General features: G+C 40.5%; 1 protein-coding gene across 1 annotated transcript; it reads right to left on the bottom strand.

Moving 5' to 3' along the window:
• Positions 1–3,719: 3,719 nt before the first annotated feature.
• On the bottom strand, positions 3,720–120,528 carry SV2C (synaptic vesicle glycoprotein 2C). Its single transcript, XM_063128645.1, has 13 exons — positions 120,514–120,528; positions 84,875–85,561; positions 66,919–67,099; positions 58,896–59,047; positions 33,586–33,719; positions 33,314–33,403; positions 32,390–32,500; positions 27,891–27,979; positions 24,281–24,445; positions 22,157–22,290; positions 20,357–20,560; positions 18,899–19,058; positions 3,720–4,193 (listed from the first exon to the last, which is right to left on the bottom strand). The coding sequence occupies exons 2-13, from the start codon at positions 85,452–85,454 to the stop codon at positions 4,010–4,012; spliced, it is 2,184 nt and encodes a 727-aa protein (XP_062984715.1). The 5' UTR covers positions 85,455–85,561; positions 120,514–120,528; the 3' UTR covers positions 3,720–4,009.
• Between the last annotated feature and the right edge of the window lie 1,368 nt (positions 120,529–121,896).

The following is a 121,896-nucleotide window of genomic DNA, read 5'->3' as shown; positions in this document are numbered from 1 at the left end:
ATGGACTTCTTCACATTTTATCTTCTCCTGCCTGTATGAAATTCTGCAGAGAAAAGGTGTCAGTTTCACTGATGCAGATTTAGTTCACCAACTTATTTCTCTGCTGTCTAGTGAAACAAGTAAGTCTGGGGAAAGTTATGTCAATTTGATCGATTTTTTTCTTCTCAAGAGTAGTTTATATGCACTTGATCTAGTATGCACAGTATTATTTTAATATTTAAAAAAACACCTGTGAAGAAATAGGCAGAACAGTCCTCTCCCTCAGCTGTATCAGTTTCACTGGAGAAGGAAATTTTAGTAGAATGGACTAGAAGGACTCTTGTGGGAGTGCATTTTTAGTCCAGTTATAGGGAAGTATGGATCAGTAGACAGTTGGAGCCAATGTCTCTTGCATTAGCTGGAGAGGTGAGCCACAGTCGGAAAAGCTTAATTGGGAACAGGCAGCAGTAGCATTGCAAAGAAGGTTTGAGAAGCAGTGTTTAAAAGCGTGAATATGAATCTGAAAGAAAATGCTGAAGTATTTAAAAAAAGCATCCCATTTTAGACTGTGGCCCTTTCTACACCTAAGGATTATCCCAGGCAAATGGAAGGATTGTGTGTCATTTGGATGCACAGGAATGATCCCAGGACGATCTCGGGGGGGGGGGGGGGAGGCAGGCGTAGAAATGGCCTGTATTTACCGTATTGTTTTTTAACGTTACCAACAGTCTAGAGAAGAAATGTTGTTGATATGCAACTCCTCTTTTCTCACTTCGTGTTTACATGCAAAATAGCAAGTTGCACATCTCTTTTGCAGTGGGATGCATGGTCAACATATTCTGGAACTAATCCTTTTCTCTCCAGGGGAAATCTGTGATTCTTTGTCCCTTTGCATATTACACAGGAAAGGTGGAAAGCAGCAACAGCAGCCACTTGCCCATCCTCTCTTCGCACTTGTTTGCAGCATGTGACGTCACCTCAAGTCCATGTGAGAAGGTGAGTGTCTCCAGTGAAACGATACCACATGTGAGTTATGAACTGGCACAGAGATATAAGTAGTTCTGACTGTTTAATTTTTATGTGAAAGTTGGACAAGGACTACATGAAAGTGGACAGCATAGCTGAAGCAAATTTAGTTTTCCTTATGCCACATATAGCATCTAGGTCATTAAAGAATATTAGCAATCAAACATCTGCATTTAAGCCACAGGCTGTCATCTGGTTAGATCGTGTGTTTCAAATGTAATGCATTGCAATGGTACATTCTCTTTTCCTCTTGGGTTTTCCAAGCCTTCCTCTGCCAACTCACATTGCATCTTTGTCTGTGTTCTCTTTCATACTTTAGACACTGCTAGTCATTTTTGTATACTCCCCTCTCTGTATCTTAAAATTGTATTTTCTCTTATTCCCTACATTCTGTCAAGGCGACATCCTGAATAAGACAGCAGCCTGGATTCACAATACTTTAGATTCTGAGAAAGTAACACAGTGATTACAACAATGAGATGTTATCATGGTGGACCTACTTGGAGCTGGTGTTTGCTTTTCCTTCTGAAGCTTAGTTATGGCTCTGGATTTGTCAGTGATTATATTCACAAAGGAAGCAGACAAAACACCACATGAACCTAAATAGACAATGTATGTCAAAAGCATGGTTTACAGCTGGCGATTGATCACCACTCCCAATCTGTACAGAGGCTTCAGATTTCATTCTTGGAAGTATTAATAAGGGTTCCATAAGTCTTCCTCCCCTCAAAATGAAAGGACAGCTGTAGAAGACCAAATGCTAAATGTGTCACTGACTACAAAAGGCTACTTTTACAAACTAAGTTGGCATTAAGATGTTTGACAACTTGGCAATAATCACACAATTAAAACAATAATTTTGAGCTTAAATTAATATTAGGACATGAATATCTACATTGAAAAATTTCTTGGAAATGCAAACATTGTGGGCCCAGACCACAGAAAGTTAGCCATGCCTACCCTTTTCTGGGTTGTGCCTTATATATTTCTTTGGGAAAATGTGAGCATGAGTTTAGAGAGGGCAAGCAATTGAGTAAAGGGTGTCCTGCAGTGAAGGAGTAAAGCAGAGTGATTTTTTAAATGGGACACCTGCTCAACTTTGCCCCTTCTTCACTGGTTTAATCTATATTTTCCAGAGTGACCACACCTTTATCAGGACAGAGGTGTGATAGCTGATGAAGACAACTGGCTCAGCCTGGCACTCCATGTGGACAGTCCCTAGATTTATTTATTTTTATCTCTTTCTGCTTCTGCCTAGTTCAGTATGCAGTGTGGCATTGTCCAAACAGGGTGGAAGCATTACTACAGTAACTACTGCAAGACCTGATGGGACAGTTAAGATAGTTACTTTTTCCTTTTCAAGGCAAACTGTAAAGCTTCCTGGCTGAAAGAAAAAGGCACACAATTTATATTCCAAATAATGAAAAATTTTGTCTTATAGATGAGTACTTTTTTTAAAAAAAAATTATTTATTTTTTAACAAAATGGAAAAAGGACCACTATTTTTCTGCACTTTAATTTTACAGAAAATATAACATATTCTGGGGAGCCTGGCATGCCCTGAAAACATTCCTGTTATGCTTTTACTTTGCAATTTCCATTAGGAGCTTGCTGTGATGGTGTAAGATTATTTCATTGTAAAACGTACGGATTCAGCTGCAACAGGCAATCTGCAGCAGCAGATGAAAGGCAATGCCACTGTATTCTCCCTTTTTTCCTAAGAAAGCAGAAAATCTACATATAAGCACAGTCATGCAGATGATTCTGTTTTATGTTGCATCTCATGATGCATGTTTGCTTAAGATATATTACTAAGAAAGGCCTTGGTGATGCTACTTTATCAGCTTAATTAACATTCACTTCTAGGTGTTCCAGGTACAGAAAACATTTCAGGATTAAACTAGCAGAATAGTTTTCAAGCTGTAGTTTATTTAAGTTTATGCATGGCTAAAAGCTATTTTAGATGTGAGATTTCCCATACAGCCCTGTAGTCATTATAAAACAAACCGTTCAAAACCCCACTTACAAAATGGCTTGGAAAACACTTTTTCCTACACAGAGATGATCTCCATGGAAGAAAATGATCACATATGAAACAGCCATTATTTTGTTTCAACAGCCAACTTCTCTCTTAAATCTCTTAAATTAATCTGTTGGACACAAGGAACACTTTAAGGGGGCAATTCACAGAATTCCTACCCTAGCATAATGCAGGTGAGTCAGTGGGGACAATGCCCAATGAATTTATCACTCAACTGCCCTTTTAGCAGTTGAGAAACAGCATATATGGTTTTATAAAGGTTTAACAATAGCCCTCTTCAGAAGTGCCTCCACGGATTCATTTAATGCACTGAAGGGGCAGAGGAAGGGTTGTGTTTGCTTGCTCCACCTCCAATGTCAACATACTCTCACGGGCTCCCGCCCTCTACCTTTCACACATTTGAGAAGATCTGACGTGGAAGATCTTAAAGGCCCCATTCAGAAGACACCTTAAACCATGGCTTTAACCATGGTGGTTAAGCCAGAAAGCCAGGCCGTGTTCAGAAGACACCTTAAACCATGGCTTTAAGCACGGTGAATTTGCTTTATGGTGTTTTCTGAATGGGGCCATTCACAGTTATATGCACACAGGCTCTTTCATGCGATTAAGAGCCTATCAAGGTCTTAATTGCATTGAGGAGGGAATATCTGGAGGCTCTCCCCTTCAGACGCATGAAAATCAGGGGCTGAAGGTGATAGGATATGCAATGCTGGGGGTGGGGCCAATAGGCCCCTCCCCTCCCATGTGTTCAATGAATGTATAGAAGACTCTTGAAAAGGGCTTATATTTGTTTTCTAGTCTTCCATAGCAGCTATTTCATTTTGAGAGGAAGACCTCTGCTATACAGTCACCTTCCATGCATGGAAAATCTGAAGCCTTTGCCCATCTAGCCAGGAGATCTGACACTTGGAAAGAGAGGAAAACAAATCGTAAAATGGCTTTTTATCCACAATCCTTCCCAAATTACATCAGCACTTGGGTTCTGGTGTCAGGGAGTCGGAGTCCTACCAAACCTCCACATACGAGAACTGTAGATGCCAAGAGTATAGGGATGGATTTGGCAAGGACAGCAAAGGAGCCAAATATTAAGTTTCCAAGAACAGCTGCTGCTTTACATAGTGCATTCAGAAAGCCAAAGCCCGTTGCCCTGAAAGAGAGAGAAAGAGAAAAAAAAGAAATAAATAAATTAGGAGAGGTTTTGTATATGTGGTGCTCAAGTAGTAGCAGACCTTTATCACTTATTATATTGTTCTTTGTATTCTGAACCTAGGAAAAAGTTTATTTTGAATCTGTTACTGTATTTATCTGATGGTAATGATCAAGTTAAAGTTATATATTTGCTCCCTAATGCTGACAAATTTGTGACAGATAAGAGTTATGAGATTTGCAGGGGCTGCCCAAAAGTTGAGAAGATTTGCGGAGGTCAAATATGTTGAACCGTAATGATGAAATTTAACATGAAGGTTTTAATGTATCAGTAGTGTTAACTTTTATATTTTTATGGGCATCTTTTAATGTAAAGTTTTGTTAGTGTGTCTTATTATTTTAATCCTTTGTATTAAAACTAACGTTTACATATTTATGGGCACCTTCTAATGAAAAGTTCTGCTAGTCTTTTTACTATTTTAGTCATTTGTATTACAGAGTTTGTGTATGTGTACCTGGATTTGTGTATTTTTGGTTTATGTAAGTTAATATGACCATGATGGTGGAAACAACAAATAAACAAAGAAATTAGGGGGGGGGAACAGAGTGAAGAGAGAAACAGTATACTAGTTTATATACCATTTCTGAAAATGGCCAATATCCAATGAGGTTCAGAAGTTTTATACTAAAATAATTGGTGAACTATGCTTCTTGAAGATCTGCTTTGAGCTTTATAAAATCATGCTTTTTACCAGAAGGAGAAAGGCAAAATGACTACAGATCTGAGGTCATATGGCACCATGGCCTTCCAGAATGCTGCACTGACAATGCAGGGCAGTGAAGGACCCTGGCATATTCACTCACCCTCAGGCCCTCTAACATACTCTATATCAGCAGTCAGACAATCAACTAAACAAACCACAAACAAACTGAAGCTGTTGTAACAAGGAAATCACACACTCCCCGAAAACCAGCTCTGGTCAACAGTCTGGCCACAGCATTCTAGACCAGCTGAAGTTTCCAAATAATTTTCAAAGGCAGCCCCACATAGATGAACCATTTCAGGCCATGGATTCTGCCTCCAATGTAACCTGGGTTGGAGGGATTCACTATGAATCAGATTTTGAGAAGCTTTCATGTTACATCTGTTTTCTCAGGTAAGCAAGATGGGAAGAGAACAGCATAATAGAAAGCTCTGGGTGATGCTAGAAGCTAGACATGGTTGTCTGTATGTTGCTACAACAAAGAGCAAAGCAAGTTTGAGACTTAAATAGGAGTTTGGCTGCCTTTATTCAGGCATACTGACAGAGGCTTGCCCCAAGTCCTCAGGGTCAGAGGATGGTAAGGCAACCTCCTCCGGTTGCAGTAGAGCCAACCTCTGGGGTTTTTCTAGAGAGCTGGGGTCTGGGGAGGTAAAAGCCTTGTGACACCTTTCCATGGCCAAGTCAGCTCTCTGAACCACTAACTCTGGAGCCTCTTCTTCTGAGGACAAGGAGTCAGGTTCCTATAAAGACAAGTGACCAGGGTCTAGGTCTATGACAATAAAGTGCATTTTTATTTTCATTTCATGTATCTGGGAGGTTCACAAAACAGTCCAACAGTAGTCCAAAATTACAGTAATCCAAACAGGATGAAACTAAGGTATGCATAATCGTGGCTAGATCAGACTTCTATAGGAATTGGCAGAGTTAGCACACTAGTCTCAGCTGTGAAAACAGCTGAGGAGCAGCTGTGGCTCAATAGAAAGGGGTCATAGTTCAGTGACAGAGAGCATGCTTTGCATGCAGAAGGTCCCAGGTTCAAACCCTGGCATCTCCAGGTATGGGAGCTGAATAAAATCCTGTCTGAGAGCCGCTCCCACTCAGTTTTGACATCATCATCATCATCATCATCAGTAGTAGTAGTAGTAATATCCTGCCTTTTGCCCAATACTGGGCCTCAGTATTAGGCTAGATGGACCAATGGTCTGACTCAGCATAATGCTGCTTCCTATGTTCCTAACATACTCCTGGATAACCAAGTTCAGGGCTGTGTCCAGTACACCCAAACTGTGATCCTGAGTCTTCAGGGGGAGCATAACCCCACTCTTTATTCCCTGATCTGCCTTTCAGCTAACCAGGAGTGCCTCTGCCTAGGTATCCAAACAAGTAGTCTGCAAATTAAGCAAACTGGAACTAGCAATTTTGTCCCTAGGGTAGAAAGCTCATCACCTTAGAAGTAAGGTGATTCAATCATTGGGAAGATTAAATGAAAAAGGCTATTAAATGAGAGGAACATGGCATATCAGACCAGGAACATTTCTGTGTTCTTCCTCACAGAAATGGAAGAATGCTGTGTACATGATTTTATGACACAGAAAACGCTTCTATAGAGGAAAACATGTGAAAGCAGTCCTATGATATGCTCATAGTACCCACATACACTAGGAAGCCACAGATAACAGGAGCCATAGAGCAATCGCCTGTGCAAGAGCATGTGAAATTGTCACATATGACAATCTATATGCAGCATTCATGCATTTTCCAAACAGAAATGACTAATGTGAAGCAGCACTCAGGCACAGAAGGTTAGAGGGCATCACTATAGTAACACAGGGAAGTCTTTTTGAACATTCAGAATATCTAAGTAACCAATTCTCCTTCATTCTTTATTTCACTGTTATATAGAATACCCACTTAATTCTATTACAGCAACAATTCACATTCAATAATGCTCACCCAATATATATTAATCACATTATATATTTAAAGGATTACTATGTCATGGCAGAAAGGTACGACTCACCTGAGTATATTCTCCTCTCTGCCCCACCCATTCCACCATCCGCTAGTCAATTGAAAATTTAAGGCACATTTGCTACTGTGGAATGTTGCATATCTTAGCATTTTGACGTAATACTTTTTGTTCCCTTATTTCCACCTCACATACTTCAAATTCTGAATTAAAAAAACAAGTCTCAAAATAGCATGTGCTCTCAACTTCTTTTATATCCATGTAATTTTGGTATTGAGACAGAAAGATAAAAGCAGCCTCTGATAAGTTGGACAAAAAAAGAGCCTATCACTCTAGATTGGGGTAGGGAGCCTTTTTTTTCCTGTTGAGGGTCACATTATGTCAGGGGTAATCTGTCAAGGGCCACATGCTGGCAGTGGGTGTGGCTGAATACAGCCACGCCCACTGCCATCCCCCTTTCTCACTCTGTCTTTCTGACACTCCCTTACATAAGAACATAAGAAGAGCCATGCTGGATCAGACCAAGGGTCCATCTAGACACACAGTGGCCAACCAGCCATCGGCCAGGGATGAACAAGCAGGACAGGGTGCAAAAGCACCCTCCCACCCATGTTCCTCAGCAACTGGTGCACACAGGCTTCTCTCTCTTTCTCTTCACTCCTTGTGCAGCAAATGGCCAGGGGAGGAATATATTACTCTGCCAGAGGCCTGAATTTATTTGCTTGCAGATGGGCTTTGAAATTAGGATGAGGGCCGTATACAGCCCAAGGGCCGTAAGTTGTCCATCTCTGTTCTACATCAATAGTACTTACAAAACAAGAATGGTAATCCTATGAGGAACAGAAACTATTTATGTGCTTTAAAGTGATCTACCTAATTAAAAGAGGTACTTTGTGAAAATGTTAATGAGACTGCATCAGATAGGACAAGAACTCATATCGTTTCAGATATATCTGTATTAATGACTTGAAAAACCAGTACTGAGATAATGGGGTATCCAGTAGTCTCTTGGGAAACAGAAACAAATTTCTGCTATTTGGCAGCAAAAGCTTATTTTTGAAAAAGCATTGCTTTATAAAGACCTGTGAGGGACCTTCATGTGCTCACCCACTGAGCAGATAGTTACAGAACTAAGAAGGCCTAGTAAAGTTAAAAGGAGAAGAAACCACGTTCATGAAGTCTGAGAAACATAGCATTAAGGGGGGTGGGGAGACTGGCCCTCTAGCCATAAATATATACTGATAAGAAGAATCACTTCAGTAGAACTCGTTTGCTTGAATTATCTGCATACCTTTGGGGAAAAATCCTGTCCCTGCTTAAATATGCAGTACACAAGCAAGCACACAATTTAAAGAAAATGTTTTTGCTTTGCTGTGATTTCTAGCTTATTGCAGATTTTAAGTGGTGGAGGGAAAACATCTGAAATATTTAGTTTCCATATTGTTGATATAATTTATTTTCTTTAGTGATTTCTACTAATTTACTAGACATTTTCTACTGAGCATTCTTCAGTGAGAAAGTCCGTAGAAAACCAATGGCAGCAGATCATTTATGATTTCAAGCAGAAGATGCTTTTCATATATTTTTAACATTTTCTGTGAAGTGATCTGGTAATTACATGTTGTTGTAGTTAATACTGGCCCATTCACTAGGACATGCTGTAGTTCCCATTTGCCTTGATAGATTAGTAGACTGGGGTGGTGGTGATAGGGCTGTAGCTTAGCAGTAGGACACATGCTTTGTATGCAGAAGGGTCCTGGCAATACCTGGCATCTCTAGGTAAGGGAGGAAAAACTCTTGCCTGAAAACCTGGAGAGCTGCTGCCAGTCAGTGTTGATCAATGGTTTGACTCAGTATAAGACACTATGGTAGCTGGAGAAGGCCATGCACTTATTTCCGGTTACCATCAAGTACAGTAACTTGGCAGAAGAGGGAGGACCTGAAGTCTTTAGACATTACTGAAGCCAAACTAGATGAGATCCATAATTATAATAGGCTTGTTCAGACAACACACTAAGCCATGGTTAGGCCACTAACCCTTTTGCAGCAAATGGTAGTGGGCATGTTTAAACTGTGGTTTTGGAGCCACCACGGTTAGGAATGGTTCACATGACATGCTAAGCCATAATGTTTAGTTCAAAATGCTTAACCACCGTGGCTTAGCATGTCATCTGAACAGGCTCATTGTTTATCTCTTTATTAGCAGCTGTGTGTGTGTACGAGTAAAATCTGGATTGGGATCATGACACGGGGGCGGGGAGTGACAATTTTTAAGAAAACCTTTCTCCCCACCCATTTTAAGATAGGGGTCATGGTTCAGTGGTAGGCCACATACTTTGCATTCTTAAGGTTCTAAGTTCAATCCTTGGCATCTCCAGGTAGGGCTAGGAAAGAATTCAGTATGAAACTCTGGAAAGCCACTGCTAGGAGCTGCCTTGATGGTGCCACATTGGCACCGCGTTCACCCTATACCCAGCAGTTTCACTCCTGCGGGGTTGTGCTGGGTAATCTCCACGCCAAGGAGGGTGCATGGGATTTCTGGCGGTCATCTGGGTATTGGAGCCACCCTCCAGTTCTCTTACTGGCTTCTGGGGAACGATCACCCATCACCATCTGCCTAGACCGCCCCCTCCCGAATCTACCACAGATGGTGGAAGGGCAGGGATGACCTCGCACCCAATGAAAATGTCAGGGTAAGTCCCTGACTTTTTAACTGTGCAGCTTCTCGAGTTTGCAGCTGCATCATATAACTGATGCAGCAGCAATTCGCAGCCACCGTGGGGCTTAGAAGACATATAGGCAGCCCCATGGTCAGTGTTGACAATACTCAGCTAGAAGGACCAATGGTCTGTCTCAGCATGAAGCAGATTGCTATGCTCATATGACCTTGTTCCAGTAGTACAGAAAAACTGGAGTTGTGAGAGATGGGTGAAATAATTGAGTTTTTAGTACCTGTTAGCATTTCTGAAGTCGTTAGGCATCTAGTTTGGCTGAGAGCCAAACTAGATGAGAGACTGGAGATCCACTATTGTAACACCCATCTCCTTAATATCAGCCATGTGTGTGAGAGAGGATTGGGACCATAACACTAGAAGATATATTTTTTAAAGCCTTTCTCCCCACCCATGTCATTTTCCCAATGCAAATTGCCCAGAAGCTATAATATCCCGACTCCTCCGGGCTTTCCAAGGTAATCCTACCCCTCTTTCTGCCTCTTCGCTCCCTCCTCCCCACGAAGGGGGCAGCGCAATGGTCTGGAGCATGAGCAAGGCACAGCCAGGGCCCTTGGTGGCTGGGTGAGAGGCCACTCGCCTGCTGTGAGCTGAGGCCCTGGCCTAATCTCATGTGAGCTGGGCGGGCGGCCCAAGGCTGACAAGAACCCCAGAGAGAGGGGGAACCTGCTCCCCCTCCCCTGACCTCCCAGGTCTGCCAGACGGCACTGTATCAGCGGCCTCCAAGCATCACCCCTGTGATGATATTTAATTAATAAACTTTGAGATGTGCTACAATGGCATATGTTACGCCGGGTACAACTAGTTAGGGGGAAATCAGCTGGTGTCTAACAGGTTTGCCTGTAGATTTTCTGTAGGAGCAGTAGCTTTAGAGACAATTTTCATTGGGAAAAATTATGTAGGGGGAAGGGCTAAGCTCCACTTTTTCAGGGACCAGATTAGGCCCCGACAGCTGATATTACTAAATGGACACAGGAGGTATAATAATGGATTTCCATAGTCTCATCTATTTTGGTCCTGTGCCTAGCTAATCAAGTGCTATTGCAGACCATGGCCAAATACAGTTCTCCCAAGAGATGCACCTGGTGGGTGTCCTTGATTGAAACAATTCTTGCATGGCTCAAGTTTGCCATTAGTGCCAGGTGGGCAGTTGCATTTATTTGCTGTAGAGCGAAACAGACTTTTTTTATGGGTCCCCTGCCAGCATTCTAAGTTGGAACCTTGTCAGACTGTTAACTTGCCTGAAGTTACATCTCAGGATCTTCTTCTCTGGTCCAGATGCAGCAAAATATGTCAAGTGGTTGTTATGAACATCATCTATGCTTCAATATTTTCTAGGTGGATTGATGCATGCTTTTGCATGGTAGGGCCTTCACAATACTTGACTGATTGGCTGTATCAAACTGCTATATGTCATGATGCTCTACCAGGATATCATGACATATAGCATCCTCTGAAATTCTGAGAAAGCTAAACATGTCAGCTGACTGTTAACAACATCTGCTCTCCTAAGTTGACTGCTATCTCTTTCTCCATTTAGGATAGCATTAGTTTTTCTGTGACTACTTCATATCTGCTTTAGCAGGTAAATGTCCTAGACATGAAGAGGATTTCAGAATGGCTTTCAGAGTGGGTGCTGGGGGTGGTGAGAAAAAATATTTTTTTCATGCTGAGTGGTGGGGAAAGCACAAACAACATTACCTCTCAAGTCTAAATTCTAAATTTCAGATTGTAGCACACATGTATCATCCCAAATAAATTTCCTGCCAGGAATGATGTGGCTTTAATCCATTTTCAGATAATATCACAGGTCCATGTTATTGCGGGGTTTATACAGCTCAGATAGGAGCCTCCCAAAGGGGAATATAAAGCAGCTTTAAACCCAGGGGAGCTTGTTCTTACCATGAAATTGTATTTTATTTTGAAATAAAGTTAACAAAATAAAGGCAAAAAAAGAAGAATGCACATAATAATAAATCAAAATCACTGAAGAAACAAAGGAATTCACTAATTATAAATCTTAGTCCATAACTGTTATAATTATGGAACATCTACAGTAAAATGGCTTAAGTAGGATCTCAATACCTAATGAAACAAAAAATACAAGTTATACAACATATTAAGAGGTGTGTATGGGTGTCATTTTTTTATGTATGTGTGTATTAATCAGAAAAGAATATAGGCAACTGTACTTGGCTGGAATTTTATCAAAAGTCTGAAGAGCTTCAACATAGGAAATAAATGGAAACTACGGTGCCAGCATGTTATTCTTCGAGTTAGGATTCCTTGCTCGCTGCACTTGCTGAGTAAGTTTGCACATACTCATAGTCTCCTAAATTTAATGAATTCACTGCTTAGGAGACTTTGAGTTACTTGTTATACATGATTTTCTCTTCTCCCAGGAATTTAATAATATATGTTGAGTTTTTTAACTGACCCCCTGGATAGTTGGCATGTAGTCTGCTTTTATGCTTTTTATGATTTTAAATTTTGTATACTGGTTTTTAAATGTTCAGTGTTTTTAATCTTTGTAAATCAGCTATGCGGCGGTATATAAATGTAATAAATAAAATAAAATAAAATAAAATTTTGCAACCGTACACAATTGCTTATGGAGTATGCTCTTATACTTGTATATCCAGGTGCTGCTTTTTTCAAAAGCAATCTCTTTCAAAACACATATTGTTTAGAACTGCACAAATTTTCAGACCACTGCATGGATATCCACAAATGTCTTAGGTTAGCAGGAGGGAAAACAGAAAGATCCATGGATTAAAAAAGAGAAAGACAGGTTTAAGGAACATCGGAAGTTGCCTTCTACCAGGTTAGACTATTTCTCATGCCAACCTAGTATTGTCTGCTCTGACTGGCAGCTGTTGTCCAGGATCTCAGGCACAATTTCTGGATATCTCTAAAAGTGAATGAAAGATTAGAAATATGACAACCGGCAGCGCTTGATGTTTTGGGGCTTGACTGAGTTATTTGATTTGAAATGCTGTCTAAAGTAGGGACGGGGGACAAATTTGCTTCTTATTTTAATGTATAGTTAACTAATTTCACTCTTTCAAACCCCCATGCGAACTGAAACTCAGTTATCCTTTGAAATTTACACGTCTCTGAATTTTGCAAAATGCATATATTAGTGAAATAATATTTAAAAACATTATATTAAGGAAATTGCTTGCATAAATTTGGTAGAATTTATGAGAACAATGAGAAACTGAAATTAATAGACTTGTCTGACCCTAGTTGAAAGTTATCATGATTATCATCATGCAACCTGCACTTAGTGGAGCAAAACTCCTTTCTAAGGCACCCAATTAATGTTTATTTAGATCCCAAGATTTTTGGTTGGAGTTACGTTACACTTTATAAAATCTGATCTTTGTGAATAGCTTCTCTGAAAAGGGTCCATCAGAGAGAGGGTTCTGGTTCCACATTTAAAAGACTGGCTGGAATAAATTACTAAAATTAATGTTGCTTGTATTTTAAAGCCTAAAAAACCATCAACCCTGTACCTTCTGAGCTTATCTGAAATCAACTACTGCAGAGTACAGGTTTGAGGCAGCAGATTGAAATAATCAGGATTATATTACATATAAATCTTTCCTGAGATCATATCTGAAGCAAAACATACTGCAGTAGCCTACAAATAAAGACAGCCAAAAAGATTAGGGAGAAGCAGTGGTCAGATAAGCAGGGTAAATTCCACACTCTGCCTGCCTAGGCAAAAAGAGAACATAATTTTAAAAAAAGGAAAGCAAAAGGTTTCGGTGATGTGTGATAAGATTCTTTAGTACCAAGACTGCAGCCACAGACGAGGAAAAGAAGAATATCTGGCATAGCTCCAACCTATAAGTCTGTATGGCTTTCAAGACAACAGGAGGTGAGATGTGGAGTAAATGGAGGCGATAATTATTATTATTTTTATCAGATAACTACCAATGCTGACAAGGTTTCATATGCATGCAATTAAAGACTATAGCACAACAGAGCTTCTGGAATGCATGTTAGAGCTCATGTCACAGGGGGACAGGATTCCAAAGTACCTGAGCCCTAAAAAAAAAAAAGTCTGAAGAAAACAACAGAGGAGATATCAGTGTTGCTTTTGGGCCACTTAAATATATGCCATGATTGGAAAACGGGTTATATTCCTTCCACAGGGTGGCAGTAGAAACTTGCCGTGTCTATGACTGCAAAATGATAACATGAAACCATTCCTTTTCTAACAGAATTAAACACATAGCCCATAAATAGTACTTATGACCAAGTAGAGAGAGTTTCCATGAAAAGGAAACTTAAGAAGCAGTTAAGTTAACACTGAAGTAGAAATGAACAGATTTGCTTTTCTTTAAAGGTATGGTCGAACAGAAAAGGAAGGGGGGGCTAAGAGCATGATGTATGGAGTATCCTGACCCAATATCAAATACAAAACCCTATTACTAATCCGAAAATATATGTAAAGTTATTTAGGCTGTCATCCTATGGTCCCTGGGAGGGTCTCCCAGGGACCATAGAATTTTTGGGGTCTTTCTGAGGGCAGAAACACAGCTCTGCAGAAAGGTCCACAACCAGTGCTCCTCAGGTGTCCAAACTCAGATGTTGGGGACAGCAAAAACGGAGGTGTGCGGGGGGAGGCTGTGGATCAAGAAGGTCCAAAGTCCCTCTGTTCCTCTGACATGCTTCCAGAACAGGGTGGGGGTGAGGATCTGTGCCTAGATTCCCTGGAGCTGGTGTAGCTTATTTCCCTCCCGTTGGGACCAATGGGAAGGAAACTGGGGTGTTGTTGTTTTTAAATGATAAAAAGATAAAAAGGGGGAAAACATCTAATGGCCACCACTTCCTGCCCTTTGCTAGGAAGTTTCCTCCATCTATGTTGAAACTGCTCCCTGTCTGTTCATTGCTCTCAGCTCATGGAGCTATATGAGCACTGCAAATCTGGAGAAATCACTCTTGAACAATTGTGTCAACCACCCAGGTAATTTCTGCATTCCACAAATCAAACAGGGTTTTGGTAGGAGAGCCAGCCATACCAGCTTGAATAAATCCCTAGAGTCCTCTGGAAACCATCAAAATCATTAGCCTCCAGGGACAAACTACCTTGCAAAGGAGAAAGCTGCCATGAATCTAAACCTCAGTAGGATCATAGAATCATAGAATAGCAGAGTTGGAAGGGGCCTACAAGGCCGAGTCCAACCCCCTGCTCAATGCAGGAATCCACCCTAAAGCATCCCTGACAGATGCTTGTCCAGCTGCCTCTTGAAGGCCTCTAGTGTGGGAGAGCCCACAACCTTCCTAGGTAACTGATTCCACCGTCGCACTGCTCTAACAGTCAGGAAGTTTTTCCTGATGTCCAGCCGGAATCTGGCTTCCTTTAACTTGAGCCCGTTATTCCATGTCCTGCACTCTGGGATGATCGAGAAGAGATCCTGGCCCTCCTCTGTGTGACAACCTTTTAAGTATTTGAAGAGTGCTATCATGTCTCCCCTCAATCTTCTCTTCTCCAGGCTAAACATGCCCAGTTCTTTCAGTCTCTCTTCATAGGGTTTTGTTTTTAGACCCCTGATCATCCTGGTTGCCCTCCTCTGAACACGCTCCAGCTTGTCTGTGTCCTTCTTGAATTGTGGAGCCCAGAACTGGATGCAATACTCTAGATGAGGCCTAACCAGGGCCGAATAGAGAGGAACCAGTACCTCACGTGATTTGGAAGCTATACTTCTATTAATGCAGCCCAAAATAGCATTTGCCTTTCTTGCAGCCATATCGCACTGTTGGCTCATATTCAGCTTGCGATCTACAACAATTCCAAGATCTTTCTCGTTCGTAGTATTGCTGAGCCAAGTGTCCCCCATCTTGTAACTGTGCATTTGGTTTCTATTCCCTAAATGTAGAACTTGGCATTTATCCCTATTAAATTTCATTCTGTTGTTTTCAGCCCAGCACTCCAGCCTATCAAGATCACTTTGAAGTTTGTTTCTGTCTTCCAGGCTATTAGCTATCCCACCCAATTTGGTGTCATCTGCAAATTTGATCAGCGTTCCCTGCACCTCCTCGTCCAAATCATTAATAAAAATGTTGAAGAGCACTGGGCCCAGGACTGAGCCCTGCGGCACCCCACTCGTTGCCTCTCCCCAGTTTGAGAAGGTTCCATTGATAAGTACTCTTTGAGTCTGATTCTGTAGCCAACTGTGAATCCACCTAATAGTTGTTCCATCTAGCCCACTTTTAGCTAGTTTGTTAATCAGAATGTCATGTGGTACTTTGTCAAAAGCTTTGCTGAAGTCAAGATATATGACATCCACAGCATTCCCATAGTCCACAAGGGAGGTTATCCTATCAAAAAATGAGATCAAATTAGTCTGACAGGATTTGTTCCTGACAAATCCATGTTGGCTTCTAGTAATCACTGCATTGATTTCAAGGTGTTTACAGATTGACTTCTTTATAATCTGCTCCAGAATTTTCCCAGGGATGGATGTCAGACTGACTGGTCTGTAGTTCCCAGGTTCCTCCTTTTTGCCCTTTTTGAAGATAGGGACAACGTTAGCCCTCCTCCAGTCGTCCGGCACCTCACCCGACAAAGGGACTGTGTCAGGATCAGACTTGTTCTCCCAAGTGTGGGCGAAGGGGTTTCAGGAGGTCAATCAGACTCAGGAGGAGGAGGCTAGAAATTTACCAGCTAAGACAGGAAGCTGGGGAGGAGATCCTTCAAGACTCTTCAGGAGTCAAGGCAAAATCTTCTCAGGAGCTTATCAGAGAGAATGACAATAACTCAGAGCCTTTCCTCCCCCGGACCCTGGGAACTCAGCCTCTGTTGGAGGGGGAGGGGACTCCAGAGTTGATAGATCCCAGAGTCTGCTGCAGGTTCAAGTGGATGGAGTTGAGAGCAGGTGAGAGGTGGTCTGCTAAGCTTGCCAAAGATTTCTAAAACAAAACCAAAAAACCTCAGCAAAGATTTCTCCAAAAGCAAAACAAACAAACAAAAAATCCCTCCCTGAGCTAAAGTAGCTCTTGAACTGTACGGGGAAACTCTCCAAGCTTAGTTAGCCTAATTAAGCTTAGAGGAAACCTCCTAGCTTTCTTACTTCCTTCTGGTGTGAAGAAATGTTGATTTGCTGAATAAAGCTTTGTGGATTACATGGCAGACCTCTTTATTGTCTCACAGGAAGGCTTAGCATCAGGAGAGACTAATTCCAAGGGCCCCACCTTCAAATCACTCTCCCCATTGCCAGCTGGAAAAAAACCCAAGTCTAGACTGTGCCCTACTATAGGTGTTGGGCCACTGAGTCCAACCCGATAGACTCGCTTACATGCCAAAGGCTTGCATAAATAATTAAAAAAGTCTTTGCCTGCCAGCGAAAGAGCAGCAGAGAGGGAGAAAACCTAGCCTCTCTCGGCAGGAACTTCCACATATTGAAACAGTCTCATGGTTGTCATGGACGCCACGAGGGGCCGCTCAGACAAAGTGAATGTTGGGCCGCTCAGACAAAGTGAATGTTGATTTCCCCCATAACCAACAGTTTGAAGGTCCTCAACAGCATATCCAATATCACCTCCATCAGGTGAAGTAGGGAGACTGCTGGGCAGTGAGATGGGCAGTACACCAGCAGAATCCCCAATAGGTCCCTCTGGTCCAACATTCCACACTAGTGGTCAGCCGGGCAGGGAGCCTGGAGAGAGAGAGATGGAATTCCCATAGAGCACAGCAACTCCCTCCCCAGTCCTCAAGTCTACCTGATGCTAAACTAAATATCCTGGTGTGCTCAACTGGAAGAGACTAACGCTCCCTTGCTCGCAGATCTTCATGTTAGATTGGCTGCCTCATCCATTATTATCATGGATGAGGGCCATCTTATTATGAACCAAGCTGGCACTGAGAAACATTATCTAGAGACTCAAGGGCAAACTGATAGGGCAACCACCCAGTTCCGGGTGGGAGAAGAGCTCGGCCATGTTAACTCTCTGGGCCATGTTATCCTTACTTGGCTTGTCCTCTTCCCAATGCCATATCTCCTCCTATCTGTAACCACACTAATTGACCACCTGATCTCCTCCCCCACTTGGCCTCATAACCACTCCCTCAAGGACATGATCAGGTCCTAAGAGGGAAACCAGACCCCACCCAAAGACTCCAAAAACCCATCAGCCAGATTTTAGGGGAGTGACTCTTGCCTTAGCGCAACACCACTGCCCCACATCAGGACAGGCAGGAATAAAGCACAGCTGGATTAAGTTCTCAATAAACCTGGGGGAGACATTCAGCTCTTCCCAGCTATGTCAGCATCCCACACGACAGCAGCACTAGCCAAAGAGTGTCAGGCAGCAATGCAGAACAGGGTGCTGAGCAGCTCACCGTCTCAGCAGAATGCCCTGGTTGCTTCAGCCTTCCCAGGAATAAAGCACAGCTGTTTTTGTGTTTGTATGTTTTACATTATGTTCATAACATACTTTGTATTTTCTATGTGAGGCATATTGCGACCCTCCACTTTCAATGACTTTTTTTTTTTAGATCAGGGAAAGTGTGTTGTTTAATTGTAAAACCAAACCAAAACACGTTTTTACTTGTATATTTCCACTAATCCGCTATATAGCAGTGCCACTTAGAGGTCATGCAGTAGAGAAGCAGGAAAAGAAACAGTCTTCGTGTAGTGCTCAGATCTCAATTCTATGATGAAACCAAAAGTGGATACAGCCTATTAACAGCCAATTAACAGGCTTGTGTAGAAAAACTCTAACAGAGGGCTTATTTTAATTAAGCATTAAAGCTTGCTGGTGGGATAACTGTTACTGAAGGACACTTTAATGAAGTATAATAAAAGCATAGTGCCATAAAAACAAAGTGCTTTGGATTTATAAATAACTATGGCAAGAGAAGACATCGCTGATCTGAAAGCAAAAGGTCAACGTTTGTTGCTTGCTATGCTGCTGATTGAAACAGTAACTGTACTGGGGTTAATCCAAATTGTCTGCCTGGCTTAGTACATTGTTTCTGATAGTGGCCAATATCAGATGAAAGTCACTGGAAATATACCTCACTGTCCTCTGCTCAGTCCAGATATATTTACTAAATTAAATAGCACCAATACTGATCACTGGGCATCTTTTATGTAAGCAAAACACACACATACAAAACCATTTAGCAATGAATACAAGGATCTATCCTTTTAATCTATGACTGCCAGATATTCTTAACAGTGTGTTGGAAAGGAGGTAAAGCACAGAAAAAAATGTAAGAATATACCTCCTGTCTGTAGGATACAGTTCCACAGTAATAACGTCAAGGGAGTTCCATGCCGAGATGGTGAGGCCATTGTATAGACACAGCATGCCTATCATCATAGATTCACTTGTACCAAACCACAGGAAAAAGCAGCTAATTCCAGAAAGAATCATAGAACCACCTGTATGTAAATCAAACAAAAAGAATTACTATGGATTTTGTCATGGGCATTGCAAAGCAGTGCGATACTGTCGTCATTGTGATCCCTCAACGCTAAGCAATGATCTGGATACCATCACAAAGGGCCCAGGTACGTTGTGAGAGCCAGAGGCAGAAACTACAAAAACATTAGACCCGGGTCTTGACATTAAGCCTTAACCAAACAGGCACAGGTCCCTCAAGCAAGAGACCGTGAAAGACAGCAATCCCTGAACTGGATTTCCACGAAGAACCAGGTTCTTGCCCATTTCTGAAAGTAAGTATAAGAAACTTACATAGAAGTAACAGAATACCAGGCTCTATACCAGAGGACTATCCCTTTAAGGTATTTAGGAATGGGGTGGAGCCTTAAAAGGGTTAAGGAGGCTATAAGAGCTCAATTGGATTTAGGAGAGCAAGTTGCCTGCTGACATCTGTGTAGAATGCTGACTGGTTTGTCTCTGACTATACTTTTACCTAGTTCATGGTTTCTAAAGTGGCAGTATTGATTGCAACCCCTGCCTTCTTATGGAGTGTTCCTACCTCTGTATTCTACAAGCCCTTCTGTAGACAGCTGTCTTCTTTGGATTATTCCATGTGACAAAGCTGCACAAGTTCTCATACAGAGGGCCAAAACAGATATTATACAGCATACACCTGTAGTAATCTCATGACATTTTTAAACTGAAAAGGAGGAGCCTGTGAGTTTGGTGAGAGGAAGGACAGCATGGCTGTTTAACTCATTCCTCTGGACATTTCCTATCTCTACCTCACACTCCACAAGCTGCTTTTCTACCCACAGGGTGAAAAGTTACAAGTATCTAAATCTTTTCAACTGTGGGTGGAAAAGCAGGTGTTTATGTAGTGGGATGGGTGAGTTGATCCAGAGTAGGAAACAGATGGAAAAGATTAAAGCTGCAACCCTATGCAACTTACCTAGCACTAAGCCCACTGAAAATAATAGGATTTACCTCTGAGTAGACATGTCTGCGATTGTGCTATTTATCCTGTTCAAGCTCACGAGCTTTTCACTTAAAACAATCAAGCAAAGCCATTGTGAGCCTTGTTACACACATGTGATATGTAACACCCAAGTGGGCTGTGAACTTGTGAAAAGAATTAGCTAAACTTTCTGTTTACCTGCAGAGTATATATTCAAATTGTTTTTTGAAAGCTAAAAAAAACTTCTCTCCCAACCATCAACTGTAAACCCTAAAAGAGAAAAAGGGGATAACAGTGCATAAAGTACTTTTGAAACCCATTTTAATGAAAAATTCATACCTAACATTGTTAAACGCCCAATTCTGTCCATCAGAAGAGCTGAGACGATATTCCCTGGTAATACTGCTAGAGTCCCCAGGAAATTAACAAAGTAGATCCAATAGGCACTGTAATCATCATCAAAGGAAATTTGACATCCTGTCTTGTTATGGAAGAATGAGCTGTTTATAAATGTACTGCCAGGGTATTTAGATGGTTCAATATCTATGGAAACAGAGAAAGTGACAGTTAGTACCATATCAGGAACCTGTTAGGACATGCACAGTGGATGGTGGAGGGCTCCTCTAAACGAGCGATTTATTGCAAACTCATGATTGACCACTCACAGACATTTTTGGGTCAATTCATGACATCGTCAACAATCAGGACTGTCTTCCACAGAATCCTCTAGAAATCACAGGATAAAAAGAAACACTTTCGAAGCGGTAATAGCTGTGAAACAGCAAAATCATCCGCCACTACATTGCACTGTCTCAATAGAATTCAATGGAACTGAAAGTAGTCAATTCAAACCCCTTCTCAACCCTCTCCTCCAGAGTAATGCAGTCCATAACAATCGTGTCAAAGAACCAGGAAGCAGAAAAGTTCTGGGTAAACAATGCGATTTCCCTTAATGTAGAGATGCTCCAGGTATTTCTTTTGTGTCAGGAATAGCTTTTATTGGATGCTCCATGTAACAAGGTTCCCCATTCACAAAAGGGTCTTGAGCTGCTCACATGAAGGCATCCTTTGGCATTTATCTGTGCTCAGCACATGGATATCAGTGGGGGGTAGGAGGCAAAGAGGTTGTGCGCTTTCCACAAGTTAGCACTATGTGTGGAGGAATGTGTGAATAAGACTTATGAAGCATGAGTATCTGCCTGACTAGATATTTATTTACATAAGAATATAAGAAGTGCCATGCTGGATCAGACTAAGGGTCCATCTAGTCCAAAACTCTGTTCACACAGTGGCCAACCAGCTGTCGACCAGGGAACCACAAGCAGGACACGGTGGAAGGGCAACTTCCCACCCATGTTATCCAGCAACTATTGTATACCAGCTTACTGCCTCTGATACTGGAGATTGCACTTAGCCATCAGGACTAGTAAACATTGATAGCCTTCTTCTCCAGGAATTTCCAAACCCTTTTAAAGTCATCCAAACTGGTGGTCATCACCACATCTTGTGGTAGCAAATTCCATAGCTTAACTATGTGCTGTATGAAGAAGTACTTCCTTTTATCTGTCCTGAACCTCCCACCAATTAGCTTCATGAGATGACCCCGGGTTTTAGTATTATGGGAGAGGGAGAAAAATGTCTCCCTATCCACATCCTCCACACCATGCATTATTCTGTACACCTCTATCATGTCTCCCCTTAGCCTCCTCTTTTCCAAGCTGAACAATCCTTCCCTCATAGGGGAGATGTTCCAGTCCCTTGATCATTTTAGTTGCCCTTTTCTGCACTTTTTCCAGCTCTACAGTATCTTTTAGGTATTGGGTTTAACAAACGTGTGTCCATGGCAAGATGGACAAGGGATACATGTGTCTGCCCAAAAAGAGCACATCTGGTTACAGCATGCATTTGCCATTTTATAATCTTTTAATCTTTTTATTATTATTACTTAATTATTTAGAAGCTCAGAGTTTCCTCACTCAGTTGCGAGGGGTGCGTGTGTGGGAGTAAGTGTTCTCTTTAAACTCGTTTTAGATTCCACTGTAACCATCAATAACTATGGCAATCCTGGAAAGAAATACTTGATAAAATGGGACTCCCATGAAATTGGACATTAAAACAATGGATTTCCTTCCAGCATACCTGTGTTGAAGAAAGTGGTCTCCAGAAAAGTACAGTTCCTAAAATATGTGTTCAGTGTGGTAATATCTTCAAAATAACAGTTCTCAAAGAGGGAATCTTGAAAAGTAACCGCTTTGAATTTCATCATTGTAAACCTGAGCAATACAAATAATTTGTACAGTCAACTTAAAGCATCAGGAATAACAAGAGACTTAACTGCACAGCCATATTGATGCTGCAACAGTATGACTCAATGCAATTCAAATATGACATTCCAATCATTCAAACCATGTAGTAATATCTTCAAAGTCACTGTTGTTAAACTAATGATTTAGAATATGCCGCAGGCTTGCACATTTCATCTTTTCCTCTCATATGCAAAGTCCCTCCTCTTTTTCCTGGTTTGAAAAAACACATTGTTTTCCAGGACATCTGAATCTGCCAAACTACGGTTCACATTTGTGAAGAAATCCAATTTCTTGTTGAGCTCCGGAGAACAACCTCCATTTCATGAGGAGGGGCTGGCAAGCACTCGTTAAAACCACCCGCATGCATTATCATAAGGTTTTCTAGTCTCCAGGCCTTCAAGGTCAGAGCTGAATTTCTGCCAAAATTAGACAGACTGATTTCAGCTGGGCTGTTGTGAGAGCTTTTCACTCCTCCCTCCCCTCCTGGAAGCCAAGGTAGTAATCCAGCCCAACAGTGATTGGCTATGGAAGCTCACTTCACACATCTCAAGGGTCTGGTTTTATATACCAAGGGGGGCTACTGTTGCCACCTGATCTTCATCTGTGAATCTGGTCTTTGATCTAGTCTTCAGTCATCATCTGTCAGCTGGCTTTTGGGCCTGAGAACTGTTACATCCTGTTCTATAGGAAGACCCTTACTTCGGTAAAGTATAGGATAGGATAGGAAGTACTTATTGTTCTTGTCTGCAGCATTGCTACAAAAGGTTTCTCTGTTGTTTAAAGGTTTCCTTTGATTGTTTTCAGTTTCTTGATTTCCTTTGTTATTGGAACACCCTTTTCACTCTTTCCCCCCTTCCTTATTGCTAATAAATTTCACATCTATTTCACATCGGTGTGTGCTTTAGTCAATTTAAACTTCAGTACTAAATTCAGAGCCTTCTGCTTTGGTCTTGCTACTGTTTAGAATTCTGGGCTTGGGGTGTGAAATAGAGGGTGTCAAAATGAATCCTTATTTCTGTGCCCCAAGTGTGTCCTGAAAGGTCTGAGTATCCCCTGAGTTTCAGCCTGAGTTTGGATGTTAAGAGCTGGTGACAGTCTTACCGCGTAATTTGTTTGCCCACTGTCCACAAAGCAGTGGGGAGTTGGGCGTTTTGGGGTAATCCCTCTTAACCCTTCTACTCCCTCCTTTTTCTTCACAGCATTAACTAGGAATTGCCTCCAAACCTTGATTTGGATGCAATTCCTCATTAACATTAATCAAAGTTCACACAATTTGGAAATCAAAGCAACCTATGGGTATAGTAAACCAGATAAAGGGAGAATTTACTCTAAGAGAAATAGGGAAAGGAGGGTGTGAAGCTGTGGTAGCTTCCTGATTGTGCAAACCATAGTTTGGAGAATCAGAACATGAAAACTGTATTGAACCTATATCCTTGAGACCTCTAAAGGAAAATGACAATCCTAGAATATGAAAAGGAACAATGATACAATACATAGTGCAAGTAACTCCTTCTCAGCTCAACCTATCTCAAAGGGTTGTTAAGCATTTAAAATGTGATAAACCAGTAGATGTTTCCCTAGGTTTATTAGACAAAGGGCAGTAAATAAATCTAAACTATAGGAGTGAATAGCAATGTAGTCCAAAGGATAGATAACATGTTCAACTCATGTTGGACCAACGTCAAGTCCCAATTCAGCAATGGACTGAGATAGCTATGGGCTGTCTCTCAAATTGAGATTCCTCACTCTTTTGCATGAACTCATTCCCACAAAAGAGCTAAATCTACCACTAAGTCTCAATGCAATGCCAAGGAAATATTTCTGTGCATGATCAAGATGTATGATATTAAGAATAAATAACTATTAAGATGTGGAATGGAGTGGGGAAGTCTAGGTAGAAATGTATACTGGTAGTGATTTATTTCAGAAAGTAAATTGATTGTTTATTTCTCTCAACCTGTCATTGATGAATGTTCCATTGAAGTGGATCTGGTTTTCCAAAGTAAAGTTGAAGTCGAAGCCTATAAGCTTCTCATGTTCAAAAGTCTTCCTTCTAGAAGCATATTCATCTGCTTGTAGATGCTTAATGACATCTGGAAACCAGACTGACAATCCATAGTAACTGTGAAAAGCAATTGGCATAACTTCAACAAATTTAGTTTCAAAGGAATATGTATGTCAGAATTATTCTTAAAACTCAACTGAAACCCATGACACATAACTATGGGTTGCAGCCAGTGTTTTGCTAAAAATGCATTGATAAAAAAATGAATGTTTTGAAGTATAGTGGCTGCATTTGGATGTGATGCTAAACCATTGTTTATTATAAGAATGAGACTAGCTACCTCTTGGACTTAGGCACTCTTGTCTTCCTCTTCTGGAGCTCCTGCGAGATCAGAAACTAGTGCTTAAACTAGATTAACCACAGTTTAGTGAATTGTCTGAATATGAAAATGTAGTTAATCTTAACTGTGGTTAGTGAAAACAAGTCAGCTTCATAAAATTTGAAGCTGGTTTATTTCCACTAAATATAGTTAAAATTAACTGTAGTTTTCTGACTTTGGACAACACAGCATGTTGTAAAACAGAAGTGAACACCTGTGAGTTCCACACCAAAGAAAGCTGGAGGGAATGTGTGAGCCAGAGAGATGCTAAACTCGTCCTTGTGGTGCTAAAACACGGGTTAGCATGACATCCAAATGTGGATTATGTGGTAAAATATTTTCACTCCATAGGTTGAAATTAGAGGAACATTTCTTATTGTAATTTGTGTGTGCGTGCACACTATCTATGCTCTGGAGCTAGTTTATACACAACAAATTTCAAGTTAATTTCAGATAACCTCATGTCAGCCAGAAGCAGAGGCAGGGAATAAGCAGTATCCTAAATGTAATAGTGCTTACCCTTTGAAAAACCTAGGGAATATTTATGTACAATACTCCAACTGGAAAAGGAACATTAATCCAATTTATTTTCTTTCTTTGCTCATGAGCTTGGGTAATAAAAATCCCTTGCTAGTTTATTTTGTAGTATTCGTAGAAGGAGGTACTGAATAAATTTGTATAATTAATTTTAAAGAAAAACACAGCTTGTGTGCTTTTATTTTAGCTTCTGCTACCCAGCCACAGCTGCATTATTATTATTATTATTATTATTATTATTATTATTATTATTATTATTATTTAGTAAAGGGTGGAGGGGGGGAAATTCCCATTTATTTAAACTGTTTAGCCCGTGGGATTTAGATCTATGACCTATAATCAACTGGAAAAATATACCAGGGAGAAGCTCAAAGCCACACTATACACTCCATTGTCTCACGAGAGACAACCTAATGAGTAGAAACATTGGCTGAAAGACCTTTGTTGCTTGTGGCAGTGAGAGACTATCAAACTTGTTTCAGCTGTGATGGAATTAGGGCGTACTTTCACTCTGGTGACTCATAACACTATCTAATCATTGCTTTTCTGCTATACGTTACATGCAGACTTGCAACTGACTGGATCAACCAAAGGTCCATCTAGTCCAGAATCCTGTTTCCCTCAGGTGACTTTGAGAAGACCACAAAGAGGGCATGAGAGTAATACCCCTCCCCTGTTGCTGCTTTCAAGAAATTGGTATTTCCTTTTATCTTGGAAGAATGATGTAGCCATTATGACCAGTAACCATTGATAGCTTTATCCTCAGTTTACTCTCCTTTTAAAGGCAAGTTGGTGTCATCACCACATCTTAAGGATAGTTTAACTATGCAGCGTGAGGGTGGGGGGAACTCCTCTTTATCCATTTTCTTCACACCATGGGCATGTCTACACCTTAAGGGTGTAGGGGGAGGGAGGGGGGAGGATCGTGGACCTACCTGCTTCCACGATCCTCCCTCAGCGTCTTGACAGCCGTGAGACATCCTGGAAGGAAAGAGGGATGTCGCGGCTGCCATTTCTTTTTGTAAACAAGGAAGAAGAGCGCAATTGTGCTCCACCGGAAAAGTGAGGTTTAAAAACAAAACACAATCCCGTACCTGCTCCCCACCCCCGATGGGCACGGACTGCCCCACACAGCTCTGTGCCCATTTTAAGAGCCCGGCTACTCACGGGGAGGAAGGGATGACCTGGGAGCAGCGGTCACATGGCCCGTGGAAAATTCGGGTTTTCCACGGATCCAGATATCCCAGGGAAAGTCCCTGGTTATCCTGGGTTGCCCCCAGGATCCCCTGTGCATCATTTGGACACACAGGGACAATCCAGGGAGCACCCCGGGATATAGGGCTGGTGTAGACATGCCCCATGAATAATTTTATATATTATGTCTCCCTCTTAGTCATCTTATAGCCCCATATGTTGTAACCTTTCCTTATAGGGGAGTTGCTCCAGCATTCTGATTATCTTGGTTGCATTTTGTTCACCTTTTCAGCCTCTACTTTTTAGGTGCAGCAATCAGTGTTTGAAGTGTGGTCACAGTTCACCTGAGCATTTGATGTTACAAAATAGTTTTTATTTATTTATCTTATTTTATTTTTGGATTGCATTTATATACCGCCCCATAGCCGAAGCTCTCTGGGTGGTTTACATTTTGATCATTTTTTAAACCATTTGTTAAATTTGAACTAAATACTTATTTTATTTTGGCACCCATGAACAATTATAAAATGCTGTTTCAAACATAGATAAAAAAATAAAATAAAATAATAATACAAAACAAAATACTTAATAAAATGGTGCTGACTGGTAAAACTGGAAAGTGGCTGTTTTTATTTTTAATCAGTTTTTAAATGTGTGCTAAAATACCTTCTTATTTAAGTGCTGTAGTGTGAATAATTAATAATTATTTTTAAAAAGAGTTTTAAAAAAGCGCAACTTGAAATATCAATTAAAAAGTTTATGGAGATAATATGTTCTCAAGATGCAAAAAATATTTATTTTCAAAAAGCCCAATGTGTTTCAGCTTGTTCTTTATTCTACGCCTTCCTCAGGGGGTTGTTAGAAGGTAATGTCTGCAGAATTTTGTCTAGCAAAATAATTGTCTCCTGTGGTAATCTATGGTGACTGACTCAGTTGCCACAGATTACCACAGGAGACAATTAGTTTGCTAGAGGAAATTCTGCAGACGCTATCTTCTAACAACCCCCTGAATACCTATTTCTTTTCTCTTTGACCAGATTTGGGTGCTTACCTCCTTTTGTTATTGGCAAATATAGCACTGACTGGAAAAGTAATAACGAAGGTGTGCCGAGGTATAGGTGCAAACCAAAAAATGTCACATTTTCTGAAGAACCATGGGGAAAACACAGGAGGACAACAATTTGATGGTGTTATTATATAGATGCCCTCTGAAAAGTGACTGAAGAATGCATGGGTGTTCCACAGTAAACACCTAATGTGGAAGCACCCTAAATCAGGGAGTAAAAGAAGTATTATGCTCATCCAGAGATAGCAACTTGAGATTTTATCCTGTCTGGAATTTCCCTGACCAGGTAAACCTGAGCATGTCCAACCCACTGATGAGTTAGATGAGTATGCAACAAGTATAATGAAAACCAAATTATAACTTCATGTCCGTCTTGTAAACCTTACCCAAAAGAAAGAGTAAACCATACTGCTGCAAGTTTGGTGGTATTGTCCTTTACTGGATAGGTGAAACACCTCATAAACGTTAACCAAATCTGTGAGAGATTAAGAAAATTAACATTTATTCCTAAAACTCTATTTAGATCAATATGAAAAAGACTGTATAGGCTTAGAGAAAGTGCCTAGGGGGACAGGTTGCTTACCTGTACTGGGGTTCTTTGGGTGATCATCTGTGAACTCACACATATGGGTTATGTGCCTGTGCAGAGACAAATAGTTTTAGGTGGGAGCCCTGCCTACCTCCTCTGCGCATGCTCTGGGTGAGACTCCTGCCTGCCTCTCGGATCTGAGTCCGCTGCAGTGGAGGAGTAAAGAAGGGAAGGCATTGAAGTAGGGGGAAAGGTGGGTTGTGTGAGTTCATGGATGACCACTCGAAGAACCATAGTTACAAGTAAGCATCATGTCCTTCTTCATGGTCTCTGTGACTTACACATGGGTGACAGAAAAGCAAGACACTTACCAGTGTAAGTGAAAGGAGATATCATGCCGGAATTGAAGGAAGGCCCACTTCCCAAACACTGCATTGGCATGAGCTCTGATATCCAGGCAGTATTGTTTGATGAAGGTAGAGGGCTGAGCCTAGGTCGCTGTGCTACACAGTTGTGGAAGCGAAATACCTCTGAGGAGGGCAGCAGTGGATGCTATGGCTCTAGTAAAGTGACCCCATACTTGTAGGGGAGCCAGTAAGTGTGCCAGTTGATAGGCAAAAGGCGAAGCATTGTGATGACACCAGGTGACAGACAAATAAATGGATAGATTTCCTAAATATGATGTTCTATGGACAAAGAATGAAAGTGCCCTTCTGACATCTAGAAAATGAAGCTTGACCTTCACTGGGGAGGTAGTTGAGGAAGGAAAGTTGGTAGTAACATATCCTGAATTAAATGGAATTTTAAGACAACCTTTAGCATGGAGAAAGGATTCAAGTCTGTTCTGGTAGAAAGGTGCTGGTGGTTGGGCTCCACTGAAGTAGTCAAACATGCCATTTGGTTTGGTCAAGGTGTTTACCATGGGTTGATTGGTGGTATTTGTTCTGAAATGGTATTTTTGGGTGAAAGGAGGAGTACAAGCTTTGTTTGGTAGCTTGGGCCAGGAATGAGTCAGGATAGCCCCAAGGTAGCAATTGCTGTTGCCAGTACAGACATGGTCAGTTGGTGGAGGTCACCGAGGACTGGGATTCCATTCCTATCTTCTGGGCAGATGTCTTCATTTTGGAGTCGTGGTCAAAGGTGTCATCTGTGGAAGCACAAAAAAGACCTTCAGGGTTGAATGGAAGATCCTCCATTCTTGATCTGGCCTCCTTGTGGACTGTGAAGCCAGGCATGATGTCTCAAAGAGATAGCGGCCATCATAGCCTTGGAGCCACAGTCAGTCATGTGGCAGGCTGTATTGATTTGTTGGCCTGCTAATCTGTGGGCTTCAGCTTGGAAAAATCATGGCAAAGTTTTTGATGTCTTCCGAGAGGCAGTCCAAGAAGGTTGCTGCTGCTTCCCATAAGAACTGTCTTGTAGTTTGCCACGTGGAGTGCCAGGATTGCAGTGGAATAAATCCTGCATCCCATTGATCTAATTTCCTTCCCTCTGAATCCACAGGGGTAAAGTGAGGCTTTTGCCTTATCTTTGATTTGGATGCATTGACTATTATGGAGTTTGGTGTGGGGTATTTGTAAGAGCAACCCTTTTCCTGGACCCTGTAAAAATTTTCTTTTTTCTAGACATGGGCAGAAGAGTAGAAGGTTTTGCCCAGGATTGTTTGATTGCATGTAGTAATGTTAGAAGCATCAACATGGTAACCAGTGAAGCTAAGAAAGTTTGGTACTGCTATAGTTTCTGGTTACCGAGTGTCAGGCTGTTTAGAGATCATGTGAGGGCAGTAGAAGTTGCCTTTGGTCATTCTAGAAAATGAAGGAAACAAGAACATTGGAGGTGGGAATTGTGATGCAGGTAATCTCTATCCCTATACTCAGCGGTGTTGTCTCGGCAGTGAACAGTCTTCATAATAGGAAGGAGATGTGTAGAAGCAGGGACATCTATGGCTTTCACATGGCATATAATTCATTCATTCATTTATTGCATTTTTATACTGCCCAATAGCTGAAGCTCTCTGGGTGGTTTACAAAAATTAAAACTACAACAATATTTAGCAACATACTAATCAACAACATCACAATAATATTCAAAAATACACTGAATACAAGTTTACAGCAAAACAAACCAGATAAGAAGGTAAAAAAGAAAAGAAAAAAGAAAGCTTGGTTGGAACAGCATTTCTCCCCCTGAAGCAGTGCCTCCCAACCTTCAGCTCCAGCCTTGCTTTTAAAGTCTCCAGGTGGGGGGGGAGCAGGTGGAATAGCTCACCCTTGGTGGAACAACGTTTCTCCCCCTGAAGCAGCGCCATAGTGATGATGGAGAAAACCTCCAGAAGAGGCCAAGGAGGCTGGTGAGGTCTGGTACTGAGGGGACTCATACCTTCTTGAGGGTGGGGGGATAGCACAGTTCCGGTGAGAAACATTCCCTTGATTCATCCTCCAATATCAAACCGAGTTACTGGATACTTGCTGGGGAGTTACAGTCCTGTAGAAGTTGTTTCTCTAGGATCAGTGTCAACAATCGTTAAAAATTTGAGGCATCATCTATGCAGATGGTGGGTGGCTTGGAACTAACTTGATTTCAGCTTCAATGTCAGACTCTATGAGCCATCTTTTCGTTCTCAGTGCCCAGTGGTTGGCTGGACATTTATTAAGGGACTCGGTCTGTTTTACCTGCTCGGTCTTGACAGTCCGTTCTGAAGCGCCAGTTTCAATTTGTCAGTCCCAGGGGATGGCCGAAGCTGTTGGTATGGCAGAGGCTAGTTCTCCTGATACTTTAGATGCTTTCCCTGAAGCACTTTCCATAGTGTATGCTGGAAGAAGCTGAGAAAGAGTTGGAGCTGGCTTGTTGCAAATGGAAACTGAGGCAGTATGCATAGGCTGGTTCAGTGTGGCTGCTGCTTTGAGGGCTTGTTCCCACAACAGGATCCAAAAGCATACTATTATTTCTCCTGGCCTGCTTTGCAAAGACCTGGCAGTGGGTGCAGGAGTTCACCCTGGGTGCCTCTCTTCAGAGAAGGCTATTGGAGTGTCAATCTTCCCACCACAGTATCTTCCCACCACAGCGGGAGACATTTTGAAGAAAGCCTTGGGAGGCATGTGCCCCGAAAGGGCAATGAAATAAAGAATTAGAAAAACTTAGAGAAAATAGAAAAGGAAGAGAAGGAAATAGAAAGAAGTTCAGAGTTCCAGGAGGGGACAGCAGTTTTTGAGGATTTTGCCATGAGGTGAGAGAACATTCCAAATGCTGCTAATTGCTGCTAGCCACTGTGGCAGACAAAACTGAGAGGCAGGCAGGAGCCATGCCTTGTATGTGCACTGAGGAGGTGGGGGCCCACTCACCTACAACTCTATTTAGCTCTAGAACGTTCCTAACGGTTGTTCTGTGCAGGCACACGACCCATATCTGTGAGTCACAGAGACCATGAAGAAAAAAGTCAGATATAAGGCTTCAGAATTCTCAGGCTGGGACTGCATATCGATGTGGATAATTTCTGACAGGTGATGAGTTTATACAATCATTTATGGCAGGAAAAATACACCAAGGGCAGTTTTTACCTGTGACAAATTTATTTATTAAGTTTATGTCTTGCCTTTCTGCCAAAAATATCATTCAAGGCAGCTAACAATAATAAAAACGCAGATTAAAACAGAATTTTAATTAAAAGCATAATATAAAAACAGATAATTAAAAATACAATAAAACACAACAATAAAATAAACAGCACCCAGCCAGTTAAAAAAAACCTTCAGCTTGAACCAACTGAATAAGCCAACTGAATAAAAATGTCTGCCTACCAGTTTGAAACCATTCTCATTCATCAGCTACACCAGGATGTAGAAAACTGGACTGTGTTCATTTAGCAGTGTTCATTTAGCAGACAGGGACTAGAACAGCTTGCATAGCACATAGCCACTGTAGGAGTGTCTTGGAAAAAAGATACCTGCCTTTTCCTGGAACAATCCCTATGCTTGACTTAATGTGCTATTGTGCTTGACTTAAATTGGGAATACCCAGGTTCAAATCACTGCTTATCCATGAAGTCCACTGAGTAATTTGGGGCCAGCCACTCTCTTTTTCAGCCAAATCTACGCTTTAAGTTTTCTGCGATGATAGAATTGAGGGAGTGCCATGTATACTACATTGAGCTTCTTGCAGAAAATGCAGGATAAATAAATAAATAAAACAAGATGCTATCCTCTAGCAACGTAACACAAGGACCCAGAATACTCATTCATTACTTTTCTAAAAATTGAAGCAGTTCTCAAATTTTGATTGCAATCTTAAATGTCTATATTTTTCTAGTATTGCTTTGCATCTCAGCATAAATAATATTATTAAGATGGTGGTACTTACACCCTCAAGCTCTGTACGCATTCTGACATAGCATCTCCTGTACCAGGTTCCTGTATCGCTTTCAATTTCTATAAGTTCATCTATCTGCTTGGGAGTTTTGATCCGGTTGACCTATGTAGAACACAAGATGGTATTTTTATGTTCTTTTCCCATTGGAGAAAGAAATATAGTTCATTGTTAAAGCAAGTGAGCAATACTTAGGACTTTAAAGATAAGCAATAGCACCTTGAATTGGGCTCAGATGCTAATAGTACAGCTCCTCCAGAACTGGTGTAATAGGATTCCACATGTACTTGGTGGCAGCTCTGTCTGCTCTGTTCTGTACTAGATGAAGCTTCTGAGACATCTTATAGGGCAGACCCACACAGTGCGCGTCATCAGATGAGTGTTTTATCACATCCTTGTTACTGCCCACTCATGGTTTTGTGCAGGTCCTTTTAATGACATTGTCCACCTTCCGAGCATCTCCCGCACCTTCTGGTCTTTTTTCCATTAAAAAATAAGACCCAGTAAATCCAATTTTTTTTGTGGGGGAGCAAAACTTGCTGCCATTTCCTGCTGTGTACAGGAAAAGCAGCACAATAAAATTGCCCACGTGGTTGCTGCTGCTTCTTCTTTCTTCCCTATGTAAAGAAAGAGGAAGCTGCTTGTCACTATTGTGGGACAGCAGCAGGAGGCCAAAGTGACAGTAGGGAAACTCAATTTCCCCCACCCCCAGTCTGATGATGCTCAATGTATTCCAGTAATCCAACTGAGAGGATACCAAGGCATGATCCATTGTGGACATTGTGCCACAATGGATCGAAATTGTTGTCATAGATATTCTTGATATTCTTTTTTCTTCAAGAAAAAGAGACGCTTTCCATACTCCCAGTAGTTTTATCTAACCTAATGAGGCATTGTTGTATATAAAAAAATACTCACTGTGAAAACCTTTTCAGGCTGGCCACGAGCTCGCATATTTGTATCATGAATTTGTTTAAGAATCATCCAAGCTTCATCATGTTTCCCAACCTACAAATATGAAGACATTTGGTAAAATACATGCATATATTTACATAAAACATAGAGGAACAAAATATTGTGGAATGCAGATTGTTGAGAATCCATACTAATGGCGGGCAGAGAGCAGGGCCTCCAAGGCTACTCTTAGGGCCCAGATAGATTCAATTTCTTGAATGATATAGACCTTTTACCTCAAGTAAGAACCGTGGGCTTTCTGGCATGAAAGTAAGTGCCACCACAGCAGAAACACAGGGTAGAGCACACATAATAACGAACACTCGCCAACTGTGAAACTGATATGCAGATCCCATGCTGAAACTCCATCCTGAATAAGGAGAAAACACACACAAAGTCAATGCCTTAAAGCAGGACATATTTTGCAAGGTTGCCTTTCTTGCTTATGAGTATTGGGAAATATATTGATACTCTGATCTGCTCTAAGAGATGTCACTTTTGAGAGCATCTGTCTATTCCAGTAATTCCAGTGAGCCTACATTTTGGAAACTTTTTGCAGTAAACACTAAACTATAGCCAGAAATCAAAGAAAACTGTAAATTCCAATTACAGTCTTCTATCCAAAAACACTAAATGCTCACTTATATGCACCAAACAACTACTAAACAAATACAATATGCAATTTGTTGATTGCCTGCAGTTGGTAAATGCCCTTGAGGAATCAATTGAGCAGCAATCTGCAGCACTGTATGTCTGCCTTGGCTGGCTTCTCTCTTTCTCTGCCACATATGCCAAGACGACAAGAACAGAGTTCACTAAGTTGAGCACACAATGTGAACATTCAGCATGAACAGTAGTTATATTATCTATACGTAGATCAAAAGATATATATGCATGACTATGTCTATATTTCTATGAATACTGTGGACCCTTTTTTGTCTGTTTTGATTTACTTTCCTTGAATTGATTATAGCAAATTTGCCCAAGAGAATTCCTCACTTAATATTCTGACCCAAAATTGAATGCAGTCTTCCTGAACTTCAATGTAGTATGAAAAGAATGGAAAGCTCCATTCTTTTCCTCCAACATTGTATAAGACATTTGGGGGGGGGGGGAACCAAAGTTTCTTCAAAGAGATTTAGCAATCTTGCAATAGGTAATGATAAATACGATGACAATGTTCTATCAAATGCTAAGGATTTCCTTCTAGCTTTATAATAGTTATCTATCTATCTATCTATCTATCTATCTATCTAAAATTAATTATAGGCTGTGCTTAAGAGTGGAAACTTTAGTAGTAATACATGGGGCATCAATGCTAGAAAAAAAAGAAGAAGAAAAAGAACGAGACTACAACATCTGAGGAGCCATAGGACACCAGGGATTTTCCTGAAAAAAAAGGGGTCATGTTGAGAGGTGGGGATGGAAGAGGAAAGGCCATGATATACCAGATCCACCAGCCTCTCTGCCTCCACCCTTGCCCCCAGCCAGGTAGGTAGGCAAGATGGGGTCAGAGACCCATCTAGCTCAAATTACAATGAAGGAGGACAGAGAGGCTGTAAAAGTGACTGTCACTACTCCTGTCCTGCTTGGCTTTTGCAGGCAGGGCTTAGGATAGATGGAGAACTCCGAATTCAGAGCCCTCCATTAGTAAAAGAAGAACTTACAGGATGTCTGCCCTGCAAGCTCACCAAGAGCTGCCTGGCTGGCCCCGTTCCAGCCGACCTGGCCCAGCCGAGTGCTCAGCAATGCGCATGTCTGGGGACGTTATTAGAGTGGAAGCGGAAAACCCTTCTCCTCCTCCCCCCTCAGCCAATGGGGAGATTAACAGCCCTGTTAATAAGGCCTTTAAAAACTTCATCGGGGGGGTGCTAACGTAATTTCCCCAAGGTCGGGGAAATTGCACACTTTCCCCACTGAGGTAATGGCGGACAATCCAGGCCTGAGCCCACTCTTCTCACCCCACCACGATGGGAGTTGAACTTTCCCACCATGCCTAGCTGTAATCACTCATCCCAAATAGTCAAGACTGGCCACAGCTTGAGCCACCAGCACTGGCCGAGCTGCTTGGAATAACACATTCACAAGTGTTTATCTCATACGTGCTAACTGGGCCTAGACCAATGGCAGGGCCCTTAAAGGAGACATGGCTAGCCTGTCCAAGTTCTTCACACTTGTATGCTTTTGATTTTTGACTAAGTAGTAGTAATGTATAAAACAGAGTGAAAGTATGTGAAGAAAAGGAGATAATGTAAGAACTAATTTAGAAAATTGAAAAACTTGAAGTTTATGTACACGAAAGTGTTGGGTATGTGCATGTAACTGAAAGAGATAATCAAATACAAAAGAAATGCTGTACCAGTGGGTCTTTAAATATCCTTATTATAAATGTAGTGAAAATAATCTTTGTTTACACAATTTTTACCTTTAAATCATCCAGTGCTCCTACAAATTAGTATTCACAAATGCTAAGGTTCACACTATGAAGTTCACACTACAGAGTTCACACTATTTTCATTGTACTTTAGCAACTTACCATTAGTACTTTAAACAGTCACAGGAACAATAGTTCTTATTTCAGGTATTACACGTATCAACCCCATGCTTACACCACCTACACCACTTACAGGTTCTTTGCTTTGTTTACATGTATCTTTCAATAAAGGATTTCCATTTAATTTTATTTGTCTGCCCTTGTGTCAAACTGCTTTGCCTGCCATATTTTTCTTTTATGTATCTATTTAGTACCTTTATATCCCCACCATTTTTCCATTGAAGAACTCTTATGGGATTCCCAGTTAGTCTCCTATCCAGGCACTGATGAGACCCAAATCTGCTTATCTTCAGCAAAGTGAAGCTATCATGGGCCATCATCCTCAGAGCATTTTCCTGAGGCATCTATTCTTCTACAAGATTAGACGGTGGTATGTATTCTGTTTAGCTGATTTCTTAGCTTCACATTCATTTTGTTATATTCTTGGCATCAATTTGTCATCACTTAACTAAAAGTGGCATGTTTCATATGGTTTGTCTTCATAAAAAAGATTGATTCGGGTTTTTTTGTCTATCCAAAAATCACTTGCTGCAAATCGAGATAGAAAGCACCACATGTTCTATTCTTTTGAAAAGTCAAAATCTGACAGGCTGCAGATAATATTGATATACATGTGCTATTTTATTGTCTTTGGAAAGACAAGAATGCATTTTTCTATGCTTATGTCATAAACACATCCTCACAGAAATACTTATCTAGAAGCTATCTTTAATAATTAATTCAGATATTAATTGCTTAATCAGATGTGTACTAAAACATTATGAAATCATTCTAGTGTTAAACATATTAATATAAACAACATGTTTTAATCACAAAGGGTTGAATCCCATTCTCATGCAAGGAGGTCCACTTGCGCAACAGGACGTCCCCATCTTCTCCTCTCCCCCTGCAGTCTCCCCCACACCCTAAATCTGCTCTGTAGGGTCCCCCAACCCTCTGGGGCAGGTCTGGGAGGCATGTGAGGGGCTGCAACGGGGAGGGGAAATCTGTTCTGTCAGAGGTTTCCTCCTTCTGGTGGAATGACACAAAGTGTCTTCAGAAGGGGGGAATTGCATTTCCTTACTGTTGCATACCGTTGCTCTTGCTTCCTGCTTTCTTCCGTGTTGGGAACGTGCTGAAATTACATGGGGAAAGAAAGCAGAGACCATGTAGCCCATACAGATCAATGGGAACAGCGCCCTGTAATGGGCATTTTATAGCTCAACTTTCCTGCACATGGCAGGAAATACAGTCCTTAAATAATAATAAAACATGGAAGTAGTATCTAACCCCGGTGAGATTAAATAAAATAAATAAGCTGAACTCAGCAAATTGCTGGAGAGGATGTAAAAAAAAAAAAGGAACATATTTACATATGTGGTGGGAATGTGAATTTGTTCAAAAATTGTGGAAAATGGTGTTTAAAGAGATAAATGATATTGTTGGAATGGAGACTGAAGAGACACCTACAGTGGCATTGCTATCATTATATGGAGATTTAAAATGTAATAAAGAAATAAAAGAACTGATAACGAATTTGCTGACAGCAGCAAGGTTGATCATATCTAGGAACTGGAAGGTACAAGGAGATTATCATGTCGAGGATTGGTATAAAGAGATTTGGGATATTGCTATAAATGATAAATTGGCATGTAATATAAAAGTAAGAAGAGGGATAACAAAAACGAATGATTTTGAGGGAATTTGGAATCAGTTCCTAGAATATGTATTATCTAAGGGGAGTGGAAAACCACCTCCAGAAGAAACAATGAGATTTTGGAAACAGGAATAGATCCCGGGGTGGGGGGGTGCACTTTATGTTATGGGATGATGTTAAAAATATTACATTAGAAATATTATAAGGTTATTCAATTCTATGTATTATGATTTTATTTTTATTTCTTTTTGTTACTGTATTATTGTATTATTGTATTGATGTATGCTTAAGTTTAATAAAAAATATTTAAAAAAATATTTAAAATAATAATAAAAAGTTTTTCTGTGGATTAATTTACAATGCTAAAACCAGGAAATAGAGCGGGAGACGCACAGGAGGATCACTGCATCGTCAAAATGACCAGTGACAATCGGTGAATTGCGAGCAGGCAATAAAACGCTCATCTGAAGAAGCTCACAATTGGATACAACCCATTATAATTGACCTTTTAATATTGATACAATTGGCTTTCAAAGAAATCCACATACAGGACAACATGAATCTGCAATATCTTCTTCCTGTGCACTACTTTTCTGAGAACATTTAAAATTATTTAACTAAGAATAAGATCTAAAGTAAGCCAATACCTTAGCTTTAACATAGCTCAAGTGTTTGTATATTTGTATTACAAATCTAATTTGTAAGCCTCCACAAGCTATCAAGTCTGTTTGCTCTCATAGAGTATGATCAATGTTGCCTGCAGACACATTCCTACGGAAAAATCTAAACCACTGACAGCCATATTTAAAGCTTTTATCTCTATTATACAGTGAAGCAACAGCAATAAAATGGAGGATCTGCATAAAATGGCTATTTTCGGCCCAAATTTTCAGATTCACTGAATTAACGGATTAGATAGCACTGTCATAGGAATTAGTCACAGCAAAGTATCTAAGTTAGGATTATATTTAAGTATTTCCATCCCCACCTCCATTTATACTCATTTTCCACCCTTGTTCATATTCAGTTGCTTCTTACAAGTGGGAAGAGATATTATACCTGTCACGGTTGCTTCTAAAAATGTCAACCCTGTTGCAAGTTTTGCTTTCTTGCCCCCACCATGCAATGCAGCATTGGTAAACTGTGATTTTCCATGCTCCCACTGCACATCATTGGCTGCCATTGGCCAGGAAACCCATAATGGCATGAAGCCATATTATATGATAATTGTACCTAAACATTGTGGGTGGAAGAGTGGAATTTACCAGGGTAACAAACACATCAGGAACATCTCTCTAACATCTGTTCACTCAAGTGACTGTAGAAAAGCATCTTCTGCTGTTCAAATATAGCTATTCATACATCCTGATGTTTTGTAGTACTTTCTAAAGCCAACACAATTATTTCTTGCATCATCACAAAATGCATGCCACATTCCCCCTGGCCCAAAGAGAGAGTGGGAAGGGAGGGAAAGAGAAATGAAGCAGCTGTACATTTTCCTGGCACATCCACTTTTTCATGTCCCCTTGCTATTCCAGAAAGACATGTGCCATTAAGAAGTATGATATATGTCAAGATTCAAAGTGCTCCTGCCAAGATGTGAGACAATAAAGTCTGCTGTGCAATCCCCAAAAACTTTATTCAGTAAATAGGCACCTCTTCACACCTGAAGGGAGTGTGAATGCTAGGAGCTATCCTCTAAACTTAATTAGCCTAACAAAGCAAGGCAGTAGCCTATCAACTAAATGGACAGTTTCCCACTGTTCCCAACAGGCTTTTACTCGACTCCTCCTTCATGGAATGTCTTGAAGCTGTAATCTCTGCCATATGGCTAGTCTGGCAGACCGCCTCCCACCTCCCCTCAACTCTGCTCGCTTGACCCTATGGCGGTCTCTGGGATCTGTCAATTCTGATGCTCCCTCCCCATTTGCCAAAGACTGAGTTCCCAGGAGAGGGAGGATGATCTCTGAGACTGGGCCTCCTGTTCAATAAACTCCTGGGAAGATTCCTCCTTGACTCCTGCAGAGTGTTGGAGAATTTCCTTCCCCACTCCTTGTCTCGGCTGGTCTTCTTCTTCATCCCCCAGGTCTGATTCGGAATCCACACCAGGAAGATTGGACCTCATCCTGACAATATAGGAGATTGTAGAATGGTCCAGAAAACATACATTGAAGGGGGAGAAAGGGAGGAAGTATACAATACAAGGTAGAGCATGGTGAATCTGCAATAATATAGCGAGCCTGGATCTATGTATGATAAATCAGCTATTAAGTTCTGAACTGATTGCAAGCTTCAAAATGTGCAGTAAATGAGTATACAGATTCCTCCCTCACGACCCAAATTTTCATTTGTGCTACCAGCTAGACCCACCCAAAGAACTCCTTATAGTTACTTCCCTCATTGTTGCTGCCATCACCACAACACAAGGAGGAGGAAGAGGAGTCTACAAGGTCCATCTTCATACCAGTGATTGGCAAGGGTGAGTAAACATCACAAATCATCATCATGCAGTCAGGTGACATGAAAACAACCAATAAGAAAGGGGGTACATAACGTGGTGATGGATAACGTCATGCCGCTATTCCAAACTACAGCTCCCAAACTGCACCTTGATATTGAGCAAACACAAAAGCTCATATATAAGGAATGAGATTTCATATTAAAGGAGAACTCTCATCTGAGCTCACAACAAATTTACTCAGGGTAAGTAGTCCATCATTAGAAGGAAGGTATCAACAACCTGGATAAATGTGGTTCCTGAAATCAATTCTGCTCTATAAGTTGATTCTCTTATATCAGTCAGGTAGTACAGATACAAAAAAAGAAAGAAAAATGACTGCAGATGGAAGCAAACCATACCCTTTGTTTTCCTCTGTGGCTCTACAATTCAAAACAAGTTATGTACAAATCAACTATTCCACACCTACAGACTCATGCACCCATTATTCCCAAGGGCTTGGGCGAAAGAGTCGTAATGACTGTATCACTGTTGTCAGATGTTTCTTTCTTTCAACAGTAATTTAGCTTTTACTTCACCCAGAGGCTCATATTTTCAATAGCATAATTACAAACAAACAAACACGGAATAAAATTTTGCCACTGCCCTAATTCAAACATGGTAAGTCTTTCCAGTACATATTTCTGTATCATGACAGATTAGCAAGCGTGTGTGTATTTCACTCAGTCTTTTGGTTATTTGTAATGCATAGAAGAAGCACACACATTTCTATACCTTTGTGACTGAGCTTATGCTATAATACATATGTTAGTTTTTTTAGGTTGCCGCAAGATTTGTTGTTTTTGCCGCAACAAACTAACACGGCCACCCTCTAGATATGGTCATTTTAGAACTGTTTCTAAAAATGTATTTTGAACAGATTTATTTGAAGATAAACTCTGGCGCCAAATGTACGCATGTTCTTGGCTTTTGACCAATATGCATATGCCAACCCTTCTTTGTGACACAACAGGAAGATATATGTGTTCTTTGTCTGATTCATTCAGATGGCAATTCAGCTCTGCAGAGTTAAACTTCACCCTTGCTCTCTGCAAATGCTGAATTCCAAAGTCATTAATCTTGAAAACAGCAGCAAGTTCCAAGGGGCGACAGGTTGTTAAAACAATAGGCCCAAGTGCATCTTGGGAGCAGTTTTCTCAGGCTGTGGCGTAAAATAAAACCTACAGTAACTGCATTTTTCAGCCTCTGCAGCAGCTTCACATTGAATATCACCTTCTCACTCTACTGATTACAAGAAATGGCCAAATGAATCATCCAACCTGCAGTGACAGATTACAGAATGGTATTAGCGTAGGACAGATCAATGGCAAAATATACCAAAAAAAAATCCAATTTATATAGAACCATGTATTTAAATATCAAGATGTAGCCAGTGCAAGCTGCTTCCTCCCTTTTCAACAATGTTCTTTATTTTCAGCATATTTGTTTGGCTGCTTCGTGGAGTGAGGGGAACCAAGAAGAAGCTAGTGCCCCCACCCCCACCCCCTTGGCAAGTGCAGTGCAGATTTAAGGGGAGGAAATAAAAATTAGACATTTGGTGGAACACCGAGACATCTTTTAAGTAAAGAGAGGCTTTTCTCAGATTGCCCATTCAAGGCAGAGGCTAGAGGGCAGTGTCAGCTCCAGGTTTGGGCAAGACACCCAGAATGGGCTCCTTCCCTCAGTGAGTCTACCTTCTCACCACCACCATCACCAGCTGTTCTTGCTCATCTTCTACTCATCACTGCTACCACTTGTTTGCTTGACATGCAGAGAATAAGGGAGCAAGTTGGCAACAGCGTCTACTTCTCACCACCACAAGTCTGGACCAGAGCAAGAGGCAAGAAAACAAGCAGGTTGCCATGGTGAAGAAGAGGAGCAACTCCAGTGGGACCTTGAAGGAGTGTGGGCCCTCAGTACATGCCCAACCATGACTACCCTTGACACAAGCCCTGCGAGAGGTGGAGGGGACATGTTCTCCACTTGGGGGTGTTTGAGTGATTCAACTGCACAAAGTCATGAAGCCGCAGGGGTGGTGGTGGAGCAGGCAAGCCCCCTGGACACTTTAAGGTGTGGCCTTTGAACATCTTTGGGTAGATGTAAGGCTAGCTCCTTTATCACAAGCTGATAAGATACCTGTCCTGGAGGGAAGAAGTTATTTATATTAAGGCTATTAGCCATTGCAGATCCCTTAAGTTTAAATACAGTTGCTGCTATATAAAATTCTAAAGAATTTGTTTCTTATCTCTTTGCTTGGTGGCTGGGGGTTAGGTGCAAAGGAACATTTGGGTCATGAAAAAACTAGTAACAGGAAAAACCTGCTCATCTTAATTTGGAACAAGTTGGATATTTCTTTTCGTATTAGATTTATAGACAGTACATTACTATCATTTAGATGTAAGTCTAAATCCATTCTGCTTGCCCAGGTTTATACAACTAGTTAATGCAGACTGGCCATGTACTTGCACTCTTTAACTTGTTTGCAATTTGTTTGCTATAAATTATTTATCATTCATTAAGAAGAGTATGTAAGCCACCCTGAAAGTTAATGTAGTGGAAGGGGGGTGGGCGGGAATAATAATATTTAAAATTAATCAATCTTACAGAATTTCTTGTTTTAATTGGTCCTTTATCCACTTAGCTTTGGCTTAGATCAACTTTCTTCTCTGAACACCTAGAGTTTAGGACTGAAGATTACAAAAGGATCACTTTTTTTAAATTATTGAATCACAGAAGTTAACTAAACAGCCACTAGGTGGCACCCATACAGCATTCAGCTGTAAGTTATCAGTAGATTTTAACTATTCAGTTATATTAGGGCAAACTACAGGTTTACTCTTGAGTAACTCCACCCTCATGATATTCTTGAGTAACTCAACCCACATGATATCCCTTTTTGTTAAGAATGGAAAATTCTAGAGTGGACAGAAACTGAGAGACACCATTTCAGGCATCACAGGTTTCATTCAGTTTCTCAAATAATACCAAATTAAAATAAGAACAACATCAACTGAATAAACAAAGAACTTCAACTAGAGAAATGCTGAATCACTAATGTCCTGTAAGATGAGTTTTAATAGCATAAAGACTTTTCTCTTGGTTACAAACAAACAACCTACTAATTTCAGTCATGGAGTTGGGTTTGGTGCAATTATGTTCATTTAGAACTGAGAAGCTGTGGTAATTTGTAGGAGAAACCTGAGTATGCTGCAATATCCTCTGGAGAACAAGGCTACCATCTGTCCTACTTTGGCAGGTGTAAAAGGTGGCAACGGTTGACTTATCAGGGGGCTATTAATGACTAGAAAACACAAGGTCTTGCTTTCCTTACTAGCAAGAGGAAAATTAACAGCCCTGATAAAAGCCTGGGGAGTTGAGACACAACTCTGAATCTGCCCTAATTTTCTACTTCTACAGCAAGTCCTTTGCCAAAGTAATTCTTGCATATACCGCTTTTCAAAGACAAAGGAAATAGGAGTTGCTACTAAAAACTACCATGGAAGAATTAGGGACAATTCACATTACAATTCCCATGTGTGTGACCGTCTATTATAAGACCACCAGGTGCTTGGACTTTATTATTAATTATATTTTCATCCCACCCTTCCTCCAAGGAGCTCAGGGAGATGTAAATACATGGTTTTCCCCATTTCATTTTCATATTTCAACCTCACAACAACCCTGGCTGAGATACAGAGGCAGTTAAACAGTGAGCTTTGTGGCTTGAATATGGATTTGAACCTGGAATTAGTTCAGCAATATGACCATTCCACTCCGCTGGCTTCAGTCACATCACGTCAGCCATACTTTCTTATTGACTACATTCCTATTAAATGAACACAACTGATGTGTCCATTTTAATGGTTCCTGCTTATTTGCTCTCTAGTTCTCTGAGGGCACAATTCTTCAGGATAGACACCTGATGAATGGAGGGTTCCAATCTCAAAGTCTTTCATCCATCCAAAGCCCTGCTGACCAAAGCCTTGACAGGTGGGAGGAGTGGCAGAGGCTTTCACAGCCTCTCCGTCCTACATTTCTTACCTATCTGGCTGAGGGCAGGAATGGGAGGCAAGAAGTTTGTGGATCATTGAATCATAGAGTTGGAAGGAGCCATTTAGGCCATGAGTCTAACTCCTTGCTCAGTGCAAGAATCCAGTTTAAAGCATCCTGCTGTTCAACCAAAATCTGCCTTCCTGTAACTTAAGCCCATTATTTCATGTCCTGCAGTCTTGGATGACAGAGAACAGTTTGTGGTCCTCTTCTGTGTGACAACTCTTTAGGTACTTCCAAGGCTAAACTGCTTAGAGATGTTTTTTAAAATACTGTCAACGGTATATAAATGTATTAAATAAATACATAAACAAACAAACAAACATACCCAGTTCCTTCAATCTTTCTTCATAGGACTTAGTTTCTACTCCCCTGATTATCTTTGTGGCCTTTCTCTGAACTCAGTCTAATTTATCTCAATCCTTCTGAAAGTGTGATGGCCAGAATGGACGAAATAGTTGAGATGGCGACTGACCAAAAGGGTATTATGATTATGATCATGATTATTATTATGTATTTATATAGCGCCATCAATGTACATGGTGCTGTACAGCGTAAAACAGTAAATAGCAAAACTATTCCTTCCCATGATTTCTAAGCTACAATTCTATAGCTGCAACTTAAAATTGCATTTGCCTTTTTTGCATACCGCTGACTCATATTCAGCTTGCGATCGACTACAATTTCAAGATCCTTTTCACATGTACTTTTGTCAAGCCAGGTATCCCCCATCTTATACCTGTGCATTTGATTTCTCTTCCCTAAGTGAAGAACTTTGTACTTGTCTCAGTTAAATTTCATTTTGTTACTTTCTGCCCATTTTTTTTCACTTATAAAGATCATTTTGAATATTTCTGTCTTTGAAGGTATTAGCTATCCCACCTAAGTTTTGTGTCATCTACAAATTTATAAGTATTCCTCACACTTTTTCTTCCAAGTCATTCAAAATATTCCTTTCCTCTTCCCTTCCTTCCCCACCTACTGGCCCACCACCTTTCCTCCCTCCCCATTCTCTTCTGAGGTAGCAATAAAAACCATGGAAGAGGAAGCCACCGTGGAGTTTTCTTATGATGGCTGGAGAATGGGGTGAGGAAGAGATCCATTATCAGATCTCCTTTTTCATGGTTGGAGCTCTGTCTCCGGCTGTACAGGAGGAGGACATCTGCAGCATTCTATGGCCTCCTCAGATGCTGTTAAGGATTGCTTTCTAAATCATATAAGCTAAAGAAATAAACCCCAAAATATTTCCAGTTTTATATATCTTCCCCAAATCTATCCTTCCCAACTCCAAAAGACAGGCTCAGTCAAACCACTAACATGACTTCCACCTTGTCTGGACTAAACTTCAGTTTATTGGCCTTCATCTAGTCATTTGGATCTGATGAAACAGACAGAGCTGCCTGTCATCTGCATAAGGATCGCAGTGCACTCTAAAGCTTTGTAAGACCTCATTCAGAAATTTCAGGTAGATGTTAAATAGCATGGAAGATAATATGGAACCCTGTGGGATCCCAAAGCATGAATGCCATGGGATTGAGCAGAAATTTTCCAGCACCACCTTCTGGAAATGGTAATCCAAGTATGAGCAGAACCACTGCAAAGCCATAACATCCATACCCAACCGAGACAATTTCTCCAGAAAGATATCATTCAACACAATGAAAGCCACTGAGAGGTCTAAGAGAACCAACAGGAGTACACTCCATGTCTCCCTCTTGGCAAAGTTTATTCCACAGGGTAACCAAGACAGTTTCAGTGCCAAAACTAGGCCTAAATCCCAACTAAATCCCATCCAAGAGTGCCTGGATCTGATCAACCACTACACTCTCAAGCACTTTGCCCTGGAAGGGGATACTAGCCACAGGCCTATAGTTATTTAGATTTTCCAGGTCCAACAATATCCCCCCCTTTGCCTCAAGTGGTTGCACTATTACCTCTTTTCAGGAAACTGGATCCATTCCCTTTTATAAGGAGGAATTGATAACATTCTGTACCCAGATCCCCCCCCCCCAACTATGTATAATAAGCCATGAGGGGCAAAGGGCAAGCAAACAGATAGAGGTACCAAGCATCTTATCCATGTTCTTGACCTTTAAAACTGAAAGTCATCCAAGAATATCTGACCAGACAGTGCCCAGGACACCTCCACAGACTGAACTGTCTGATTGTGGTATCTACGTTGCAACAGATACAAATAATTTTATCCTTGTGAGCATGTCACAGTGTGCTACCGAGAATCCTATCAGATCTCTCACTGGCCAGGAACACAAAAGGCCCCAAACTACATGGAAAAGTTCCAATGGATGATATTGAGAGAACATAATGGTGAAGAAGACAAAATGTTCCTTTACCTCCATTGCTGTGTTTGACTGGATTTGAGAGCAATTTTCCTCTACTTGGATTCCAGTTGTTCCAATTATTGCTGTATCCCACCTTTCCACCCCAAATCTGATTGTTTTATATTATTAATATCATTTATTTATGTAGTGACATCTATGCACCTGGTGCTTTTTAAAGAATGAGAAGACAGTTCCCTACCCCCAAGAGAGTTACAATCTAAGAACATACCATAGTAAAATAACAGAGGAATGAAATGGAAGCATGGAGAAACACTCTATCCACTGCACCACACAGACAAGTTGTGGGGGATGGGGAAACCTGTAGTCCAGTTATTAAACGTTTACATTGAACTTTCTATAACAACAGTTCAACACAGATCAGAGACAACAAGAGCTTGAAAAGGTAATGCTCTAATTATACAACAAAAGGGCTGAACAGGCCACTGTGGGTTAATGCTAAGTTGATACCATTGAAAATCTCATTACAAGGACTGCACCACGTAATTGAGCTGACTATACGGCTGAGTGAGTCAGCGGCCCCGGAGATTTATATACCCACAACATATCTGCAGTTCTTGATTGGGTCTGGCTCAGTACTGTTCTTCAGTTAGAGCACTTTAAAATGCATAAAAATAAAGATGTATGAATCAGCAGCAAACCAACAAGAGGACTCTGCAATAGTAGTCTCCTCCTGTTACGCTATCTCCACCACAAAACATAAACAGTTTTGATAACATGGCAGACAACCAAGGATAATGTGTAAGAAGAAAATATTGACTGCAATTGAAAAACGACCCTTTTGTTTTTTAAACGTTTGTTTAATACTTCCAAAGAAATTGTTCTTTGGAATTGTTTTACTTTGGTTAATGTGTTTATTTTTATTTATATGCTCTCATTAAACATACCTTTCCAGTCTGCTAATCTGCACCATTACTTTACAACATGATTATCATTGTCATTATCATTATCATTACTCCATCAATTCTTGTGATCTAAAATGCAATCATTTTTCCTTTAGCAACTTTGTCTTGATTTCATAAGCTAAAAAAGAAAAAGATTTACGTAGTTAACAACAAAGTAGTGTGGACAGTATTCCAGCTATAATAAAAGGAAACTAATCCAGTTTCAAGGGCAGCAAGCATTCATATTTTAAGACACCTAGGACAATAGTGTTTAGTGTTTAATTATTTTTTGCTTGCATGTTGGTGGTGGTGTTATTACATTTCTATACCACCCCATAGCTGAATCTCTCTGGGCGGTTTACATAAGACTAAAACAATTGCATGTTATATTTATTTATTTATTTTGTTTATTTATAATACTTCTATACCAATTAATATAATGAAAATGCTAAGTAGATCACAATAAAATGCATATATAATACAATACAAAAACCATATAAAATAATTAAAAACATCACAACAAAACAGCAGTAAAACAGGGTAATCATAGTCCTTTCCAAGTCAGGAAAAGCTTGTGTAAACAAATATATTTACAAGAGACATTTGAAGCTCAGTTTCTGTATGTCTACTTCTAGTAGAAGTAGCAGATTTCCATTTCTATCCATCTACAATTTGTGATGGATCAGTTGAATCTTGTGTTACATCCTAAGATCTCACCATGTGACTGACTAATCGTATGCAGCTTTAGTTTGGGCAATTCCATTCTCCCCTGAAATTAAGGGAAAGGAAAGAATCAGTGCCCCTGTTCAGAAGACACCTTAAACCACTGCTTTAACCACAGTGGTTTAAGGTGTCTTCTGAACACAGCCTGGCTTTCTGGCTTAACCACCATGGTTAAAACCGTGGTTTAAGGTGTCTTCTGAATGGGGCCACTATGAACTGTACGGGGGCAAACACACTGAGGGCCCAATTCACCCCAGAGAATGTCTATGTGGTGGATTGGAGGACTTGTACTACTCACCCTCCACACTATTTCACCAGTACCTCCAGCTGAATGTATGAACTGTGGCAAATGCTGCCATCGGAGGTCCATCATGCTCCCTCATTGCAGGCCTTTAAGAAGGGCTTGAAAACATATTGTTTTACTGTTGCTGTTACTGCTATTGTTGTTGCTGGTGGTTTTATTGTTGACTTTTATTGCTGTTTTTATTAAGATTTTATTGTGTTTATATTTTCATTGTTTTTAATATTTTAACTATTTTTAATGTATTTTATTGTTGCAAGCTCCCTTTGGGGGGGGGGTGTCTTTTGCCCTGAAAGGCAGCCAAGAAATGTTTGAAATAAATAAATAAAATAAAAAATATCTCTAAAAAAGAGAAGTTTTTTTAAAAAAACAACAACCAGGGGCAACAGAACTGACACAAAAAGAAGGATTTGGTTTGCACCTGGGTTTCAAATAAAACTGCAAAACAAAGGAGAAAAGGCTCTGAGAAGTGGGGGCTAGCAAAACCCTGCACTTTTGCTGCTTCAGGGTGGCAGTGGCTAATCCCGATGCAGCAGCAAAAGCACGGGGGTTCCAGTGGCCGGACCCATCCCCCGCCCGGGTAGATGCTGACCAATCAGGGAGTTGCAATCCTCCACTGCGACTCCAGAGCAACGATAGTCAGCAGATGCACCTTACTCACCTTGCTCTGGAGAAAAAAGTCGGCTAAGTCCCCGACTTTTTTTCTTTACAGCTTTGCCGGAAAGCCTGGGGTGGGTCTGAGATGGTTGCTGTGTCATATAGACAGCCCCCAGCTCTATCTGATACTGTGCAAACCCTAACTAAATTCATTATCTTATTGTTTGCATTTTATGTTTTTAATGTATTGTACTGTCCAAAGAACTTGGATTACTGGGTGGTTTAAAAGTATGAGAGAGAGAGAGGTCAAGCAGCAGTGTTCAGGGATTTAGATCAGGAAAATGGCATAAAGGGAAGAGTTAACCTCCTCCTCCAATTGCACAGGCCCCCAGTGCCTACTTTTGTATTCTTATTGTTTTTTTAAAAAGTGGGAGATCTGTAATTGGATCTCCCACTGTCCTATTTGGATTGACCCTGATACTGCCACACATAGTTTGGCTTTTTATCCTTGGTAGGTTTTTACCCTTCCTTTCAACTTATTGGTAAACAATTCCCCTCTTTTATTTTCTATTCAACCTATGGAATCACAGGAAATGGTAATTACTGAACTCCCTAATGAAGTGTTTTCAGCATTCATTAAGCAGATGTACTAAATACCACCTCAAGTACTAACCACAGCAAAGGGTGGGGGGCACTGAATTTGCATAAGCATCTAAACTAAATTCTGCTGGGCTATGCCATCCTTGTTGCTTTCAATATTTTAAGCAGGCACATTAAGAAAGAAATCCTATACCTTGTGCATTTCTACACCAGGAAAAATCCCACAACTTTACTGGGACTTCTGCTTTCGGATTCCTTGTGAGATTAGGTCAGGTCCTTTCCCATGGTTTTTTCCTTCTTTCTGTTTCTCGGCAAGGTCGATATGTTTCATTATAAGACCACTAGATGGTGGTGGTGTATTATTTGTGAAAATCTGCCTTTACATCAGTACACTATAAAGTTAAAGCATTTCATTGCAGGAGGAAAAAAATGCAAGACTTTCATGGTCATGAAAAAAAGCATGATAAATCTTGCAAAGAGCAGGAGATGCCCTGGAGGATGACGATGTCATGTACGGGACCCACAAACTTCCATGAGTGACCAATCACAAGCACACAATAAATGTTTTGTGTAGAAATGGCTTGAAGATCCACTAGTTGAGGGGCGATAGCAGACTTCCCCAACCTGGGACCCCCCGAATCTGTTGGCCATAGCCATACTGGCTGCGGAGTATCTGAGGAGTGGTATGTGGGAAGGAAGGGCTATAGGATTCAGAGGAAGTCCCACTATGCTGGCAGAAGGCCAGATATTCTGCTGCCACGAAAGATACACTGGCGGAAAGTTCGGTCAGCAAAGGCACATGAGTGGAACAATTGACAAGGGTTGTAGTTGGCAGCTGTACAGGGGAGGAGCACACTTATACTGTATCCTATACCCTTACATGGGCTGGTCCATGAAGTCACGAAGAGTCGGAAGCGACTAAACAAAAAATACCCTTACAATTTACAGCCATGCCTCTGTCGATGGTGCAGCTTCACACTTGGTATATAGTGTTTTCCTCTCCTTGACTTAAAGAAATAATAAAAATATAACCACCCCTTCTTCAGTAAGTGCATGTCAACATGATAGAGCACAACATATGATATAACTCAGTTATACCCAATAATAAGCACATCAGAACCATTATAGAAACTCCACAAAGGGAGATCACTACTCAGATGGTAGGGTGTGTGATATGGCGGTATAGCTCTCTGGCCCCATGTCATGCCCACTTAGGCTGTCTCTACATGAGGCATTTATCATGTGTTTGTGATTTTTACTCATGGAAGTTTGTGTATTCTTTTTGTGATGTTATCAGTCTCCAATGCCTCTCCCGTCATTTTCAAGCGGGAATCTGCCATTTTATAAGTCATGGAAAATGAGGTATCGTGCAGTATAGTAACGCCACCTGCTGGTGATATAAATGACTTATGGGAATTAACCGGCAAAAAAAGCGGGGGGAATCGCTTGTATTGTGCCAGTTGTAAACCCACAAAGAGTCCAGAATACAAGCCCTGGTAAGGCTGCGGAATTTTTGCTTAATGTAGAGAAGCCCTTAGAGCTTGGGGAACTTTAATTATGGGAAACGGGGAAATGAATTTTATTTATTTATTTATTGCATTTCTATACCGCCCAATAACTGAAGCTCTCTGGGTGGTCTACAAAATTAAGACAATTCAAAGTATAAAACTACAGTATAAAACCATAATATAAAATACAATATAAAAGCACAACCAAGATAAAAACAGCAGCAATGCAAAAATACAAATTTAAAATACAAATTTATTTATTCTTTTGTCACATGAAGGGAACACTCTAAACAAAGCAGTTGTATCTGGAACACTCACAGAAAGCCAAGCACATAGCTATCACTTCTCAGCCAAGAACCTTGACATGTACCCCTGCTTCAGGACTCCAGACACAAATTCCAACAGCACACTCCACTTCAGCAATTGGAGGTGCTGTGACAGAGCACCCCACAGAGGTAAGCAATGGAAAGGTGAACAGTTGCAGCGAAGTAGAACTGCTGTGAGTAACTCCCATAATGCCTGATGCCCGCCCGCCCACCCAACCCCTCCTCCTCCTCCTCCTTCTTCTGTGGAATACAGCATCTTGTCTGAACTATATTGCCCCACCAACACAGGAGGCACTCACTCATTGCCATACACAGGCAAACTCTCTATTGGCAAAGGCCAGGCCCTCTATTTACTCCAACCATTGCAACTGCTGGTCAAACCTTCATGAGCAATTGTGGGTTGTGGAGTCATAACCCAAATGTATATAGCAGAACAAGCCGTTAACACACATACAGTGTTTCACTGAAGTCCCCAAGAGGGAAGGGTATACATATATTTACACTCACTGCAGTCACCCCCAAGGTGGTGATGATGGTGGGAAGGCTGAGGCATGAGCACTACCTGAGCCCTCACTCTGAGAGTCCCTTTGTTGTTTATTCGTTCAGTCGCTTCCGACTCTTCGTGACTTCATGGACCAGCCCACGCCAGAGCTTTCTGTCGGCCATTGCCACCCCTAGCTCCCCCAAGGTCAAGTCTGTCACCTCCAGAATATCTACCAAACACCTATTGTGCATCTAGGTTCAGGGACTACGTGTTCCAGCTGGTGCCTGTTATTTATTTATTTATTTCTTATACATATACATCCCACTTCTTTTTCCTGCTGCAAGAAACCCAAGGCAGCTTGCATAGTCCTCCTTCCCTCCATTTTAGCCTCACAATAACGCCGTGAGGTAGATTAGGCTGAGAATCAGTGACTGATCAGTGATGTGGTCGAGTGGGGACTAAAATCCAGATCTCCTGCGTCCCAGTCCACTACACCAATGGCTCTCATTGCTCTCTCTGTGTGCCTCCCTTTGCTCTCCCGTTATGGGAGACTTATCCCATGACCAGGATGCTCCCAAGTGTTCCTCCATGGGGACATTAAGCTACTTGCTCCAGGCAGAATCTTCAGGTGGTGGCTTCCAATGCTTCTGCCCCAATTCCAGAGCAAGGCAGAGCTACCACAGTGGGCCAACGCCATGGGGCAGAGTTGGCCATGTCAACTCCAGAGTGTGACAGCAAGCTTGGAATTGGTTATGAAGAAGAAAGAAAGACTGGTTGCACCTTTATTCTCCTCTAGATGCTTACAATTTAGTTGTACTATTATTTTCTTTCTTCATTAATTCATTTATTACATTTCTATACTGTCCAATAGCCAAAGCCCTTTAGGCAGTTCACAGGTTGATTAAACATAATTAAAAAGTTTTAACATCTGAAAGTTTATAGCAATTGAAAACAAGTTAAAAACAACTGACAATAAAACTACCAGGTCCTGATAAAAATAATAATAATAAATTTATTTCTTGCCCGCCTCTCCATTTTGATCAAGGCGGGAACAACAATAAACGATAAAATACAAAACATAATATTCATTGTTATAAACATCCTAAAAAACATTTTAAAACCCTAAAACACCCCATCGTATGCTGTCAGATGCCTGGGAGTGAAGTTTTAACCCAGTGCTAAAAAGATGATAATGTTGGCAGCAACTGGACCTCACTGGCGAGAGCATTCCACAGTCAGGGGGCCACCACCGAGGAGGCCTTGTCCCTTACTGCCATACTCTGAACTTTCCTTGGTGGAGGCTCTCAAAGGAGGACCTCAGACATTGATCATAGTGTACAGCTGGGTTCATACCAGGAGAGGAGCTCCATCAGGTACTGCAGTCCTAACCTGTGTAATGCTTTATAGGTCAACACCAGCACCTTGAACTGGGATTAGAAACATACAGGTAGCCAGTGCAATTGGACCAGAATCGGTGATATATGCTCAGACTTTCTGGCCTCTGCTATCAATCTGCCTGCTACATTTTGCACAAGCTGCAGCTTCTGAACCATCTTCAAGACAGAGAGAGAGAGAGAGAGAGAGAGAGAGAATTTCAGTAATCTAACTTGGAGGTTACCAGAGCATAGATTACTGAAGCCAGGTAATCCCTGAACAAACAGCTGGGCCACCAGCTGAAGCTGGTAGAAGGCACACTGTGCCACTGGGGCCACCTAAATCTCAAGTGACAATGATGGCTCTCAGAGAACCCCCAAGACAAACATGCAACCGCATCCATTTCAGGATGAACATCCTCATCCAGTCAGAAGAACCACTCATTAACAGAATCTCAGTCTTGTCTGGACTGAATTTCAATTTATTAGCCCTCATCCAATCCATTAACACAGCCAGGCCTCGATCTAGCACATCTGTAGCCTCACCTGATGAGGATAAAAAGGAGAAACAGAGCTGCGTGTATCATCAGCATATTGATGGCAATGCACTCCAAAGTCCAGATGTGCTTTATTTATTTTTTTAACTATAAATCTGTGTTTCAAAGCTGAACATCCCATCCACATTGGATACGTGCATGTACGTGTGTTTAAGACAGCCATACTTATGAAAGAGAGCTGATTTCAGCATATTATGCATATGTCCAATACCACATAAAACATTTTTCTCAGTATTGGATAAAAACAAAAAAATAAAAATAAAACCAAGGCATAGATGACTTCTTTCAATTCTTCAAATTTTAAAGTATGGCAGCAACTGTAATCATTTTGGCACACTTCTCCAAGGTGTGAAGTAGCTTTCGTTACTATCACTTTGGCACAGTTGCTGTAGTGACAGCAGGGTATGAAATCACTTCTTCTTTTATTATGGATCATGTAAGCATATCCCTAACTTATGACTGGCTCGATGCACCACATGAGAAAGAATCTAATCTCTCTCAAGGGACTGTGGCAGAAGGACAGAAAAAGAACAAAAGAATAAGAGACCCCAAAATGAATCCATGGTTTATAATACAGTTATAGCCTGCTGGGATTCCTCAGGAAATAGTGTCACTAACATACCAAGTGAAGCCAGCATTATATCTAACATGTACTTTAGTCAAGTGTGTTTATGTTCAAACTGTGAAATAATTGCTACACCATTTTCCTTGTAAAACTGTGTCATGATTTATAGACTTTCATTCAGATTTTGAATTTGAAATGTTTTAGTTGATCGCTACTAATCATGACTGTCAAATGTATAGAGCCAAGTGTTGTTCTATAGCCTGGTTTCATAATCAGCTGATCAGGGCCCCCATTATTTTAGTTACAGGAAAATTGTTTATACACACAATTTTCTGTGTCTATCCTAGGCTGTGGCTCTACACCCCTCAGAGACACAACCACTTGCACTGAGCTGGAAGACACTCAGATGATACAGTGAAAAAGATTCTTATTTCTTCTAAGGTCCCAACCACAGAGGACATTAGTCATGTAGCTCCGCTCTTAAATGCAGATTGCGGTGATATGGATTAGCACCTGCAATTTACGTTGCCAAAGAAAGGTCCCATTTGTTATCAATGGGAACTTTTTTGGGCAATGCAAATTGCACAATTGGGGTTCTGATTCAGATCACTTTGGAGGATAAAGGGTTAAAGCCACCTAGCCAGATTGATCCAGATTGACCCATGTTGGCTATTTGTAACAAAACAACAACACCCCTGCACTTAAGAGAGGAACTGCAGGAATAATGTCATGTGTAGTGGGCCCTGAGTGTGTCCTAGGCTGGCATCAGGTAAGTGAATGACCCTGTCACTCCCTTGAAGGAATGGTTCACCTGACACATCTCACTGGGATGCAAGGTACTGAGAAATAGGAAGGATTCCCCTCATCACTTCTAAGAATGTACCAGCCCAGCCACAAATAATGGCTAACCAAGGTTATAGATCCCTGAAACTAACTTCTTGGATCCTTGAAACAAGTTAAACTCTTCTCTTTAATATACCCCCCTTTTTTTTTTACATGGAGGGATTCAGTCTTGTGATATAAACTGCTTTATGAAGTGGTTCACTCTGATTACTATATCACACACTTGTACTGCACATGCAGATCAGTCATACATCCTTTCAAGAGTCAAGACAAGCTGTCTGAACTGGGCTTAGAAGTGCTATCATTGGCATTAATACACCCACATTTTAAAATGCAACATGCATAAGCCCTGTCCCAATATACATTTTAAGCATTTGTGTAATTGTCCAGCACATTTTTATTGGAATAATGCTGCTTCTAGAATCAACACTTTAAAATGTGCAAGCTCAGGTGAATGTTCAAAATAATGAAGGGCCGTAACACATTTCCCCAAGGCCACTTCCAGATGGAACAATGTTCAAGAGACAAGCACACCAGTTCACCACACCTGATGCCTTCAAGCCACCAGGGGACTGTGCTGATTTCCAGTGCTGATCCCTGCTAGGCTGCACAGTGGGCCAGAGGGTCAGCATGGATGACACAGTCCAATGCAAATGCAATGTGAAATTTTATATTCCTAAATTTCTTTCGCTGAGAAAAAAAAAGTTTAATGCATTGACATAAGTATATTTTAAGTGTTATGGCTATATTGACATTTAAAAGTTACAAAACAACATTGCAGTAAAGGTACCAAGCTATTTACATAAGTAAAGCAAAGTAACCTTTGAAATCAATTTATTGTAACCATGAACACAAATGCCCTGCCTTAAGGTAAGTTTTTAAAATGCATATTTATAAAAGTCAAGCAGCATCTATGCCCATTCAGTCATTTAAAAAGTTATTTTTAATTTTCTTTTTATATTAATTTTTATAAAAGAGAAATATTATTATGATCATGAAACATACCAGCATATAAAACAGGACACATGATTATTCCTGTGACAATTATAAAGTATTCCATACTAAAAAAAAAAAGTTCTTGTTAAAAATTAAACTACCCATTAGCTCCCATGAGATTTCTAAGCAGATTTGTAAATATCCCCTTTTAGAAACTGAAAGAAAGCTGGATCCCTTTTCTTTTTAAATATACTATATATGATTAACATAGATATTTGTAGATTAATAACTTTTGTGGACCTATTTTCAGGGTTGGTACAAGCAATACACAATCTTCCATTTATGTCCTGCATACCAATTTTTCCAATGGTGTATATATTTCTTTAAATATCTTGAAGTAAAGCCACCTCTTAGATGCTTACAAGACATATTTTGCTCATTTTCATCATGTAACATGCCCAATGAAACAATGCTTTCAGTCTAGGTATTTTTAATCTTTCCAGTGATTTCCTATGCTAAATTCTATTCATGAATGTCCAATCTCACTAGGTAAGATTCCACTTCAGTACATATTTCTTTTCCTCTTGGCCTGGGCCAGAGAGTACCATTCAGAATCTGGGATGGAGATGGTAACCAGTTATATTTCAGGAACCTGTCACTTTTAATCTGGGCAAAATTTACCAAAGTGCTATTCCCCTTCAGCACAGGAATTTTAGAAGTAAAACAAGAACAACCAAAACTCTTTAAGACATTGTGTAATCAGCAGCCTGTACAAAACACCATACCACTCTTCCACCATCTCTTCATTAGACCACTCTTCCCACTTATGTTTCACTATAATAAAATAATAAATATTGATATAGTGTTTTCCCCTAAGTGATCAAATAGCAGTATATAATTTGAGATTAACTATCTGTAAAAGACTAATATTATTTCTGCTTTACAAAGAATGATTAGAAATCCCCCAACTCTAATATGTAAGCAGTTGCTGTGCATCACATGCGAAGGACTCAAAACGTTGTCTATGAACCAAACTGGCTAGTTCAAAACATGAATCCATGGCCTGAACACTAACCATGAGGTGGTAACAACCTGCCTAACAAAAGGAATGATGCACGTGTTGCCAGAACAGTGAGAACCTAACAAGGACTGAGTTGTGTGGAATCCTAGCTGAAGGAGCATGCTTTGCTCTGGATAAATCATACTGGAGACTCTGGGTCAAAGGAATAAGAAAACTTGCATTTTATTGCAGGAAATACATGTTGCATAGGAGGGCCACCAACTCAAGATGGAGGGAGACCAAAAGAGCTGTCTTTTCTCTGAGAGGCAAGAGCATGAAGAAGGATGAAGTGAAGTAAGCAATCCTAAGAGTATCAGTCTAGCATCAAAGAGAAGGACAGCATTGATTAGAGGAGAGTCTAGGAAGCTTTGAGTTCCTCTCTCTATATATATTCCCTTCCCATGCAGACACATCAGCCGTTTTCTTTTGTTTTTCTTTTGGAGTTAGCTGAATTGCATCTGCACTTCCAACAGCATGGGAGAAGTGGTGGACAGTAGGAGGGGAACCATTCCCCCACTTTTCCTCTGAAACTCTCCACAATCTGTTTTCCAGATCTATGCTTGTGACAAAACATGGGAGGGATGGGAGAAAGATGTGTGGAGAAACATTATGCACTCCTTCACCTTCATGCTGCTTTTTTCTTGAAAAATGTCCCCTACCACAGGGTTCTAAATTTACCAACAGAATTAACTTCGCAAAGAAGAGAAGCAGAGTCTGGCACTGAGAAGCTTGGATAAGGAAAGTAAAATATAGGAAAAGTTAAGAGAGGCACAGTTTGGAAAAGGTATGATGTTGTGCAGACTTCTACTGTTACTTCTACTGTTAGTTTTTCCCTACCCAGTGCCTGCTTACCCTACCCTGTACCTGTTTGCATTCTCTTCCCCTCCTTATTGTTTTACTATGATTTTATTAGATTGTAAGCCTATGCGGCAGGGTCTTGCTATTTACTGTTTTACTCTGTACAGCACCATGTACATTGATGGTGCTATATAAATAAATAATAATAATAATAATAATAATAATAATGGGACATATATCTTAAACAGTATCTTTAGAAAAAGAAATAAAGCATTTCAGTTACAGTTCAGCAAGACTGGACACTAAGAGGTTCGTCAGACGAGAATTTTATTGCACGCTTGCTACTGCCCACTTATGGATATGCGGATGTCATTTAGACATTGTTGTCTGCCTCCCACACACTTCCCACTCCTTCTGCTTACTTTTCCTTCGCAAAATACACCCCTTCTAATCAGTCTTTTTTTACAACATGAAATGTGCTGCGATCTCCTGCTGTGTGCAGGAAATGCGGCGAGATGAAAATGGCCCCTGAATGAGCCATATGGCCCCTGAATGGGCCATGTGGTCTTTGTTTACTAGTAATGAGGGACAAAAGCAAGGGCAGAAAAACAACAGTAAGGAAACTGTGTGATGACGCTCTAAGTTTCTAGGGTTTTGGCAAGTGTAATCTGAAGTTACAAGAATATAAGAAACGTACATGAGCAGTATCACACCAGTGCCACCTGCTGATGAATGTATCCATACATTTTGTTGATTGAAGTTGTACTGTAGCTGAAATACAATCACTGAAATGTCATGTAATTCAAGAGCAACTGGGATAATATTTGAAATTTATTATGGTTTAGTGTTTATGACCACCAGTACAGAAATTTAATGCAACAAAAATATGTTTCTTACCATAGTGAGGAATGATCGCCCAGGCCATGGCAGAGGCATAGATGCCCCCAATCATCCAAAACATACAAAGCCAACTTAAATGCTCTCCACGTTTCTCTCGAGCAAGGACTTCAGCAAAATAGGAGAATACAATCGGAACAGCTCCTCCAATCCTAATCAAAGACAGGGTATAAATTAATGACGACAGGAAGAGAAACTATGAACAAGCTCTGTATTTCTTAACTCCATTGTTCTTTTAACTAAAGACATGGCAAATAAAGGTGCAATCCTGTGCAGGTTTAGATGGAAAATATCCTACAACTTGCAGCATATCTCAGCCAATATGGCTGGCTGGGAAATGCTGGGAGTTGTGGGACTTTTTTCCTAGCTAAATTTGCATAGGATTGCACCCTAAACATATCTGAGATTTTTTAAACGTACCTAATAATTTTTGTGGGAGCCCCACACTGAATCCTTTTGTACAGTTATGACTTATGTTGTTGGCACATAAATTACTTAAGACATCTCTTTGACTAGTGTGTAAGAAAGCATCTTACACACTAGTGTAAGAAACATCTATTGCTGTTCAGCAATATTACTATAATCAGTAATATTGCTGAACATTATCCAAGCATAGCTTAGCTTGTAGTGCTTCTCTCAATGCAAAACAAGCATTATGACCTCTGAAAGTACCTTCTATGGCTGATATTTTAATCTGAGCCGGAAAAGAACTTAAGCCCTGCCTCCCACCCTAAGACCCCTCCTTTCTTAATGCTCTGTCACAGCAAGGAAATGGAGAATTGTCTCTCTACTCCATCAATGCCAAAAGATGCTTAGTTGCATGCCAGGTGCAAGGAGTGCTGAGAATTTCAATTTTCCCAGTGCTACGGACATGGAGCACTCCCAGCACCAGGCACAGAGCCATAGCAACATGTCAGATGTTAGAGAGGGGAGGGGAGGGGAGGGGAGATGTCCCTCCACTCTCTTGTGGCCACTGAAGTAGCAAGGAAGACATGAGTGCGGAGGGGAGGCAGGAAGGAGAAGGAGAGAGGTGTTGCAGTTTCACAGGGGGATGATGTAATCGGGGATATGACAGGATCCAAAATTATTTTAAAACATCCACGCTATTTATAGACTTCAGGGATAATCATTTATTTTCCCTAGCTCAAAAGCTCAATAGGAGTTGAGTGAGGGTTTGCCCATGCTTAAGGTGTATCACCAAAAAAAAGTACAAAAAGGACAAAAAGACACATATTTGCATAATATTTGCATATGTTATTTTATATGTACAGATGCAAATTTAGAAATAATTACTAAAATTTAAATTTCACAGGTGGCAAGCCAATTTCCCATCCAAATCACTCCAAATATAGGCTTCAATTAATTTTTCAGATCACCAAATCAGTTCCCCTTCTCTCTCACTCCCCTCTTTCTCTGGCAGCCCCACTTTGCAGCCAAAGCCCAATCTTTGGCTGAAGACCTCCAATATTTTTTTTAACATGATTTTTATCTTTGACATTTGATGCATATTATTCTCCATTTAAAACAATGTTAACAACACCGCAGCTGTTATTTATATTGAGTTTCCCTTAGTCCTTGTACACTGAATTTAAATACAGGATGCAATAATTAAGTAGCTGGGATTTTATTTTCCCTTAATGAATTGTATCATGCAGAACTGTGGAAATGTTGAAAGCTAATTCGCTTGTTACTGTTTCTCACACAGTTTCCAATTGTTCAGATTTGTATTGAATGGAGAAATGTAATAACACTTGGCAACTGGATACCTTTATTCACTAGTGTAATTTAGCCATTTCTGAGGTTCTTGTTATCAACCTTCAAGAACTAAGAAGCAGTTCCCATTCTACATAAGCTGCTCATCACATCTAAAATTAAGCTGTTGATTACCATAAGCTTCTGAATTCTGATGTCAGCAGTGACCATAGTGCTTTAAAAGACATGCGAGAATTAAGAATGGAACTACTTTGAACACATCTGAGTACATCTGATGAGTTTTGCTATGTAATATTTTAATATTTAGTATTTTTTATACACAATTCACTTAGGCCGTTGCTAGACGAGGCGTTAGCGCGGTGTGAGGCCCGGTCTCCCTCCTGTGCATCCAGATGACGCACAGGGGATTCCTGGGTCAGGCCGGACTAAGACCTCCCTTAACCTGGGATAAGCGGGTTTGCTTATGGCCCGGCTTTTCCACAGCCCTGGCCTCAGGCCGGGGCTGCGGAAAGTCTAGCGACTTCCGTGGCTTTTCCCAGCTGCTCGCTTACTTGCGAGTAGCCAGGAGAAGCCGCGGACTGGGCACAGCGCTCATAGGAGCTCTGTGCCCATTGGGCCGGGGGAGGAATCATGGGGGGGGAGATAGGGGCCGGGGGAAAGGCCGGACTTGGCAGGAGAGGGTGGGGGAGAAGAATGGGCACGGGCATGGGGGGCAGGGGACGAAGAATGCGCACAGGCACGGGGGCGGGGGGCAGGGGAAGAAGAACGGGCACGGGCACATGGGATGGGGCGGGGGGAGAAGAACGGGCACGGGCATTGGAGACGGGGGACGGGGGAAGAACGGGAACGGGTATCGGGACAGGGGCGGGGGAAGAAGAATGGGCACAGGCATCGGGGACGGGGGGAAAGAAGGACGGGGGACAAGGCATGGCGAATGGGGGAGGACGGGCGAGCGAGCGAGTGGGCAGGGGGGCATCAGGCATTGTGGGGGGGAATCAGGGGCAGGGAGAGCAGGGGACCCTATATTTTATTTATTTATTTATTTATTTATTTATTACATTTTTATACCGCCCAATAGCCGAAGCTCTCTGGGCGGTTCACAATTTTTTTAAAAAAACTACCTTCTCCGGAGGTGCGCTCCTGCACACATGGACCTTTAAGATTAAAAGAAAATGGCGGACGTGACGGGGCTTTCCCTTGCCCCGTCACGTGTTACATCTGGAAAAGGGCGACAGCGCGCGCTGGCGACAGCGCGTGCTAGCTGTAGCGCGCCGTTGCCCCGACTCCCGGCCGGATTATCCGGTAGGTCTAGCAAGGCCTTTAGTCAAATGATTACTCGAGAGTCACTGTAGAGACTCAGGGAAGCATGAGTTGGGCTTCCCCATAGTTTTCCCACTGAAAATCCCACCCTTTGGGAGCAAATAACAATTTCAGGAGGGGGGTTCAATGGGAAAATGGCACAGGAGAAAGGGTTAATCCTTGTTCCCCCCCCCCGCCCCCACAGTTGTTTTAAAGAGAAAGATAGGGACATGCAGACTATGATGTGTTTAATGTTACACCTAATATGACCCTTAGTTGTCATGGTACAGGTCCTCTGGAGAGTTTAGCTCTCTTCTGCTGGAACTAATGTTGCATTCCTGTATTGATACAAAAGGACAGGTCTTCTTATTGATGTTACTGAGACTGCGAGAGAAGCCACCCTGCACAATTCTGTACACTATTGGCACATACTTTCCGCAAGGGAATGAGTTCAGATTTTCATGAATACAACCTCTGCATTGTTTAGCAGACCAGCTTTTTCTGCAGACTTCTGAACCAGGTGTTTACTGTGGGGGGTGGGGGAGGGTGGAAATTTTCACAAACATGCATTTGTGCAAGTACACACATGCACTAACGCAAATGCACATTTGTGCAAATTTAGCACTAACAACTGTACCTAAGCAAAAATGCATATTTGCAAACAGGGCTGAAATGCTCATACATCCCTAAAAAAATCCATCAATGAGTGGATGACAGAACAAAAGATGCCTGAAAATCCACAAAACTCAAACGGAACGGATTTAACAAAATTCGTATATCTCTACTTGGAATAGCATGCATCGCTCTGAATGCTGCTTTTAATCAAGAACAGATTCATAATCACAAAACACATCTATACTTCGTCAATTACAAAGGACACTCTATGGCCTTTACCCTTGAGCAAGGACTGAAATGATGCATATCCCTCAGCACCAGAAACCACCCCAATCTCTCTTATTGTAAAATAACCTTAGAGCAAGAGAATATTTCCTGAAAAGAAAATGGTCAAACATTTATTGGATCCCGGGAAGTGGCAACGATAGACTAGAATTTGCCACTTCACTGGACAAAAGAGGACTCATTTCAAAATGCCTGCTCTGTGAAGAGCACCTAGCAGCTATAGGGATGCATTCTTCTTTAAATTGTAACAAACATCAATGCTTCTCAGGGGCTGAGATAAATATAACAAAAGGACTTTAGGAAGCAACCTATATCACCTATGTTAAGTAGACAGAACCTTCATCTTCAGAGGCAATATATATGCCTGAATACCAAATGCTGAAAACAAATAAACAACCACAGCTTTAACCATGGTGAATAAGGCTTTCTGGCTTAACCACCATGGTTAAAGCTGTGGTTTAAGGTGTCTTCAGAACAGGGCCAGAGAGTACTAGTGCCTCCATGTCCTACTTGTAAGCTTATTGTAGTCATGGAATGTTGGACTGCAAACCTCTTGCCATCTTCATAACCATTCATACATATGTGGCCATCGGTGTGCTTGGCAATCACTGTTAGAATTCCAAAGTTCTTGTGAGCCATACAAGCAATGATTGGCAAACACACTGAAGACACATTTTGAGATGTCCTTCACCTTCCAAAGTACTTCTCAGCAGTTCCCTCCACTTGGGATTGGAGAGAAATTTGTTCAGATTCACACAATACTGAGCTACCAAATTAACACACTGTTATTCTTCAGCACTTGCATGTCCCCAAATGTTATGATGCAATTCTCTAACGAAAAATGCATACAAAATTATGTATATTATGGAATAGTGTGCACAAAAATGCATTTATTAGTAAAATAAAGAATGTCCAGAATTGCATTATTTAATGAACAACTGGTTGCAAAACCTATGTATTTTAGGCAAAATTGTGTAAAGCAATTCATAGATTAGAAGAAATGTGCATGTAAAAGGTATGTGAATTATTGTGCAAACTTTTTAAAATATTGCAAAAGGATGCAAAGACAGGATGAACTTAAGTTTGGAAATCAACAATAATCAAAGATTGCAAACACCCTTAGAAATGAGAAACTAAAATTGACAGATTCATCCATCTCTACTCTCTACTCAGATGTGGTAGAAAGATTATCTTTTTCTGATCCCTTTCTTCCTGGCCCAGCTTGCCCAGTCAATCCAGTTCAACTCTCCTCTTACTAATTTTAACAGGGCAGGGAGCACTGATATGCACACAAAACAGTAGGTATAGATAAAATTCTTACGTAAGCTATCCTATACTCTTTCATATCTCAGTCACTCCTCTGTTTATTTTACATAAACGCTTCTCCTATAATCGTAATGAAATCCTTCAACTTCTTTATTAAAAGGGTGCCTTTTCATCTTAAGACTGATTCTGATCTGCTAGATAATGAGTGTAAGCCTGGAATGTTAGAATATTTCTTTACATAAATGGTATTTTCCCCTCCTGCCCCAACTCAAAATTCTGCTGCAAGGCACAGCTGCCTATTATATTTCTATATTAAAAGCGGCAAACTATATTGCAGCTTGCCTCTTTTAATATACAAATATACAGTTGCCCATTTCAAGTTACTGACTCTGCTGAAGTTGTAACACCCATGTAACACCCATGTCTAAATTGCTGTACTCATCCTTGAGAAATTTATTTCCTACATTATAATATTTTCAGATGTAACATTTTCAGATATAATGCTATTAGTTTTTCCTGCGAATCTTCAAGCTGCTGAACAAATCAAGATGTCATCTTGGATGAATAAAAACAGCAATTTATGCCTAGAGAAACTCTGTGTAGGTCAGTATTACTCTATAATACTCAGTATTATAGAGGTTCATAAGCTAGAAAAAAGAAAGCTAGGAAAAGAGTATGGACTTAGAGCACAATCCTATGGATTGCATTCCAGGTAGAAGGAAGACTCCAATCTTGGAGGGTTTCGAGAATCCGACGTTCTAACAGGCTGCTGCTGCTGACATGGCAAGAGGAGAGATGGAAGCAATTTTTTGCTTTTCCACTCTCATTTTTTATTTTATCCTCTGGAAGGGCCTTTGAGCTCATTTGGATGTGCTGCCAGGGGTGGAGGCAGGGCTGGAAAGGACATAGGATTCCTCTGATCCTGGCCTCTCCTTTCTCCTCTTCCCCACCCAACAGAGTTTGGTAGACTTTTCTTCTCTCTGAAGTCAGATTTGCAACATTGGGAAGCAGCCACAATGGTTCTCTCTGCAATGGCTGTGAGGTGGTGTTGGGGAAGAATAAGAACACAGAACACTCCTCACAAGGGTGTAGCAGTATCATGGCCTTGGGAGGGGAAACTCTGAAAATCCTATGATGCTGGAATGCTCTCCCAGGGACCATAGGATTGCTCTGCCAATTTCTGTTTCAGAAATTCAAAGACCTTTGAATATTCCTGTGCAAGGTATCAACGGGGAAAACTTGGCTAACTACAAAATGAGAAGCACCATAAAGCATATATGAGACATCAAATGATACATTATGCTTGTTAGCTAAGGAAAGAAGGAACACTGAAACATTGGAACAACTTTATCAAAGATCTCTGATGTTACGTTTAAAGTGGTAGAGAGAAAATAGAACTGATGTTTCTAACAAGATGGAAAGAAATAAGGCAATTATACTTGGCATCTCTACTTAGAAGTGCGCCTTGCTGAATTTAACTGGATTTACTCCCAGGTAAATGTATATAAGGATTGCAGCCTGAAAATGTCAATAGGATGAACATAAAGAATGAACAAGTTTTGAGAGATATTGAGGGGAAAACATTCCAACACTAAATTGAAATAGAATAATTTGATCATTCTTGCAATATCAGGAGGAGACAGAGGCAGGTTAAATTAGGATATTTCAGGAGAGGAGGGTATCTATAACTCCAAAGCAAACAAGGCATCTGGTCCTAATTGGAATATTTTAAGGAAATTTGGCAGCTATATTAACATAGGTGTATAATCAAAATTTAGTAGCAAATAAAATTCCAATATCATTGTTATACCAACACAAGGCATGGAATTAATATCTATAGGATTTTAAAGGCCCATTTCTCCATTAAACATTAATAACAAAAATGGCATCAGTTTTGGCTAATCACTTTAAAAAAGCATACAGAACATTTTATAAAAGATGCAGTAGGGCTTACGGTAGGAAGATTGATGAATAACTTAAGAGAAAATGATTAATATATTAGTTTCTATTAAATGTATAGATAAAAGAGTAATGGTCTCTTTAGATGTTCAAAAAGCATTTGATTGCATGGAATGGGGTCTTCCAAAGTGCTTGTTGACACAGGTAATAAAAGGAAGCCACACTGTAATAAACATTGCCTTACGGTACCCTCATGTTTTTTTACAATAGTTCTTTTAAGAGCGCTGTGGCCCACATTTTATCCATCCACTTTTGCTCTGATGGGCTTTCTCACATTTTCCAATGGGCAGCCATTTTCAAATGAATGGCAGTTAGCCGATATCTTATACAACAAACACTTGTTCTCAACAGTAAATAAAAATCAACAGTAAATAAAATCAATGCACGACAGACATTTGTTTGATATGTTATTTCCAGTAAGGACATAAGTTATATTCAACCAATAATCCATAACCACCAGGCAGGAAAGCCACATACATAACAGTATGCCTCTGGAACCGCACCCCTCTATAATGCGTATATTTTGAAACTGAATGCCTATAATTATTTTTCCCCACCCCTCCGGGATACAGTAACATAAAGTGTAGGTGTTCCATGTCCCTTTTAAGTATCTGGTCAGATCAAAAGAAAGCACTGTTCCCTTTCTTCCACCATCCTTTCCTTAAATTCGATCTCTATACCAACAAGGCCAAAAATACACAATAGGGAAATGAAGAGACTAGGCTGAGAAACTCTATTGAGTGAACACATAGCACAACCACACTATCCTCAAATCTGATTTCTTGATGGTGGGATACCAACAACCATTAACATGCTTTCCCCTCCCCAAAGCAGAGAATATGCATAAAGTTAAATTAGAAGTGAAAGAAAGCAAGGAAGAGCTTACCCAAATCCAGAAAGCAATCGACAGAAGAGAAAGAAGCCATAGCCCTGGACAAATGATGAAAGGAAGGCAAAGAATCCATTGACAGACATACATATCAGAAGAGACTGTCTCCTTCCCACTTTGTCTGCCAAGCCTCCCCAGAAGAATGCCCCCACCATCATCCCAAGGTATACTATGCTACCTGAAACACACAAAAAAGAATATGTTACATAATGAAGGACTGCACAGGTCTCAATATCAAATCCTAATGAATTGTTCCTCCTCCTCCACTCCCAAATGCATAATATAAAATAACTTGTAAAATAACAACTACATATAAGAGACTGTAAGAGGATAATCAGCATACAAATTTATGGCAGAAGCAAAACATTCCTTACGCATACATATTTCATGTTTATCTTACTGAATATTTAATATTTACTTAGTTAGATGAATATAGCTGCAAGATAAATAAAAGGCAAGCAAATATGGAATTGAGAAGACATCCCACAGCAATACACTGACTACTACGAGAAGTAGTATAAATATGGTCTCAAGAGAACAACTTTTTCTCCAGTTATTGACTGATTGCTCTTTAAAATATGCATAAGAAATTATTTGTAACAGCCTCAGCAGCACACCTCAGACAAGTCTTATAACCATTACTCTATCATCAAGTAGGATTTTTTTCACAGAGAGAAGGAACCAACTATATGCAATTTAACTAACATAACTGTCGCTCCTTTGTTAGTCTTGTTGCTGGATAGCAGAAGGCCTTCAGCAAGCTGATTTGGGAGTTTCTGTATGTGCAATGCTATATACACAACTGTACCTGTGTTTAAAAAAAACCTGTATTGCCTGCTTATTAGTTACAACATTGGCAAAGTACTAACATTTTACTGACCTATTGAATTTACTAAAAGGATAGCTATTGTAAAACAGTAAGTCATTATATAAAAAAGGCCAACTTTACATCTGAGGAAATGAATACAGAAAATGAAGCAAAACCATCTCTACCACTAGTACTTATAATGTCAATATGTACCTTTAGCACTGACACACAAACTTTTATAGGAATTAGAAGTAACTGATCAGTGTAAAGGTAGAGCAAAGGAGAACGGGTAACTTTCCCCCTCACACTTACTGCCACCACCTTTCCAGAGGCCCTTAGCCGGGGAACCTCTATTGAAGGGCACCAGAACCCTAGCTCAGTATCTCTGGATTTAGCACGGGAACCACGAAGCAAGAGATCAGCAGCACACAATAATGAAGTAGAAGACTTCATTCACCGACTAAGGGTAGGGTGCAAATGGGAAGACTAATTACAAACATCTAATAAGCATGCATACCATAAAACCCAGTAACCACTTTAAAACAAGAAACCTAACTAAAACTACTTAGTCCTAAGTAGGGCCTTGCCGTTGTCATTGCCATGGATACCTCCACACATCTTAGGAAGGTACAAGACAAAGACTTGGGGAGGGGCCCCTCACAATATGCCCCTTTCTCCCTGTTTCATCTTCAACTCCCTCCTCCCCTTAGTGTCAGCCAGGCGCTTAAATTTTCACACTTCCCAGCTGTCTAATCCTCCTTCCTGCCGCTTGAGATGGTTTTCAGCCTTGAAGCTGATAAGGGGCTTCTTCCTGGCACCAAGGTCTTGTTATCTTGTCCTCCTCCCCACTCCAGGTGGCCTGCTGTAATCTGTCGCTGAGGCCCTGTTCAATTTAAAACTTCATGCACAAAAATGACCTGCTAAAACTACCCTCTCCCAACTACTTTTAACCCATTCTGTCCTCTACCCAGTGCAGGCTATCTGTTCTCCTTCACAATCAGAACCAATACAATACATTACAAGAGCAAAATGCTCTGCTTAAAATAAGGACATTCAAATTAAGGCTGGTCTGCATGTTATTTTTATCACATGGAGAATACTGGTAACTGCCTTCTCACACCGACCCTTTTTATGTGAAGGCAAACCTCCTTGTTCAAAAGAGGTGCAATTTTAATCAGTGTCAAGATCAGGCCTGTTCCCCTTGGTGTGGGGAAAGGTGTTTCAGGCTATCAAGCAGAAGCACATTCTGAAGCTGAAGAAACAGGACTAAAAACTTCCTAGTTTACACAGGAAGTGGGGGAGATGATTCTCCCAGAATCTTCACACGCCAGGGATGAATTTTCACTGGACCTTTTCAGTGAAAACATTAACAACTCACAGTCTGTGGGAACGCAGGAATCCTCAGAGGGGGAGGGGATTTCAGAGCTGGCTGATCCTAGAGTCCGCCGCAGGTTCAAACAGGTGAAGCTAAAAGTAGGCGAGAGGCAATGAGCTCTGCTAGTGTCTCACCAAACCCTTCTTCAAAAGAATCCTCCTTGAAGTGAAAGGCACTCAGGGAAAAGACCTTCCCTTTTTGTTGAAAGGACAATTGTTTCTCTTACTTAGCCAAGCTTAGCCTAGAGGAAAGTTCCTAGTGTTTAAGCTCTATTCAGGTGCGAAGAGATGTGTATTTGCTGAATAAAGTTTTGTGGATTACTTGGCAAACCTCTTTATTCACTCACACTTTGGTGGGAGGGCTTATTTATTTATTTATTTATTTTATTGCATTTTTATACCGCCCAATAGCCGAAACTCCCTGGAAACACAATGATCAGGGATGCAATGTGGGTGGGACATCTGACTTGTGGTCTCTGCAATGCAGCCCAAAATCAAATTGCCATTCCCCCCACCAATGGGGGAGCCTTCAAGGGAAAACCCTACATGCTTAAAGCTTAACTCTGTAAGTTTTCTCCTCCAAGGCTGATAGTAGTTTTAGGAAACAATTAGTATCAGGACTGTATAATCATGATAGTGTCCCCAATCTCCCAAAACTACCTTCCGTAAATAAATAAAATATTAGTTATGATGATGCAAACAAAATGTATGCAGCAGCTCTTAGAAATGTTTCCAAAATTTATAGTCATTAAATGTCCCATCTTTCCTTCACCACTGAATAAGCAAAACAAATGGCTTTTCAATACACATGTTTAATCACTGCTCCTACTAGCATAAACTAGGCAAATGTTTGAAAGGGATGACTCTGTTTTCAGGTGATGTGTTTATCTGAATGCCTCCAAGCATTCATGGAGTTCGGCTTGCATTTGTGTGGTTCCCCTCACCTGAGAATTCAGTTATTCCAGTACAATTGGAAATAGCAATCTATTGCACTTCATCAAAAGATGCCTACATTCAAAAGTGCAATGGGCAAAATTAGTACCACATAATGCATTTTAATGCAAACACAGAAGTGCATTTACATTTAAATTCAGATTGTTGTTTGTTAAGTTTATAGCCTTTGTTTCATGGAACCCAACAAGAGTACCCAAGTGGTCTCTTATCCAGGCACTGACCATACCCAGGCTTACTGAGGTTCTATCATGTGCCTTCAGACTATGCCATGTAACCAGATATGCACTTCTTACCTGTATTAAGGTGAAAACCACCAATCTGACTGGAGAGACTGGTATTAATGTCTCCAAACTACAATGTCATGGTCCTGGCATTTCTGCATATTCACTACTTGGGGCATGAAGAAACTGATCTGCAGTCCTGTTCAGCCAACAGGATTTGTTTGTTACCTTTGTGAAGGAGTGATCCTTTACACATTTCCATAGCCGTAAAGTAGAATTCATTTTCCATGAACAGCAGGATGTATTAGACTATGAAGATGAAGCAATTATTCCATACATGTATCATGAAAAAGAAAGTTGCTCAACTACTGATATATAAAAAAACTTCCTTATCAACAGGATTATTTTCATAATTTTAAAAATCATGTGTATAGCTTTAGGATGTGATCTTTTATAAAAGTTTTAGAAATGAAGATTATTTGAGAACAAATAGAATAATCAGATCAAGAGATTATCAGTTTTCTGCATGCTGGGAAATCTGGTCTGCACAAAACTGACACACAGAGTATATTCTATGGAGGTATCTTGCTTGCTCACAGCTGTTTTCTCTGATAACAGTGTATATTACAGAACATAGCAAAATGATAACTTTGCAGGTTTATCACTTGTGCTTCAGTAATAATATTATAATTCCAAAGAATATGGCTTGAAACAGAGGTTTCTAAAAGTCCAATTCTGTAACCAAACTCTCTCTGTGACTCTCTGTTTATACTCACGCACACACACATATATAAAGACATTGACACATCACCGGAAACAACTAATTTAGATCTGATGAAAATTAATAAATGCTTAAAACAGATTTATACGCTCTAGTCCTCAGCAAGTTCTAGCAATTACCTCAACAAGACAAACATATAGAAAAGAAAACTAAAACCAAAGCTACATTCCATTTTCTACAATAATGCAATCAGAAACTAAACACTGGAAGGTGTTTTTGTTTTTTTCAAAACTAGGTGCAGAAAGTCCAAAATGATAAAAGAAAGTGCCCTTAATGTATCTACTTATAAGCAAGTCTAATTGATTTTAGTGGCCTTTATTTCCAAGCAAGTGTGCTTGATCATGGTCTAGACATTCAGCATAAAATTATGTTTTCTTGATTTATTCATTTCAGGAAAACATAATCGTAGCACTCCAATATATGAGCCTGAGCCCATCACATGTGAGACCTTCCAGTAAACTCTGGAGAACTGGGAGTGCTGGTCTTCTTTCTTCCATCCATGAACAGCAGCATTACTTACATGGGTTTAAAGAATGAAGCCACCATTGCCCTATTCAATAGTGTTATGATGGATTGGGGGTGGGACAAAGGGAAAGGAAGAATTTCCCTTCCAGGTAGACGGACTTTTTGTAAAGCCTCTCCTAAATTACTGACAGGCTGCCACCACAAGCTGATCCTTTCTTGAACACCCTAGGTTATCCAGCTGCTCAGGATACTTCTAAACCCTATTACCAAAGTCCTCTTTGTTCAGCCTGGGGAGGAGGGGTGTCTATATGTGGGGAAAACCCTAGGGTGGTTCCACAGTGCCGCTAAGTAGCTTATACAATGCAGCGATCCTGGGGCTTTCCCCCAAACCAAAAGGCACGGACTTACATCGACTTTTTAAAAAGGAGTGAGGCAAGGATGGTACATTCACCATCTATCATCTCTCCAGAGTCGTGGTGGAGGCGCAACCAGGCAGATGGCGACCCGATTGGTCGCTGGCCCCTTGAGCAGGGGGAGGGGCAGCGAGTCAAATGGCCTCTGGAACACCCATGTGCTTCCTCCAGAGAAGAATCTGTCTCTTCTCTGTGTAAACAAGACTCTCTTTTGCTGGGAAGTTTTCTGTTGCCTTTATGAGCTGGCTGTCAATACGTGGGGAAAGCCTACAAGGTATGGGGGGAGGGAATGTCAGGGAGGGACAGGCAGTAGCGGCAGCTCCGATAATCAGTATAAACCCATGCTTGCTCCTTGGTGTGGGGATTTCCTGGCACAACCCTGCAGGAGCAAGACTGTAGGGTTTGGGGGGTTCACGGAGCCAATGCGTCGTCATCAAGACAGGCCCCAGGTCTAGGATTACTTTTATTATTATTTAAGTAAGGGGCTTTTGTACTTTCTTTCCCAAAACCCAGAGAACACTCAATCTTACAGAAGCTTGTGTTCTTATCCCTGAAACATGGTAGCTTAACCATCCAGTCTTGACACAAGGGGAAGATTTTAGAGAGAATTTTTTTAAGACAATGCAGCCAAAAGGAGTTTATTTGGGAAAGGAGGAGTAAAAGAAGAAGGAAGGGAAGGCAACAATCACACACATAATGCCAAATAAAAATAAAGAGAGTCCAACAACTAATACATTTTACCTCCACTGAAACCAACATATTCCAGAACTGTATTTTTTAACAATGTTTCTAATTGGTTTTGTTGTTTTAACACTTTCAAGGTGTATAGGGAGGAAGGGGGGAGGATTGCAGACTTACCTGCTTCCGTGATCTTCTCCCAGCCTCCAGATGGCTGCGCGATGTCCCGGAAGGGAAGAGACAAGGAGCTGCATGTGCGGGTAAAAAAAAAAAAAAACCCATAGCCAACACCCTCCCCCCCTGCCATCGCAGGGATGGCAAAAATGCTGCCCCACTCCTGAAGGGCATGGAGCCTCCCCACACAGCTCTGTGCCTATTTCCAGTGCTGCGCTTACATGTGAGGAGATGGGATAGCGTGCCACACTTCCCACAGTCCTCGGGATGGTCCTTGGACCACAGGGAAAATTGGGATAACTGGGCAACCAGCTATTCCACAAAAATGGAGGGGTCACCTCTGGTTCCCCCGGGATCCTCTGTGTGTCATTTGGACTCACAGGGACAACCATGGGGAAAATGACTAGTGTAGACATGCCTTCAATAAACATAACAAATAAATCACTACAATACATCTTCCTTCCTTCCTTCCTTATTTATTATTACATTTCTACACCACCCAACAGCTGAAGCTCTATTTTTCAGTACTGGTGTGGTTATATAACAAACTACGAAAGCTGCAGGGTTCATGGCCACATCTGGCTTAATCTTTGTACTTTTGTCCCCCACCCTCACTTTTTTGTACCATCAAACCTGATTAAGTGTTCTAGAAAACTTCAATGTTCACACAGTTTTGTGGCATTTGATTGGTCCTAATAAAGGTGTTGCTCAACTGCGGGTTTTGGATTTTAAACTACGAACAAACATTTTTCCAGAAAAATAAATTAGATAATGATGAGAACCTCTGTTGATATGTGATATAAAAGGAAAACAAGTTCCAAGAAAATAATCCTACTGAGTTGTACTTCTTGCCTGTCTGCTTTGATGTGTCCATCTTTCAGCCAGAACCAGATTTCGAAGTCACAGGATCCAATTGTCTATATTATACCCTGAAGCCATTTTCCAGTTTTTAGCTATTTCTGTCTGCTCTGCTGCTAATAAAAATGTAGTCAATTCTTTCTTACATGCAAGAACTTTAGTTTGCAAATATATAGAGAACAAAGCAAGCAATGCATTTGGTTCAAATGTTTAATTTACAACCTATGAAATAATTGTACCACTTTGACCACTTTGCAAGACTACCACATGTGGATGAGGGAACGTTTTTCTGACATCCTCTCCAACATGACGGTGACAGGGCGTTATTAATATAATGAAGCTTTGCAAGGGTATAGTGCCATCTGTGAATCACCTTAAGTGAGGATCCTCATATCCTTACTGAAATCAACTCCAGAGACTGCTACACCCAAATAGTATTCCATGTGGCTTCAGGAAGAAGGTCTACATCTGTTTCCTTTACCATTTTTAACCATTGTCCAATGGCAAAGGACTTTATTTATTTATTTATTACATTTCTATACTGCCCAATAGCCGGAGCTCTCTGGGCGGTTCACTTTGAAATCAGCAATCGATGCATGATGGATACTGTGGCTTTCATGCCACCTCCTCCTTGCAAGCACAAATGTACAAAGATTATTAGGAAGCGAAGCGGTCCAGGACCCTTTAGGAGATGAACTATGATTTTGTTCAAAGGTCAGAGCATTGTTGTAAGTTGTCTAGCGATCGAATCAGAAAATTATTTATAGGTATAAATAATCCCTCTTTAATGTATCTGAAACTACATTATAAGAGAACTAGCCAAGTAAGGCCAGCTGAAGCACTGCAAAAAGAAGGAATAACCTCAAAAAGTATTTTGGGAACCGAAGACAGGATTCCCAGGCAAGGGTTCTGATCAGAGACAATCTAGAGGGAGCTGTTGTTCTGTTTGGAATATACTGTTTGTCACACATCTGTCCAGTGCTTCTCATAGAGAGCATAATCAAATACAGCAAACCACCCAGAGAGCTTCAGCTATTGGGCGGTATAAAAATTCAATAAATAAATAAATAAATAATCAAATATGGGCCATGCCTCTTTCTGCATGCCAATGGAGAATCTTGAGCATAGGATGGTAGGATGCTCAGGCAAACCCCCTCCAAGAACAATTGTAGGCAGCTCTTTCTTCTGCTTAAGGAGCTCTGCACAGTCTCACATATGGGAAGGTCAACTGGTGGAGGGAGGGAGAGATGGTCAAAGAGAGTACATAGGTCTTCTACTAAAGCCTCCTTCATGTCTTGCTGGAACTCAAGGGTGCAGTGCTTGAACATAGGTTGAGGAAGTTGAGCAGATAACAGTTGTACAAATGTCAGCAAGATGAAATCCTCTGGCAAAGGCCTTTGAGATGGCCACAGATGTGAAATACATGAAGACTGGTAAAGGGGAGGGAATTCTTTACATGCCGTAGCAATGGAATATTATTCTCATTAGCTGGTGAAAGCAGAGTTAAGTATAAAAATAGGAGTGCCCTTTGTGAGGCCCTTGTAAGCTATGAAAAGGGAATTAAGTCTTAGAAAATGGCTTAGTTTTGTCCCCTTAGGAGGTTAGTACATGGCTAATATCCAAAGAATGCAAACTTCACTCATATGCAGAGCTGGAAGATGGAGAAAACTCTGGAAAAATCAAGTTGATAAGAGAAAATATAGAAAAATCTTGAGCTTGAACTGAGATGAAAGGCGTATTTATTTATTTATTTATTTATTACATTTTTATACTGCCCAATAGCCGAAGCTCACGGTATTTGTCTTTGAAAAACTGCAAAAAAGGTGAGTCCATCTGAAATGCTGCAATATCTCACAGACATTGGCCCCCACAGCCCACTAGAATAGTGTCCTTGTAGGACGATTCATAGAAGTGATAAGTTTCTAGTGGTTCTAACAATTTTGATGTTAAGGAAACTAGGCAGAAAAGCTATTACTGGACTCCTCGGCCCTTTCTACACCTAAGGATTATCCCATGAAAATGGAGGGATCATCCTTGCCTGCTCCCGGGATCCCTTGTGTGTCATTTGGATGCACAGGGATGATCCCAGGAAAAAAGGCAGGTGTAGAAACGGCCCTGGAGGAGACTATGGGTCCATATTAGGGAGCCCACAAAGCAATGGGGTACATAAACAGAGAGACATCTTTGATTGGAAGGTAGAATGCAGAAGTGATTACTATTTAACCTTTGATGGAAGATCAGGAGAGGCTGGCATCTTTTTCAGAAAAGGGATAGTCAAGGAAGTATTACAGAGGAGCAGATACTCACAACTTTCTCCATGAATCCCAGACAGAGAACATTTTCCATGTGGAGATATAAGACTTGGGCATAGAAGGTGGTGGTGTAACCAAAGCTAGGCTTAGTGCAAAGACTAGTAAGGATGAGATTCACTGCATCATGCTTCAGAAAATTGATGTGAATGTGCTTTCTCTGTGGATACTAGTTCTTATACTGACAAGGGACCACAGTGGGCAATACTTTGAAAGGATGGAATGCCCTTGCCTGTATGGTCTAGGTGAAAATGCTGAAATACTGCAAGTATAAAAGGTACATCTTCAGCCTAGCATTCAGAACTGCAAATGTGGTAGAGACCATAGTTTCACCTGAATAGGATGGCGAGTTGGGAGGAAGAGAAATGGTAAAAGGATTCAGAGAATGAAGGTGCACAAAAACTGCAGTACAAAACTGGAAGACAATCTATCACTGAAATGGAGCAGGTCTCTGCTCCCTTTTGATAAGAAGGGTTTATAAGGGCCTTATATTTTATGAGATGTAGGCAGGGGAGAGGCTGACTTGGCCCATAAGTCGTTTAGGGAAATATGTCATGAGAATATGTCATGAAAATGTCCACCTGGTGTACGGCCACCGTAAAGAAGGCAAACTCCATGTTAGGCATTATAAGAAAAGGAACTGAGACTAAAACAGCCAGTATCATACTGCCCTTATACAAATCTATGGTGCGACCACACTTAGAATACTGTGTACAGTTCTGGTCACCCACCTAAAAAAGGATATTATAGAGCTGGAAAAAGTGCAGAAAAGGGCAACTAAAATGATTAAGGGGCTGGAGCATATCCCCTATAAGGGAAGGTTACATCAACTGGGATTGTTTAGCTTGGAAAAAAGAGGTTAAGGGGAGACATGATAAGAGGTGTACAAAATTATGCATGGTATGGAGAACGTGGATAGGGAGACATTTTTCTCCCTCTCTCAAAATACTAGAACCCGGGGTCATCCCATGAAGCTGATTGATGGCAGATTCAGGACAAATAAAAAGAAGTACTTCTTCACACAGCGCATAGTTAAATTATGGAACTCACTACCACAAGATGTCGTGATGGCAACCAATCTGGATGGCTTTAAAAGGGGGTTGGATAAATTCCTGGAGGGGAAGGCTATCAATGGCTACTAGCCCTGATGGTTGTGTGCTATCTCCAGTATTCGAGGCAATAAGCCTGTGTGCACCAGTTGCTGAGGAACATGGGTGGGAGGGTACAGTTGCACCATGTCCTGTTTGTTGGTCCCTGATTGATGGCTGGTTGGCCACTGTGTGAACAGAGTGCTGGACTAGATGGACCCTTGGTCTGATCCAGCATGGCTCTTCTTATGTTCTTAATACACCTGACCTTCAAAGAAAATTTCCAAGGTAATTTACCCTTGGCAATTTCAATTGTTATTTTGAAAGCTCATGATGATAGTAACCCTCAATAAAATATTTTAAAGGAAATTGGGTGGCGGGGGGATCTTGTCAAAATTCATTCTGCAAAAGAAATATTCACAAAAGAGCTATTGAAATTTGTCTTTTATGGATATTCTCTATGTAGAGTTGACATGTAGCTGGGAAGAGAGATTATATCCACCCACCCCAAAACATCTGATCTTCAGAAATTGTGGCTTGCTAGAAATTACAGTTTGCACAGAATCCAAATTATGGTTTACTCAGAATCCAAACAATGCTGGAGCATTGTACTGATTTGCTTTTATATACTGTGTTTAGTTCCAAAGGGACATTTAATGGACAGATACCAAACAGTTTTTAAGATGAAATGAATGAGAACTATTCAACCCTCTCAGGATTAGATAGAGACACTTCTCAGCAAGGCAACAGAGGAAAGAGTTTATTGATTAAAACACAAATAAACCATGCCACATGACATCCTATAGATCTACTACTTCTATGTACAAATTAACAGGCAATTAGAGATTGGGTATTTAATTTGATATATGCAAAGTGTGTCTTGCAATGAAGACAGCTGCAGTACTGCAAAAATAATATCTCTGTCTCTAGTCATTTAGTCTTGAGAGTAACACACACACACACACACACTTTATAAAATGAAATACTGTGATGCACCAACTACAAAACAGGGTTATTGAAAACCAAGTTAATCCCAGGTAATGATTTGAAGCCACTGACGGATTTCTTTAGTACTAGTGCTGAACGTATTATTTTGAAGATATCTTCTCTTATCCAATAGTTCCCTCTGGCATTAGACAGAAAATCCTAACTGACAAGCCTGAGATAAAGCATACTTTGTTAAGTCTTTGTAATACCTGTAATGCCTCAGTTTCACTTTTCTTTGCAACTGAGGTGCCTCTGATATTTTTCTCTCTCTTATACTTTTGATGCTAAATGCAGCAACAGTATTCATATAGCTCTAAATTGACCCTGTCATGGTAGCAAATTGGCGTGACTCCGCAATTTGAAATGCACTTTTATGGCAATACTACAGACTCAGAGTGATTATGAATGGTACATGTGATTGAAAAGCACAAAGTGTTTCCCATACAATGTTCTAGGATTAATTCTGTCTCACAAACAAAAGTCCTAAAGCTGTTAATTGGCCATTCTACAGTCATGGTCCTACATCATATCAAAGTTCACACTCTTTCGCAAAGTGAAAATAATACTGTCTTTATTTTTTTTAAAAAAAGTTTAAAATTTTAATCCAGTTTTCATATGTTTTTTTAAAAAAAAATTAAAGAAAGTGTCTCTATGGTGGCACATTATGTGCACTATTGCTTTCTCTGGCCCACTACAAAGTCACTACTGCTTTTTCCAAAGCCTCAGGTAGGGTGTAACAAAGTGATCTGGCAAGCTTGGCAGCTGGGCCTGACAAGCTGTCAAGAGAGAAATCCCTCCTCAATATTAGAAACAGGAAGGGGAGGGGGAAAGAGCACAGCCTTACTGACAGTTGGGCCTTGTCACTTGGGAATAGACTGTTAGCCTGAGAAAGGGAAGGTGGTAGTTTCTAGCAATGCCTCTCTTTGCCATACACATATCTACTTGTACTACGCTGAACTTTGTTCCATGTTCCATTTGTCATGGCCCAAGACCAGAAGGCTTTGTGGACTAAATCCTCCATTGTCAGTGACACTGAGGAGGAGTCAGAACCAATCTTTGATTCTTCTGAACTGATGCTCACTGCCTTGGATCCCATATCCTATCTACACTATGTCCCAGGAGATGCTACTGCCCCCTGATTCTGAGGAGTGAACCTCTAGTGGATAGAAAGACCCTGAGGAGCAGTCCCCAATCACTTCCTCATCCCTCCCTAGGGGAAGTCAATGCCTACAAGAAAAGGTCACTGGCCCTTTAACAGCCAAATACAGCACTGAGGGGATGAAGTTTCCAGGAGGATGCTCCTAGCCTGACAAGTTGCTCCTCTGTCAATGCTTGTCACTATTAGAGCTCCAGGACTGCTGTCCATGGTCCTGAAATTAACTCAAATCCAGCAGCCTATCTCATGTTATACCTCCTCACCTGAGCTATTGCCCAGAGTAGATGACAGAAGCCCAGGTGGAGCAGGACACAATTCTCCTTAGCCCCATTATTACAGCACAGCTGTGACAAAAATACATGTTTGCATATGTCTATATATGTCTATATTTTTGAAAACAGCAGCTGGGACAAGAGGAATCAGGATTGGGACTAATAGAAGGGAAATTAAGTCCTTCCTTCAAGCCACAGTCCCAACAAAACCCACTCCCAAAGCTCCCTTTCCTCCAGGATGATGTTGCCTTCCTGCTACCCTCCTGCCTGAGTAAAAAGCAATTTGGAGAGAGGAGTTTTGTTGGGAATGTGGCAGAGGGGGGAATAGTTAACTCCTATGTGTCATAGTCCTAATCCTGGAACTGGGGGAAGGGACGCTCATGGCTGCTGTTCAAAAACAGAAACGGATTTGAAATAAAATCATGTACGAAATAAAATCAATGAGTGTTGCACACCATTATTGCCAAGGTGCTCCACTCTGGCTATACCAAATCAAAAGCATACCTTAGCTGGCCATTGTACTAACAATTTCATTATTTCTATGTGGCTGTGAACAGGCACATACACTAAAGAAAATCAGGCACACACAGAATCTGACATACAACTGTGATCTCAGCACACTGAAATATCGACCCAGTCTTACTGAAAGCCAAAGGAGATTTAAATCCCCCATAACATTCAACCAAATCTGTAACACCTTGCTACTCAGTGTATTAAAATATTTGCACTGATAGCCAACTTCACTCTCTCTATTGCCAAGAATAATCTATAGTGCTGTCTGATTTGGGGGGCGGGGAACCTTGCGTTTTCCTATGCCAACTAGTCCAGTAAAAGCTGATGCTGTTGACTGCATTTATTTCCATCCAAGAGACAATCTGCCAGCATAAGCAGGCATGGGATTTCCTTAGCTATCAAAATGTGTAGTAAAATATTCACTGGGACAGAGGTCACAATCCTTGGCCTTACTAACACAAGCAGCATAATGCCATCTTCAAACTGCTTTACAGAAGAGTTAGGCAGAAGTTAGATCTGGATCTACTTGCAGATGTTTGCATTAAATTGGCAAGGATTAGTGACCCCAAAATGTTTAACAATATGGCAATAAAATATACCCTACATACACACACATTAATTATACTGCTGAAATGTAGTAGGTGGCCAGGAGTGGAGTTTTGTGCAGAAGGACTGAGATATCTGTTTAGTTACTCAAAACAAATTCCTGGGCTCAAAATTCTTTAATTCTATGTTGCATCAGGCTCTTGTTAGTGGATCATGGCTTCTAGTAAAAAACAAATAAATCCCCACAAGCACAAAACCACACTGAAGTTCATTTTATTTCAGTGGCAAAGTTCTGTATGTTTGTTAATACACATATGTATATACAGTATAGTGACAGAATTCTACCTAAGCATAATGGCTTATCTGACATCCTTTCCTTTTTTAAAATAGTTTCTACTTTCAATTAAAGGGTTTAAAATCCTTTCAATTAAAGGCAGAGGAGCATAGCCCTTCTAGACCAGGGAGCACCCACCTCAAGATTTCAAGACTGTATTGTGGAGCAATGAAATATGCGACATCCATAGCTCAGTGGCAGACCACATGCTTGTTATGGAAAATATCCCAGGTTCATTTCCTGATCAGCTGCAGGTGATGGGAAAGACAACTTTATGAGAGCTCAGAGGGATGCTGACAGTCAGAGTAGGCAAGACTGGGTTAGATGGACCAACAGTCTGGCCTAGTTGGTATAAAACACCTTCCCATGCTAAAATAGCAGTCAGTATTTTAACTGCCACTTCCAAAACCCTGCTGACTTGCACAAGACAGAGCAGGAGGCTGTGGGAGCCAGAGAGTTCTCCAGCAGTTCTTTTTTTACCCAAACCCCCCTAGTTTCAATGGGGACAAAATCAAGGGGCCTAACACTGGGGTCTCTCAGGGTAACTGAGGCCTTAAGATCCAGCAGATCCAAGGCCATCTCTGGTCATCCCCCCCATTTCACCACCACCCCTACCACCAGCAGGAATACTGCCAGCAGTATCTCTACATCCACAGAGCTTTCCATGGGAGTATCCACACCTGCATGAGCAGATGTGCCTCCCCTGCAAGCAGAGAGACATTTCCCCACATCCTAACTTTCTTCAGCTAGCAGAACCAGGAGTTAGGATGACTCTCACAATAACTATATTTTTTCTAAAATGAAGTTATATTTCAAAAGTTATCTTGGTCTTAAATTCACAAAGGGCTCAATTCTATGCATGTTTTGACAGAAAAAGTGGCTGGCTGTGGTATACTAAGAGTTGTACAGCATTTTTCTGTCTAAACATGCACAGGATTGCACCCTAAATGTATTCACAAATATCACTTTTTCCTGGTGAAACGTATTAGTAATTTAGTCATATTAATTAATTTAGTAGTATACTAAACTGATAAGGATGAACAATAGCCTTTTGCTCCTTTTAAAGTATTAATAAATACTTTTATACTTGCTACACATTTTTCTGTCAAGGGGTGCTCATTTTATCTATGCTTTTAGTCTCAAAACTTTGAACTCTCAGGAACTGAGAAGATTAAATAACAAAATTCAACATTTTGATAGAAGATGTCTTGTAAACCTTGATTTATCTATCTTACAAGATTAACTAAACATGAAGCCTGTGGGGATTTCAGTGTCGTGTTAAAGATCTTCAGCTTTGTTTTAAAAGTGGATGTGACAACTAATGATTTAAACTGTGATGTATCTGCAGCCAAAGAAAGTCAGACTGCTGAGGCAAATACACAAAATGGAGACAACAGCCAAATTAAGTGTGCAAAATCAACATGGCTAGCAGACTTTTTCTACAGAAGATATTTTGAACACATTTGCATCTCTATGAAACATGACAACTGGTTAATGGAATTATAATTAAATAGGTAGAACTAGAAGATGGAAGTTTGATGCTGGCACAGAAGCAAACGTCATTTTAAGCATGTTCAATATAACTGGAGTGGGGCTGATAAAAAACCTTATAGATTAGAGTTCTTTCCCCCCCCACGCACACCCTTTTTAGTGTACTGCATAGATTTATATTTACTTATTAATTTATAATCCACTTGTCTTTCTAAGAGGAATCTAAAAGTACATCATAACAGACATATCAATATCACAAAACTGCAATATAAAATCAGTACCATCAAATACTAGACAAAAAGAAAGAATTATATTCTTTTTTAAAAAATAAATCTATGTGGGATATCAACAAAAACATTATGCAAGACTGGAGAAAGAAAGAGACTATAGCTCTTCTCCAGAGAAGCAAAGAAAGTTTTGAAAGCAAGAATGCTGCCCATGATGTGTAAGTTCATTTCTCTTTCACCTCTAGTAAATAGGTTTTGCAGGTTTTTGTTCTGACTGAAAAAACAAGGGGCAAAATATGTCTATTTTTCCTCTGCAGATGGAAAGCTTCTATCAGCAGAACGAGGGAAAACAATTTCCAGCAATTCCCCTCTATGCTCCATCAGATGAGTAGACTGGGGTGGGGTGGAGGGCGTGGGTTTCACAGGAGAAAGGTAATTGCTTAAAATTGCCCTCTCTCCATTCTTCTAATGGAAGCCTTCTGTTTTTGGAAGGAAACTAGATGGCTTTTTTGTCCCATCAGTTTTTTTTATACACTATAGGAAGCAAATCTTTTCTCAAACACTACTGTTTTCCATCCTTAGTAGTTATCGTTTGGTCTAACAAAGACGCATTCCCTTTCCCCAGCACTGATAATAGTAGACCAATGGAAGCCCCCCCCCCCGCCCCCTGTAAAACTGGCTTATTCTCAGAGAGAAGAAAGGAGGGACAATTGCTACCACTGCTGCTGCCCAACACTGGTCCAACCTGCTCAGTAGCTGCATCTATTGTCTTAAAGCACCAGGTATTTCTTTGCTACAGTAGCAGCAGCTCTACCCTGAGTATGCGAAGGAGGAGGATGTCCGTGCAAAGAAAGAACTGCTGCTTTAAGATGATCACAGCAGCATCTGAGGAGAAATAGTGATAGGAGCAGCAATTACTCCTGCAGCTTCCTTCTTTCCAATAGTAAACCAGCCCCAAAGCTTCTCCTGCCTTACTGGTTTTTCTAAATACTGGTGGAAGAAATCACCACTCCCTTCCTCAGAATTCCAAACAGACAGAGGGGAACTCCAATCTAGGGGCTCATTCCATGTGTGAGCTGAGCCCAGTTCCAGGTCCCTAACTATCTGGGAAATTACTGTGAGCGAGCCATGTGTTGTGCCAAAGCATCCTTTGTAATATTATAGAGGATCTTGGTGTGCAGCCACTTGGACTTAGATATCATCTTGAGCCAGCCTGGTTTGTTCCTTTTCAGGCTTATTTCATTTTATCCAATTTTACAGAAAATGTGATGCAAGGTAATAATCATCCTTTAAGTGATAACACAATTTGAGGAAGTCACCTTCTCCCTTAATTCTATGGTAGATGAAAGGCAAACATTACTGAACCTAAAGAATAATTTTGCTCAAAGATACTCATTGTAACCATGCCAAGAACCAGTAAACCATTTCTTGAAATAAAGAGGAACATAGTTTCTTAATGTTCTAATACATGGTCAGCTGTAAATTCAGAACGAGCCTTTGCACATGAATGTCAGGATATACATGATTTCATTTACAAAAATTAGACTGTAGACAGTAAGGGTGAATGCTAATAAACAGTGCATACATTATGGAAATTTCCCCAAAAAGCTATAGATTTCTCAATTTTTCAGACAAAAACCAATGAATGCTGATGATCAACACCATTCCTTCTCTGAATTTTGGGGCATTTAAAAAATTTGCCTGGTATTATCAGTATTCATCAATATTCACCAAATTCATTCTTAAACAGCTTTTAAATCTTAACAGCTTTTAAATCAGTAAATATATTTCAAAGGACTGGATACTACTAAAATTAAATATAGAAAGCAAAAACTCTGAACCTTAGGAAATTTTATTTCCCTATGGACAGCAGTTCTGTAATCTTAGCAGTCTCAAGCAATTTCAACATAAGTCGCTAAAGTGTTCCCACACAAGTCCCACTGAAATAAAAGTATCTTCGACCACCCCTAGTAAAGAGGCACTTTCTGAGCTCTAGGTTACACTGACATATGTTCTGAGCACTATGCTAAGTAGCTCACTATTAAGACTTATTCTGGAACTCTAAATCCTGGCTTATCTTTTCACCTTAGGCTCAGCTTCTTCTTTATTAATCATGACAAATTAAAGAAAAAGATAAACGATTTGCTGTAGACATACAACAAAACAAAAAATGACCATAGCAGCATCTTAATACATTTTGTAAGCCTCATAAGAAGACCTAACAGAGCAACAACAACAAAAATCTAAATAAGACATAGCACTGGTAATTGCCTAATTTATGATGCAGCCAAGACAAACACTCACCAAGCCATCCTGATCCAGAATTAGGTATGCACATGTCTGTCTCAGCACTGGGCAATACAAATCCAACCACAAAAACTTCCACCCCATCAGCCATAAGTGCCATTCCAAGGACAAAGAAGAGGGCCCACTGAAAACGCCCGTGCCCACATTCTTGAATGATTAGCTCATACTGCTGTGCAAGTTCTTCTTCATCGGCTTTTCTCTCTGTCTCTAGTTCAAGTCGATCTTTGTAGTCATCTTGTACAGGCTGCCCTAAGGCTGACATCCCAACTTTGTTCTGTGCTGTATTTGGGATTCCCTGATATTCTCCCTCATAAATCTCATCATCTTCATCATGCCCTTCAGTTGCTTCACTTGATCCTTCATCTTCATTTGCTTCTCCATCGTAATTTCCTCCTTGTGTATAATACTCATCTGCTTCTTCACGTTGGAATCTGTTGTAAGATCTTTCTGTATACCCATCTTGAGCTTTGTCTACAGCTTTATTCACCTTCACTGTCTGCTTCTTAACTTCCTTGGCAATGTCCTGAGCCCCTCTCATCAATGAAGTCCCATCTTCCACCTTGTAAGCTCCATCCATCTTGTATTAACCAATGTGTGACTGAACTGATTCTGTGTGTAAGAACTATTATGTGCTAAAGAACAGCAGCAGGAGACTCCAAAACACATTCAGTTTCAAAACAAGATCTAGGAGAAAGATATAAGAAAATGTTTAAGTTTGTTCATTCTTCATAGAATCACAGAACTGATGTAGAGTCACCCTTGCCCAAGGGACAGGCTATCTACCCACTAATTCCACACAGATCAATCAGACTACTCTAACAAGAGTGCACCACGAACAGAGAACTGGTGCACTGCAGAAAGGCTCCTGCAGAGTAAATAGCTCCAGATGACACAGGCAAGGGAGCTAAGCAGCACTCTAAAGAGGAAAACTATTTTTCAGGTATTTTTGCTGGCTTCTGTAACATATATACTAAAATATGAGGATCAGTTTAGAAATAGAGTCAATTTCTAGAATCGAGTTTAGAACTTCTGGAGGAGCATAGGTTTGTGTGCCACTTAAACATAAGTACAGATCCATACACAGATTATGAAATGTCACCAAAGCATTTCCAGATGAGAACAGTAGCTTATTCTGTACCATTGCTATTCTTCATCCATATTAGTCCTGATGTTTATTACAATTGGTGGTATTACTAAACTTTGTAATTACTACTTTGGAAAAACTAATCTCAGGAAATAGTGGCATTTGCTTCAAAACACAAGGTGAGGATTAGAGCCACACTTCATTTCAGGCTTGGATTGTAATGCAAGCTGGAGAAGTCAATCCCTTTCTCCTTCCATCTTCTTGCCTCATTCCAAACCCTTTCCCACCTATTGAAAGGGAAGGAGGTCTCTTTCTTCCTGCAACTTCCTTTTCTTCCAGTGCCTAATATGTTTCTATGGCTTCATGCTAGACACCAGGAGCACTGGGAAATGTAGTTATTCCAATGCTATTTCTGATAACTTGGCTCACAGCCATAGCAAAATGCCAGGTATCAGAGGAGGATTACAGAGAAAGAAACCTGCTAACCTGCCACTGGATGTAAGCAGATCAATGGATAGGTGAGAAGTGGTGTGCCTGCTTGGATGTGGGTGGGGGAGAGATTGAACCCTGTCATGTTCTAAAAGACAACATCAGGGCATAATAGGGTCTGTTGCAGCTCGCAATTGGGATTGAAATAAAATTATGTATTTAAAATATACAAATAGGCAATACATATACAATAAGGTACTATAAAACACTATTAAAATAAATTTCACCAATAAAACCTGTAGCCCCATAGATTATGGGAAAGTCAACAAAAACAGTGGGTCTTCAGAGCCTTCCTGAAGACTTGCAAAGAATGAACCCCTGATGGTAATTGATTCTGACCATGAAAAGCCCCTCTCCTTGTACTCATCAGCCTAACCATCCACATTTTATATGTTCAATGAATGCAATATTGTTGCATGAAAGGGACTTAGGTTCATCAGCCTAAAATTAGATGGCAAAGTCATTTGAAATTGAATCAAGTGTAGACTTAATTTCTGCACTGTAACATCTTTGGGCCACACAAGAATCCCAGTCTGCATTATTCTAAATGAATGATACATGCTTAGCTATTTTATCTATAACAGATTAATGACACTTGAAGGCCAACAGAGTGAAGGCAATTCAATTAGACAGAAAGCCAAACATCCCTCCAAGGACTGTGATTTTAGTCCCAAACACTCTTATCAAAATGATTTAGCAATTCTGCTAAGACAGGAAAGCGGTGGAATTGTAACATTTCCTAGTGATTAGGTGATAACATATTCTGTTCTAAGAATGGTTCAGGAGAGGGGCATCTTTGATTTAAAATCTGCCTGACATTGTTCCAAAACATCTCATGAAAATGACACTGTAAAAAGGTGACCTCAGCCAGCAGAGTTACATTCTACAATATATCATCTAAAGATAATGTGATTTCATATAATTCACAATTGAAAGCTTAGAGTGATAAGAAAACAGCTGAAGCCAGGAGAGGGAAGAAGAGAACTTGATTCCTTTCAAAACACATATATTATATTGATTATTAATTTTGCCTCACATTCCTTCACTGTGGCTAAATTAGTTTGTTTTCCACTGTGGCATTATCCTTCAATGTTTCATAAAAATTACTTCTTTAGCAGTAGCTTGTTGCTGTGTTTCTCTGTATCATCATTCCCTCTAATAGCAAACTCTGGTGGTCAAATGCCTATCATATGGCTATAATAAACCTTCCTAAAAATTGCAGTTTTTCCCAATTCAGGAAGAAGGCCATTTCAGTTCCCAAAATGGGGGCTGTGATTTCAGAGAAGCTTATTATTATTATTATTATTATTTATTTATTTATTTATTTATTTATATAGCACCATCAATGAGGCCAAAACATTACATGGGCGTGGGGGAAAAGCTTTGGAAGAAAGCTTTCTATGGCCACAACAGAGGCAGCTTTATGTCTCCCTCTCACCCTTTTTTTTAATATCTTTAAAACGTGGTTGTAGCCACGTTGGATTGGCAGCAGCAGGAGTGGAGCCAAGTGAAGCAGGGTATTTTCCCCACCCCAATATCTTCTATTGCCCAAAACACTACTTAGGCCTTAGCTAGACCTAAGGTTTATCCTGGGATCATCCCGGGGTCGTCACTGCCTGCTCCCGGGATCCCCTGTGTGTCATGTAGATGCACAGGGATGATGATCCCGGGATAAACCTTAGGTCTAGCTAAGGCCTATGTTCTGCAAAACACTGAAATGGGTTTTTATTAGGCCGTTTTAACTTCTTCTGCTGTGGTCAATTTTGGAATCTTCTTGTCTGGTTTGTTTCTTGAAATGGATGGCATTAGATTCTAGGCATACAAGAACAAATAGGGATATTCCCACAGTTTTTACTGTTAGTGATATGTGTCATATAATGTCACGTCAATTACACTTTGATCCATTTTATCATGCTAAATTGACTTTATGGGGTAATCCAGTTCTAAAAATTTATAAGAAAATGTTTTTATGGTGGACATGGATGGATAAGGTGATTTTTACTTGAATCAACTGGTGGGTCCTGATGATGAGTTCTTGCTATTTTCTCTCCTACATGCCAAATATGATTTGCCAGTATAGTTGAATGGCAATACTTGCAATTGCAGCATTTGTTAATGTCTAGGTTTGGCTCTGCCACTTTTACATCATTGGAGTCTTCTTCGTTATTGGAAGTATTTACTGCAGCTGGTCAGGCAAAACAACCCACAATCTACGCTGATGACACCCAACTCTACTACTCCTTTCCACCCAATTCCAAGGAAGCGGTTTCTGTGCTAAACCGGTGTCTGTTGGCAATAATGGATTGGATGAGGGCGAACAAATTGAAGCTTAATCCAGATAAGACAGAGGTGCTCTTGGTCAGTAGAAAGGCAGATCAGGGAATAGGGATTCAGCTTGTGCTGGATGGGGTTACAGTCCCCCTGAAGACACAGGTCTGCAGCTTGGGTGTACTTCTGGATTCAGCCCTGAGCCTGGATGCCCAGTTAAAGCTAGTGTGCCAATTGTGCCCGTTCCTAGAGATGTCGGACCTGGCCACGGTGACACATGCCTTAGTTACATCCTGACTGGATTACTGTAATGTGCTCTTTGTGGGGCTGCCTTTAAAGAGTGTTTGGAAACTCCAGCTGGTTCAAAGAGCTGCAGCCAGATTGTTGACCGGGGCTGGTTACAGGGAGCATACAACTCCCCTGTTAAAACAGCTCCACTGGCTTCCAGTCTGTTTCCAGGCACAATTCAAAGTGCTGGTTATGACCTATAAAGCACTATATGGCTCAGGTCCAGGTTATTTAAAAGACCGTATTCTCCCTTATAATCCTGCCCATGTTTTAAGATCTTCTGGAGAAGCCCTTCTTTCAGTCCCACCATCTTCACAGACGCGCTTGGTGAGAACATGGGAGAGGGCCTTCTCAGTGGCTGCTCCAGTGCTTTGGAACTCTCTTCCTGGGGAAGCTAGACTGGCTCCCTCCTTGATGGGCTTTTGGAAGCAGGCTAAAACTTGTTTGTTCAGGCAGGCCTTTGGAGAGTAATTTGGTCCTCCATCGATGTTAATGACTTCTAATTTTGTTGTGTATTTTAAACTTTTTTTTTTTACATTTCTTTTCCTATGTTTTAAAATGTATGTTTTAAACTTTGTAATACCGCCTTGAGGCCCAGTATTGGGCAAAAGGCGAGATACTACTACTACTACTAATAATAACAATAATAATAATAATAATAAATTAATTAATTAATTACATTTCTATGCCGCCCAATAGCCAGAGCTCTCTGGGCGGTTCACAAAAGTTAAAAAAAGTATAAAACAACAGTATAAAACCATACTATAAAATACAATATAAAAGCTCAAACAGATAAAAACAGCAGCAATGCAAAATTACAAATTTAAAACACCAAGTTAAAATTTATTTATAGACTGTTAAAATGCTGGGAGAATAAAAAGGTCTTCACCTGGCGTCTAAAAGCATATAATGTAGGTGCCAAGCAAACCTCCTTAGGGAGCTCATTCCACAGCCGGGGTGCGACAGCAGAGAAGGCCCTCCTCCTGGTAGCCACCTGCGTGGTCACTTCTATGTCTATAAACACTTGCTGTTGGTGAATAAATGTGATATACAGGGTACTAAGTAGGAATGGAATAGGGAACTGGATTGTCCCATTTTGCCTAATCAATGAATCATTGCTTTGGCATCTGTACTTGTCGTGTCTATGGATCTTAGGCTGTGTCTTATTCAGCAAAATCTTTTGTTTCATATTTATGGGACATTGGAACTTCTCTTTAATAAGGGTTTGTCTGATTTTTCTAATTGCTAGCAGCGCAATACAGCTAATGCTTCTTTTTAACATATGTCTTGGCAATGTCCAGTAGTTGTTTCTTTTGGGGAGGAGGTTATTATACAGATAAATTTTGAATTGTTAATATTCACTGAGGTAAATTCTTTTTTAAATTATCTACTTGATTCTTGAAAAGTAAAGAATGGTCAGCATAAATGAATTTTCTACAGCCTTTTGACAGCTAAAAGACTGATATTATAATCATTGGAAGATAAACGCTCACATCCAGGTGGCATATAGACACCACCTTTAAATGGATACTTATTTGGATATCTGGTTCACATTTGTTGAAGTCAATGTATAATTGCTAGAAAGTTGTATTTTCACATATATGCATTTCATATGTATTCATTAATATGAATATGTACAAATATATCAATGCATATAATTTTTCCTTTTTAAAAAAATTGTTTTTGTTGAAATTTCACAATAAAAAATGCTTTAAAAATAATAATCTAGAAACATCTGTGCCAGGATGTAGAGTGGTAAATAGCTGACAATGGAGGTTCTTGTGTCAAAACAGGGCAGTATAGATCAAGAGGGTCACAATGGTATTAGGTCATGAGCAATGACTGCTATAACCTAAGGATGTTATCAGCCAGAAACCGATGCTTGAAATGGGAAACATTAGACCTCCAAGGCTAAGACACAAATAGAATTAGTTTGATAGAATTGATTCATTTGTCACTGACATATCTATCTTATGTTATGATGTTCACAGATGCTTCCATAGATAAGTTTTTACATCTTGAAATCCAGTTTTGAGACTAGGAGACACAGAATTGTCTAGACATGGATTTAGATTTAGGTGATGTCTGTCATTTCTATTGTATTAAGAGGAAACATAAAATGTGAATTTATGAAAGGAGATGAACATGTGGAAAGATGCTTAACATGGATAAAAAGTAGTCCAGTGGTCATACATTTCAGTTCCCCCTGAGGGAACTCATTTTATTTGCTTTATTTGGGAAGACTGGTAAGATCCTTAATTACTATTATGTTTTGCTCTTCATAGGCCCTGTTTATAGAAATGTATTTGATATTGTTCTGATCTATGCATGTACCAACCTTGTATGGTTAGTTTTTGTACTGTAATGGAAATCTACTTGAAATAAGTAAAATGTCAGAAAAGACAAACGTTTGGTCTCAGAGTTGTTCCTAAAAAACAATCTGTATGTTGATAATTAGGATTAAAATTGAATCTACCAATCCAGGTTGGCACTTTGCGCCAGGGAAAATTTGAATGGGAGTGATTACCTGGTGGTTCACTATCAGAGGTGGTATGCCTATAAATGCCTGGCATAGCATTGGATTTGTGAAAGCCTCCAAACCTCCATCCTTTGGCAAGCCATTCTCTCAGTCTCAGAAGTTTATTTCTTAGATGTTTAATATGGTGGCCATACTACTACCCTACCTTTTACAACATTGTTTCAAGAATTACTGGAATAATATTATACTTAAGTGCATTGTATGTTGGCATTATAAGCCTTAAATGCATCCTGATTTATTTATTTTTAAATTACACTATGGTCAACAGAGTATTTAATTTTTCTACCTCACTGACCATATTATTTCTTTTCTCTACAAAATGGTAATGATTGTGTAAGTTTTCAGTTCATAAATTTTCCTGTGTTATTGTTCTTGGAGCATCCAGTAGGTAACCAAACAACTTCTCAAAAAACTTCCAGCACTGTTTTGGATAAAGTTTTACAATGAAGTGTTCTGGAGTTCACATGTATTATTTTAGATTTGCCACACAGCACCAAGTAGAAAAAAATATCCTGGGACCATGGATCTCTGACAATTGTAAAGTTTTGACTTCTCTGTAAACTCGGTAATGCCACGCATGCTTTCCTGCAGCTTGTTATAAAACTTTAGATCCATCTTCTTCTGTAGTCAGGGCTTTTCTAGAAGAGGCTTTTATTGTGCACTCGCAATAAACAGCCGTTTATGGGTATTTTAGCTGATGTTGAGCTCCATCAGACAGGGGAAATCACGCTTCCCTGCCGTCGCTTCTCCACCCTCACTTTTGTTGCTCAGTACTTTCTTTCTCAGAGAGAGGAAAGAGGAAGTAAACAACATGCACACAGCAGGAGATAGCAGCAAGTTTCATCTTTAAAAATAATTCAGACTACTGGGGTCTTTTTTATCATGGAAAGAAGGCTAGAAGGGATAGGAGACGTATGGGAGGTGAATGATATTGTGAATAGGACCCGTGAAAATCCATGAGTACCCAGTAATGAGCATGCAATAAAATGCTCATCTGATGATGCTCGTTGTCAACCTCGAGTTTCTCTCCAGTGTTTTCCAAACACATTTCTAGTATTTGGGGGCAGGGAGGGGAAATGTGGTCTTTTTGGAATCATGAAACAAAGTTTGACTCTCCACTAGTGCAGATGCATCATTCCACTTTGTTCCATTATACTATAGTGCTACCAACAGTAGAGCTTATAGAATGCACCAAAGAAAGGAAAGGAAGGGGAGGAAACAGTATGTAGAGATTCAATTTTAACCCTACAAAAAATCTGGAAGCAGAAGCACTGGGTTAAAAACCCTTGTCTAGAAAAGCCCTCATTCAGTACACATTGTTACCTCTCAACAACAAACCCCTTATTCTGAACCTTTCTAAGTTTGGGACAGATTGCAAAAGAAAGCCATCTGGTTCTGACTGTGTATATAAATGTTTCTTAGAGTTAACATCATATCTCCAACTGTGCCATTGACAAGTGCATAGTTGCCTTCTCTACTAGGTACTTATTCAACAGTTGATGGAAGCATTTATTTTATTATAATGATTGCAAACCAGACCCCAATCCCTGCATGTTGTAAAGACATGCATATGATTTACTTAACATGTTTTCCATAGGAACGTTCCTTGAATTGAGTACAAAATAAAGACCCTTAAACATTATTCCTATGGTTTTAACTTTTCAAGTATAACACCTTATATAGACAATAATTTGGTGACTGATGTGTGCTTGCTGGAAACAACTGTAATTTCTGTGTGTCATGATAGATATATTTTTGAATGTGAAGATGAATATATTAAGGATGTAGAAACAGAGCTAGAAAAGGTTCCATGACTTAAAGTCTCTAGTATTCTGTTGGCATAATATTTACTATGTAGATTCAGGTTCTGCATATTTACTTTTTTTTCCAGGGGGGAAAATCACTCGATCATTTCACTCACTTTTCACAATGCAGTTCATTTACTTACTATTATTACCACAATTCAACATAGCATTCAGGTGCCCTTTACACATCGGTATGTGAGCTGCTTATTCATGGCTTCAGCTCAGAACGCTACCATAACCTTCAAAGGTTGAGCACTAGGTGAATTAGATCCTTCCCACCTAATCATCACCTACAGCGATGAAGGGTGGGTCCATATGACTGGACTCATCCATGTGATACCAGCCTTTAAATCCTATTGAAGCAATGTGGAATTAAGGAATAGATATAGTTACCATATCATAACACATCCCATACAAATGCTAAAATTGCATTTCCAGAAGCTTTAATTGTGCCCACTAAGAGAAATCTATAACCATAGGTAATACAGCTAAGTTGTAGGGTATCTAAGCTTTAAGCCTAACATTCCTCAATCCTCAGAGAAGGAAATTTACAGGTTAGTCTCACTTCCATGTACCCACTTGAAACTTTGGTGCTGATGTCTCATCCAAATGTATGAACTTTCTCCATTGAAAGTAGAGTATTCAAGATGATATCTAATATGAGGATTCTCTATATGGTAAGTAGCATATAATGGCTCATTCATGTATATTGGTCATCGCTTGGTGCTACTATCGTACTTTCTTAACTTGCACAACAAAATACTGATAGTATATAACGGGGTTTTTAATGTCAGTTATTTTATTGGATTGTGGCATTTTATTGTAATAGTTCTCCAGCTATTTTAAATTGCTTTTAAAGTGGAAATGTTAAAGATTTTATATTTTTTATTATTATGTTGCCTTTTGGGTTGTAATTTTTGTAAACTGCCCAGAAAACTTTGGCTATTGGGCAGTATAGAAATGAAGAGAGAATTAAATGTTTGAAGGAAGAAATTAATGTGAACACCTTAGGCTTCTGTGCTCCAGCTAAATTAAACCTAATCACATTTGTAGTGCCCCTGGACATTAATCCTGCAGTGCCAACTTTGGTGGTGTTCTTTTGTGAGGACTAAAGACATCCTTTAATCTCACCCCATGTCAACAACCCATCCTGAATACCCTCAAGTGAAAGCCTCAACTCTCTTAGAGCTTCTCTACATGAAAGATTTAATGCAACATGATGGCATCAACCTCCAGAACATCTCCCATGTTTTCCTGAGTAATCTCGCTTTTTAAAAAAACAACAGAGTTTTTAAATGCAGTATTTCATTAACATGGGGCCTTGCTAGATGATGGGGTAGCCCGGTGTGAGCCCTGGGCTGGCCCCTGTGCATCCAGATGATGCACAGGGGATCCCGGGCTCAGGCAGGGGTAACCCTCCCTTGGCCCGGGATAACCAGCACCAGTTGTGGCCCGGTATTTCCCGGAGATCGTGGGCAGCCGGGGCGGGGGGGGAAAGGAGATGGCGGGGGGGGGGGGGGGAGATTGCAGCCGGGGGGGAATCGGGGGCAGGGGGAGCGGGGAACCTTTTTTTAAAAAAAAACCCTACCTTTATCATTGGTGCGCTCCTGCGCACATGGCCCCTTTAAGATATAAAACAAAATGGCCGACACGACGGGGCTTTCTTTTACCCCGTCGCGTCGACGTGTGGATAGGAGCGACTACTTCTAGTGCAGGCTGGCCCCTCCACACGCCCGGATTTTAAGGTAGGCCTAGCAAGGCCCTAAGATTTCCCCAGTGTGTAAAGTCAGCATAACACTATAATAACGCCAATAGATGGCACTGTTTCATTTAACCGAATAGCATTGCCCAGGGGGAAGTTTTCAATTCAAAATCACATAGTCATAGTCACCATTAGTCACCATCTAAAAGTGCCCAAAGGAAATGCAGAAACATTTGAGAAAAGAAAGCCTGGTAAGAATTAGGATTTTTTTCTTTAATGTAGAGATGCCCTTAAAAGTACTTGGATTCTTTAACAGGACATTTTTATCCCAATTAACAAAGGCTGCAATCTCAACTTTACCCATTCATCAAATATGGGGTCAGAGGGGGGAGAGACAATTTTGACAAACACAAGACAGACACAGCAGCAAGTCATGCATGCCTTTTATAGGAAAATCATCAACAAGACTGAACTAATTTGATTTATGTTATGCTTATTATTACTTTACTATAGTAATCCATTTACGTAAATAAACTCAGGTTTGTAATATGCATTTCCTGAGTCTGGTCTCTTGCTCTTTTAAATTACTACTAGTATATTACCTAAAATTGGCCCTTCACCCAATTAAGCTGATTAATTATATGAGTCATAACTGATAATCCTCATATATCTGCATATGAATAAAACATCAATCATTCTGGAGAAAAAATAATTTTCAATTTTTAGATGAGACACATACATTCTGCAGCAGTCACTAATCTTAGAAGAGCCATTCAATTCCTCTGCTGTATGCCTCTTCTAAGATGGTGACCGCCTACAATTTTAGTAAACATTTGTATTTAAACTAATTAACTTTTTTAAAAAAAATAAATAAATCGGCTGCTTGATTAATTGGGGGCACTTTTTAATTCATTTAATCTAACAAATTAATTGGCTGAGCATTGCAGCCCTATAATTTTCCTGTTGCTATGAGTAAAAGGGAAATAAATGTTTCCCTCTAGAACAGAACTATACCCTATCCACTATTGTGCTTCCTTCTAAAAAATCATTTTATCTATAACCCATGTATGTTGTCAACATCAGCTATCAACATCAAAGTGAAACAACTCCATGGGATTCCTAAACAGAACAGAGGGAGCCTAGCAAAAAGCCATGGGTCAACTTTTGTGTTTTGACGGCATGAACTCTGACAATAATAGCAAACATACTGTGCCTTTCTGTGTTATTTTCTGCATGTCTCTGCTATGCTTCCTGACATGAATCCGTTCTTCTAAGATGTTTTACTATGTAGCATTTCAAAAGGTACACTAAACATTTCTGAAATTGATGTAATATTTCTAAATATTTCCCGCACATTTCAATTTTCCCCACTTTTAACACCACATTTCATAATTTTATTTTAAGGGCCAATGAAGCAAATGTATGCTTTACAAGTCTGCATACTCACACCAGGAAATGCAATTTGTGAGGATATAGCAATACTCGCTGTAAAAAAAAATCAGGAAGCACTGTGCAGAAAGATGTATCCCGTTATGAACACTGGCTGCTACCCACCACCAAAGATTTCCCAGCTCTGAAGCCAGAGGCACTTCAGAGCTATAGTACTTCTTGGCCTGGTTCAGAGGACACTCTGGGCTTTGTGGTTAGCTTAACCATGTTCATCTGTGGTTAATGCTAACCACATGCGGAATGCTTGCAGACAACACTTTTAACCCTTTTGTGGTTAAGTTTTCCTTAACCACATGCTAACCAAAAAGTGGTTAGCTGAGCATCTGATTCCTCCAACTGATGCACCCTGTATCCTAGCAGTCCTAGCACTAGGAGCCTTGGCAGTTACGGACATCATTTTAGAGCAGGCACCAATGAAAGCACCTTACATGCATGCATTGCCCTGTTTAGTGGGCGGTTCCTTTGCTTTCTGCATCACCATGCCTGCTGTACCTCTACAGTTAACACAGGGGAGGCGGAAGCCTTCCGGGACGGCTGCACTAGCTGCGTCATCAAGCAGCGCCGCCACAGTAATCAGAACCTGAGGGGTGTAATGGTGCTTCAACAAGGTAGGACAAACGGATGTTTCATATGGGGAAATTGCAAGCAGGGATTTAAAAAGCTCTATAAGCATGCTCTGCTAAGAAGAGCAAAAACCACGCCAATAAACTAATATGAAACACAAAATGGCAGCCTCAGCAAGTGTATCAATCAACAGTCCAGAGCAGCCATAGAACCCGCTGGCTAGAGCAGCCCCACCTAAGGCAACTCTGTTCTGGAAGCTTTATGCCTTAAACCCTTAACCACGGCCCCTTGACCACAGACATGTGTCAGACAACACTTTTAGCCATGGTTAGTGCTGAACCCAGCCAATGAGTGTTTCTGCACTGGTTGAAATGCCCCTCATTACTGCTTCCTCTAAGTAGGGTGACCATATGGAAAGGAGAACAGTTGTATAGAAAAGGGAAATTCAGCAGGTGTCATTTGTTTGCATGCAGTTGTATGCATGCAGCATCTGGTGAAATTCCCTCTCCATCACAACAATTAAAGCTGCAGAAGCCCTGCCTTCTTTTGTATCTGGTCACTAGAGTCTTCGATATGTCTGTCTGTCTTTCCAGTAAGTGACTGTTTCAGTGGTGGAAAGGAACTGAATGCCAAGCAAATATGCTCACTGGAAGGGACAAATGATGGTGAACTAGGAAGAAAATAGACCAAAGTACATCAGAGAATGGATCAGTGTGCATCAAAAGAAAGGCTGCTTTTGAAACAGACAAAGGACAATGCGGCTCCTTTTTCTTGGAAGAAAGAATGGCATCACTAAATAAGTTATGTAACAAGCTGGTAAACGTACAGCCAAATGCATAGTAGCTTTAAAAAACACCACAACTAATGCTACAAAGCTCAACATTTTGCAGGCTGGGCTTATAATGCAATTTTCCCCAATTTTGCCAAAATTAAATGTCTATGCAGAACATTTTTCCTGAACAGTTCTGTAATTAAAATGTCATCAACTGGACGTGTATATATGGTATCTGTATCACTTCTGAAATAATATGGTCTGCTTACACAACTTCCCGGACCATACTGCTATAGCTAAAATTAGATTTCCTGTTTTGCTATGACTACTAGGAATTACAGATCAATCTTCTATAGCCTCCCCATTCCAATCTGTTTTATGCAGCATGCTATTACAAGACAGCAAGTATCATGTCCAGCTATGTCTGTTGTTGTTAGATACAAAGCTCATTTATACTATTACTCTACTTCTGTTCTCCTTGCAACAGGAGTTTCCTTACAGCCGCTTCCCATCTGCAATACACAGAGAATATGCATCTTCTTCTTTTTAAACCTCCACAATTTCAGCCATGGAGGCATATCATAATTGCAATTTTAAAACACCTGAAAAAGTAAATAGGAGGCAAAGTGGGAATGCTATTCATCAGGACTCTCAAATATACTGTTTAAAAAAGAAATTTATTTTTTACTGTGTCTGAAGTGGTACTGTCCATATAACCACATTCTGCTGCACTATAGACCAGACGCAAGTATCTCTCTCCGCCACCACATGAGAAAGAGATCTTCATACAGTATCAGTACCCTGTGCTTCTATAGCAGGGAAGGGGAGGGAACCTCAAATGCAATTTTAGAGAAACTCTTGAGAGATACATTCCAGTGGTGTGGAGGGCCAAAGGCAAAATGGTGTGTGTGTGCCTCAAATACAACCCACCCACCCCAGCATATTGTAGCTTAAAGGCAGGCATTAAGCCTTTGGAGAGGCATTTGGAGAGGCATTTCGACCTTTAAGAATGGAAAACTGCACAAAAGCCAATAAACCACCTAATAATTTGTGGGGGGGAGATGTGAGGCCAGAAAAAAGGGGACATGGACATCTAGGGAGCCCTATTGGGACCTAAGGAGGGTTGGATTAGATCCCTGGGCCTGTGGTCTCCTACCTCTGTTCTATAGCTTCTCTCATAGGCATACACTATATATAGATTCATCACACCAGCGTTATACTGGGCAATCACTGCGAATTGTGTGCAAACGACTCCGAAGTTTTCCAGCTTATAATCTGCTTTTACTGTGAAGTACTCCCATGCATCCTGCTTTGATTGTGCTTCTTAGCCAAAAGAACCGACGTATTTTGGAATTCTTTAAGAACTAATCTTTTGTTGTTCTCCGAGCGACCACTGGGGGCGCAGGAGGATGATTTGATATTTTTAAACTTCAAATTAAACAAATGCTTACATCTGTGTAAGTTTTAAAGATAAAGACATCAAAATTGGCATAGTAATAGATATTAAGGAGGGATTTCAGTATATCAAATTTGAATCAGATTGGGTCATCTGTTTATTTTTTATGATTTTTTACATTTCCCCCCCTTAAACCCTTTTCCTGGTATGTAAAGGATCTTAGGAGCACTGCTGCCGAGGGTATAATTTAGCTTACAACAACAATAACAACAACAACACTATGGGGATAATTCGAGGGAAATGGGTATGTGGGATGAAGCTCATAAAGAAGCAGCACCATGGAAATAGGACAACTACTGATGAGCATCAAGACACTTACACACGGTCAGATTGGAAGCTGGGTTAGTACTGATTATACTACTTTAGTTTCATCTTCACTATGTGTCAGAGACAAAAATAACTTTCTATCCATGGAAGTATCCATATTACAAGTTACCTACTTGATTGAAATCTTTTAAATCACATATCCATAGTTAATTAGAAATGATGTGACAATAGAAAACATTGGTGATAACAGCAGATTCTTGCCCATGCAAAGTGATTGTGGCAGGATAGAGAGATTTCATGAAAGCTTGATAACAGCACAGAGCAGAAACATAGCAAAAATATTTTCAATATTTTATGAATGTATATGTTAAAAATGTCTAAACAGCTGTTTCTCATGAACAACACTCTCTGTAGGTTGAGACAACATAAGGTTTAATATAAATTTCCAATTTAACTGAAATAGTATATCATTCAGGATAGCTTTTCTGTATGTACAGATATTCATCCTGTAGTGTCAGCTACAGATGTTAAGGTAAGTGTAGGACATAGTTTAGAAATAAGTTCTAATATAGTACAAAAGAAGAAAAACTCTCTCTCACACACACACAGGATGAAATTTCCAGCAAAACAATTTAAACCACAGAAGATTTCTATTTCATTGTATCTTATCATTATTTTTGGTTTTCTCAGTTTTCACCAGCCACGGGCCATTAACAATAAAACATCACAACAAATGATATTACAATGAGAAAAAAGTAAAGGGCCCTCCAGATGGGGAAAGCTATCACGAGGTCTCAGGAACAATGGATATTTTTCTTTTATTAACACACACACACACACACACACACACAGGATATGGAATTTGAAGACAAAAATGGTAGAGGGGAAAGCTTAAAAAAAACCCTCCTGTAGCACCATGGTCTCATGCTTACACTAAGGTAAATCACGCATCGCTCTGCCATGCGTGATTTGAAGAACATCTTGTTTGGCCTTGATAATAATCATATTTATGGCCTAAAACATGGTCACTGAGGGGGGTGGGAAGCAGCACTACACAACTGCCTTGGCCAAATTTACTCCTTTCAATGTGACTTCTTTAGGTCAATCTATATGGCTGATTTAATGCAGAGGGGGAGCAGTTTGGGGTCATTTGCGATACCTGATGTTGTGGCCAGTCCAAAGCAACCCCTCAGATTCCCTTGGGAAAAGAAAAATTTCCACAGAGTACTTTTAGTCTGTTCAGATCTGCAACACCTCTAGTCTACTGGAAGAAAGCATAGTAGCCGTTGCTATTTTTTATTACAATTAAAATACGATTTCCATGGTAGTACACTTCTTTGTCCTTCAAATCCAGCTATTGTACACAAAAGGCCAAACTAGATGAGGTGCCATTCGCACAATTAGTAAAAGTGCGAATGGCATTTTTAAATGGGAGGTATGTGTATGGGTGGAGAGGAGGGGCTGATCCAGATCAGAATCCTGACATGGGTGGATAGGGGGACTTCAACATTTCCCCCCCCTGCTGCGGTCGCAATCAAATTGGGGTCCTTACACTTGCACTGGAAGAAACGTTTCCACAGGTACAAATGGGAACTATCCTTCCATGGCAAACAGTAAGTGCCGGGGGGGGGGGGGGGGCTTGGATCAGGAACTCAGCAAAGGGGCAAAGAATTAAAAAAAACAACCCTCAATTACCCATGCTAGCGTCCCAGTCCATATCCCTTTGCCAAGATCCCAGGCTATGCTCTCTATTTACTTTTTTAGAAGCCAGCCGTTCAAATACTAATTGGCTAAATGGCATCTCATCATCTCTGGCCCAGAGTCTGACAATTCTAAAGAATTAAAATGCACAATACCCATAAATATTCTGGCCCTTTTTCTTTGTTTCACGTCATAGGACTGAGGGATTTTTGCCATTTTCTAGCTTTGTATTATTTAGTCTGAAAGAGTGCTTTTATTGGTTTTATTTAATATTAATTCTGCGTTAGCTAATATTTTAATAGCCCACACTGAACACACTCAAGCAGGCTGGAATGTATTTTCCATATTTTCTACTATGAATTAAAGCAGAGAGATTTTTTCTTTGCTGAATGGCAGGTGCAAGTGCAGGGGGTTAAGGGGAAGTACTCCAATGAGATCATTTTATTTTAGTATTTAACCAGATACAATGTTTTCCTTCACATCTGCATAACAAGCACAAACAATATGGCCTTCTCTCTGTTGTGAAAACTAATTTGGCTTCTTAATCTTCTTGGCTTTCTTCTGCTAGTCTTAATTGCCAAGCCCAGGGAGTACTGCTTTCTAAATTATTCAGTGTGTGTAAATTTGTATCAACTATAAGTAAATGATCCATCTATATACTCATACTTCCCAGTTCAACTCATATACCATACTCTTATTTCTGCAACTCTCATTTCAAAACATGTTTTGTGGAAGCAAATACCACTGATTTCAATAACATTTAAGCTGCAATCCTATATATATTTCTCCTGAATTCAACGGGACTTACTTCTGAGCAGACATACATAGGATTGCCCTGCTATTTTAACACATTATGTCTTTAATGGCTTATATCCCAACCCCAAATATCTCTGGAAAATAACATTCTGACTTCTATATCACCAGCTCAATAGATGAAAACTGCACTGAATATAAATGTATACGCATCTCCCCTCCTCCAAAAGCAAACATTTGTTATGATCAATACTTGTTCCAAAGTCAAGTAAGTTAAATAATTTATCTGCCCTCTCAAGAAGCAAACATATTTATGTATTTTATTACTTAAATGTATAGAGCACTTTTCAAAACATTTTCCCGCAATGAAAGTTATTTGTGTTTATATTCCTTCCCCACAGAGAGCTCAGGGGGTTGCCTAGAGAGCACCGGGTTGCCACCGGGTTTAAAGAAGCCGCATACCCCTTTGTTGCAGGGTGGTGGCAGCTAATCCCACACAAAGAAAGCAGGGGGGGGTTGCTGGCCATTCAGCTCGCCCCCTACCCTCTGCCTGGGCAGATGGTGACCAATCAGGGGGCGCCACCCGGCCAGGAACACCTCCGCTACGACATCAGAGCAAGGTTACACAGCAGGTGCACCGTATTCGCCTCGCTCTGGCAAAAAAGTCAGGGTAAATCCCTGACTTTTTAACTCAAGCTTTGCGGGGAAAACCCCGCAATGGCTGCTGTGTTGTGTAACAGACACAGTGCCACCACGAATCAAACGGAGGCTTTCAGAGCATCTAGGCAGCTCCCAAGATGGCTAATGACTTTCATAAACATAGACCCATACACAAACACCATTAAAATCATAATTATGAATCATAAATATATCAAAACATATAATAAAGCCAATAGAAATAAAAAAGAAAAAGAACATTTCCACAAAAAGGCTTCCACTAGAAGCCTTCTGAGAACTGTATTATTTCAATCTGCAGGTAGGAGGATCATATGTTTAAATGCTCCTCCATTTTAAAAACAAAACAAAAAAGGCAGTATCTACTCAAATACTAGCACTAACATAAATTACGTTAATCTCACCTAAGGGACTTCTAGCTCAATGGCATTAGCTGGTGTGACAGGTTTTCTGGGTAATCCCATCATGCCAGTAATGCTATTGTCATTGCACTAGTGGTGCCTTATGTGTTATGCAATGCATTTTACATTAGTACTAGTGTCCAACTGGAAACTGCTCCAAATCTACAATTCCTCAAACATAGAAAATTGGTATGTCAGGAAGACAGGTTTTAGCATAGCCTTTTACCTGATGGTTTGGAGGGGGGATAATTAATTTCAGAGGAATTTATTTAGAGGTGGTATGCAGAAATTAATTGGCTTTCATTCTGTGAAATGGATGTTCTGTTGGAGTGGAAAATTCTGATTTCAATCAGAACGAAAATCTGCCTTGTTCTCAGGTTCTTGGACAAGATACTTGCCTTTTAGGTTTGTCGGTTTGCCTTCTAGAAAATTTATCTTCTGATGGAGCACAAAACTGTGGGTTCAAAGAAGTGGTTTTGTGTTTTAGGGCTTAGATCTCACTTCTACCTTGTACTCCGGTTCCCAGGAAAATTAATGGACTTTTAGACTCACCAGTTTACCGTATGTGAAATGTTTTGTTCCATCAGTAAATTTTGTGATTGCTCACATTTCCCACAGCACTCATTTTGTGATTGGCCATTCCCCTGGCAGCCATTTTGTGATGGTGTCCTTGATACTTCCTCGCTGTTTTATTTGTATATTTTGTACAGCACCAAGGACATTGTTGGTGCTATTAATAATAATAATAATAATAATAATAATAATAATATTGAAAATATGCCCATAGACTAAAAAAGGTTGCAAACCCTTGCCCTAGTCCAAGGCAAGCAGACACAGCAGAAGGCTGGAAATATAGAAGGGGTAAAAAGCATTGTATCAGTGACCTGCACAAACCTTGTTTACATGACCTTCCTAGCCTAAGAAAGAAAGACTGGGGGAAGGAGTAGTATGAAGGCACTGGGATTATAGCACCTTCACATGCCCATGAAACCATTGACCTACACACAGAAAAGAACAAACACTTAGCTTTTCCACATGAGTGATTTATTGCACACTCATGGTTGGCTGCTCATGGATGTTTGTGGGTTCTTTACATGATGCCATCAACTTCCAGGATGTCTCCCATGCTTTCCCCCGGAAAGCTTGTTTTTAAAAATATCAGAGATAATACACTATTTAAAATTATTGCAGGATATCCCCAGTGTGTAGTCATGTTGCAATATAATACAGCATTGCCCGGAGGGGACATTTTCAATTACAAATCATGTGGCCATCATTAGTTGCCATCTAAAGAAGCCCAAAGTGAACACAAAAAGACTTGAGAAAAAAAGCCTGGTAAGGCTGCAGGTTTTTTCCTTTAATGTATATACACCCTTTGTCCTTGTCCCTCTCCTGTATCAATTTCAATCTTCACCCCTTCTATCAGAGCCCCTTGTCTCTGCAACAAAATACCCTTCTTTTTATTGCTGCATTCCTTGTTTGCCCCAGCATCACTAGCCCTTTGCTACTTGGTAGAGTGTCATTTCAGAGGCACATAGCTGACCCACCATTTTCCATGTGACTGCAATTGACAACTGAGCATGCTCCTCTTACTTTGTCAGCCACAAACTTTTCCAGGGGAAGCAATATCTGGAGCACATTTACTTTGCCCCAATCAGGCATATAGCCACCCCCGACACTGTCTGGGGACTCTGCACCAAGTCACTCGGTCAAAATGTGAATCCTTGCATTCATTTTTCTCGTATATACTAAAATCTTTTTTAAAAAAATACTAAACTGATAAATACAGCCTTCTGATCAAGAAAATCTTTTAACATTCTTGGAAAATACATAATTAGGTCTATGTAATTGATTAAGCTAAACTATAATAGTAGACTCAGCTTTTTTCAGTAACAGTTAATAATGTACAGGCACCAAGTGAAGTATGCTAAATAATAAATTGAAGTGGTTGTACAGTGAGTATTTTCCATTAGCCACAAATTTAATATTTTAACAGCTTAAACAGCCATGCATGGTTCACTACATTACACAAGACATTATTTTGTAGACTGAATAATGCATTGAGATAATAGAACAAGAGTAATACACTAGTGAAAATATTGGGATTTAAGCCCCTAGAACAGACACCTTTTTTTTTCAGCTATAGGAACATGAAAACCTTGATAGTCTAATAACTGAAGGCCTGCAAAAGGCGGCACAATTTAAGGGCTACAGTAGCAATAAACACAGACCTGATTTGCAAAAAATGATAAAGCATGGTGGGTTGTCACCATGGGTTGTTGCAGGGTAGTTTGTGGTGACATCTGAACCCAGAACATTGTTTTTCCTTGTGGGTTGCTTTTCATGAACACACTCCTCTCAGAGCCCATGGCTTGTTGTTGAGTTGTTCAGTATGGCTTGTTTTCAGGGTTGTTTGTTTTGACTTCCAAACCCAGCAAGGAAAGTTCATCACGGGTTCTTGAGCCGCTTGGCAAGAGCAGCATATCCATGCCACTCCTTCTGATCTTGATAGTGTTGCCACCATTCTCCCTCATCCCATACCAGTGCCGTTTATCCAGTGCTCCAAAAATCAAGAAAGGACACCAGAGAATGTCCTGAACACATTCTCAGCCTTTTATCTCTTTTATTGGTCTTGTGCAAATGCATACATTTGAAAGTGCGCTGCTACGCTATTTCTGTAATTTCTTCCTCCGCTACTGCTCTGACATGAAATTTAAATAAGCCATAGTGGGTGCAGTGATCATGCAAACCAGGTCAATATCTGCCCTACTTGCTATAAGCCTGCTATTATTCTTCCCAGTCTGAAGATACCTTCTCTTGAATTTGTACCTAATTATTGTCCTATTTCTCTTTTTACCTTTCACTTGGAAAACTCTTGAGTGCTGGGTCTAAACATGCTTACTAACTATTTGCTGCAAAAGTGTTAGCGGCCTAACCATGGCTTAGCATGTTGTCTGAACAGACCCAGTGACTACTTCGAATTACTCTGGAAACTAACCAGTAGCCAACAAAGATATTGTAACAAAATCATGTGTCCCTGTAACCAGTCCCAGTCAACAATCTGGCCTCAGCATTCCGGATCAACATAAGTTTCCGAACTCTCTTCAAAGGCAGCCTCAGATAAAGAATATTACAGATCTCAAAATAGGAAGTAATTATGGCATGTATGAGCATGGCCAGATCAGACATCTCTAGTTCTTTGTAAATCCCCATCATGCCATTCCACTGAATCTGCTCCTATTCACATTTTTACTAATCTGTCACTTTTTTCAAAGGGTTAAATGTGAATTTATTTGTTGTTTCAACCAACATGGTCTTGTCAACAACAAATGCATACAGCAGAGATACATAAATACTAATATACAAACACAAACTCTACAATACAAAGGAATAATAATAGTAATAAAAAGTCGCTAATAAAACTTTGCATTAAAAGATACGAATAAGCATATAAAAGTTAAAACTTACATTAAAATCTTCAAGTTAAATTACATCACTACAATTTGCCATATTAACATCCACAGATCATTTTCTCAACTTTTGGGCAGCCACTGCAATTCTCGCCACTCTATCTGTCCCAAATCTGTCAACATCAGAGAGCAGATATTATAACTTTAGTTGATCACCTCCCTCCAATATATCCCATAACCTACTCAAAATAAACTTTGTCCTAGGTTTCGCTTACAGAGAACAATACAATAAGTAATGATATAGGTCCTCTAGTACATGAGCACCACATAAACCAATTCTCTATTCAATCGGTATTTTAAAATAGCGGTCCACTAAATACTGCGAAGGCATAGTTTGAAAATGCAATGCCAGAAATGCCTTTCTAAAAGAAATAACTGATAACTTATGTAAATAATTCTCAAGTCTATGAGTTAATTTTAGAAAACGCAACTGCAGGGAAAATTATGATTTCTGAATTACTTCTAGATCTTGTTGATAATAGAACCCGCACATTTTATTTTTTATATGTCTCCAAATCTGCTCTAGGGTCCATGTCTTGAGAACCTGGGGTATTAAATGAAAAGCTAACATTTGCTGTTCATTTAAGTGGTCTGTAATATTTCAGCTGCTTAAAAAAACTTTAGGTATCCTCGAATCATCCATATTAAGAAATTTAAAATAATACATAGGCCCTTTCTACACCTAAGGGTTATCCCAGGAAAATGGAGGGATCGTCCCTGCCTGCTCCCAGGATCCTGTGTGGCATTTGGATGCACAGGAATGATCTCAGGACGATCCCAGGATATAGGGTTGGTGTAGACATGCCCATAAAGAAAGCAACAAAAATATAAAACCATACTGGCATAGTCCCCGTCTCTGTCCTAGTGCTACCTGCTGGAGTAGATGAAGGTAAGCCCAGTAGTGTTTTCAGGAATTTGTTTTGGGTAATTTCCAAACAATTTATTTTTGCCAAGCCCCACATTTCTCCCCTAACCTCTCACTTATTAAATCATGTGGTCAGTTTTCTGTTCTTTAGTGCACAAGATAGCACCAATGGAAGGTGTGGAGTATTCATCTCTCAAGCTTTTCATGAACATGATTTGTAGTGTCAGCAGGAATAGATCTCCAGGAATTCAGAGTGTAACCAGCCGTCCCCAACCTGGGACCATCCAGATGTTTTTGACGATAATTTCCATAGCATGGTCAATGGTCAGGGATGATGGGAGTTAGAGACCAAAATATTTGGAGGGCACCAGGCTGAGAATACTGTGTCAATAATCAAGTTGAACTTCAAGCTGGGAGTTTCAAGCTGGGAGTTGCAGACCAAAATATTTAGTGGGCATCCAGTTATTTAGGTTGACACAAGCAAAAATACCAAGGGCTGCAGTAATAGAATGGTTGGAGTACAAGTTAGAAGTTTAAATTAGGCAATCCATCCTTGACAGTAAGGTATGGGTAATTACTAGGATTGATCAAGGCTCAGCACAGAAGGTTTGCATTGCTTAATGTGAATCTGTTCTCAGACTTCTTATTTCTTTTGCTTTGTGTATTGCAGTATATGACTTGCTGACAGTAGTTCTCCTTTGCTGCTTGACCGACAAAATAAGGAATTAGAATTTATAGCTTTTCTCTCAAGGACAGCTTCTAACAAACACCAAATACTTATCCACCCAGATAGGGAATAGAAGAGGATAGCCCATGCAAGAAAACAAATGGCATAAAAAGAAACACGTCAAAAGGTCTTGAAGATACCGGCCAACTAAAAAGAAAACCCTTACCTTTCCGCTCGAGCACTCGTGAGCTGCCGGCCCTTTAAGAATTAAAAAAAATGGCGGGCCGACGCCTCTCTTCTTGAGGTCATCGCGCCTTGCATGTAAATGAGGGCGAGATCTCGCGTTATTCACAACGTGAGGTTTCCCCTCCTCTCCCCCGGACTTTACTGCAGGTCTAGCTAAGGACTGAGTTAACATACATTGGATTGCAGAGAACCTATTCCTCTTTTGAACCTGTTCCTCCTTCCAAAACTCCCTCTAAAACGTTTCCCTATATCAGGGACAACTGATAGCCTGTGGGCAGAATATAGCTCCCAAAGCAATTTTATCTACCAAAATTTAATCAAAATACGATAAGACGTTTGCCTGGTTTCACTTTAAGGAAAATAACATGTTTTCAATTTGTAAGAAATATGGATGTTCCATATTTTAAAATTATAGATCTGTCTTTTGGATTTTATATGCAAGTGTACATATTTGCATATAATGCTGTGAATGAACTCATGTGACTAATAACTGTGAAGCATCTATTGCTGGATAGTTGTAACTTTAATAGGTGATCAGTTTGTGTAGTAATACACTTTTCCAACCTTTAGATCACTGTTCTTTTAACCATTTTTATTATAAGTTTCAACAAAGCAAACAAACAAAAAATTACAAGTGTAACTACATACTTTAAAGACCCCAGTTTCAAATATTACATCATTCAGATTTGAAAAAGAGCATGCCCCTCAGGCTGGAAAAGTTGGCAACCTCTATCCTAGATTATGAGTTTTCATTTCTCCCTTCTGATTAGTTATTGATACTGTCCTTGAATAAAATCAATCCTGCTCCAAAGCAGTTCCTTCCTTGGATGCCAAAAAAAGAAAGAAAAAAAGAGGTTATGCAGTAATAATTCACATTCACCATAAAGAAGGCGCTTTGTGTGTGTGTGAGTGCAACTGCAGACATCATGACTATCTGTAAATCAGAGAAGCACTTCCTCGTCAATAATGTCTCCTGTATGCCATAGATAAGGTGCATTGTACCCTTATCAACACCTTAATTATACAAGCTCACAAAACACACAAGCTTCTACCATTCACCAAGCTCTTGAAACAATTTATCATTTAGTGTTGCTGTTATCCTATTCTTTTCCCTGTTCACCATCCCACATTAACTATTAATATCAATATGAATTTCTGTTCTATGGAAATATTGCCTAAATCCTTTATGCATCCTTATTTCAGATAAACTTCAGGTACCAATTGCACTGGAGGATGAGTCACAAGGAAGCTGTATTTCAATTTCAAGGCTACAAAGAAAAGCAGCTATCTTTTACGCAGACATGGCCTGCTGGCAAACAGAAGGAGTAGCTTGAAAGAAGACTTCCTGTCTGTCATTTCAAAACTGCTGAATTCCATAGTAGGTGACAGGCTGGACTTGTATGTAAGCAGGCATTTTCAAACATTAAGATCAACATCAAATTCAAAATCTGGAGACAGATCTTTCTACAAGATCTATTATTCACTCATAAGGTCTAGTCTCATAACCTAAGTAGGGATTTGAGAAATAGAGGTTAAAGTATAAAAAGCAGAATTAGGATTTGAAAATTTGGGTGTTTGTAAAGGACTGTGAGTAGGTTGTTAGGGAGGGGCACCTTAAATCCACCTTGATGCACGGGTACCATAAACAAGCGAAGCCCAGAATTCTTTTAACCAAATTTTGTTTATATAAAGTGTTTATTTCAGTTCCAGCCTAGTTACAGCACTGGTTTGGCAATTATAAGGGCCAATTATTTTAAGGCACAGAACCCCTTCAGACGCTGAAATAAATGGGGGCCAGTTCCTCCCACTCAGGATTAGTTCCTCCGGCTAGCATATACTCAATTAGCTCCTTCTCCCAGAGCTCCCCTTCATGCTTTTTGTCTAGCAAAACATCTCTTCCCTTCCCACTTGCCACCATCTCTACCCTTGGCTCAGCTGGCCAGGGGCCCTTGGCTTTGATTATCCCCAAAAGGATACAGGATCTCTCATCTGGGTTGGGGTGGGTGTGCTGTATATTATTGGGGGAGGGCTACAATGTGTAGCTGACCAAGAACTCCCTCTTCTGGCTTCCAGAAGGTTACATTGAAGAAGATTGAGGAACAATTATTTGAATTGGAAAATCTAGTATTCTTGCCTTTAAAGAAGTAGCTATGCCCTATACAGCTAAAGTAGTAAATATTGCAGAGTGCACTTAGCTATTAAATCTAGCTTCTGCATATATCAGTTGTGCTTTTATCCCATGTCCATCAATTACATGGAAAAATATTGGCTTAATAACCAGACTTTAAAGAAATACTGCCTCTAAGAGGCCTGCACTTACTAACTTGCCGATTGTAAAGTAATATTTGCATTTGAATTGCATCTATTGTTTTGCTTTGAATCCAATTAGATTTTTCTTTAGGAATGAAAGTATTTCCTGGAATAAAGACTTACATAAAAGTAAATTTAAAGATCAAAGGCATAAATCTTTTTTTTAAATTAAAAATTAAAATAAGGTTGTGATAAACAGTTGCAATAAGACTGGTCAATGGGAGCTTCTCATGTTTCCTTTTAAAACAAAATATAAGGTGCATGAGGCAAAATATTTTACAGGTTCTATTAAAAGGTTATGATATGGCTTTTACTTTTCTTAAAAACATATGACAGTAAAAGCCACAACACAATGTCATTAAACCCTGAGCATGAAGTAAGATATTTCTTCAGAATTTTCAAAGTATTGATTACAGTTAATATTTACATTGAGTATCCAGTCCTGCAACAATACTGACCTCAAGCAGGGGAGGAGAACCATAATTTCAGTCTAATCATGAATTGTATGAATACATGTTTCATTTTATTAGCTGGCACATTAACCAGAATGGACAAACTTAATTTACTGATTATAGTGAAAGAAAATAGCATTACTCATTCTGACAAATGGTAATTTTAAACATTCTTACTTGGAAGTATGACACATTAATATCAATCAGTTCAATGGGACATACTGTTTAGTAAGTGTGTATAGCAGGGGTTGGCAGAGGTCCAGGGACCATTTTCACCCCTAGAACCCCTCCCTACTCTGGGCCATGCTTTGCAGGATCCTGTATAGTCTACTGGGCCGCCCCCACACTCTACCAGGCACCCACCAAAAACTACGTTAACAATTCAACTCAAAACTGCTCTGAAAGTGCTACGGAATGGTACAAGGGTTACATATAGCTTGTTTAACTAAATTTGACCCTCATAGCTGCCTTGTTTGGTAGCTGGTATATAGGATTTCAGACTTAGACATAATTAATTTTCTCTATACCTAGATTGGGGCTAATGTAAATTTGGCTTAAAATTTAGGAATGAGCTCACGCACTGAGCCCTTCATGTTCTCAGAAACTTAGGAATGAGCTCACACACTGAGCCCTTCATGTTCCCAGAAACCTGATGATGTAAGAATATATTACCTATTTTTTAACACTTTGATCCTAAAAATACTAACTTGGAAATACATTCCATTCATTTTTAAGTATAACGTAATTTTTCCAATATGTAATTATGGCAGGAGCTTTACACCATTCATTAGAAAAGATACATTACTTGGCCTTGGAAAACATTTTAAAGAGTTGGTGGCAGCAGACCAAAAGTCCCAAGCAGACTAAAAAAAGAAACAGCTTTCAAAAAACAGGAACATGAAACAGCCAATGGTTATTTGTGTAACACTGTGACTGGGTTCAAACAATCACGGAGAGGGAAGCGCCAATCGTGCGCATGTGATCACCATTTCGTTATGGCCACTGTTTACAGCATGGGTTGGCGTGTCATCTGAACCTGATATGTGGTGCAGTGGAGGTTACGTCATGCCCACCCAAAAACATAGGACATGCAGTAGAAGTTGTAGTGTGAGTACGGCTAACCCTGCCCCTCCGTCGCACCACATTTCAGGTTCGGATGACACGCCAATCAGCACTGCAGTGAGGGAAATAATGCAAATGGCGGTCACACACACAGCACACACAGGGAGAGCAGCCACAATGGTTATTTTCCTTGCCACAATCATCCAAACTCCTCCTGTATTTCCCAGTGGTTGGATAATACTGTTTGCAAGGTTACACTATTACTATTGCACTACATTAGTTCTCAGAGGAAAGAATACTATTTTAGTGCTGAACGCATGGTACACTTTTCAGTGGTTTAGCACTTTATTGCTATGTAACAATATAATAACACAAGAAGAGCCATGCTGGATCAGACCAACGGTCTACCTAGTCTAGCACTCTGTTTACACAGTGGCCAACCAGCTGTTGACAAGGAACCAAAAAGAAGGACATGAGTACAATAGCACCCTCACATCCATGTTCCCCAGCAACTGGTGTACATAAGCTTACTGCCCCTGCTACTGGAGGTAGCACATAGCCATCAGGATTTGTAGTCACTGATAGCCTTTTCCTCCAGGAATTTAACCAACCCCCTTTTAAAACCATCCAAATTGGGGGCCATCACTACATCTTGTGATAGCAAATTCCATAGTTTAACTATGCACTGTGTGAAGAAGTACTTTCTTTTATCTGTCCTGAATCTCCCACCGAACAGCTTTATGGGATGACCATGGACTATAATATTTTGAAAGGTGAAAAACGTCTCCCTATCCACATTCTCCACACTATGCAAAATTTTGCACACCTCTATCATGTTTCCCCTTAGCCTCCTTTTTTCCAAGCTAAACAATCACAGTTTTTGTAACCTTCCCTCATAGGGAAGATGCTTCAGCCCCTTGATCATTTCAGTTGTCCTTTTCTGCACTTTTTCCAGTTCTACCATTCCTTTTTTAAGTATGGTGACCAGAACTGTACAGTTTTCCAAGTGTGGTCGAACCACAGATTTGTATAAGGGCAGTATGATATTGGAAGTTTTATTCACAATTCCTTTTCTAATTATGCCTAACATGGAGTTTGCCTTCTTTACAGCGGCCACACACTGGGTTGACACTTTCATCAAGCTGTCCACCACAACTTCAAGATCTCTTTCTTGGTTGGTCACTGCTAGCTCAGATCCCATAAGGTAATACTTGAAGTTGGGTTTTTTTGCCCCAGTGTTCGTCACTTTACACTTGCTTACATTGAACCGCATTTGCCATTTAGATGCCCATTCTCTCAATTTCAAGTATCTGTATTTAGGATTAGAGAAGCGAAATCTGGAGCTGAAGCAGCATTGCAGGTGGGGGTGGGTGGGAGCTTTTTGCAAGTATTTTTTCCTTCATAAAAAATGCTTCTTTTTTGACTCTTAGGGGGTAGTGGTGGCTGTGAAGCCACTATTACAAACATCACAATGAAAGAAATAAAGAACACCAAGGGCAGTATCCAGTGGGGCCATTGCACAACCATCACCTCCTGCCAATTTTGTTCCGTGAGAAGCCCCTCCCATCAATTCCACTGCATAAGCTGGACCTAACACTTGTGCAATGGAGATCTAACACTTCCCAAAAGTCCCAAAATGAGCAGCTTCTCATTACTGGATCCCTTATGCGAGCTCCACTGACCTGCCCCATTCCAGAAACTAGTGTTTCTGCTCATTTCTCATCATTCCTAGAAGTGCTCAATCTCTATTGCACAAGCAGTGGGCCTCTATTCCAGAACAGAATTGCCAGGAGTGCAATGGAACTGGTGGGGGTGCAGCACCCTGTTGGATCCTATCCCAACCAATTAAGCCCCCTCAGCAAAGACCAACAACAGGCAAGCCCAAGTAAAAATGTCTTTCTCTGCTGGCATAAGGACAACACAGCAGCCCAACCTAGCCTCTCTCAGCAGAAAGTTTCAGAGTCTGGGAGCAGCCACTAAGAAGGCCCCACCAAGCATTCCTTCGTCCATCTTTTTTCTTACTGCAGAAAATCTGACAAAGACAAAAAGGCAGAATAGTTAGATGTGAAGGCCAAGCAACGCCCACCATGCTAGTGTGCATGTCTGACCCCACACAAACAATTTCCCTGTTGGCAGCTCTTATTTTCTTCCACAGGAAATTCATTCTAATAGGAGGAAAAGTTTGAGGCATATTGCCCTTCCTTCCTCTGCAACTACTGTAGGGAGGAGAAGTTAGGGTTAGGTTAAGTTTCACCAAGGGAAGACGGTACTATCCTTTCCTCAGGAAAGCTCTGGCCAAAATAGTCCCTTATCTTCAACAGATGAGAACCTTGGATAGATCTTGCAGGAGTGGAGGCAGGTCTGGAGATAAAGAAGCTTCCGTTACTCCTGCACTTTGGGTTGTCCACTCCCCTATTTGTCTAACTCCACGCATCCAGGTTTTCATATAAATATGATTTTTTAATTTATGTATTTATTGCATTGTTATACCGCCCAATAGCCAAAGCTCACTGGGCGGTTCACAAAACCCCATGATCTGACACAGATGTATCTGAATCACTTATTCTTGCTGAATCCCCCTCTTATTTGCCTTTCTTTCTATACTTTGAATTAAGCTCAATAAAGCAGATAAAAGAGACTTCTGTGTGTCTGGGGCACAGTCCCATTATGCCCTCATGCAACATTAGGTGCAAGACATAGTTATTTAAAAATAGCTTTGGGGCAAAACTAAATTTCAAACTTGTGCCATTTTTTGAATATTTTCTAGAATTCTCTGAAGCCTTAAGGTGAAGGGTATTGCCCAAATTACAAAGCAGGAATAAAAATACTACCCTCTACTTAAACTAAGCTTGCACATAGCCACTACTTAGTCACCTAGGGAGAGTTAAAATCTCCTCCAAGTGACTGGGAGAGGGGACTTTCCTTCCCCAAACTGGAAGGGAAGACCCTCAAATTGTTTTTCTTTTTCATGCTGTTGATGCATTTCAAATTACTAAATACATGTGTAATTAGATTAATCAATAGCAATTTCCTTGGTTTTTTTTTTCCTGAAGGTATTCCTTCCTGAAATAATTTCCATAGCCAGCACCTCACAGGCACATCACTACAATGGTATATAAATGTAATAAAATGTAATAAAGGCAGGATATATATGTAATAAATAAATAAATAAAATTTGCATTTTAAATTCTTCAGATGGTTTACAGGAAGTGCTATCAAACCAATAACTGCAAGTCTTTTTCTCTTTTATTACTATATAATCACAAGATGCTGCTATTTTGTTTATTCTCTTTTCCTATATCTACTGCTTCCGTATGCATCTCAGAGAACGATATAGTAACAGTTTTGTTGATAGTAAAAGGGAACAGACCTCCTTCCCCTTCAGAACTCAAATTCTAGGCTTGAAACATTCAACTCCTTTCCTTTATTACAGCAGGTCTTAAAAGTAAACACAATAGATTCAGATTGTTCTGGTATTTTTACTATTGCTTGTTTTTCCTCTAGAGAAACATAAAATGTATATCTGAAGAACTGCTTTCTCTCATATGAACCTGAGATAATCAATATAGGCTCTGTTCCGGTGGCCCATCTACCAAGATTAGGTGAATGTCAACCACAGACAAGTGTTAGGACTTTTTGAATGATAGCACCCAGGCTTTGGAACTGCTCCATGAGACTAAAGTGTCTACTTTACCTTTGGTGCCAAGTCAAATTAATGTTATTTGTTTGAACCGTTTTTAAACTTTTTTTTTTAAAAAGAATCACAATAATATTTTAAATGTTTGTTTTTATATCTATGGCATCTACTTCAGAAATCGGGAAAAAAACAAAAAAACAACCACCTCCCAGATCTATATGGCATTGCTTTCCTTTGATCACATTCCCCTGCCACACCATAAAAGCTATTTAATTCAGGTAGTAAATACATTACTTGGAAGTCATAAAAACCAATTTGCTGAGGCTAACCCCCCCCCCACAAGTTTCTAGTCCCTATAAAGGTACACATAAGTCTGCAATGGTATGACCAGTGCTCAGTACAATCTCAGAACTGCTGCGTAGGCTCAGTGGGATTTCAAATAACCAGAACATCTTGCTCCAAATAGGTGCACTTGCTTAATGTATACATATTAGGAGTTCAGTTTTGCTGAGTTCAGAAAGATAATATTTAGCACAGAGTATACATGGTCTTAATGTATCCTCTTCAGCCTTGAGTGTTCCATTTTATGTTATATATTAAATCAGTAATATAAGTGGGCAGCAGAAATACCGTCAAACCTGAAACTGTTTCCCAACCTTTCAAATCACATTTTCTTATGTATAGAATCTCCTACAAATTTGCAGCTATTCTTTGTTATGTTTATAACGTTATTCTTCTGTTATTATTAGAAGAGAGAAAGTACACTTCAATTATGGTAAATAACAAATTTAATGCTTTTTTTTCAAATGAATGGTGTTCTTAACAGATTTTACATCAATGGCTAATAGTTTGTCTAAATGTATGCTTTCACAAGACTCTATAAATTTGTTGCTTGCAATTTCTAAATGCTGGATCCTGATGCACAAAATTTAAAGTTATACACAGCAATATCTAAAACTTAATTTTAAACAATTACCTGGTAAGCATACATTTTATGAAATACAGTTTGAAAGCCTGCCCCCATCTTTCAACTTAGTCCTAAAGCAGAAATATTTTTCATCCATTTAGAGGAATACGTTTTTCATCTTAAAGGGAAACATTAAAAGCGTAGCACACAATTTCCCATTGTTCTTAGTGCCCTCCAGCATATAAACTCAATATATCTGATGCACTTCAATAATAACAACATATTTTTACATAGACCTTTACAGATACACACTCAATAAAATTAAGCTGAAAACACAACTACCATGAAATTTTAAAACCAACCCCATATCTGTTCTAGGATGTTAAACTATGTGCTACATAACACCAATACAGCAGGAGCTGCAAGCTCCCTTTCACTTTTGCAAATTCATTTAACCTAACTGATGTGTTTTGAACAAGCAAGCACCAATATACAGGATTTGATAACTATGTATAAGTGTAATCTGGCTGCTTGACTAAAAGAGCAATCTTATATATATATATATATATATATATATATATATATATATATATATATATTCAATGGGGTTTTGTGTTAAAGTCAACAAGGCTAGTGTTGGTGTGGTTGTAATGTTGTTAAGGTCCTGCACCACTTACTGGGAAGTCAATTCTACTGAAGTCAGTAGGGCTTTCTTCCAATTAAAATTTGTCCAGGACTGAGGTGTTCCACAGCAAAATTTTACATTTTCACTTAATGTTAAAGTAGTACAATTTTGTTATTATGCCTTCAAATTGTGTCCTTTTATCCTGCTTCTGGCACTGTCAAATTTTCCTGAGCGCTAGTTTCCCTTTTAATGTTCTGGACTGATTTTCAGTTCATTTTGAAATCTTATGTTATATTTCACAAAACTGAGAAATATGATTCATTTATTGACATTCTGATCACTCTTCTCACACACAATTTATTACATCTGCAATATGTATATTCTCAGAATGCAGCTAAAGGCTTTATAAAAGCTTTTTGTTTTTTCATTCTCTTTTCTAACTGTATTTTATCAAAATTGAGAGGAAATTCTATATAATTACAAAATCTTTTTTTTAAATGAGCATTTTTCAAATATATAAAGAATAAGTATTTGGTGCAGGCCTAGTACATCTTTTTCTTTCTGCAAGGTATTTATTTTAACATAAGGCCGGTACTAGGGAATGACAATACACAGTACATGCATATTGATGCTCAAAATTAGCTTTATTAACTATGCATGTTTACTCAGAAGTAAGACCCACTAAATATAATGGGGCTTACTCCTTTGCAAATGTGTTTAGGATTACAGTCTAAATTAATAAAGATTAAAGATTACATGTAGGAGTATTTAACCTTTTTGCTTCCTTTGTCCACACAAGTGCAATTTTAAAAATGCATGTACTCATCAGGTTTACCAGAAAAGTTAATTACCAAAATTTTACTTTGTCTAATAATTGCATTTTTACTGCAGCAGGCATTCTTACAAGCATACATAACTTAAATTTCAGAATTCAGAGGAAAGTCACTATAAATTCAGTTACAATCAAGATTTTGTGGGCCCTCAAATATATATTTCATTGGGAGGTGGGAGATTTTTAACAAAATAATTGAACATTTAATGAATTTATTTTTTACGCTTCACTTCCAAATGCATTAATTTTTATTATTATTTTCTGTATTTTCTATAGAGGAATTGGAGTATTTTATTACCGAAGCAATCATTAACCTCATCTACCACTAAATACCAAAATGTACATCCCAAACAAGGATATTCACTTGTGTCAAAGCAAAAGACATTAAAATAAAAGTGAACCATTATTGTTCATGAAACACACACAAACGATGACTTGCTTTTGGTAGACAGATGGGGCATCCCAACAAATACTCCAAATCATTTGCAGCAATTCGAGGAGCGGTCTGGAAATAAACATCTCTTTATAGTGCTTGAGTTATACATGGGTTTCCACCAGCTCCTTAAAACACACACACACACACACACACACACACACACCATGTTGATTCTTTCCATCTACAACCATCCCAGATATCCAGAATGAATGAAGCAGAACTGTGTGCCACCCTCCGTCTCAAAAAGGACCACAGGGACATATTTGTTGTCAGCTGCCTGCACTGCAGTACAATGCAGCCCAAGCAAGGCTGACCACCACAGAAGCTAGATGGAGTTTCATCTTTGATTCTGCTCCTTTGGGATTGTCACTCCTTTCTTATTGTGCAGGAGTGGGCGAGAAGGAAAGGGGAACGTTTATCTCACAGCTCCATACAGTTCCACAGAACAGGCGATTCCAAAGACTCTGCTGTATCTAACATTCTGACATCCAGTATTATCGTATAACATGGATCCATTCAATGACCAAAGGCTAAACTATCTCAACGTAGCTTAGCGAGACAAGAGAGGGGAACTCCTATTTTGCATGACTGTTCTCCTCCTTCTCTTCTCACCCCCACCCACCCTGGCTCCCGCGCCACCCGCTCTCTGCTCACACGTCAAAGTGGCATCCCGAGTACGTCCACAACCCCCACCACCGTCAGCATCCAGCGATTAGTTTCGCGCGCTCCCCGGGCGCACGCCAGCTGGGGGTGGGGAGGGGGGAAGAGGGATTCCCAGTAGTGACTCCGGGGAGACGCACGCGCCGAGTTAGAGCCCACGCGCCTCCGTCCCCCGCGAAGTCCCCAGCAGCGCTGAATCAGCTCCGCGCGCGACCCTCACCCTACCCCACCCCTGCTACTGCAGCCGTCCCCGTTATTGCCCCCGGGTGCTGCAGTTTCGCACGCTAAGCGAGCCTAGAGGGAACAAGAGGAAAGGAAGAAAAAAGGAGAAAGGAGGAGATTCAGGGGGGAACTCCTGAAATGTCTAGCTAGCTGCTGATCATTTTGCTAAAGTATGCGAATCGGGTCTTTTCTGGATTTGATGCAACTAGAAGCCAACAACTTTGCAAGCTTCCGGAGGGGAAGAATCTTGCAGATTCATCCTATAAAAGAGGGACGCGATGCCTGGTTATGGTGGTGGTGCGTGTGTTTTAAGCACTTTGAAACGCCCCACGTCTTTTCCCGTCGCATCGCACTGCAAAGGTCTGACTCGATCTTTTGTAGCTGTCATGCACCTTTTGCATGTTCTCTTTCCACGTTTCCCCGCCGCTACCGCCTGCAGCTTTCCACGGCTGCTTCCTTGCAGCACTTTCTACCCACCACACCGTCTCCCATTTCATGTCTAACCTATCCACAAAGTTCTTAGGCAGTGGTGTGTGTGTGTGTGTGTGTTGGGCGTGGGGAGAGTAAAAAAAAAAGAACAGCAAAATCAAGGAGGTTGGCTAGCAAGGCTTTGGAGAGACAACCACTGCATGATGGCAGTTCGCCTTCTCCAGGTACCTAAACGAAACTCTTCCGGGGGGGGGGGGAATTAAACACGCCTAGGCTCAGGCTGCAGCGCGGCCGTGCAAACCTTACCCCGGCTTACTTGAGGCAACGTCCCATTGAACTCGACTGAAGTTGTATTTCCTGAGAGGATAGCGCGGTCTGCAATGGGTTTGCTTCCACTCAGTTCGACCCTCTCCCGCCGCCACCGTGCAAGCACAACCGCTCCAGCCGCGCTGTATGAGGGGAAAGTTCGACGCGAAGCCTCCTTCCTTCCAAGGCTTCTCCAGTCCAAAAAACCAAGCTGACGGGGCGGAGGGAAATTGTATATATGTATATTTAAAAGTTCCGCAAGCCGGCAAGCAGTTCCCGAAGGGGCTCTGTACTTACCCGCTGGAAACGCAGCCAGCCTGCAGCCTTCTCCCTCTTCTCACCACGCCGCTCACTCGGTTTCTTTCCAGCCCCCTGGAGCTCGGCGTGGTAGAGCTGCGCTTTGCTGTAGGCGGCGGCAGATTGGGTTCTCTGTCTCTCTCTTCTTCGCCCCCCTCCCCCGTCCTTTCCTGAGGAGGAGCCGCGAGGCGTGACAGAGGCCCGAGCAGGGGCGGGAAAAGTGGCCGTGTGGGCTCCCCGGTGCAACGCGCGCTCCCTCTGCTGCAGTGCTGAAGCGCTTTGCGAGAGTCACCGCGAGGGCGGGCGGGAGGCAGGCAGCGGGCGACGCACGATTAAGAATTGGAGGCGTGGGAGGGCGCGACGGCCGGGCAAGCCCATTCTCCCTCGCCCGAAGATAGCAGCGGGAGGGCGGGAAGGAGGAGGACGACGGCGGGAAGCCGTGCGAAACTAGGCGAGGGCGCGCAGGCAAATCAATCTCCCGGAAAACGATAGAGGAGGGAGAACGTGTAGTCCAAATAAAGGCAGCGTGTGTTCTTCCCGACCAGCAGTAGCTGTGACATATCTCGGACTTGGCCAAACGCTTTGGAACGGGGCTATATGTACGGGCAGGTCTGAGCATTTCTTTTACTGCCGAACAACACCAAACGTCCCTAGCCCGGAGGACTAGAACGCCTGCCTATTCGTGGTGCGAGTGCTGTTGGAGAACTAACCGTCCCGGAGAGGTGGCAGAGAAAGTTGGCCCCTGCCGCCACTGCGTCGTGACAGCTAGAAGGAATTCAACAAGTGAAGCGTAACCTTTCACAGGGATAGTTGTCTGGGGAATGCTGGAAGTTGTAGGGCTCCCCCCCCCGCCGCGCACCCCATCTAAACATACATAGGATTGTATCCTTAGTTTGACGCTGCAAAAGGCTCTTACTGTGGTGCCCTAAAATCTAACATTTACTGCGGCATGAGATTTCATGGACCGAAGCCTATGCAGCAATAGAGTTTTCACAGATCTTTTCCGTGCGGCAAGACTAGAAAGACTTTCACCTAGAAAGAAGATGGAGAGAAGTCAGGGGATCTTCATTCACCTGTTGAATTTCGTGTAGCTGCTAAAGGCACAGAATAACTTTGGGGGGGGGGGCAGGGGAAATGATAGATTCACACTATCAACAAGTACACAACCAGGCACTTGTTATAGCATGGATTGTTCCAGGAACGTGGCTAACTAAATCAGCATGAATACAAACTATGGCCTTGCGTTTTATTCTAATATGGGATTGTCAGCAATGTGCAGTATATCTGCCACTAAATCCAGCATCAGGCCAGCTTCAAGGGGCAAAGGTCCAGGACTCATGCTCAGCAGAGTAAGCAGGAGGGGCTCCCCCTACAGTTCTGGCC

This window comes from Elgaria multicarinata, chromosome 6 (assembly GCF_023053635.1).
Source record: "Elgaria multicarinata webbii isolate HBS135686 ecotype San Diego chromosome 6, rElgMul1.1.pri, whole genome shotgun sequence".
Classification (NCBI taxonomy): Eukaryota; Metazoa; Chordata; class Lepidosauria; order Squamata; family Anguidae; genus Elgaria; species Elgaria multicarinata.
Note: the sequence above shows the minus strand (reverse complement) of the source record. Positions and strands in the feature narration are given on the sequence as shown.

Bases quoted from the DNA above. Each gene is read 5' to 3' on its own strand.
- SV2C (XM_063128645.1), bottom strand. From the start codon at position 85,454: ATGGATGGAGCTTACAAGGTGGAAGATGGGACTTCATTGATGAGAGGG. The intron at 33,404-33,585 runs GTAAAAGGTCTA...TCATATTTGTAG, and splicing joins GCCCACGGTTCTTACTTGAG to GTTGGGAAACATGATGAAGC. The intron at 24,446-27,890 runs GTAAGGTTTACA...TGCTTTTCACAG, and splicing joins TGGTTTACTCTTTCTTTTGG to TTACTATGGATTGTCAGTCT.